A 144179-nucleotide genomic window follows, 5' to 3' on the forward strand; every position below is an offset into this window, starting at 1 on the left:
TATTCAGCATAAAAACATGTCCACTGCTGTCTGTTATCAGCACTTGTGGAAGGTCATCAGATCACAGGAAGTGATAATTCATATTTATTGCCCAATTTATCTACATCAAAAGTTTCCAACCTTTTTACTCGTGAACCATATTTAACTGTAAAAAGTAGGAGAGCAACAAAAGCATGCAAAGAGTTCCTCGGGGGCAAAATAAGGGCTGTGATTGGCTATTCATAGCCCCTATGTGGACTGTCTGCCTACATAAGGCTGTATGTGGTAGTAGAACTGTTTTTCAAGTCAAGAATTCAAAAAGAACCACCTGCTTTAAGGCCACTGGAAGCAACATGCAAAGGATCAGAGAGCAACATGTAGCTCACAAGCCACTGGATGGTGATCACTGATCTACATTCTAAATACTATATTAGCAAAATATCTGGGCACCTGTCTACCCAAAGTCTCAATGTAAACCTGGGCACCTGTCTACCCAACATCTCATTGGTCCTTCCTATGTTGCTCTAGTTCTCTGGGAAGGATTACGGGCTAATCATCATGGGGTGGCGAGTTACCTGGCACCTTCCAATCCTGCTCATAGGAAAAACAAATTGCGTGCATGCTGCACGTTGGCTTGCTCTAGGCTATCTTAAGTGATTCACCTCATGAGTTAAATCTTGGCAACAGCTACTACAAGAATAGTCCAGCATAGATATTTTGGGATGATGCTTGGATACGTTGGTAAACCTTGTAAAATGAGACCTACGGATTGCTTTACTTTATTTATATTCTTTCTTTTGTTTGCTGAACTGCACAATAACTAACAAATCCTTTCTGTAAAAGATTATCATTCTTTCTGGGAGTCAGCGTGACATCTTCACATGAAAGTGATTGGCTGTGGGGAGATTAATTAATCGGGAATAAACAGACCGTTGCATCACAATATTCAGATAATAGGATCTCTATTGCTTATTGCTGCTGATCTGCTCGGGTCTAAAATGCTGTAAAAGAGACAAGAAGGGTCATTTACCAACACAGCTGCAATTGCAGTCACCAGAAAACGCATGCAAATGTTGTCTGTGTTTATAAAGGTACTTATATTCAAACACGCACCTTTTCTGCTGGATTATGTGCAAGTGTGGGGAACCCTCTTAAACATGACAGTAGTCCCAGGGGGCAGCAGACTTGCACCAGAAGAATTATTACAGGTATAGGACCTGTTATTTAGAATGCTTGGGACCTGGAGTTTTGTGGATAAGCATCCTTCTGTAATTTCGATCTCTATTTCTTAAGTCTACTAAAAAACATTTAGAGGCACATTTATCAAAGGTCAAATTTCAAATTCATGTGAATTTTTTTTTTAATTCAAATATACTCGAAATTCGATTGGGAGGTTACTTAAAAAAAATCGAATATCAAAAAATCGAACAAATATTACCAACCCAAAAACTCAAATCTAAACTCGAATCGATTTTTTTCTTCTTCAGGAAGGCTATTAACATCTTCAAATTGGTTACTGGACCTCTCCCATTGACTTATATATGAATTCAGCAGGTTTTAGGTGGCAATGGAATTCGGTGGAATTCGAATTGTTACAGGGGTCTAGGTTTGGTAAATTGAATTTGAATTAAAATTCGATTCGAGTTTGGATTAGTCGCAATTCGAATTTTGAGAGTTTTGACCATAAAACAATTAGAAATTTCACATTTTCAATTAAATCTGCCCCTTAGACATTTTGCTTCCAATAAGGATTAATTGTATCTTAGTTAGTATAAAGTACAAGGTACTGTTTTATTATTATTGCATAGAAAAAGGAAATCATTTTTAAAAATTTAAAATATTTAATTGAAATGGAGTTTATGGGACCTAGCCATCCAATGATTTAGAGCTTACTGGATAATGGGTTTTTGGATAATGGATGATCCCATACCTGTATAAGTAACTGAAGACAGTAAGGGATATCCACCCCTCAGGTTTCACTAATATTATCCCTTTATCCAGAATATTCTGAAATATGGTAGTTATTTCTCCTAAACTATTTTAAAACTATTTGCTTTTTCTTTATAATAAGAAGACAACACTGTATTGTTCTTTATATTATTGAAGAGGCTTAACTTGATGCTGATGGAGTGACCAATTTAACTGTTAAGTGCTAGGGCAATTAAGGGTGATGACTCTTTGTTAGCAGTCAAGGGGGCTCATTAATAAACAATGGTCAAACTTCACACCTGGGCAGTAACTCGTGGCAACCATCATCATCAAATGTTTTGTTGTTCACCCTGCAACTGGCTGAAAAACTGGCTAATCACAAATTGGTTACTATTAGTTACTGCCCAGGTGCAAATTTGTTCAGTGTTTACATATCAGCTCCAAGGTGTTAAATAAGGTTGTAGCTTTACTCATTTTCAAGGTCAAGAAAAAAATGCGAATGCATATAAAAAATTTTCTCGAGTGTCTTTACGCAATCATGCTTTTTTTTCTATCAAGCACTAACTTATTTAAGCAAAAAACAAGATAGAATATACATGGACGTGTTTTTCAGCGGGAATAAACTTGCACACAAGCTAAAATCCCATTGTTCCATTCAGATTCAATGAGGCTGAAAATCTCAATTGTTTTAATAGCTGGGGAAATATATATAGAGTTTTTCAATTCCCATTGACTTCTATAATAACTAGCCAGCTTTTATTTTTTTAGTTGTCTAGCAACTTTTTTCACTAATAAATCCCAACATTTCAAGGTTTCAGAAAATACCAGCATGTATATTAAGGTTTTTTTCTAGAAAAAAAAAAAAGTCAACTAAATTTTTTGATAAATCTGCCCCAGGGTGCTGCCTAATACTCACATAACAGCAAAACTTTGATTGTTTATATCTTATTAAGTGGCCTTTTACATCTCTTACCTTGAACCACCATTTAATGATCACCTGACCAGAAATACTACAACTCTAAAGGGGATATTTACTAAACTCTGAATGAATAAATCCCAAAAATGTCTTTATTTATTTTTTTATCAAATCGGACTTTTAAAAAATCACAAATTTTTCAGAATTTATTAAACCCTGTGGATGGATAAGTCAGAATCAGAAAACCCGGCATCTCAGACCTGTCAAGGTTGCATATAAGTCAATGGGAGAAGTCCCAATGATTTTTTGACGTGTGCTGGGTTTTGTGCAATACCCCGAAGTTTTCAGGCAAAAAAGCATAAGAAATCAGAGTTTTCAGACTTTTTTAAATAAACCCCTAACTATAATAGGAAGAAGTGTGGATACAAAAGACAGTACGGTGTCTGTTAATTGGCTCATGTGACCTAACATGTATGGTTTGTTTGTGTGCACCGTGAATCCTAGGATCTCAGAAGGCGGCCCTTATTTCTTAAAATGACAATTTTCTATTTATGATTACCCAATGGCACCTACTACTAAAAAAGTATATTATTATAACAATTGTTTATTTACTTGAAGCAGGGTTTTACATGAGTTGTTTTATGCAATATATTTTTATAGAGACATACATTGTTCAGGGGGTATAGTTTTCCTTTAATATGTGATGTAGGGTAAATGCTTTCAGCAGCAAATGCAATAATCAGGCAGCCAACCAGATCCTACCCAGATTAGGGATGTTCTTTGCATTAGAAGGAATATGAATTTAAATTAAAAGTTTATTTAAATATTTGAATAAGATAATCTCAATTATGTTTTGGTGCAGGAAAATACTTTTGAAAAAAAAAAAAGCATTGAAAAAAAAAAATATTAAACTTGCTTGAACCTTGAATATACAGTACACTTCTCAGTGACTTCTATTTTCGGTGGAAAGATTTAATTTTTTTAAATTATTTCCATTTGATAATCAATCATTTTAGATCACAACTGCAATTTTGATCTTTGACTTTTTACAAAAAAAAATTGCTGGAATTCCATCACATAGGTGTCAGAATGAAGAGTTTGATTGGATGCCTGACTTTGAATAACTCATCTAACTAGATTGCAGCATGTCTGGTTTACAGAAATTCTATCCTTAGGATGGTTGATCCTTTGAAACCATCTATGTGTCTGTTCTTAAGGTGTCAGCTGACGTGAAATGTTACCGAGACAGATATAATTTGCATTTACTGACCAGTTAGTCTTGTTGTGTCAGACTCTTATTGGCTTTGCCCTTTTCTAAAACAAAAGCAGAGGGGTGTTATATGCATTTATTCTGTTAGTCTGATTTAATAGAAACTTCCTCTTTGCACTGTGAATCCTCAAATGTTCTGTCTGGCTATAATGTCCCCTTCGATACACCCAATTCAAAAAGGGGCAAAATGGATTAAAGTAAAAAGCAACAGAGCAGTAGAATATGCCATAACATAAATGATACATTTGTAAATCTCACAATATAAGACCTGGTGTCAGAAAAGTAAGCGAAAGGAAAGTGTTATTTTCTAATGGAAAAGAGCATGGAAGCTTTTCCTTGTGTACCTGCTGGGATCATGTGAGACACTACAAGCAGGGGGCTTCCAGGCACTCAAAAGAACTCAACAAGGGCCATCAAAAATAGTATAAAAACATATTGTTTATTGCCCTACACATTTTGTGCCGCCTCTGGTCACTTAATCATGGGCTCATAATTGGAAGCCCCCTGTTTGTTATGCTATTGGTTTATCTGCTCCTGAAGCTGAGGGTCTGTGGCTGGTGCACTTGGACTACCTGATCTACATTGTGAGTGATTCAGACATTGAGTTCTGTGCCCCTTTTGTTGTTTCATTGTATCATAAGAGAACTTCTCCAAAACGAGGATAACATGCAAAGAAGCTATAAGGCAAGCTAAATTTGCTATAGAAAAGCATCAGTTTGTTAAATATTTGCGTTCAGTATGTTTGTATAGACTCTGCAGTTATAGCAATTCAAAATATTGTCCAGACTTTAAGCATAGGTAAAACCAGCTATAAGTCTCTTAAAATATCTAAATCACTTTGAAGTTGAACTGGTATTTGACGGAGAGAAAAAAAAAGAATAGTGACAATTAACTCTGCTGGTTGCCAGGTCCACATGCATGGGATTGATATTGTTTGGAGGGAACTTGGAGATGGGACAATTGAGAGGGGACTCATGATTGGAGGTAAGTTCTATGAAATTATTCACACACATACGCTGTCACGTATATGCCATTCAAGTGAATGGGAAGCAGCACTGGGAGCTTTTGCATTGAATTGCAGAATTGCTGCTTGTAGCAGCCCTAAAACAAATGCAAGAGAGGAGGATGAAAAAGAAATACAAACAACGTTGGTTTGGGGATAAATATATCTTCAACATGGGGCTGCATTGTGTGTTCTGCATAGGTAAAACCAGCTATAAGTCTCTTAAAATATCTAAATCACTTTGAAGTTGAACTGGTATTTGACGGAGAGAAAAAAAAAGAATAGTGACAATTAACTCTGCTGGTTGCCAGGTCCACATGCATGGGATTGATATTGTTTGAAGGGAACTTGGAGATGGGACAATTGAGAGGGGACTCATGATTGGAGGTAAGTTCTATGAAATTATTCACACACCTAACTAGAATTCTTAAAGGAATATTTGGCAGGCTATCTACCTTACTGTATATAAAAATACAAAGCTACCTTCTACAAACCCTTGTGTGCTACTATCCTACACCCAAATGGCAATGTTATCCACCGCTGAGCAGAAAGCAATATATCTAATGCATACATGAAAGATGCACAACCCAATTAATGTAGCAATTACCGAATAATGTTGCAAAACTTAATGAAATTCTTTGTCATTGTATTAAAAACAAATGATTCTCACTGTAGAAAGCTGAATATATTATTTTAAAGGAATTACAAAAACAATGAATAAAATATCAGTAAACTCCCAACAATTAACCTTACAAAAAAAATATTCTCCAGAGGACAGTGTATTTATGTCATGGCTTTCCTTTCATGTTGTCTTCTGCTTTAATCTTCTGTACCATTCAGGGCTTTCCTTTTTTGTCTGTCAAAATGGGAGAGATGTTAGAATAAACCAGGTTAATCCCTTATGTCAAAATGACTTTTTTAAAATATCAAAATGTCACTGTTTGCTTTCATTCACTTTCATCTCACCAATCAAATGTCAAAAGCAGCTTTCAGGTTAAATCAGGAATCCATTTTTGAGTAACTCCAAAACATCAGCTGTAGCTGTCAGGAGGCCTAAAACTTTACTTACTCATAAGGCGGCTCTATGTGGGAACATGTACAACAGCCTTAGGTCTCAACATACAGGGTGTGACTGGTGCTGTCACATATATGCCATTCAAGTGAATGGGAAGCAGCACTGGGAGCTTTTGCATTGAATTGCAGAATTGCTGCTTGTAGCAGCCCTAAAACAAATGCAAGAGAGGAGGATGAAAAAGAAATACAAACAACGTTGGTTTGGGGATAAATATATTATCTTCAACATGGGGCTGCATTGTGTGTTCTGTAGGCTTTGAATTTGTTTTCATATTTCTTATAAGTTCCCTAGTCGGGGACACAAGTCTACCTTGCCTTCTGCTGCGTAAGCCAAGTAACGCCTGCTTCATCTGCGCCAATTCCTGTAAATGATCGAGACAGAGGCAACTATTAGATTTATGTTTGTGTAAAATACGATTTATTCAGGTCTACAATCATATCATCATAATCATAAATGTAACCTTTTGCATCTGTTTAAAAGTTAAAGGGGACGTTCATGTTTCAGTATAAAAAAAAAAATGGGTAAATAGGCGATGCAAAATAAAAAATGTTTCTAATATAGTTAGTTAGCCAAAAATGTAATGTATAAAGGCTGGAGTAACTGAATGTCTAACATAATAGCTAGAATACTACTTCCTGCTTTGCAGCTCTCTTGGTTTCCACTGATTGGTTACCAGATAGTAACTAATTAGCGACTTGAGGGGGGGGCATGTGGGTTATAACTGTTGCTTTTGAATCTGAGCTGAATGCTGAGGATCAATTGCAAACTCACTGAACAGTTATGTCCCATATGGCCCCCCCTCAAGTCGCTGACTAACTCAGAGTTAGAGAGCTGAAAAGCAGTAAATTGTGTTCTGTTATGTTAGACATCCACTCAATCCAGCCTTTATACATTACATTTTGGCTAATTAACTATATAAGAAACATTTTTTTTCTATTTACGCAGTTTTTATTTTTACACTGAACGGTTCCATTAAAGTGTCACAGATGGACCATCATGGTGAAAGCATTGATAACAGCATGGACTTCCTATGTTCTCCCTGTGTTTATCTTAGTTTTTTTGTTGCTTAAAATTTCATTTAGGCCCCTTTACTTGTAATCTTTCATTCTGACTTACAAACTGTTAACCTAGTCGGCAGGGTAATTTAAGTTTAAAGAATTAAAAAAAATAATAATATTAAAGCATGTTTTTGTGGCTCACACACAACTGCGGTTAGCATCTTCAGAGTGGTAATGGCATCACTTATGGCGGGCTTTGACCTTCCAGTGAAAGAGCAACATGAATTTATTTTACAGCTCTGAGGAATGTGTTGTCGCTTTATAAATATTAAAAATATTTATTAGTAAAAAAAAAAGTCTTGCTTTATGAAAAATAGAAAATCACTAGCAATTTGTACCCAATGAGAGTCTCTTTTACAGACCTAAAATAACTGACTGTATGGTATAGATCTGTATGCTTCCAACAAAAATAGCTGACTGTATCTGTATGCTTACACCAAGCCACTGTAATTCATAATTGTACATGGCCTTCATTCAATAAGCATCTAGTTGTAGGGGAAGGCACAGCAAGCATGTCCTTGTTATTCAATATTAACTGCGAGAACTGTTTAGCCATGTGTAGTGGCATGTTAAAAGAGCTTGACTGCAGAGCAGCTGTTTAGAAGAGTGCATAGCTGATGCCAGTACGCAGCTTCGAGTTGTAAACTGTGCAGTCATGTTGCCAAGGGTACACATAGACAGAATTACTTGATGAAAATAGCACAGACAGCTATATTAGTATCTACATGCTCCATCATTACAAATTAGATCAGGCAATGTTTTGACATTAACAAGTGGTATGTGTACATGTGCCTCCAAAACAAGAAGGGAAAAAAAAATAGATTTTGATGGGAGGCTTAAATACCCAAAAACGGCTTTTATGCCTCTTTACCAGCAGTTACCAACTGTTAACCTGAGAATGGGATAGAAACTGGATCATCTGAGTGGGAAGTACAATTGACATTAACACGCAACTGACTTTAAACTGTATGGGGCAAATTCACTAAAGGGCACATTTTCAACTGTGAAATCTTCACCACACTTCGTCAAGTGCAAATTTGCTACCACTACGCTAATTCACTAAAATGCTAAATTGCGTCTCTGCAGCCGAATGCTAGTGTAGTTTCCCTAGCATAAATTCGTCAGCGCAAGCATTTACAATCGAACTTTCGCTAATGTTCGTTTCTGCCTAGCGAAACTTCGTTAGTACTCAATTTTAATAGGGCAGGTACTTATAGGTCATACAGACGTCTTTATTAGAAATGTTGGTGCAAATGCTTGAATTGGTCACTTATTATTACAAATGTCCAAGGAAGCAAAATAAAGACAAAAGAGATCCTCTAATGCAGGCCTGGACTGGGAGTCAAAATAGGCCCTGCCATTCCAAGTACACAGGGGCCCAAAAAACCCCCTACCAGCCCAAACAGCCCCCTATATGGTAACTTTCTATGGAACCATACAGCAGCCCTTCTGGCATTTGCCATAACCCACAGATTGCCAGTCCGGGACTGCTATAATGCCCTAGACATGAGCACACCCTAAAACAAATGTGGCATGCCCCTCAAATGGTAAAAAAAATGGTAAAATAAAAACCTTTCAATAGTTACAACTTTTAAAGACAATCCCGCTTTAAAATAAGAAAAAATGCCAGTGTTTTTAAAAAATTTGATGACTTTTCAGCATACAGGATATGATGTCATAGACATAAGATTGAGGAGGATGTAGCTTCATCTTATCAGTTCGCCAGAGCTAAGGTGGCGAAGGAAACTCTGCCAAAACAGGTCACGTTCTGTAAAATTCACACTTTAGTGAATTTGCGGAGTAAAATCGTTCGCCTGAGCGAAAAGGCGCGAAACTGCACTAGCGACGATCTCTTTTGCTAGTGACTTATCCTCTACACCTGTTATTAAATTGGCGATGTCCCTGCGGATTGAATTCCTGATGACTTTTCGCCAGCGTCTGCCCCTTTGTCAGAGCAGACACAGTCCCATTTCACAGTATTATTTGAGGTTACACTCTCAGTGACCAAAGGTCAGATTTTAGGTCAACATCAACATCGATTTATGCACAATATAGTGGTTAAAAGGCAAATGTCAACCAATTAATTATACAATTCTCTGTCGTTTGACTTATCACCACACTAGAGAGAAAATCGTATTGTTTAAAAGCGATCAATCAGCAGTTATATATAGTACAGCACTTACAACTAGGACACTCACTGCCTAAACTCTCTTTTACTGTTGAGAGACAAGAAATTATCACATTTCTTCAACAAGATCATCAGAAGTTGGACTGGCCTCATTAATGACTAGAGTTGCCATTGAAAATACAATAGCCAGGGATACTTTGGTAAAGGTGCACTGCACTTGGAGAGAACGGGTACATGGTACCCACACTTGAAAATATAAAGTTATTGTTTACCATTTACTATGTTCACCTAAAGTAGTCTAAAAAGCCCTGAATTCTCTATGCCTCAAAAGGCAGCAATATACAAAAAACCCTAATTCAGCCACTTTAGTCCTCACTATATAATAATTTGACACTGGATTGCTCTTTGAGTGCATATTTGGTGGCATATTGGTTAACCCTGATGTGTCCTAATGCTGGGCTCTAAGTTTAGATCTGAGGAGTCTTTCAGGGATCTTTACCACAAATCAAAAACATTATTCAGGTAATGGGTGCACGTGTGTGTAGTAGTGTATGGGTAGTAAGGTTTTATCCAGAATGCTTAGGACCTGGCTTTTTTTCCACGACACAGGATTTTGCGGCCAATATGGATCCATGCAGCTTAGTTACCATTAAATGCAAGGTACTCTTTTATTATTATAGAGTTTAAGGAAATTATTTTTAAAAATTAAAATGATAGTAGATGGCCTTCTTGTATTTCTGAGCTTTCTGGATAAGAGACCTCCTACCTGCAGTAAAATCTCTGCGACAATCAAGCTATTTTTCTTTGGATCTTCAAAGCGATCACAAATACAGGTATGGGACCTGTTATCCAGAATGCACGGAACTTGGGGTTTTCTGGATAATGGATCTTTCTGCAAGTTGGATCTTCATGCCTTAAGCCTCCTAAAAAAAACATTTAACTCATTAAATAAACCCAATAGGCTGGTTCGGCTTCCAATAAGGATTAATCATATCTTGTTTTGGATCAAGTACAAGTTACTGTTTTATTATTACAATTTATTAAAATTTAGATTATTTGGATAAAATGGAGTCTATGGGAGACGGCCTTTCCGTAATGCTGAGCTGGATAACTGGTTTCCGGATAACGGATCCCATACCAGTATATACACTGACCATATTTCCGTTTTCTTTACATTTATGAGGATTGCAAGGCCAAACCAAATAAACTGTTATGTTACAGACCACAGAACAGGTAACAGGTAGTTGATGAATTATCAAGGTGCTAAAAGCATCTGATTTACCTCTTGATGACTTAATAATTTTTCCATATCTGCTGCCATTTGGTTTTTTGACACGAATAAGCAAAGTCTTTTCTTTATTTAACTTACTGAAGTAAAAAAAGAGTAAGATGTAAATGCCCCTCAACACAAATGGACACATACAGGAATGAACACGGTTAAAGATAAACATTTACAGAAATTACTCTACAATTACTGTAGTATTATTCTCAGGCATATAAAATGGACTATTTCCACACGAGATTGCTGTATTCCTCAAAAACCACAAGGTTTTGAGGGGGAATATAAAGCTGGCCATACATGGGCTGATAAAAGCTGCTGACAGACCAAGTCAGCAGCTTATTGGCCCGTGTATGGGGCCCCCCGACGGGCTTCCCTGATCGAGATAAGGCCAGATCTCCAGATCAGCCAGATCTCGATCGGATGGGACAAAAAATCCTGTTGGATCGCGGCCGCATCTGTTCGTTGATGCGGTCCCGCAATCCGACCCCCGTTTCCCATGCGTTAGGATCCGGTCGTTGGGCCCTAGGGCCCACGATCGGATCAGCCCGATATTGCCCACCTCAAGGTGGGAATATCGGAGAGAGATGCGCTCGTTTGGCGACATCGCCAAATGAGCGGATCTCTCCGTGTATGGCCACCTTAAAACAGATAAAATATATATAGTGCAGTATTTCAAAATAAATTATGATATTTTTAGTGAACTTGTTATGTTCGAATATAACCGCATGTGAATAAAAAATCATGCACCACCATCAGGAGTTAATATTTAACCAGTGGTGCTAGAGGTATTTCGGCTATAGTCCTTATTTATATATCCAGGTTTTGACACCTGTGATGTTTAGAGTTATAGTTGCACAGAAGCCCACACTCCGATCCTAGTGTGTCTGGCAGGTGTTTATACTTACAAGAAGTAAATTGATACAGGCATATGTAATTTGAGCGTCTCAGTCCACTTTCATTCTTCTTAAAACTTTGGTGGGTAAAAAGGAAGTAACGTGTGGAAGCGTTATAAAAATTTTAATAAATAATTCAAAACTGCACTCACAAGCATTCCTCCAATAAAATCGCTTTAAAACTAATATGGCATTCAGGTCTATTGTTCCGAGTCCTTTGCGTAACTGAACCGTCCGATGCGTTCACCTTAGTCCACTGTAGTTTCCTCGGGTCACCAGGCTGCCGCTTCCACACTCTTGTCCTATCGCTGACGCGTTTCACTGAATGGCTTCATCCAAATGAGCGATAGTCTCACTTCCAAACGATCGCTTCTTTTACCCACCAGATTCAAAGTCCAGAAAAATATGGTGGGTAAAAGAAGCGATCGTTTCTAGGAGAGCCCTGCTGATTGCCTGATTGGGGAAACACCTTTCGTTCTAGAGGATCAACTATTTAACTAATATAAAATGGACTGCCATTTCTAGGAGATGCTTCAAGCTGTAATTCGCCTTTGAGTTAAATATAGAATGTCTCTAGTAAGTGTGAGTGATAAGTCTGAGTAATCCTTTATACTTTCATCACTCTTGGATTGATTTTATTCTATAAAGTGCTATTCTTAGCTACTTTTCAATTGGTCTTTTTTTTAAATAGATTCTAAATTATCTACCTTCCTATTATGCAGCTTTCCGGCCTTCAGACAGTTTTCTTTTCTTTTAACGTTGCAGAACTTGTGATTTACAAAAACAACAGTTGCCACCTGGTGTTGATGAACTGCTAGAAACACTGGAACAGGCACATAGTTTACAGCATTTCAAAAGACTGACGCATTTACATTTACAAGGGATTTCGCATCTGTGCAACGGCACAGGTGTCAGGGATCCTGACCGGATGTTGTGTGACAATGATGTTAAAGAATAGAGGCCATACAAATATATTCAAGAATAAAAAAAACAACCTGCTGCGGAAATGCTTATAATTGTACAATTTGCTTTTTTGAAAAGATGTTTTAAATTGTCACATTACCAGTTTAGTTTATGCCTCTACTAGTAAATCCACTGTATAAACAATGCGTTTTTTTTCCAATACAAAATAGAAGCACTATTTTGAGATTTCTCTTTTCCATGTTCAATGCAATTATCACTTCAATCAATGAGGAACCCTTATCTTGCATGGAAGACTGTTCAACAAAAAGCCATCTTTTGCAGAGTTTCTGTTTCTGCAGCTGGGGTGGTCCAGCAGAAATACCTCTTTATAGAGTTGGACCATGGAGCTCTGTCACTTAATATTATCGTGTTAAACCGTGTCCTGCCTCATATCTGTGTTTAGTCTGCTTCCATACCTTAAGTGTTTTCCTATTAAATGCCTTAGGGCATCTTGGTAAATTGGCAGTGGAAAATCACATGCAGAGCTTTGTTTTTTCTGAAGTCATCTGAAGTTTCTTTGCAAAGCTCGTATGTTTTCCCACCAGTGATTTACTATATTGCTAGTGGGAGAGCATTAGCAGGGGATTAGTCGCCTGGGTACAGGAGATTTATCAGTCATTGCCCTAAGGCACCTAATAAGAAAACACTTTATTAAATCCGGTAGGATTGTTTCGTTACCAATATGGATTCATGCAGCTTAGTTACCATCAAGTACAAGGTGCTGCTTTATTTCAGAGTGTTCTGGATAATGGGTTTGCAGATAATATATCCCATACCTATATCTCTCTTCTGCTGTGCTTCTAAACATGTGCCACATGTACACAGTAGCACTATATAAAGATCTACACACACACACACACACACACACACACACACACACACACACACACACACACACACACACACACACACACACACACACACACACACACACACACACATAAAATCTAAAAAAAAAAAAAAGGCAATGCAAATGGACATGTGGCTAGATTAGACTCAAAGCTGTAATACGTTGAAACTCAGACAATCGATCAGAATCACATGATGTACGTGAAGGACATTCTGATCAGACTAGTCATACTGACTAATCTTAGCCTGAAAACTTGGCTTACACAAGTACTCTGCTTAAAGTAAATGTAAATGACGATCACCTACAACGGTGGCTATTCGGTTTTGCTTGCACAATCAACATGAAAACTTACATTTCTTACAGAAGACACGTCCATCAAGCCGACCACCTTGTAAAAAAGCTAAGCGGTTTCAAGCTTAGGCAATGGCACACTAGGTTAGCGTATTTAGGCGGCGGTCAGCTTTTTTAAAAACCGATCCGCGTTTCCGCACCGAAAACTACATGTGTGTTCACGCCCTATATGTTTGAATAAAACCTGCCTGACTGCTAGTTGATCCAGAGGAAGGAAGAAAAAAAACCTTTTGAAGCCTCTTCAATTTGAGGGAAAGTTTTCCAGATTCCAAGATGGCAATCAGACTATTCCCTGGATGAACTTGTACTAAGACCTATTTTCAGTAACCCTGTATTTCTTTAATTACTAAAAAGCCCTCAAACCCCGTCTTAAAGCTATCTAATGTCTCTGCCAGTGGGACTGAGTCTGGGAGAGAATTCCACATTCCTACATTAAAGGTTCCTAAAAAAATAAATGAACCTTTGGTTCTGTGAAAGTAGCTATTTCTGTAATCATACACTCACTCTTATGAGCTGACCCATGGTTGCCACCTACTGGATGGTTAAAGGGTCAATAGCTGACCACAATGATAAGCATGACCTCAGCATACACAATACATAACATATATACATGTAGACTAATCCAGGAGCTGCAGTTTTTTCCTCATTTGAAATAATGTTGAAATGGCTGGGCTTGTGATTGCCCAAGTTTATTACTGCAGAGTTCTATCACTGGAATGCCTCGTCTGACCAGGTAATTAACCCACAGTCAAGTACTGCTTTTTTTTTTTTTTTTAAATAGGGGGTCCCTCCTTTATAACTGACACAATCCTAACGCATCAGCATCACTTTGAACTGAAATTATATGTGGCCAAAAAGAATATTCATAATTTACATCTAGTGAAAATAATTCCACAGGCATCGGATGCTTCCCCTCCCCTTCACATTTCTACGATTTACTAATGCCAAGTTTTCCTTCCAGTTTTTGTTCTTATATTTTTGTGACTGGCAATTTGGAATTTATAGCAGTGACAAACATGTTCAAACAGACCTTTCAGTGTGTAACTGGATTCAGTCTCATTTACTAAGCACCCTAGCAGCCTTTGTTCAGAGAGCTATAGGAAGAGCAATGAGCACAATAATTCAATTGGCAGATGAAAATCCATGTAATGTATGCTTTACATTTTCCCTATGACTGATGCCACAACTGTGCCAGAAGATGCTGGTGGTCGACCAGCAGATAGAGACCTTCAAGTTAAACCCCTGGGTGGCAAATCGGGAAAAAATTTACATGATCATTCTTAGTTTCTGAGATGTGTCTTCCATTTAGTAAAAAATATAAATTGATGGTGCTGCAGACGGACCATTGGGAAGAGTGCATGTTCATCCCTGAGCTTGGCTGAAGTTGACAGCCTACAGAATGCTAAGCATGGCATACTCAGGTGGTGCTGTACAAATAAAATTTGACATACATTCGTAATTTAATTGAGACAGATTTCATACTGTGGACACTGGGAATAGTTTCAGCAGTCACAGATGTTTCCATGCTCACAGCCACAATTGGAAACATTACCACTTATAAAGGCGTCACAAATGAATGAGCTCAATGCAGATAGCTTTCTTTTTTTGTAATTATTTGCAGTTGCAGGTAAAAATAATCCTGGTGTTTGGCTGCCATAGAAACAACTATTTGTTTGGTCACATGTCCCTCATCTGTTGACGTACTGCTCATCTGAAAGTACTCAATAAGAACTTCATCTCTCAAAAATAATCTATGAGTAATCGAGCAGCTACGTACATCCAGCCTCAGCTAAAAAAAGCATTTCTTTTAAGCAAACATGTCAAGAGATATTTCCCTTTTGTATACTTCACAAAACACAATTCACAGTAGATGAAAAGGACATCCTCCTAGTACAGCTATTATGTAGTGAAGGTTTCATTCTAAAACATGTTTTTTTTTCTACCATACACCATTAAAATACACAGTAGTAGGCATTAAAATAATTGTAAAGTATAATTGTTAGGTATATCATCTCAAAATGCTAATAAATACAGTGGAATCATGTTTCATGCGCGTGGAATTTACACAATTTTAAAGTCCCATTATTTTTAATTTCTCTGTATGTATTCTTTCCTACAGATTACTTCTTGTTTATGTTGATCCACTGAAATGTGTAAAACCACATTTCAGTGCAATACTGTTCCACAAGCCTCAATGTGTACTCCTTCTAAGGAATGGAACACCCCAACTCTAAGAACTTCTAACGATAAAGGATTTGTGTCTTTATGCTAAGCAAACGTACATTTGGAGCAATTAGATCTGAGCCCTCGATTACAGTTATCGGTTTGAGATTCATTTGTCCAGCTTACAATGTTGGATCGGTTCTCATTGGTGGGTAGGTGGGTTAGTGAGCGCCACTGTGTGACTGTAGGGACTGCATGGTTGAGATCCAGATTATCTACCTTGGAAGGACCAAACGTGGAGTAGCTACAGTTTGTATTTTTGTCCTGTTCAGTTCAAGGAATAACAAGAAACTGATTTTTCACAAATAAAATTGTAAGTTATACAGGGTACTTGCATAATGTCTGAATACTTACCTATACAACCAGAAGTAAAATGAAAAGCAGTACAGGTATAGGATCCCTTATCCGGAAATCCATTATCGAGAAAGCTCCGAATTACGGAATGGCTGTCTCCCATAGACTCCATTTTATCCAAATAATCCAAATTTTTAAAAATGATTTCCTTTTTCTCTGAAATAATAAAACAGTAGCTAGTACTTGATCCCAGCTAAGATATAATTAATCCTTATTGGAAGCAAAACCAGCCTATTGGGTTTATTTAATGTTTAAATGAATTTCTAGTAGATTTAAGGCATGAAGACCCAAATTACGGAAAGATCAGTTATCCAGAAAACCCCAGGTCCCAAGCATTCTGGATAACAGGTCTCATACCTGTATAGCAATCAGCAATAGTTGGCACCAATGTCATTCTGCACACTAATCTCATACTATAAAAGAGTAACATGTGACAAGATCCAAACCCTGGTCATGAACTACAACAATGGCCTTGATAAATGATGGAAACAAAGGTGAACATGAAGTCAAAGTGTCCAAAAAGACCCTACTTAAAAACCACAGAACAAAAAAGTGGGAAAAGCCACAGAACCAAAGATGATTTAATACAAGCAAAAAAAAGGTAACGTTTTGGTAAAGTCACCCTCATCAGAAAAAACTGTAATTTAGGTAAGAGAGCAATCTCAGGCTTACGTTTTTTGGGAATTTTTGTTTTAACAAATGATTACATATTTCAATGTTCAGATTATGAACATGGAAAGATTTTGCAAGAAGCTATTTAAAAAGTTTAATTCTGACAGTTGCATTTTTTTTTACAGCTTGAATGGAAAGGTTGCAACATACCAGGCAGTTTTTCACCTAATTAATATAATAGGCCTCTTTACCTCCTTTCCCAAGACAGATGCTTATAGTGAAACAGCAGACAGGTCTCAGTTCCTGCATGCTAATGATCCTCCTGCCAACAAAGTGTAAGCTCTGCTCTCCAAGGTGCTGAACATCATATCATCCATCTCCCAATGGTCTACGAAACTGGGTCAGAACCTACCGTTAGATCATCTTTATTTTCTAACATTTACTTCCTAACAACAAGTTATAAAGTAATGAACTCCTTACAATGTTTTATTGCCATAGAACATGGAATCACAATGGATTTCATTTTGTTTTTCAACACTGATCAGCAAAAATATGTTAAAGTGAAAACAGAGCTCTGCAAAGTGACTTTAAAAATCTGCATTTATTCTATATTGAAATTTGTGCCGCAGTTTTGAACGCCATATCAATCACATACAATGACCCTGGTGCGAATATAAAAGTAATCTTAAATCAACAAAAATAAATGGAGCACTCAAGGAACTTCATAATTGGATAAATGGTGAAAAAATAAAAATACCTTTGCTTCAGTCCCTCAGGGGACTCATTCTTAAACATATATCCCCTACAGAGGAAATGGGACCCCCCCCCACAGGGTCTGCTTTCTCTGTAGTTAGGCCACTGTAATCCATAGCAACCAATAAGATGTTTGCTTTTAAACAGGTGATGCTAATAGGAGATTAGACCCATTGCAAATAGTGATGGGTGAAATTTAATTTGCGCAATTTGCCGCCGGCGATTAAATTCACGAAACGCCCGCGAAAATTCTCCCACGTCAAAAAAATTTGACGCTGGCATCGGAAAAAAAGTCGAAAGCGTCAAAAACGGACGCCGCCGTCAAAAACGAGACACCGGTGCCGTTTTGCTAATTTTTCCCTGTTTCGCAAATTCGCCCATCACTAATTGCAAACTTTTCATCTTCTATAATTTAACCCCTAATGTCACAATCCAGTGCGTGAAAGCATCTAGTAAAGCAAACTGAAAACACTGATTTCATGGGATGTTAAATATTATTTAAAAAACTCTTCTTACAGGTGCCTTTCTCAAGAAATATGTCTCTGCGAAGGCCAAAATGTGTTAAAATCCTACATTGCTCCATCAGATTATCCAACTAGATATTATTTAACAATTATTTTCTATTTGAGAATTGTAAATGCAGATATACAATGTTTTCTGATAAAATTGCTAATCATATTTACAGAATTTTCAAAAGTTTGTGTGAATGTAGTTTAGGATTTGCTAACAAATATCACCTGCAAGTGTTATGTGAGTAAGCCTTTCTGACTATATAAGCAAAAATTTGCTAACAGCAACATTTGATTTAGCCCTTCCTCTTTTTAAAATGATAAAGGCATTTTACCTGTCAAAATGTTCTTTACTGCACGCACAATATAAGCTTTAGACAAAGGACTTCAGCTATGACTAATTAATGAACTCAGTCACATTTCAGTGTTGGAGAGACTTGTATTCTTCCTATATGATCTGCAATCACTTTGCTTATAACCAGGGTAACTCCCTTAAGAATTCACAGGCATAGATACCATATGTCTGCTACTGGACTTGGGCCACTTGTTGTACAGGTATGGGACCTGTTATCCAGAATGCTCAGGACTTGGGGTTTTCCGGGTAACGGATCTTTCTGTAATTTTGATCTTCATAACATAAGTCTACTAGAAAATCATGTAAACATCAAATAAACCCAATAGGCTGGTTCTGCTTCTAATAAGAATGCATTATATCTTAGTTTGGATTAAGTACAAGGTACCGTTTTATAATAATAGAGTAAAAGGACATTTTTGAAAATTTAGATTTTTTTGGATAAAACGGAGTCTATAGGAGACAGCCTTTCCATAATTTGGAGCTTTCTGGATAACGGCTTTCCGGATAACAGATCCCATACCTGTACTAAAAAGTGTCTTTTTGCCCAAAAAGAATAGCATGAGCACTAATCTCACTGTGAAATTATTTAATTTTTTGTGGAGGGGTAACATTTGTAGCAATTTTATTTTATTTTTAGTTCTTGCATTGCTGCAGACTCCCCATAAAACTTTGAGGGGGTAATTTACTAAAATCCTAATTTATCTCATAATTTATTACAAAAAAAAAAAACACAACCAGACTCCCATGGCCGATTTTATCTTATTTATTAATAAGAAAAAACCTAGATTTAATCGGATCATGGAAAAAAAATGCTGAAATTTTTCTGGCTTTTTCCCCCCCGAATTGCTCTAATTTTTCGAGGTTTTGCCCAAAATAAGTCGGATTTTCCGGCTAAACCCAGCGCAGACCACAAAAACTTCAAATTGAGATAGGTGTCTCTCCCATTGATTTATACTGGAACTGTTTTTTTCCCCTAAAAATTTGAATTCTCTAGTGAAAAACTCTTTCCGAGATTTTAACATTCTGATTTTAATAAATAACCCCCTATTTGTACAGTAAGCCTTCACTACTGTTCTCGTTTTTTTTATTACTTTGACTGGTTTTATTGGATTTCTAATGAAGTGAAGTATAGGAACAACAGGCTCAGATGCAGGCATTCATTCCTTCCACACAACATGTCTCAGGGACTTGATGATGGGGTTTGTCCCTGAAACACTTGTATGGAATAATACAATAAATGTACACTGCATAAAATGAATAGTCTGAGTTTGTTGCTCCAACAGTTTATTTACAAATTACAAAATACCCTGGTGGTGGGGATACAGGAACACCACACATAAGGACTCATAACTGTTTGAAGTAAGGCAGAAGGTATTGTTTGATGTGCAATATTTACATTTTGGGACCACATCATTTTATATTCTTATGCATATTAGGTAGCATACTGTTCACAAGATGACAAGATGGTATTAATATTTATGCTGTACTTTGTACTCAAGAATATGTGAGAGATACTGTGCACGCTTTGAGGACATTTTCAGTGTTTCAAATGTTTAAATAAAAGACATTTAAACATGTTCTAGTCATTTTCAAGTCTAAGCCTCAAAAAGCAATTTTCATAAAAAATATTTACAAGCAAATATTTTGACTTTCAGAGTGGAAAGACATATTCTGGGGTTACAGTTACAGGGCTTTCATTTTATGGTTTTATTACTGTACTTTTTTTGAAAATTGTATTTCACTTTTATAATTTAGAAGCTACTCATTTTTGGCACCTTAGTAACTTGTGGCATGTTTTTTATTTAGGAAATGTCAGACTTTTGTAATTAGAGCATTTTTTTCCAGAAACTCCAGGTAGACTGATGGCTTTAAAAAGAGTTTTCTACAGTTTTCTTGGAAAGGAAACCAATGACATACCCTTGTCTGAGTGATATTTACTTCAATACACTTTGATTGGATTCTTTAATAGGTCATTTAAAACATAAATCATCTGTTGTTAAGGTTTGGTTCAGAATATAGTCTTTTAAAGATCATAATTAAAATCTGAATTAAGATTCCCAAAAGACAAAACTTAAAGGGATACTGTCATGGGAAAAAAAAAATTCAAAATGCATCAGTTAATAAGTGCTGCTCCAGCAGAATTCTGCACTGAAATCCATTTCTCAAAAGAGCAAACAGATTTTTTTATATTCAATTTTGAAATCTGACATGGGGCTAGACATATTGTCAATTTCCCAGCTGCCCCCAGTCATGTGAGCCTAGGCGCCTTTTGCGCATGCGCGCTTAGTGATTTTTGCGCATGCGCGATGCGCCGCCTGACGGAGTATGCTGATCGGCGCTTCGGCTCAAAGTAGGTAGCGGGGGCCAGAGGGGGGCCCTGGACAGCGGTCCCGGTGGGCCCCGGGCCTCCCAGTCCGACCCTGATCATTTTAAAAAACATAGTAGTACACAAGTGGATAAATAGGAATAAAATGCATTTGTATACAGAAGTATATAATAAAAATGCCAGCCATGGTGCTATTGCAGGATTATATAGTTGCAAAATGATTGGTCATTACTACACGACTATTAGGTTCGAATTTCACTTTCTTATATTAAGCATATATGGAAAATAGAAAAGAACACATTGTCACAATAAAAACTGGAAATGTCATGCAAACTTAAAACAGTGGTGATTTACAAAAGCAATAGAAGCTGGTAAGACTACAGCTTTAAAAATTCAATTAACTTTATTCACCTTTATGATTTTATTAGAATGGTAGTGCACACAATGACTGACTAGTCATGACGCATTTTAATGTCTTTCCTGTATGTGTAGGAAATTAGTCAATGAATTATATGTCATTAATGTGGGTTTCACAATAGCTGAAACTGTCTTTTCCAATCAAGAGTACTTCTGCATGAATCACTAAACAAGCACCTGACTGAACTTTAACTCAATTTCCCATGGGCACAGGAAAGAGCACTATACATGAAGCACTTTTATGATTGTTAAACGTTTTTCTGATTAAGTAAGAGACATCAGCTATATGAACTTTGAGTTCTCAAGTGAGGACAATGACCCCCTTTTGGATCAGTGTGTATATAAATGATTGCAAGTATCTGTATAGATTGCTCACCTCTCTACTGCACTGCACAATGTCCTGATGGTATAAAACATGTTCAAAAATAACCTACACTTACATCATGCAAAAGACTGGAGAGAACATCTCCTTTTTTAATACTAATAACCAAGAACTACCTAACTGTAATCAGTTAATGGTTAATAACCTATGGTGCTTGAAATTCAAAAACATTAAAAAGTTCTATTTTAAATCCCCAAAGTGTTCACATCTGTACATGTTCTTTCTTCCTTCTTCCGCTTGTATTTTATTTGACACTTGTAAGCCATAATCAAGTCAGTCTGCAGCAACAGAATGCTTTTAGCCTTTTGCATCAAAAACTGCCATAATAAAACTGTCAGCAACATCAACCCTTAAAGTGACAGTTACAAAAGTCACCTATTTTGAACCCCATTTTAGAAATCCTTTCCTTGTGTGTATTGTTATAGAAATAATAGGGATTATGCTATTTAGATCTTTCAGAACAATTTTGCCAGGTATGTTGGGCAGCCATATAATTGCCAACATTTACTTGTCGAGTCTTGTGACTTGTGTTGCCAGGATTGACAAGTGAGTTTTCTTAACATAACAGATAAACTTAAACTGCTTGATGAAGTTCATAGTGTAGTTTCAATAGAAACACGTACTGAAAAATCAGTATAACACTAATAGGAACTGCCCATATCTAGGCCTACCACAGAATAACTTGATGCTTTGTTCTATTATATGGATGGAAGAAAAACTGTGACAATGTTGCTCCTTTACTTGTACATTGTATAACATTTTTTTGATACTTTTTAACTAAACTTTCCTTGTTACTGAAGCCTTATTTGTTTCTTTTTCAGATAACAGATTTCTGAGCCCAAGATAGTTACATTATATGTACGGCTTTTGGTAAGAGTACGGGCATTTTTCTTCCTTCCATATAATAGAACAAAGCATCAAGTTATTCTGTGGTAGGTCTAGATATGGGCAGTTCCTATTAGTGTTATACTGATTTTTCAGTACGTATTTCTGTGACTATGTGAAAATGTTTCTATTGAAACTACACTGAAAAAGGACTTTGTGCGAAGCACCCACTAATGACCTCAAATACCTGCACTTATATACCTTTGATTGACACACTTTGTATGTGACCTCACTTCCTGTTTTACTCTTTATAAGCTTGAATCACAAAATAATCTGTACACTTGATAAAGGGCACCTGCCCAAAACATATTGTGTGCAATTAAGAACACTTAGCAGCAAGTTCTGCCTTGATTGCTTTCTCTCAGCCTCCTGAACATTCATAGTTGTGGATAACGTGTACCTGATACCTAAAACCTAAAGTTCTGAAGAAGATGGGTAGCTTGTGATATTGCATACAAAACCATACATTTTACTGCTGTAACTCCTTCTCTGTGCCACTTTTCCAGACTCATGCCAGTTTCTTTTCATACATGCCTACCCACTTCACCAAGAGTTCTTTGAAGCTTGAAATTTAAACATCTCAGTTTCAGAGAACCACTAAATAGCAGGTAGGAAAATTGCATTGCCAAGTAAACAGGATTCTGCACTTTTTCGTGTGCAGGTGCAGTAATATGGTTGAAAGAATGGAAAGAAAGGAACTACATTTTTTCTTTAGAGAGTTAGCACCTATTGAGAATTCACCGTGTGCACTGAAGCTGCCTGTCTAGTCAACATGAATATAAAACAGCGCTACACAAGCAGAACACCTGCTTCTTACACATATGAAATAAACGTTTTCATTTGCATTACCTGAAAACGTTGACTTTGTGTGCTTGGTTTTTTTTTGCTTTGCTTGCGATCATTCCAGACATTCCAGTAATTGCCATTGATGCACACCACAACTTGACAACACCAAATAATGTGGAAAAGCTAAAAGTTTAAGGGGGTTATTTATCAAGGTCCGAATTTATCTCAGTATTTCTAATATCCAACTTCGAGCAACTCCGAATTTCCGAATGGACCTTTTTTATGAATAAAAAAGGCCGGAAAAATAGGGTCGGGCAAAACTCCGAAAACTCCTGAGCTTTCCCCAAAATGTCAGAATTTTTTGTAGTTTTCTGTACAAACTATGTTTTTTTTAAGAGTTTTCTGAGTTTTTTGCTCCAAACCCCCGAAATCATCAGATGTCGATATAGACATCAGCACAGACACTGGGACCTTTCCCATTGACTTATACAGGACCTTGAGAGCTTTTAGATGCCAGGGTTTTGGATTCAGACTTTTTAGACCATCTGACTTTTCAGACCGTCAGACTTTAATAAATATCGAATAATTCATAGTTTTTTTTTGCTCCGAAAAATACGAATTATTCAAGGTTTGGATATTCGGAGCTTGATATATAAATGATATATAAATAACCCCATAAATTTCACTTCATTACAGTACACATAAAACCATGGTTCCCAAAATATAGCCCCTCCTTCCTCTTGGAGTGGCCAAAGTGGTACAAAGTGGAGCTCTATTGGGTTAACTTTATTGTGTTCACTTATTCTGTATCCTTGAATAGTAGGGTGCAGTTACAATAATGTTTGGGACCTGTGGCTTTCAGGATATGATGTTTCTAGAATTTTGATCACCGTGCCATAAAATTATTAAAACAATTGCACATTCAATAAAACAGGATCATTTTGCCATTAGTATGGATTTAAGATAGCTTACATATCATCAAATACAATGTACCCTTTAAAAAAATAAAACCTATAAAACATGAAGATCTGCTTGTTTGTATAGAACCTAATGGGAAATGGCAATGTCGTAATTCAGCTCTATCTGGATAATAGATGCCATACCGGTGTTAGCAATTCTGTTTTCAATATGTTGTTTTATTGTTTTGTTCCAATAATTACTATTGATATCATATATCATTGCTTTTTTACAGTTGTATATGAAAAGACCTTGAATTGAAAGAAACTGTTACAAAACTGCATGTCGCTGTGAAAATAGTTGCCAACGTTTGCTTCTGCAACAAGCCTACATACAACTCCCTTTCTCTGTCACTGATTCAACAGTGTGGCTTTAAGCTAAGGACAGTCGAGAGGCTTTCACTCAGTGTTTCAGTTCTGTGTCAATGTCTTTAATAGAAGCTTTTCTGTATTACTTTAAACTCAATAGTTTTATGTCTTGATCAACATGCCAGTCTATGATCCAATTTAACACTATGAAAGTCTCCTGCTGAGTCTAACCTTCCTTGCTGTGCCCCTACTGGACCCTAAAGCTGATGGTATGGAGTATGATATATTAAATAGCCTAGCCAATATTTTTGTCTTAGTAGCAATAGCCTTAGAAGCATATTACGCCAACATTTAAATACAGCTAATGAATCGTAACAATAATGCTTGTGTGAGGTCTTAAGAAAAATGAGAGTTTTCTAAAGCTCACACATAACATGAAACATCTTACAAAAGGCAAGGCAGAATGACGATGAGAATGCAAAACCAGTGACCTTCATACAGTACTCAAAATACATTCAAGCTCATATTGCTTCTTGCATATGCAGTAGTGTTAGTAGGCTATTGTGAGACTTGAAGAAAAGGTGGGAAAAAAATAAAATTAAAAGTAAATGGAGTTTGAAAGCACGTAAACAAAGGAAATGTTCGTATGAAACCTGTCAATGTTATTATGCACTGCAGTTCCTTCAAATGTACTGTATTTGTATGCAGAGTGAATACCATTGTGATTTAAAATAAAGTGCAGAAATACAACAAAAATAGAAGTTCTACTACACAAAGGCCAGAAAAGGCTGCTTTTGCAAGCCTTCTTTAGAAGCACTGTCATTTGTTATCCTAATACTGTATGGAAGCATTTTATCTCTACAGCCGTACGTGTTAGGAAAGCCTGCCATTTATATTGTTTCTTTTCTTTATTATGGCTATGATAACATGTCACACTAATCCTCACCCCTCTGACAAAATTGCTATTGTAAAGGCAGCATTGTCCTCCAAAAAAACACAAAGTATAATAAGAATTAAAAATATTTTGAAAGAAAACAACATGTCGATCGTAAAGCTGATGAAACTAGGCATCAGTACAACAAATAGATCGTGTCTGCACAAGGTGTGCTTAAAAGAAGGTGAAAAAAAATGTTGCCCTTTTTTTTCACTTTGCAGGTCTTGTTGAATGATTTACACTGTCATGTTATCCAACTGTATACAACACTTCTAATGTGTGTAAGGTAACTGGAAGATTCAAGAGAAAATACAAAAATTAAGAATCCACCCAAGACAAAATATGTTAACACATTGGGGTTTACAATTTATATAAAGAAGATTGTGGGTTGCAGCCAATGAAAAAAATATATAAACTTAAAGAGTAATAATAGTATGGTCTCATCAAAAAAAAACATAGTCCAAGGGTGAACAAATATTCAAAACTTACAATACAGATTAGAAGAGACCCACTAATAATAATGCAGTTGCAAAAATAATTAGGCTATACATGATGATTTTTTTTTACTTTTATAGTTATTTTTGCTATTGCATTATTATTAGTGAGTCTCTTCTAATCTATATTGCAAGTTTTGAATTTTATGACTTATAAACAATTTTAATACAGGGGAGGCTTTATACCCTGATGCATATAAAAGAATATTAAAAGTCACTGCAGCCTTGTGCAGGCAATAACATTCTTTTGCTATGGAGTATTAGTGGTCAGTGCAGCTCAGCAGAAGCCTTCTGCTTTAACACCAATCTGAATATTTGCTCTCCAATCATACAGTATGTGGAGAGAAATGATTCAGATAGCTTGTGGTATAACTATAACTGAAAGGACTCCCCTGCAAAAATCTTCAAAATCTGCACGCACTCTGGCACCCACCCCTGACAGTCCCAGTTGGCTGCCAATCTCTCACTTGTTTCAGAGTGTGCAGTCCCTGCAGTCCAGGCCCCTCTGCAGCCATGAGGTCTGCTGTATAGTAGTCAGATAGGGGAACAAAGGCAAGAATAGAAAAGCCGAGGTTTTGTATTGGATAGTAGTTGGCACTATGGGCTCCCGCAATGACCCTCCCTCTATAGGATCTGGTATATTACAGTGAACAAAGTTCTGATTTTGAAGAACATGGAATTAAGGGAGACAGGGCACAGTAGTGTTTAAGATAACTGTGGGTTAATCTACAATGAGCTGGAAATTATAATGACAATGTATCCGATATAAAAAGATATTCAAAGCCACCTCAGAGTTATGTGACTTGTATAAAAGCTTTTATATCGTCACATAACTGTATAAATTACAGTAAGGGGTACATTATCCTCTATATAAATAATGTTACATTCATAATTACGCAGAAAATATATAAAGACTCAATATTTGTGCAATAATGAATTATATGGCTACTTTTCCATGTACATTTATACAAATATTATATTTCACGTGTACTGTAATACTTATAAAATTAAAATGGAGAAAATATAAAGAATTACTTTCTGTTTTGGGATGTCTGCTTTCCACAATACAGCTGCTTACTTACATTTTTAAGAAGAAAAGGCTAGAGCTTGTAGCACAAACAAATAGGTAAAAATAACGACAAATATTTAGCAGTGGATTTGTGAGAGATTGTTGCCACTTCAAGGCATATGGCTCTGATAATTGCTCATTTAGCTGGCAAGTGCTACAAAAGGGTATTGGTTCAAAATCTGGCACAGAACCTACTTTGTATCATCCCCTAACACCAATGACTCAAATTTAATTCCACATTAACAGATTTAATCAGTTGTTGCCATGGGCAACCCAGGTACAGTTGTTTTTGTTAATTTCTACTACTTGGGCATGGGAATATTTTTTATCTGCACATTTGTGGTTATTCCTACTAGTGGGTATAGTCATAGTTAACCTGAAAATCTAAAAACCGATTTTGATTAACTAAATTATCCCTAGTGACCAAATTATGGGCTAAATGATGGAATTTTGGTTTGCATTTACCAAGCAGTTACTTCTGAATGAAGCATCTTTCAGACATAGATATAGTTATTTATGTATTGTATAGCCATAACTGTTTAGTAGAAACTAACATAGCCATCTGTCTAGGGTTTTCCAGCAAATAACTGGCTTTGTGTCATTTTGAACCTTCACTTCTAAAACAGAACTGTCATTTAGATTCTTGGAATTTTAGTTCAGTTAAGAGTTAGGGGTCCACAGACTGAAGGGCACTGCTCTAGACTCACAGATGCACACACAGGTTTCTGTTTCTGTATCCAAGAGTACATAGCCTAAGTATTTATACTGTAATATTTTTTTTTCCCTTTCTTCCTCCTTACTCTTGCCACCCCTGTAGAAATGTCCCTGTATCAATAATCAAACACAAGAGTCCTCTGCACTCAACCCATTATCAATATATTAAAGACAGCGCTGTCTTTAATATATTGATAATGGGTTGAGTGCAGAGGACTCTTGTGTTAGACTATATGTATTTTGTGGTCACAGCCTCATTGCACCCCCGCCTAATGGTTTTAAAAAATAGTGGTGAGCACAACTTTCCCTTGTTTGTTATAGTTTATACAGGAGCAGTGACCAGCTCCATGTTGTAGCTCCCACCCTTCCCAGCTATAGTCAGGTGATCCCACTGGTGTCTAATAAAAGGGCAGCCAAGTATGGAGGTTTACTTTGAAAGCAGCTAGTAAGTTGCAGGTAAAACCTAGTCCCTTTGTAAAATGTATAATGAAGCAATAGAATTCTTAATGAATCAGATGAAAACTAAGCGTAGGACTGGCCAGATATGGGATGACTTTGACGTAGTTGGCCAGCTTAAATATATTGCAATATATGGACAAACAATCCCTGTTTTGTTTAAAGGGTAAGGCATTTTTTAGTAGCAGTATGCACTAAATGTAGCTGTCTTTAATATATTGATAATGGGTTGAGTGCAGAGGAATCTTGTATTTGTCTATATGTATTTTGTGGTCACAGCCTCATTGCACCCCCGCCTAATGGTTTTAAAAAATAGTGGTGAGCACAACTTTCCCTTGCCTGTATCAATAAGCCATGCACACACATTTTAATTTTTATTTTTGATAATTAGAAGGAAAACTATCCTGCACACAGCCCAACAGTGCAGAAATGGTCATTTAACCCTTTATGGTAATTTGATCTCTTTATATCCAAATCTTTTCACCTTCTGGCTATCACTGAAACATGTCTCTCTCTCACTGACACTGCTTCACCTGCTGCCCTCTCCTATGGAGGCTTCTCACTTAGTCACACCCCTAGACAGGATCATGGTGGTGGGGTTGGATTTATGGAAACCTTAACACATTTAATCCACAACAATCAACAGTATAAGCACAATCCATCACTCATATTAACAACCTCTCCTGTCCAAATATGTGTCAGGTATTGCTGGGAGTCGAGCCGGGGACCTTTAGGTTTCTGGCTCGATACCCTAACCATTTGGCCAGGTGAGCAGCCTGTAGGGTTACTCACTGTGTGTAACCTGGCCTCTGCAGTCCCAGCCCAGCTGCCGCCTGATTGGCCTCTCCAGCCCCAGCTCAGCTGCTGCCTATCTTAATCAACCAATCAGGGCTGCCTCTTCCCTATTTAAGGGCAGCTCTCAGACCACTCCTTGCCAGAGCATTGCATGGTTTTCTAGTACTGCGGCATCGCCCCTAACTAGGTTTCTAGCTCTTGCCCCTTCTCCCTTGTTAGTCTGCCTTGTCTTGTCCTGCTTACCTTTCCTATCTTGTACCTTTCTAGCCTCGACCTTGTTCCAACCCTACCTTGTACCCCTCTCTTGCTATCCTGCTCCAGTCTCCCTCTCTTGCTATCCTGCTCCAGTCTCCCTCTCTTGCTATCCTGCTCCAGTCTCCCTCTCTTGCTATCCTGCTCCAGTCTCCCTCTCTTGCTATCCTGCTCCAGTCTCCCTCTCTTGCTATCCTGCTCCAGTCTCCCTCTCTTGCTATCCTGCTCCAGTCTCCCTCTCTTGCTATCCTGCTCCAGTCTCCCTCTCTTGCTATCCTGCTCCAGTCTCCCTCTCTTGCTATCCTGCTCCAGTCTCCCTCTCTTGCTATCCTGCTCCAGTCTCCCTCTCTTGCTATCCTGCTCCAGTCTCCCTCTCTTGCTATCCTGCTCCAGTCTCCCTCTCTTGCTATCCTGCTCCAGTCTCCCTCTCTTGCTATCCTGCTCCAGTCTCCCTCTCTTGCTATCCTGCTCCAGTCTCCCTCTCTTGCTATCCTGCTCCAGTCTCCCTCTCTTGCTATCCTGCTCCAGTCTCCCTCTCTTGCTATCCTGCTCCAGTCTCCCTCTCTTGCTATCCTGCTCCAGTCTCCCTCTCTTGCTATCCGCTCCTGTCTCCCTCTGCACTCTATTCCCCCAGTTTGATCTACGCCCGCACCGTCCTGTCCCATCCAAGCCGTTCCACTCCTGCCACGTCCAGTCCTTTCCTGTTGAGTCGTCGCCCTCTTCTTCCTGTCTTGTCCAGTCCTGATCGTCGTCCTATCCGTCCTGTTCCAGTCTGATTCTTCGCCCTCATCTACCTGTTCCTGCTTCCCTTCAAGTTTCCCCTTGGCACATACAGCCCCTGCCTCAAGGACTCGCCCTTTCCCTTCAGACTCTACAGCGCCCCCTACCTAATCCTTGACAATATGGCAGTTTCTCTCTACAACGATTCTTTTTCAACAGCTCTCGACTCCCTTGCTCCTTCTATCACCCGTCAGAGCCGGCCAACTAAACACCAACCCTGGCAAACTAGTGTAACTTGGTAACTCAGAAGATGTATCAGCTGAACAACAGTGGAAAAAGTCACAAACTGATCCTGACTTCATCCACTTCAAACTCATGCTCTCCTGCTACAATTGAGCTCTATCAATAGCTAAAGAACAATAATTCTCTTCTTTAATCTCCACTCTGTCTAAACCGCAGCGACTGTTTGTCACATTTAACTAAATTTTATGCCCCCCTCCACCCATTAATATAACTGCCCAAGATCTTGCTCATTTCTTTAATGAAAAAATTGCTCTCATTAGACGGAGCATACTGTCTGACAACAATCTCAGTCAATCTTGCAGTCCACTCACATCCACTTTGCACTCCTTCCCCCCCAAACACTTGATGAAGTTAGTAAACTTCTAGCCTGCTCAAAACCCACACCCTGCTCCCTTGACCCCATACCCTCTCGCCGCCTTTATCCAATCTCTGATACACTATCTCCTGCACTTACCCACCTATTTAAACTTTCACTCTCTACTGGTCTTTTTCCATCCTTATACAAACAAGCAGTAATCACCCCTATCCTTAAAAAATCCCTAGCTCTCCCAGCTAACTATCGTACGGTTTCCCTTCTTCCATTTGCATCCAAATTACTGGAAAGGCTTGTTTACAAACGCCTGATCCAGCATCCCACTCACAACTCCCTTCTTGACCCCCTGCAATTTGGCTTCCACCCAACACACTCAACTGAAACTGCACTCACCAAAGTAACGAATGATCTTCTACTGGCAAAGTCCAAAGGTCACTATTCCATACTAATCCTTCTAGATCTCTCTGCAGCAGGGCTGGAACTAGGGGTAGGCAGAGTAGGCATGTGCCTAGGGCGCAAAGCTGAGGGGGCGCCAGACACCTACCTGCTCTTTCGCCTACACCATGTCCGGTCCTGTGTCTCCCTGGCTGCTGCTGGTAATTTGCGTTTAAAGCGCATGCGCGTAATTTCACGCTGGCGTGTACTTTCATGTGTGCGCTCTGGCACGTACTTTTGTGCGTGCACGCTGGCGCGTACTTTTGTGCGTGCGCGCTGGCGCATACTTTCGTGCTGGCGCGTTCTTTTGTGCATGTGCGATTCAGCACACACTAAGCCAGCACCGTGGCCGGCCAGGTTGCCTAGGGCGCCTGGCCGGGTTGGCCCGGCTCTGCTCTGCAGCCTTTGACACAGTTGACCACCCACTCCTCCTAGGAGTTCCCTTCTCTAACGCTACTTCTACTACGTTCCCTCTCTCTGTCGGAGTTCCTCAAGGCTCTGTTCTAGGCCCTCTGCTGTTCTTACTCTATACTACTTCACTAGGAAAATTAAACAGTCATTTGGACTTCAGTATCACCTTTATGCTGATGACACCCAACTCTACTTGCCTGCTCCTGAGCTCTCTCTTTCTGTCCTTTCCCAAGTTCCAGACTGCCTCTCTGCAGTCTCCTCTTGGATGTCACAGCGCCACCTGAAACCGAACCTTTCAAAAACAGAACTAATTATATTTCCTCCAAGATCTTCCCCTGTCCCTCAGATATTACTCACAGTAAACAACAAAAACTCCACAGGCTGATGGCACTTCTGGATATCTTTATTGGATAAAACTGCTGTAAACCGCCTAACGCGTTTCGGGATTGTATCCCTTAATCATAGGCACAGTAAACAACACCACCTGTCATTCCAACACACAGGTACATTGCCGAGGAGTTATACTAGACTCGCATCTGTCTTTTTCACAACACATCCAAACACTTGCAAAATCTTGTTGTATTCAACTGCGCAACATTGCCCGAATACGACCATATCTCAGTTCAGAATCAACCAAAACACTTATTCAGTCTCTTATCATCTCCCGCCTTGATTACTGCAACCTACTTGCAGGTATTCCAACAAGTCACCTTTCACAACTCCAATCTGTTCTAAATGCGGCTGCGAGACTCATGTCATTTATCTCAACACTCACATTCAAGGCCCTTAACAGTGAAGCCCCTCCCTATATTTAATCTCTGATCTCCAAATACTCTCCTTCACGCAACCTTCGATCTGCTTCTCCTCTCATCACTTCTGCCCATTCTCATCTACAATACTTCTCTCAAGCTTATATTGAGAGTGAATATTAGCACATTTATTTGTGTTTTGTCAAAAAAAAATTTCAGGAAAGTTAAGACCTTACATAAAAGTTAAAGAGTTTATGAGAATCACCATAACTATACTAAATAGAGGGGATTAGCCCCCGAAAATGTGGAGATCTTCATTTTGAGATGATACAGTGAAACCTCAATTTTACATCCCCTGAATTAAATTTTTCGCACATTTTACATTGTTGTTTTGTGGGTCTACCTATATATTATGTATAATACATTTCCCTGATTTTACATTCTCCTGGATTTTACACAATTTTTTCCAGTCCCCTGAAAAAATGTAAAAGCGTTCTACTGTAATTACCTTTGTACAAGGAGAATAAGAATACTGTTGCATATTTTTAATCCAACAGTTTCTGGTGGGTGTTTTGTTATTTCCTTAAAAACGGAGAACAGAATCAACTCTATGCACCATAAGAACACACCAAAGGACAGAGGAAAAGAAATAGAAAGGGGCAGATTTAAAAAAATAGATTTTTTTGAAAATGAAGTCAACCAAAAATAGTTACAGGTATACAGATATCAATAACTGCAACAGAAACCAATCTTAGTTTAGCATTTTGTAGACTAAACACTGCTCTTTCAACTATGCGTTTGAAAATCCATAGGATGTCTGTTATTTATAACATATTAAGCAAAACACAAAACTAACTTTACAACCCCCTCCTTCACCAAAGTGCAAAGTTTTGTCACAGCTTTCTAGTCCTTAAAGTGATACAGACACTAAAAAGCTACTCTTCAAAATATTAATGTTCATTAAAAGTTACCTATTGGTTATGTTGATAGCTTTTTGTCAACACACTTGCTTTTTAAAAAAAATAAATAAATAATTGTTACTTGAGGTTCCTAAACTCAAGTAGACTAACGGACTACTATTGCACAAATATGGCAGCCTCCTCATAGAGGAATATGGGGGATAAGATAGGAAATGTAAAAGCAACACGCAAATACCTTAATGGCAAAACTATAAATAGCATGCATATTAAAAAAAAATATTTAATTTCTGATGTCAGTATCTCTTTAAGTTAGCATATTTCCTATATATCTCTGTGGAAAGTGATGATGGTACATAGATCATTTGGACTGCCAATAGCTTTCACTTTAACTCAGTGAACTCAAAACACTCCATATGCCATAGGCCCTTACAGACTGTTACCACTATAATAAAATAAAACCGCCAGCAAGCTAATGTAATGAAAATAGAAAAAATATAGCCAAGCATATCTTAAATTGATTCCAAAACTAAACTGACAAAGCACTGAGCAGATGGCCGGTTCTGTAATAGTTCAGTGTAAGACATTCTATATGGCAGTGTCAAGCTAGTCATACACTTTGACATCCACTTTGAATAGGTCACAAAATGAGTGGATATCTGCCCAATTTGAATACCCACAAGCCGAGCCAAAACGGGCTGACCCGCTACAAGCTTATGGAGACCTATGGGTGAGAACAAATTCAACACTTCAAAGCAGTCCTCATTCAATCCAAAATTAGTATTGTAGTTAATGAACTGTTTAATGGTATATTTCTTATGTGTAACTGAAGATCTGCCCCCACCACATTTCCCCTAGCAATTTAATATTGCTGAAACAGGTATGTCTCCATCATGTCAGTAGTGCCATCTCAAGTCATATAAATGACTGGGTAGAAGGAATTAGCACATGAGATCAACCACAAATGTTTCCTTTCCAAAAAAATAGTTATATCTCAGTACAACAGGTTAGTCAAGTGTTCTAAGAACACAGAATAAAATATGTAAAAACTGAGGCATGTTTCTTATATTATTATTATTTATATAATATAAAATTTATAAAGGTGGCCATACACGGGCCGATAAAAGCTGCCGACAGACCGCGTTGGCAGCTTATTGGCCCATCTATTCGTTGATGCGGTCCTGCTATCCAACCGCCCGTTACTCTTCGTTAGGATCCGATCGTTGGGCCCTAGGGCCCACGATCGGATCAGCCCGATATTGCCCACCTCAAGGTGGGCATATCTGAGAGAGATCCGCTCGTTTGGTGACATCGCCAAACGAGCGGATCTTTCCGTGTATGGCCACCTTTAACCAGGTTTAATATTTAAGGATAAATCGTGTAAAAGGTACTCACGGGACATCTTGTTCAAGCTTAGAAATTTGATCCTTCGGTGAGTCAATTTGGGTATCTCTCTGATGAACAGACTCAATCAGGTACCGATATGGCTGCTGAACTTGACTCAGCAAAGAGTTGGCTCGTTCCAGCTTTTAAGATGGAAACCAAATGTAAACATTTGACTTTAATGAAATGCAAACAGTAAAGAAAATATAGTTTTCTTATTTCCAGCTATGCTGTTAAACGTGACATTAAATAGACTGCCAGGCACAATAAAATGTCTGCCATGCAAAGTATTTTGATTGTCCACGGTAATAAAGGATCCAAGTGGATTTTCTGTTTTGTAGCATATTACAAAAGTTATTATGCATACCAACTGCCACTGTAAAGGTCAGGGCACAGGGGAAGTTTTGATCGATGATACTTTGCCTGAGAAAAGTAATTGTAAAAAAACATACCAGAAACACTTGCAAGTTGCTTTCCAAAGACCACAACAAAGTGAAGCAACAAAAGTAGCCCTTGGCTTAAAATGGTATTTAAAAATGCATGTTGCAGTTCCCCTGCAGCCTTTGGAAATTGACCCAGTTCTTTTATGCTCTGCTCAGGAATGTCCTCTGAACACATCTCATCAACAGTGCTTTCTAATTCCTGTGCCCTTTTTCTAGGGTTGGAGGACATGGATTTTTTTTTTTACCATAGAAAAGATCAATGCACCAGAGTCCCTTTAGACTTGAGGAACTAAACATTCATTTGAAACTGCGTAAACGGTCATTCACACCAGGTGATGTTGTGATGGCTAATTCTATCAAAGCCTGTAGGAGTGGCTTGCATAATATCAAAGACTATTGAGAAATGAGTACTAAAATCTACATTTAATATAGATATTGGTATACATATTTTATATATGTGGGTGTACAGATACTTTTGTATTAGTATGTGTATATATGTGTGTTGGGGTTCTTTTGGAGAGTTTGAACTTGATGGACTTTGGTCTTTTTTAACTCAACTTCACTATGTATATATGTAATGTTATTTTGTCCTACAATATGTACAGTTTTCCTTAACATTTTCCATCTTTTCCTGTTGTCCTGCCATCATATGTCTAAGAAAATAATGGAGGAAAAAATCTTGATAACATATTATTCTCTCTACGTAACTGCATCGATAGATGAATCGATTGCAAATGGTCTTCTTTGAGAGCCTCAGATCTAGAGCAATCTGCATATCTAAATATCTCAGAATAGGCCAATGCACGAACAGCCAAAAAAAAGCTTGGAGGAGTTCGGCTCTCTTTTAAAGGTAAAAAAAATTACAAATATCCAGACACAACAGAATGAAAGGTATGTGAACTGCAAACTTTAAGAAATTGTCAACTAGTTGTTCAAGGTTGTCATATTTCTCTTATTAAACCCATTTTTTTGGTAATATCTTAAGGGCAAAACTGTTTTAAGTTAAACATCTGAAGATCAAGACTGAAATTTGAAAAAGGGGACATGCAAAACACACCAGTTTGTTCAGTCATTTAATGAGAATAGCTTTACCTCCAATAAAGTTTGTGCTGCATTTGCTTTCTGTTGCTCCACTTCTTTAATCAACAAAGGAGTCTTCTAGCAAGGTGAACACCGGATGTACAAAAAAATGAAAAAGAACAATTGGGATTAACAACCCTCAAAGGAAAAAATGTATCCTATATAAAAGGGATTGTTCCGTCACACTTAGTTACAGAATCGCCAAATATTTATATGCCCAGAAATACTTTTAGCAACAAACCTTGTTACCCACTACAGATCTCTTCAAATTAATGTAAACAGGAAACACTGCGCCTGAAGATGGTAACCCAAAAATGTGGCTATATGGCTTTTTAAGTAATAATGGTTTATGCAGGTAGGGGACATTTTAACCTCCATGACAAGTAGTTGTGATTAACTCACCACATGTGACATTGCAATAGAAAGGGGTTTTAAAATCTTCTCTCTGAAATACCAATGCAGTATGAAGCCACACTGCATGCATATAGTTCCTTGCCTACATATATTGAATTGATAAAAAAATGTCAAATGGCATTGTCCACAATTATTGCTTAATTGCAAAACTTCCCTCTCATTAGCTTGTCTTCAAATTGCAGTTATTCCCATTCCCAGTTATCTGCCCATTTTTTACACTTCATCTCTTCTGAAACCACTCTGTCTGGTTGGCACATCACCTTGGACTCACCGTACTACCCCTCTGACTACCTGTTACCCTGTCACCTCAATGTGCTTCCCCTTTAGCTGCCTGACCTCTACAAAAAATTACATAATTATCACCTACTGTTGTTCTTGCTCACTTATTAGGTCATTCGATGAATAGACAGCATGCTAATGCATTTTCCAACAGATATTAGACGTAGGGGATGCTGACTATTCATCAAATTTGTTTACAGAACGGCCACCTCAGACTTGCACCCGCATCTGTTATACCCTAAGGGTGAGTGCTGATTTCTAATCTATATCACTTATTAGGTCATATCAGAACTCGCAAAAAATAAATATAAAATAAATAAATAGTATATTCTGTGATGTAGCCAAATTCAGAACCCAGTCCTGGATCTCCTGCATCTCTAATCTGAACACACACACACAAGAAAGGTTACTTGTCCTGCTGTTTTGTACAGGTATGGGACTTGTTATGCATAATGCTCGGGACCTGGGGCTTTCCGGATAATGGATCTTTGCGTAATTTGGATCTTCATACCTTAAGTCTACTAATAAACCCACATAGGCTGGTTTTACTTCCAACAAGAATTAATTATATCTTAGATTGGATCAAGTACAAGCTCCTGTTTTATTATTACAGAGAAAAAGGAAATCATTTAAAAAAAATGTAGATTTGGATAAAATGGCCTCTATGGTAATTTGGAGCTTTCTGGATAATGGGTTTCTGGACAATGGATCCCATACCTGTACCCATAACTCTCCTTGATGAAAGCTAGAGGATATTAACATCCTATTTTCTCCAGCAATAACAGGAAAAAAACTGCATTACTTAAAGCCTACTCTATAAATTTATAATCTCCTTAAATGTATTTAATAAAGGGCTCAGTACTGCTAGCTATAACTACACAGAACAATAAAAGCATAAAAACATTGGTATATTTTGTCTATATATCCGTCATTGCATTTTGTTTGTACATTAATGTACCAAAAACGTATTTTTTCATATAATTTCTCACACTTCTACTATACACTAGAGCTGCCAAAATATCTGTTGGAAAATGCATTACCATGGTGGTTTAATAATGGCTGTTTAATGAAGGGGGTTCATTAAAATTCAGGTGCAATCACAAAGTAGGTGACCAAGTAGGTTGACTCCTGAGGAATCCGTGTGAGTTCACATGCTTGCAGTTTCTTTGACTTATTTGAATTAAATGAAATACACAAAACACGCTAGAGTGCCAGACAGAAATCTGATGGAAAATTCCACTCCCAGCAGCTCCCTTTGTCTTGCTTCAGAAACAGCTTTACCTTTTGCGTTTGTGAACCTTCAACAATCATACTTGCATTGCTTTATGTAAAAGTGATGTAAAAGTTTCTGACTTAAATCATTATGTCCCAAAGTACTAGGTACAATATGTATTTATCTTTATTTTTGCTTCATTTGTTTGAAAAGCTTAATAATAAATACTAATGACAGGAGGTAAAATGTCGTACAAAAATGTATAACCAGAAAGTCTTGTTTTGTTCTTACACATCATGAAAATGAAAACATCACCCATGTATTTTTCAAGTTCAGTCAAGTCTAAAAGCAAAACTGATTTGTCTAACTAAATGTTAACAGAAGGGGAATTTCCTGTGAATTTTATTTATGAAAAACAGAAGGGTTCATGCGGTGAGTTTTATAATGAATTATTTCAAGATATAAGCCAAAACATATTACACACACACACATATGGCGGTGCTTTCAGGTAATTGTGATTTAACTTTAACATGACGAAGCATGTCTGCCCCATGTGTCATAGGACTTATACTATGGGGCAGATTTACTAAGCTCGAGTGAAGAATTAGAAAGAAAAAAAAAATCGAATTTCGAAGTATTTTTTTGGGTACTTTGACCATAGAATTGGTCAAATTCGATTGAATCGAATGATTCGAAGTAAAAATCGTTCGACTTTTCAATAATCGAAGTACTGTCTCTTTAAAAAATACTTCGACTTCATACGTCACCACTTTAAACCTACCGAGCTGCAATGTTAGCCTATGGTGACCTTCCCCAGCACTTTTCTAAGCTTTTTTTGATTAAAAATCGTTCGATCGATCGCTTAAAATCATTCTAATCGTTCGTTTCGAAGGATTTTAACATTCGATCGAACGATTTTTATTCGATCGTTATCGAAGTATTTGCGCTAAAATCCTTCGAATTCGATATTCGAATGATTTTACTTCGAGGGTTGAATTCGAGGGTTTATTAACCCTCAAAATTCAACCCTTGATAAATCATCATCCCTTATTTGTGTCAGTCCAGTTAGAAATCCATTCTGCAGAATATTATATTATACAGCTTAATGTTCCTATTTTATTCAAAGATCATAATGAGAAAACACAAATGTACGTACAACAGATATACAATAATGGGATCTTTTTATATATCCCCACAGTAGTACAATTATATGCAATTTAAATTTCTACCCCTCAAATCGGCCACTTATCTTATCTTATCTTAGTATAACTCTACCTTTATTTTACTTTTTAATTCTCTCTGGCATATTCTTAAAAACCATTCAAGCACACGGTCATCAAATCCATCCTCAATAAGCCTTCTCTGGAGCCTACAATCTTGGACGATCTCTTTTTTTTGGGCATGTAGACAGTAAACTCTCATACTATTATCTACAACTAGATGAACCACAATCTCGACTCTGCCCCATATATTCTACAGAAACAGCACTTGCTAGTGTAGCAAACTATTTGCTGGCTGCTAAATCTCTGGCCACTACTCTATATAATTCTGCTAATTCTGATGATCATTCCTTGTTGTTCCATACTTTACTTCGTTTGGGATCCAATATGCATTTATTGGATCTCTTCCTATTTTGCTAACTGATCATTCTGTCTTTTACACAGCCCTCACCATCTTACCTTGCCTTCTTACAATTTGGGCACTTCAAGGCTCTGTAACTGGGGCCATACTATTCTCAGATTACACTACTGGTCTTGGTCAGCTCATTTGTGTTTCAGTATTGATTTTATGCTGATGATAAAAACAACCTCTTCAGACCTACTCTCAATTCTAGCACGTCAGAAATGAACAGCAATTTAATGTTTTTTCTTATTTGCGCTGATCGATTTATTATATTCCCCGATTGGATTATCCGAAGCACACATAACAGAAAGAGTCTAACAATGTTGACATGCAAGGGTTTTATATATATTTGAGAGTTTCAAAACCAACAATTGAATTCTGTGTTTTAAGTGCATATTTTATGGTTTAATAGATTTCAGCAGGTACTTTGATTCAGTTATTTTAAGACTTAATCTTTAAACTGTTTAAATGGCTGCTCTTGGGCAGTGGGGTTAAGCAAAACACTGCATATAATTAATACATTTAAGAAGTAAATTTGCACATTAAGGGGCAGATTTATCAAGGGTCAAATTTCGAATGAAAAAAAATTGACATTCGAATAAAAAAAGACCAACCGAAATGTATTAAAAAATCAAGGGTTTTTTTTCCAGGTGAATAGGCCATTTTCGTACGAATCGTACGGATCGAAGTAACATCATATTCAATCTAATTGGAATTCTTTTAAAAAAATAAAAAACTTAAATTTTTCAAAGTTCACCAATTGACTCCGATAGGTTCTAGGAGGTCCCCCATAGGCTAAAACTGCAATTTGGCAGGTTTTAGAAGTCACGTTTTTGAAGAGACAGTACATGGTAAATTTTGATATTCTAATTTATTTCAAATTTAAATCGAACTTGGACTATTCCCTAGTCGAAGTACACAAAAAATAGCTCGAAATTTGAATTTATTTCATACGAATTCTCACTTCGACTCTTGATAAATCTGTACATAGAAAGCAATGTCTGGCAGCTCTGAAAAATGCAACATTCTTCTTCTAAAGCAATACAGACACATACCTATCAATGAAATCAGTACATCTAATCCCTTCCTGTATTACCTCAACAACCAATATTTCAACCAGAACTATATTATAAACTTGAGAGAAAGTATAAACTGTCCTTTGTTTGAGATGCGGGTGGTGCAATACTTCCACTGGTTTGTGTGACGAAAGCTCAGTATGAATGACAGATTTGACTCACCCTGGCCTTAACAGTCTAGCTGTTCAGTAAGAAGGACACCGGGGTAAGGCTGAGGGCAAAGAAGTTTACATCTATTATCATGGATTCTGACATCATCATTTATAGAAATGTGCATCACACGGGCTTCCAAAAGGAATTTTGAAACACAGCATTGTCATTCATTTATATGTTTTTTATATGTTTCATCATCTTTGAAATTGTACACAAGTTCTAACAAGACAACATTTTCTGTCAGCATTAAAATGTGGTGTCCATTTCTTTCTTCTCTTAAAGTTGGGAGCCAGGGGAAGAGGCAACTGTCTGAAGATATAACCACCACATACCTTTTTGCAATACCATTTTAATTGCTTTTTTTTCAGTCATGGCCATTCAGTGGCAATGGATTTAATTTTAATATAAAAAATGATGATTCTGGCTGGGGACTGAGTATTCTGCAAGTATACTGATAAAATAAAAGATTAACTAAGATGCCATTAAATTTTATATTCATAAAAGGAGAATAAATCGGCTTTTCAAAAGTAGACTTGAAATACCTGATCTAGACAGAAGACGCCAGCAGCTACTATTATTAATGCTATACAAACTAGAGATGTAGAGAGACCAAGCTGCCTTGTTTCTTCCCCCTGACTTAACTACATTAATCTCTGGGTATGTTTTATATTTTCTGAATTAGAGACTAGGCTTTACTTTTCTCCTAATTTCATACTGCTGCTAATTTCACTTAAAAAAATAAAGTGAGCGAGCAATCGACCTTTGTTTTAATCTCCGTTTAGCTGTATTAGGGTCATTCACTTCGTAACCATATGATAATATGGTTTTTTTTGGGTCGTTAATATTCACCTGAGTTTGAAAAATTTTACTTTCTTAATAAATTTAGATTGGTCGAATTTCGAGTTCATGGGAGTTTTAAAAAACGAATTTGAAATTTGACCCTTGATAAATCTGGAAATCACTCAAATTCGAACATACACCATCTAAAACCTGTTGAGGTCATTGGCAGTGGTTTCTTGAACCATTTGAAAATGTTAATAGCCTTCATGATGTTAAAGTTTTTTTTTGGAGGGTTTTGCCTAAAAAATTTAACAATTCAAGAGATTCAATGTTTTTTCCTGCCGAAAACTCGATCAATTCATTTTCAGATATCGCAACTCAAACTCGCAGAATCAAGTTTTTTCCATTCAAGTTTTTTCTTAAATAAAAAACCATTTGAGTTGTCATTTTCAATCAAAGTATAAAAAACCTTAACAATCAACCATTGATAAATAACCCCCCTAATATTGATTTTCATTAACCATCCATGATACATTTTCAAATGAAAAATGTGTATAAAAGAGCAACACCTGTCAAATACATACTTTCTGCAGACTGCATTATGACCTCATGAAGCTCCTGTTCCGGTTTTTCATTGGTCTCATTCTTGCACGGTGCTCAGAATTTTGAGCTTGTAGCTCAGTAACTCGATTTTCTGTACTTGCCTGAAGACTATAAAACTCTTTGGTTAAAACCTCAAATAAACAAGTTTTAGAATTGGCATAGGATAGTTTAATGAAAATAGCAACATTCATGAATAAATGTACTACTTTCCATTTAATGTTACATTTGACTACATACAGTATGATGGAGATTTTATAAACATAGTAGATAGAGCCACACAAAACCCACACTTAGAATAAACAAAGTTTTCAGCTTGAAAACATTGAATCAACTTATGAGGATATTAGAAGTTACCTCGGAGTTTCATGACCTGTATAAAAACACTCGGCCTTCGGCCTCATGTTTTTATATGGTCATGAAACTCCTCGGTAACTTATAATATCCTTATATTTTACAATATAAAAATAATATATGTAAAGACATATATTATCTGCCTTCTATAAAATACCTGTTTGCTTTCCTCTTTAAGGGCTATTCCACATGGTGAGATAGCGACGCGTTTGCGGTCGCGGCGACAAAGCGCCGCGACAGTCGCCGCGACCGGCGCAGGCGACAGTTTTGTATGGGCGCCTATGTAAAAACGCCTGTGCTAACCACACGAGGCGATGCGCTTTTCAACAGTCGCCTGAAAAAGCCTGGCGAGGCATTTTCAGGCGACTGTTGAAAAGCGCATCGCCTCGTGTGGTTAGCACAGGCGTAACGCGTCGCTATCTCCCCGTGTGGACTAGCCCTAAATCCCCTGACGTTTATTAGTCAAGTACTCTAGACCTGCTCTCTATGATAAAATCTATGGAACAATAGAAACAATGTAAACATTTCAAGAAAACTCATAAAGTCCAGTTGGTTTAGACTTAAAAGAATTGTTCAGTATAAAAATAAAAACTGGGTAAATGGATAGGCTGTGCAAAATAAAAAATGTTTCTAATATAGTTAGTTAGCGCCTGGCATGTTTATACAAAGACACTGTTGTTTTTGCTCCCGTTCCACATTGCCTGATGAAGCAGGAAATGCCTGCGAAACGAGTTGCAATACTGTTTTGTGAATAAACTATTACTGAAAATGACCACTTTCGTTGGTGTCTGCTTGGAGGAGGTAAGTCCACTACGACCTCCTCTGAATTACCCATTGGGTTTTTAAGTGTTTTAAGCTAATTTTATCCTTTTGGCGCCTCTGTTTTGTCTTACTACTTTATCGAGTCCACCCCGAGTGGAGGGGTATCATCCCCGTTTTCTTCTTCTACAGAGAGCGACATCTTATTCCTGAGTGGGGTCAGGATAATCTCCCCACCTGCCTATACAGTGGTTGCCTATCGGTAACCCTGGTTTGTGAGTATTAACTTGTTTACTCTACCATTACTAATTGTAAAAACATATTACACTATTGGGGCTCTTGGTGTTCCTTTTTGTCTCCATAGTTAGTTAGCTGTACTAGATACAGTATATAATGACCTGGATGAATAAGAATCTCCATATATATTTCCCAAACTCACTTGCTGTTATAAAACTCTCAATGCTTAATAAGTAAATGATGATTCTCATTGTCAGTACTAAAAACAGTGCATTGTTATAGAAAAAAAAATGTATTTTCCATGTAGAGCACAAGTAAGAATTATTTTGTCATAATCATTTGCTAAGCAGCGACCTGATCACATGATGCACCTCAAAGGAATAAAGAACCAAATAAAGACAGAAAATGTCTGCTACACAGCACTTTATACTTTCTCTACTTCATATCAGGTTACAGAGTCGCAATACAATCTATAACAATCTATAATTTCATATTACTGTTCCTTATAACTAGCAAAATTGTTCATTCATCTGAGTAATATAGTTGCAATGACAAAATCATGTTCTGGCTATTTAATGATAACTATATTTTATCTTATCCTTTTCCCGTATGCCTTTTTTTGTAATGTGTATTGCCCCACCATAAAAATCCTTTGTTTAGATCAAAATATATAATTGCTCAACCTGCTTATCACTCACGTAATCTGAAAATCTTGGCAGACCTTTCTAACCTAAGTCAATATAGTCCTCATTTATGATTTGATTACAGAAATATACTGCAGTGCTTCATTTATATAGAGGAAATATAGAGGAAATAGTTTTGGTATAAGTTGAGATAAAGTTTGTTGTTAAAGTTTTGTAAATAACTGTTGAGAGACTCTGTAATTTATAAAGCTTGAGGTGTTCCAATGTTGGACTGGGGTGTCTGGAGCCCACTGGGATTGCCACCTCAGGGTACCCCCCCACACTTCTCCACTCCTGAAACCTTCCTAAAGGCTAAGGTACATCCAACATATCATTTTGGGGCTTTGATACAGGAAGCCCTGAAACAGATATGCAACCCGTGCAAATGTGACATTCATTCAAGTTTTGGTCAAATAACTGATGATCCTTTGGGTCCTAAATTGCTCACAGGTAAATTATGCATCTGTCAAGACCACTAAAGGCAAGTGCTATTTCCAGAACAACCTTTTATCCTTGTGCTACAAATTTTAAGTATTGAGTGCAAGCCACAAGTAAAGAGGAGTAGGTATTGGGAATGTCATTTAGATGGATGCTGCTTTGCCTTTGCACTTATTTTAGTAACTGAGCCCACATTGACAGAAGGCCTCCTTAGTGCCAAGTGTATGTGGACATAGTACCACATTGTTTAAGAACAGGGATCCCCAACCTTTAGAACCTGTGAGCAACATTCAGTATTAAAAGGAGTTGGGGAGGGATCCCCAACCTTTAAAACCTGTGAGCAACATTCAGTATTAAAAGGATTTGGGGAGCAATACTAGCATTAAAAATGTTATTGGGGTGCCAAATTAGGGATGTGATTGGCCATTTAGTAGCCCCTATGTGAATTGTCAACCTACATTGAGGCTTTGTTTGGCAGTGCATTTGGTTTTTATGCAGCCAAAACTTGCCTCCAAGCCTGGAATTCAAAAATAAGCACCTGCTTTGAGGCCACTGGGAGCAACATGTTGCTCACGAGCTACTGGTTGGGGATCACTGTTTTAGAATAATAACCCAGTTTCTCAGGTGAAAGGTCCTCAGCTGAGGGTACTGAATGAAAGCACAGTGAAAACTCTGGCACCTCCATAATACCTCTGCCAGGTAATGTGTGTTTGTGTCTGATATCAAGGAGGTGGGGCATTTTGAATGTGAGGTTGCACACAGGAATAGTAAGCTTACTTAGTCTGGATTTTATGTGGAAATTGCAGAACACTGTTTCAAAGGAATGCTGGGTGTTTCCATAATGAATGTGGAGTGGTTTGATTAGTGTTACCAATTCACTCTGGCAGGCGATGTTGGATTAAAGGAGTGTGGGGTCAATAGGGCTTGCTGGGTCCCACAGAGCTTGAATATAGGCTATCCTCACATGGAAATAGATTACACTTTGTTAGTCTCCATGAAACTCTGCAACAAACACCTGCTTAGACTGTTGCAAAAACTTCAGAACACAAATAAGATATGATTAAATCCTAAATCAACTGAAAGGCACAGACACAGGATATTTCTTCCTTTTCCAAAATTGGTTACTCAAAGCCAACCACAAACTCAGGCTGGTAGCAGCCATCTTTCTCAGGATATCTAGGGGCACCTATCACGTATGTATTTGACCCTCCATTTCTTCATTATTAGTACTACAGCAGACCTCGACTACAGCACAGTTATACCTTTGGTGCCTGACTGCGCCTTCTGCTTCACAAGGTTGATAAAGTACTTCCAGCATGGAAACAACCATTACCCTCAATTATCTATGTGGCTATTGTGACACCGTTGCTAGACAATTTGAGCAATGATGCTTTAATAAATGGAAATTTGCAATGATAATAATGGAATTAATCACAGCACCAAGAGAATTCTTGAGAAAATTTGTGGAGGCATAGTGTGGCTCATCATGTGTGACAAACTAAGCTATGTTTTAACTCATTTAACTTATACTGAATCTCATTATAATTACATTTTCCTATTGTTTTAAGTAAATAGCTATTGTTTTTGTTATCTATTACACTAAACTTTTTTTTATACAATATGTACCCTTTAATTAAATCACTCTTCTCGGTTAAACTGCCAGTATAACGTCACAGGCTGCAGCTGAGGACAGAGATGGATTTGCTTATACAATTTTTATGAAACTTAAATTTACTTATATTTATTTAAACAAAAACAAACTCTCCGAATCACAGGGAAAAGAGGGAGGGTAAAAAAATAAAACAATAATTAAGAGTAGTGTAAAAGAATAGCTAGGATACATATTAAGACAAGTCATATTACATTTTGCTAATGCTGAATTATATATAACTGTATGTACTTTTTTAAACTGTTTTATTCCAGCTTTGGCATTTAAATATTGATTTGGTTGCTATGGTCACTGAAGAAACTCTTGGTTCAAATTTTGCTCATTTAAATTTGTATAGGTTTGGTGCGTTTACATTTAAATTAATCCTACCTCTAGTTTTTTCTGATATTTTTCGATTTGACACTTTTGTAGGTTCTCCATTGCCTCCTCCTGTAATATATGAGAACGTTCAGATTCAAAGGACTTAAGTTTTGTTTGATGAAGAAGTTCAGATACTTTGCTCTCTGTACTGAGTTGCAACTGCCTGTACCTAGAATGAAAATAAAAGTTTAAAAAATAAAAAACCCATAAAATGTATTTATATTGTAGCACTGAGGGATGTGTACTGTTTGAACTTACTGTTTGGGGGGGGGTTAATAATAGAATAATAGCCTTGTAAGGCTATTGTTATTTCCTTTATGAATAAGTATGACGAAAAAATTAGCTAAACATTTTCCTGTGAAGTTCAACTTACATGGAAGCAAATGTCAAAACAGGTCTTAACAAGCACATTCGCTCCAGCTGAACTTCCTTGTTGATTTCAAAATGTGCTGTCATTTATGTAATGAAATTATAAGCAGAGTAGAGATGTAAGAAGAAATTTAGAAAGCAAAGCAGATATTGATGGATGGTTGCCACAACATGGAGATTGCACCTGTTCTAGAATGGGGCCTAACAACCATCTGTATACCAATAAATGTAAGCTTTTATAACAAATGGCTTAATGGTTAATATAAGATATTTAAAGGGGTTGTTTGACTTTGAGTTACGTTTAAGTATGTTATAGAGAGTGATTTTCTGAGACAATTTGCATTTGGCCTTTATTTTGTATTATATGAAGTTTTTTTTATTCAGCAGCTCTCCAATTTGCTTAAAGTTAATATAAAGGTGAACCACTCCTTCAAACAGGTGATAGGCATAGGAATAAGATGATGTCTAGCATGTAGAGATGCTCCCAAGTTTCTTTTCACAATAGAGAGAGAAGAGCAAATCTCATTCGTTTGAACCCGTTCACCTTAAGATTTTAATGACAAGTCTGAATGAGTATTGCCTAATATTCTATTGCTGGTTGGTGCCTTGGAACATTACTGTAACAGGTAAATCTTCCTCAGACATATAAATGCGATGACACAACTTTTAAATAGCTATATTACAGAGTGTGGGTCTATATTTTATATGTAATGTATTTGCATACTGCTTGCATTACATATATAAGTTACTGAAAGTGTAAAAACTTCAAATTTCAAATTACCTTGCATATCTGGGACACAACGCAAGTGGCCAATCTATGAATATGTTGCTTGAAAGCATATGATCTGTGTATTGCAGAACATTTATAGGAACATTAAGAAATTGAAAATCTCTACTATTATCCTTTATTAATATAGCACTAAAAATGTTACACAGCGCTTGTTCATCATTTACCTCTGACACAGTAGAGCTTGCAATCTTAGGTCCCTACCATAAACATACCCATACTGGGTCAATTTGATCTGGAGCCAATGAACCTGCTGCATATATTTTGGAGTATGGGAGGAAAACTTTTTATGAAACGGCTTTTAACGGATTGTAATTGTTCTTTAAGCAGTTGCTCCAGCTTAAAAAACAGGTAGATTGTCCATATATGTTGCTAATATTTCAACATACCAAAGGTTCAGGAAACATGAAGCCTGACTCATGCTGATTCATAAAAAGGAAAGAGAGTAGATTAAGCATTACTAGACAGAAACAAATTCAGGCATATGGGAATCTCATTTTTTGTTAAGCCTACACTTGCACTATTGCACTTGATAATTAATATCTTAACAGTAATTATTAACAATGAATGCATGGAAAGGAAAATCTAACCGAAAGAACAAGATTTTTCTTTTCTTTTTTTTTAAATGTGGGGATATTCATCCTATTCATTATTCTAATGGTGTATGAACTTATATCTGGAACACCGCCAAAAACATACACGGAAAACATTTTTGTAATACATGTGCAACATAAGCACTAAATTGTATTTCTACCAAACGAAATAACTTCTACAGTAAAAAACGTGATTTGATGTGGTACGCTGCCATATAGACAGCCCAATGTGAGCGTTCTCCCCCCCCTGCTGGATACAAAACCCCCAAAACACAGGCAGAGAGAAGGGCGACATATGCCTAGTGTGCCCTTGCCCTCACATTTTTAACAGTCTACATTAAGTCGATCATATCATAAAAATTTACCAGTACAGTTGGTAAATGTTGCATTGCCTTTCCTTGTTCCAGTCAAGCTAGAAGGTTTGTTCCAGCAGGGTTAATTCACACTGAAGAGAGTTACACAGAGTTTTATGAATAGGCAGTTGCAGCAATCAGTATATTATCTTTATTACCTGGAAGATCAAAGCATTCCATTGTTTACAATTCCATGCATGAATAGACCATGGTTTATCCTCAGATAACTCTATAGAAAATGCTACCAGTATCCTAAACTGTCTTAGAAACAATGATATAGTTTGGTATTAACAAAAATGGCCATGTGTGGTCCTAGTCAAAGGTTATATAAAGTCAATTTATCTATTGTATATATTCATCATGTTAGGTTTATAGACTGTTTCAAGTATGTAGGGACCCACTAACTTTTTAGCAACTGGACTGGCATCTTACCCCCTCCTGTTACTAATGGTTGTTTGGATAGATGGATGGAGACATGCAGCTTGGCCACTGAAGCAGATTAAAGGATTAGGGTGAGGTCACACTGCTCGTTTTGGGGAGATTTAGTCACCTGGCGACTAATTGCCTCGTCTTTGCGGTGAACAATCTCCAAACGCCTTAAAATGAAAAATCGCTGTCACTAATCACACGTGGCGATTCGTTTTCCGAAGTCGCCCACAGTTTCCTTGTGAGGCCAGGCAACTAAATATCCCCAAAACGACCAGTGTGACCTTACCCTTACAGATGTACAAAATAAAAAATGTTTGCAAAATAGTTAGACAAAAATTTAATTTATAACAGCTGGAATGAACAGATGTCTAACATATTAGCAAGAACCCAGCTCATCTGCAGCTCTCTAACCTGTTACCAGTCGCTAACCAATAAGCGATTGAAGGGGAGCCATATGGGACATAAATGTTTAGTTAGTTTGCTTTTGATTCTTAGAACGGAGGATAGATTCCTTAAAGTGAACTTAATCGCTATTCATCCACACAACAGTCTGTAAGTTATAATGTGGTGGGTTACTTTACCAGGAAAGAAGTTGTTTAGTTTTGGTGAATTCTAACTTAAAGGGATACTGTCATCGGAAAACATGTTTTTTTCAAAACGCATCAGTTAATAGTGCTACTCTAGCAGAATTCTGCTCTGAAATCCATTTCTCAAAAGAGCAAACAGATTTTTTTATATTCAATTTTGAAATCTGACATGGGGCTAGACATTTTGCCAATTTCTCAGCTGCCCCTGGTCATGTGACTTGTGCCTGCACTTCAGGAGAGAAATGCTTTCTGGCAGGCTGCTGTTTTTCCTTCTCAATGTAACTGAATGTGTCGCAATGAGACATGGGATTTTACTATTGAGTGTTGTTCTTAGATCTACCAGACAGCTGTTATCTTGTGTTAGGGAGCTGCTATCTGGTTACCTTCCCATTGTTCTTTTGTTTGGCTGCTGGGGGGGAAAAGGGAGGGGGGTGATATCACTCCAACTTGCAGTACAGCAGTAAAGAGTGATTGAAGTTTAGCAGAGCACAAGTCACATGACTTGGGGCAGCTGGGAAATTGACAATATGTCTAGCCCCATGTCAGATTTCAAAATTGAATATAATTCAATATCTGATTGCTCTTTTGAGAAATGGATTTCAGTGCAAAATTCTGCTGGAGCAGCACTATTAAACGATTCATTTTGAAAAAAAAATTTTTCCCATGACAGTATCTCTTTAAGGAATCCCATTTTTTTGGCACCTTAAACCCAACAGTGACAAAATTTGAAGATATGAACCTTCAATAAAGTATCAGTTAGCGGTATTCCATCAAACATATAGTGTCCTGCATAGTTGCAGATAGATGCTTTAGAGTGCAGGTTGAGCATGCGGGGGAAGCAATCTGAACATAAATGCAGAGGCAAAAAAAAATGTTCCAGTTAATTAGTCATGGTCGAGATCTTTCACTTCGCTTAAATTGTAGTGTATTTTTGATAACTGTCTTTCTTTAATTAGTACAAGCAGAAATGTAATTCATATATGTATTCTTAACATGACAGCATTCTTTCCTAGATTTCGATTGATAAAAAATGCCAACCAAATATATCCTCTAAACTTGTAAGAAAACCCGTGGCTGTAATCTGTCATATGGCAGATATTCTATATATAAATATGGAATTTCAAGCCTTTTGCTACACACAGTGTGTGACTAGTTGCCCCAACAATTTTTCATGAAGCATTCCTTCTCCTTTCAGCTATCACTTACAGTTCGCGTGGGCTGTGGAAATGGAGTAACTTTAATTCTACTACCACAAGCCACACAGAAAAAATGCAAAAATAAAAACAGCATTAAACAACTTCACGTGAACACGCATCTGGGTGGAATCAACACCGGAGTTCTGGAACAAGTGTGTAGCACTAAAAACACCTCCTTTGTATTGGCCTAAAAACTAACTGCTGTTTGAAAGACTTCATAGACCTTATGAATTTCAGCTGTAATACAGCATCTGTCATTCTTGGCTTAGAAAAACAGACTTGAATGAATGTGAGCGATCTTTCTTTGCTTGCTTAAAAAACGCTGGGTATGCTTAACAACTGTACTAAGGACATAAAAGAATCTAAAACATGCCTTTTCTAAAACATGGTAGCAAGACTCAAAGCACTGCTCAATCAGTAGTAAACGTATCTGGGATTTAGTAATCACATAGCAAAATATGCAGATTGAATATATGTGGGTCATGTAAACTGACATTTAATCTTCCTCTATCATCATGTACAGCAATTCCAGTCTGTACTGTACAATCTACCAGCTGTGTCTACCAGACAGCTGCTGCTCTAGAGTAAGAAGTGCTCAGAAATTTTCTGTGGTTAGGTAAACCTGTTTTGATTGGTGAGACTGGGCATGACTAAAAGCATATATCTGCATGGCAAGCAATATATTGCGCTAACAGGCCAGGGCTAACAAAAGAATTAACTGGGCTATTATCACTTACTTTGGGTGCATGCAAAAGGATTACCCGTGAACCAAAGTGTTCTAATATGTCAATGATATAATTCTGTGTAAAAATACAGCCATGTTGCTTTGCCACTTCAATTAAAATCAATAAACAAAGGCTACTTTTTCATTTACAGTGCAGTCTGGTACAAGATTTCACTTCCAAATAAGGATGCACCGAATCCTGGATTTGGTTCGGTATTCTGCCTTTTTCAATCCTCGTGCCTGGCCGAACCCGATTCTTAAAATCATGTGACTTTTTGTCACAAAACAAGGAAGTAAAAAAATGTTTAGCAGAGCACTCAACTCCTTTTTCCTTTCCCCATCCTATTTGAACTGCAAATTAGGGTTCAGATTCGGTTCAGTATTTGGCCGAATCTTTTACAAAGAATTTGGGGTTTTGGCTGAATCCAAAATAGTGGATTCGCTGCATTCCTCCTTTCAAATAATAGTTATTGATAAAGTAAAATATTGTCTTCATTGAGACAATGGCAGGAACACTTTTTGTGATGAGACATAAGAGACAGCTCTAGCAGTGGGTACATTGTAGGCAATGCTGTGCAGCATATGAACAGGAGGTGTATTGAAAAGATGGCTCATTACATGATAAACGATAGTGATACTTTATGTTAAAACTTCGGACCACTGCTTACTAATGTATAATGATGCAGATAAATGTAACCAGTAAAATGGACTCGGCTCAATGACATAGTCTAGGTTTTTGTATCTGGACACCGACATACAAAAGCCTGGACCTTGCCTTAGATAAAGGATCGAACATGGCACTGCAGGACGCTCTCATGAACCAACAATGTGCACCCTGAAAAACTTAGAATGAATTGCCCCGATGCTTGAAAAACACAGTATACAGGTATAGGATACGTTATCCGGAAACCCGTTATCCAGAAAGCTCCGAATTACAGAAAGGCCATCTCCCATAGACTCCATTATAATCAAATAATACAAATTTTTAAAAATTATTTCCTTTTTCTCTGTAATAATAAAACAGTACTTTGTACTTGATTCCAGCTATGATATAATTAATCCTTATTAGAAGCAAAACCAGTATATTCAGTTTATTTAATGTTAACATGATTTTCTAGTAGACTTAAGGTATTAAGTTCTAAATTATGGAAAGACCCATTATCCGGAAAGCCCCAGGTCCCGAGCATTCTGGATAATAGGTCCCATACCTGTATTAGAAACATTCTGTACTTACATGACAATGAGTAACTTTTTGGATCACACTGGAGTCTTAGGAAGCTTTTTCAGGTACCCAGAAAACAGTAAGTTCATAATATGTATCTATGAAAAAGCTTTACACTTTAATTTACTTAACACAAAGGGAGGAGGATATCCTATCCCCTTTAAAGGGGTTGTTCACCTTTAAAATAACTTTTAGTATGATGTAGAGAGTGATATTCTGAGACAATTTGCAATTGGTTTTCATTTTTTATTATTTGTGTTTTTTTAGTTATTTAGCTTTTTATTCAGCAGCTCTCCAGTTTGCCATTTTAGCAATCTGGTTGTTAGGATCCAAATTACCCAGCAACCAAGCATTAATTTGAATAAGAGAATGGAATATGAATAGAACAGGTTCTGAATAGGTGCCCAGATTGTGTAACCTGCAGATGCCTTCTGGCTGAGCTGGACCTTCTCCACACCGGGAAATGTTATACGATTTTGCACAGACTCTCCTGTACATAAACATTTGGGATTTATATTGCGACTTGCCTTTGTGGACTGTGGTCCAAATTACCCTAGCAATCATGCATTGATTTGAACAAGAGTCTAGAATATGAATAGGAGAGGGCCTAAACAGAAACGTAAGTAATAAACAGTAGCAATAACAATAAATGTGTAGCCTTACATAACATTTGTTTTTAGATGGGGTCAGTGACCCCTACTTGAAAGCTGGAAAGCGTCAGAAGAAGGCAAATAATTAAAAAACTATATAAAAAAAGAAAAGATGAAAGCCAATTGAAAAGTTGCTTCGAATTAGCCATTTTATAACATACAAATAATTAACTTTAAAGGTAAACCAGCCCTTTAAGTTACACTGATGGAGAGACAAAAGTGTGGCATCTCTTTATTTATAGGCACTTCAAAAGATACTGTCATGTCTTCTACCCTAGGCAGAAATACTTTGTTGACACTTCATATAACTGACAGTAGATGCTGGAGACACACCCTCAGGCTCAAATGCAATCCCATGCAAATGTCTATGTCAATGCTGAGTCATGTGCGCTCAGTCTTTTCCCCGTATATTCTAGTTAGCGTGCTGGCACATACAGCAGTTTGTTGCAGGTGGGAAATCTGCGCTACCTGCCAGTGACAAGTTACCTGAAATAAATGCATTCCCAGAGCAATGAAAATCACCACAGACAAAACACATCAATCAAGTATTCGCTGAGCATGGCAGAACATAAAAGTATATTGATAAGTACATAATGCTATTTTAAAGTTATTTGTATTAATATATTTAGCTGCTACTGAAAACAGTATCTGTCTTCTCATTTGCTTCTTCCTGCTCCTACAATAATGTAGCAAAATTAAAAGAGAAGTGACTTTTACTACATTGTTTTAAATGACCGAACCAGAGGGAAAAAAAGGGATAAACAAATACTACTTTCAACAGGAAATACACTTACAAATAACTTTTCAACAATTGTTTAATTTACATACAGTATAATGAAAAGTGGAGCAAATCCACCTGTTTTGGGTGTCCAGCATATTTACTTGCAACCCATCGGATTCATCGGGGTATAACACATTTTTTTCCCATGAAATATTTGAGTTTTTGCCCATAAAACCTCAACCAGAAAAGAATGTAGTTTAGTAAATACTAATTTATTAGTAAATTACTCATCTTTCTATTCAGGCCCTATCCTAATCATATTACAGTCTCTTATTCAGTTCAATGCATAGTTGCTAAGATCATTTGGAGCCTAGCTACCAGATTGCCACTAGGAGTTGACCACTACCAGATTTGTAGCCGGGAGCCTCTTTAGAACCATTAATGGAACTGCAAAACAGTGAATCACCCATAGAAAAGGACCATCCAAGCCAGAAGTCTCACAAGGACCAGGACACTGCTCTTCATTACACTTTCTACCATCAACAATTGTGTTGATGCATTTGACTATACACTTACTGTTCAAGCAGTTGATTATATTATGCTTGGGCATCTTTTTCAGCTAAACTGGCTCTTTCTTTTTCAGCTATAGCATTGTCTCTTGCTTCTCGTAGATTTCTATAAGAATGAAACACAAATAAAGTTAAGCAAAATCTGTTGTATGAAGAACTACACAAGGTGATTAAGCCAAAAGGTGTAATAAAATAAGCAAGGTGGAAAGGATAATAATGATGGTCAATGCCAATGTGCATAGCAAAGGGCCACCCACTGTTATGCATCTGAAGTAATAGTTAAGGAACACTTTGACCACCTTTGGGCAGTAAACAGTGAGGTTCAAAATGCCTCTCCCCATTTGTCAAAGTTTTCCTTTGTAAAATATTTGAAATGGGCTGCCTGACCCACAAGCAGGGCTGAAAAACACCCCTCAATTTGAGCATTTTAAGCACAATATTCCACTTCCACCTTGGATTAAATTATAAACAATGGGCAAAATTGACCATGGGCAGTAACCGATAGCGACCAAATAGTGATTGGCTTTTTTTTCTGCCAGCTGCAGATTAAACAAATAAAGCAAAAATTTGATTGGTTGCCATGGGTTACTGCCCAGGTGTAAATTTGCCCAGTGTTTATAAATGACCTCCCATGTAATATTTGCCTAAATGTTTCTTCCAAAATGTATTAAACCTATTTTTATACTATACAATCAATAAACATGGCACCCTTGGGTAAATGTATTAAAACTTTCTTAGATGATTCAACAGAAATGGGATATAAAAAATTTGCATAAAAAAACACAAAAAACATAATAGGTCGAACACACTAGAACTCAGCATGGGTTATGCTTTAAAAAAATCTTTGTAGGAAACACAATTAAGTAGTAAACACAGAAGAAATGAAAGTTATAATGTACATATTTTCATTGGGTGTGTAATTTTCTGAGACATGAATATGCTCAGAAGAAAGACAACTCTCTCTGAATGACATGAGAGAATCTCACATCAAACATTACTAAATGCGAGCAAATGAAAAAATATGGCCATTCCTGAAGCGATTACGTACTGTTCTGCAGGTTGCAGGAGGACAGAAAGTGTCCCTTTGTCTGACAGTGTTGCCCCTCCAGTACCTTTGTGTGGGGGTGGAATAGTCTCTGTTTATGTGAGGGGTGAAGGATACAGGAGCATGCCAGCCAAAGAAGACTTACTGGGCATGTATCTGGGGTCGTTTGAGAAGTCATTTACTAAACACTTTGGGGGTTCTTTATCAAAGGTCAAATTTTAGAGTTTCTATACCTCAAATGAACTTGAATGAACCTACAACTCAAATGGTTTCTTATTTAAGAAAATACTTGAATGGGAAAAACTTGAATCAGCGACTACGGGGTTAACAAACCAAAATTTCGAATTGATCGAGTTTTCAGATGAAATCCCAGAAAAAAACTCAAACATCATGAAGGCTATTAACATCTTCAAATGGTTCAAGTGACCTCTACCATTGAGTTCTTTATGACCTTGACAGGTTTAAGATGGTTTATTTTCAGATTCAAGTTATTTCCAGGGTCAAGGTATAATAAATCTTAAAAAATGTTACAGAAAAATAAATTTTTGACTCAAAAACAACCTCGAAAACTCAAATTTTTTGTGGAGAAAACAACTTGAACCCGTTTATGTTGTACCCAAACCTAACAAAAATGAGTGATTATTAGGTGATTGTATTATGTCAAAAAATATAAAAACTGTATGTGTGCAGTCCAATCCACAGCAGCTCTCCTCTGCCTGTTACATCCAAGAAGGAGGGAAAGAATTTGACGCACTCCAGTTCTAGGGGCAGATTTACTAAGGGTCGAAGTGAATTTTCAAAGTTAAAAACTTCGAATTTTGAACTATTTTTTGGGTACAGGCCTAAATTCGACTTCGATTCGAAGTGAAAAGTTTTTTAAAACTCCGATGAACTTGAAATTCAACCAAACGAAATTTATTATAAAAATAAAAACATTTTAAACTCTGGTGAATAGGATCGACTCGAAAACTTGAATTGAATTCGAAAATGAAGAATTCTACAAAAAAAAAAAATAATTCAAATGTCAGGAAGGCTGCAAACAACTCCAAATTGATCCCTAGAAATCTTCCATTGACTTAAACAGCAATTGGGCAATTTTTAGGTGGTGAATAGTCGAATTTGAGTTCTTAAAGGGCCAGAGAGTATGTATAAATCTCGAAAATCAAATTAGAATTTTTTTGAAAAACTCAAATCAAATTAGAATAACTCCCTAGTTGAATTTGACAGTTTTGAGCATAAAAAAATTTTCATTTCCACCCTTGATAAATCTGCCCCAAATAGTCAGGGGTATACTTCCACTTACTTATCCCCTTTAGTGATGGGTGAATTTGCGCCGTTTCGCCGAAAAATTCGCCCGTTTTTGGCGCCGGCGCCTGTTTTTGACCGCGAATTTTCGCGGGCGTTTCGTGAATTTATTCGCTTGCGGCGAATCGCGCAAATTCACCGCGAATTCGCGCCTGGCGAATAAATTCGCCCATCACTAATCCCCTTGCATTGTTGGAGGGGTCAGAGGACAGGTCTGAAAATCATACTATAAATGTAACATAAGTATACAAGTAATATCAGGTATTCTTTAATAAAAAAAATAAAAAAAACTATATCTACTGTATATATAAAGTACTTGTAAAATACATTGTTAGAGATTGTTGTAAGATTAAAAAAGATTGCTTGGTAAATATAAGTGATGGCCAAGCGGAACCAATTTTAATTGTCACAGCCCTTTTTGACATTTAATTCTGTGGTTCCCATCTGTTTACTCAGTTCAACTTGTCCTATAAAAAGATTGCTACACTGATGTAATAACATATTTGGACGCATTTTTTAGTTTCATTCTTTAAACTGTCAGGACTTTTCCCAACAAGCCTAAGTACGAAGTTTGTCAGTACACACCCATGGAGATACACAGGTGATGACAGCCTTAGCCAACTTGACAAAGAGAAATACTTGAATATCTCTGTTAGGAACAAATATTTCTCACACTCAAAGGTCCATTTGCTATTTATGCTACAGTACCCTGTCTATTTTATTAACTGGAGCAGCAGAATAAAAAAGGAACAGTTCAAGTCTTGAAAATGTTCATTTATTTAGCTGAACTTTTCCCATATGTTTTATTTTCTTGCTGGCGCTATTCAATTGACTTCAGTTTTCACTCCCGTCTACTGACCTGAGCATCCTTGGGGTTTTTCTGTAAAGTTGGGAACCTCCAACTTAAACAAACAATTACCATTACAATGAAGTCTCCTGGAGAGAGAATCAGTGATGCCCTCTTGTCTACTACATGTTTATATGGGTGGCCCTGAAGAAACAATTGCTAAATATGTGTGGGAAGAGGTGATTACAGAGGTGGGTCACCTTTAAGTTAACTTTATATATTATACAGTAGAATACCTTATTCCTATCCATTTTGCAACTGGTTTTAATTATATATTTTTTTAAAGTTTTTTCCCCTCAATTATTTGCCTTTCTCTTCTGTCTCTTTCCATGTTTAAAATGGGGGTTAGCTGCAGTCAAAAATGATTGATGATTGCTTTGTGAGGTTAAAAATGCATTTTTATTGTTCTTTTATTACTCATTTTTCTATTCAGGTCCACTCCTATTCATATTCCTGTCTCTTGTTCAAACCAATGCATGGTTGCTAAGGTAAACTAGCAATCAGATATCTACTGAAATAGCAAACTGAAGAGCTGCTGAACAAAAACCATAAAAATAAAAACCAACTGCAAAGTGGTTTAGAATATTAATGTCTACTTAAAGGTGAATTACCCAGTTAAAAACAGGATTAGAGAATACTTTTACAAATTGGTAGTAGGCTGTAACTTTGAACTAACATTTAAGGGGCTATTTACTAAATTCCGAAAACTCGATTTATTAAAGCCGATGTTGCAAAAAGCCAGAATCCGAAAATCCCCCATCTCAGACCTGCCAAGGTTGTGTAAAAGTCAATGGCAGAGGTCCCTATCGTATTTGGACGTTTATTTGGTCTGCGCTGGAATTAGCTTGAAAATCCAACCATTTCGGGCAAAAATAGGAAAAAATTTTCCTGAAAAAGAAAAATCGTTTTTATTGAGTTTTTACCCGAACCGATTAAATTGAGCTTTTTTAATAATAAATAAGGTAAAATCGGGTATGAGAGTTTGGTCGTGTTTTTTTAATTTAAATGAGATAATTTCAGATTTTAGTAAATAACCCCCTTAATATGTTATATAAAAACCTATTCCAAGCATCTTTTCAACTGGTCCTAATAACTGTGTAAGTTTTTAGAATTACCTTCTTATTTTTCTTATTTCCAGCAAATGGTTATTGGGATTGCTGATTCTGGCAAGTAAAAGCATATACAACTGTGAGGGTACAGTTTTATTACTCTCCTATACACCTTTCATTCTAACTTATTAGAAACTAAACAGCAAGTGAAATTCTAAGGATTGGGAGCTGCATAACTCAAAACATAAATACAGGTATAACAAAACTACAAACAATTACAAAATGAAGTTGAATAGCAAACCGACTTGAGTGGTGTAACTACAGGGGTGCAGAGGGTGATAAAACATATTGTGGGCAGAACTGGAAGGGGTTTTTGTGCACAAGTGCACCTAGAGGTTGGGAGGAAGTGTGAATTGGTGGGGGGCATTTGCACATCCTGCCCCGGGGCCCCGGCCATCTATATATACACACCACTTGCTGACTTTGTTTACATCATACTAAAGATTATTAAGGTGAAAATGTACAATTACATACCTGTTTTCTCTTTCATACATCTATTTTGATGCTCCACGATGCTGTTCAATTTCTTGATTTGTCTTTATTCTTATTTGTTCCAATTCATTACGAAGTTTGTTTTCATACTCTGTTTTATAATGGTCTCTACAAACATAAAATGTTACATAAATGCAGCTGAATTAATAAATCTTGGGTCAACTTTATTAAAGATGGTTGCCCACTGATTTAACTAAATAAGCAGAATGCAAAGACAATTGTTCTATGTGAGTTCATGTTAACTTAACGACAAAAAAAATTCAGATAAATCATTTTCTTCACAAGTTGGCAATAACTACCTACAGTACATTATAGGACTTATTCTTGAAGGCTTCACTTTTCCTGTTAAAGGGGTATGTCACAGCAAAATAAGTGTAGTCAAATTTTGGTGCACTATGTATAAAGCGGGGGAAAAAAGGCCTCCCTTTCCACACTACCAGATAATCTGAAAAGTGGCTCTCTAAGTGAACATTGTTAAAAAAAATGAGTTTAGCAGCAGTGTTTGGCAGGCTCCATTTCAGGTCCTCTTCTGTATGATCAGTGACATGGAGCATGTGCATTTGAAGGTAGTTGCAGATTGGCTTCAAGCTTTTTAAGAAGGTTCACTTCTTTTCTGACTAATTGGCGGGAGGCTTTTACTCTTTAATTAAACAGACCAGGAAGATCACAATTTTTAACACACGGAGCCAATCAAAACTTTTAGCTCCAGAAGATGCCATTAGTGCAAATGTTCGAATATTACACTTTTTACACTTACCTAGAAGCAACATATTTCTCATACATTTCTTCTCTTGCTTTTTTTGCATCTTCCATATGTGCTTGAAGTCTTTCCATTTGGTCTTGTTCATGAGCATAACGTACATTTAGCTCCGTGTTCTGATGACAAATTCGTTATCCTTCTGCAGCAAAGATACAGCAAAGGATGGCAATGTCATTAAATACTGTAAATATATATATATATATATATACATATATATTTACATGCATATAATACATATACAAGAGCCACATGCATCCTGTAAATTATATGCTTATAAATGTTGCTAAGTGATGTAAAGGGTACTTCAATGTAATTTCTGTCATGCAACTTACATAAACTTGTGTATTATAATAAAATACCCCCTGTTGTAAAATATGAGGTTATTAGAAGTCACCTTGAACTTCTATGACCTTTATAAAATCACTTGGCCTTTAGCCTCAGCCTTATATTTTATAATAGGGGTACTTTATTCACTATATAATACACAAGAGCCACAAGAATATAAATTATATCCTTATAAATTGTGCTTAGTAATTTCATAAGTTATAATCGGTGCGTAGTGATATAATTTGCGTAACGACTTGCTAAAACTTGTGTACGATATTAAATATTGTACACCCTGTAAAATATGAAGATATTGGATGTCACCTTGGAGTATATGGCCTGTGTAAAAGCATTTAGGCTTTGACTTTGTGCCTTTATACAGTCATGGAACTCTACAGTGATTTATAATATCTTTATATTTTACAATACAGGGCACATTATTCATTATAACACACATATGCACACTTTATCTTGCACACTCTGAAATTTAAAAACACCCTCTTGCTTTTATTTAGTTCACTCTCACATACATACATACAATATAAACTATTTGCATGTCCATATCAATTGCATAGTATATATTATGGGGGTTATTTATTAAAGTTCGAGTTGTGTTTTGTCGAAAAATCAGATTTTTTGAGGTTAGTTTCACAAAAAAAAATTTTTTCAGGTCGAGTTTTCCCCCCAATTGCATTCAATTGAGCTTTTTACATTCAGATTTTTTTCATAAATAAGCAAACATTCAAGTTTGTTTAAATTGTTTGAGTTGAGTTTATTCGAGGTAGAAAAAACCTCACAAACCCTTGTCATTAAAGGGGTGGTTGTCCTTTAAGTTAACTTTTAGTATGTTATAGAATGGCTAATTCTAAGCAACTTTTCAGTTGGCCTTAATTTTTTCTTCTTTTATAGTTTTTGAATTATTTGCCTTCTTCTGACTCTTTTCAGCTTTCAAATGGGAGTCACTGGCCCCATCTAAAAAAATCAAATGCTCTGTAAGGCTACACATTTATTTTTATTGTTAATTTTTATTACTTTATGTAGTTTATGTGTAGTTTATGTACAGGAGAGTCTATGCAAAAGCCAAGCTTTCATTTAGAGGAGCGTCAATCTCAACCTGGCTTCTACTACACAAGCTCCATTTCTGCTATGACTTATTACAGAAGATTTAGTTGCACAGGATGGGATGTGTCAACCCCAATGTGCTACTCTGCTTCATCTCAAAGTAGATGGAGAACTGGGGAGTATTGAGGGGGGTCTTGCTGTATTCAGCAAGTATTTGTATGAAATAAAATCCCTTTCGTTTGCAGACAGCTCCTAAACAATGCAAAGTGGGAACATTTAATCCCTATAAACAGAAAGGAACTTAGCTTCCTGGCTGCGGTCTGTGTGTGTGACACACAAATTCATTTTTTCTGTTATAAACTAGAAGTTGTTATAGGACTCCCCGTGGTTCAGCATTTCTTGGGAGAAAAGACTATTTAAGCCAAAGTAGCATGATACAGGCCTAGCCCAACCCTGACTTTCTTCTGTTACAGCATTTGTTAAACAATGGGGTCTTAAGCCAACAGTTATATTTTCAAAACGCTTCAAAATACCGGGCTCCCCATGAAGTTCTTTGACTTTGACCATGAAACCAAACAGAAAGAAAATATTGTGCTTAAACAAAATGAACCAGTAAGGTTTGCATACTGTGAGAAGTGCACAGAAGTTGTCGTACCCCCAATCCCTCATGTGTTTCACATTTTGGTGAATAACAATGATTACAAAATGGTAACACTGTAGGCAACGCACATTCATTCTACAAGGTTTGAGTCTCTTACACAAACAAACCTTATCAGTAAATCATATAAACACAAGTTCTCAGTCCATCTGATACATTTAAATATACGCTTCAACGACTTTGGAAAAAGTTTAAAACAAAAGAATGAAAACATCACAAAAAGAACAAATGTGACAGAAGTGTTTGTCAGTAATGTTTTTATTTTAAACATGCTAGAGATTTAAGCCATACTGCTGACAGTGCTTAGCACTAAGATGATGGGGACATGTACAATAAAGTCACAATTGTAAAAATGGTCAAAGCAATAGAGTGGGGATCCCCAACTAGTGGCTCGTGAGCAATCAACCTCTTGGCTCCTAGTGGCCTCAAAACAGGTGCTTATTTTTGAATTCCAGGCTTTAAGGCAAGTTTTGGTTGCCTATAAACCAGGTGTACTGCCAAACAGAGCCTCCTGTAGGCTACCAAATAGTCAGTCACAGCCCATAATTGGCACCCACAGGAGTTTTGCATGCTTGTGTTGCTCCCCAACTCTTTTAACATCTGAATATTGCTCTTGTGTAAAAAAAAGGTTGGGGATCCAAGCCATAAAGCAATGCTGTTAGTACATTTATCCTCTGTACAGAAGGGTATATCTTCCAGTACATTCTGTGTTCTCTGCTGTATAACTATGGAGTTATCTTAACTATTTGGATGGGAAAAGAATGTACAATATCAAGGAATTGGGCTAGAAAAGCAGTTAAAGCGGCTGCAAAAATGTTAAAAAATGTAAAACTCCCATTCCAATGAGCACTGCAAAATATAGAAATCAAATTCCTAACCATAAGAAACACATTTTGCACCTATGTACATGCTTTAGGCGCATAATGTACTCATAATGCACTCACTGTAAATGTATATAGCCACAGAAGATGTCTATGACTATATAAGAGAACAAGTCTACAGGATAAATGCCTGTCTATTGAGACTTCCAAAGGCATTCACATGATAATTATGTCATGTGAACTGTTACAATCACTGTGTTACTGTGTAGGCTTTGCATATGCAACATTGCTTTAGAAGATTTCAAGGTAGTTAGTTGGAAAGCACTTGTGCAGCTCAGTCTTCAAGATGCCAAGTGGACTAGGATCAGGGATTAGACTTGGCCATAGTAGGACATTCTCCTTCTGTTCTAGAGCTATTTCACAGTTACTTTGCCTTGGTTTGTGATCATTGTCCAATTGAAAGATGACCTTTCTGCCAAGATTCAGTTTCAAAGTCCTTAGGCAAAATGTCCCTGTATTGTGCACAGTCCATTCTTCTACTGTCCAGTCTCTGTTGTTGGTAAGTTGGTTCAAAACTTGAATGTTCGAGCATAAGAAAATGCGAAAAACCTGAATGTAAAACATTGGCATCTAAGCTTGTGAGTTCATGTAGAAGTCAATTGGAGCTGTCCTATGCAATATTTTAAGTGTTTTTATATATTATTTTTTTTAAGACCACATTTTGGAATCTTTTTGAGAGTTTGTAGACCCATTCAAAATGATGAGTAGAATACAAATTCAATGGATTTTTTTCCCCATTTTTATTCAATCAAGTTTTTCATTTTTTTTAAATAAATGGTAAAATTTTGAGTTTATTTGAATAAATAAAAAAAACAAATTCACAAATTAAAGTTTTGATAAATAGGCCCCTCTGTACTTAATTTGAGAAAGCTATATTATAATTTGGAAAGCTATATTGATGAATTTTTAATCACCTTATCAGTGGAATTACCATTTCTGTCAATGCAAAGAATCTTCCAGTGAATTTCTGCCTGCCAGTTGTAAATAGCACTGGTGGCAAAACACTTTGTGCACTAATACAGAAAGTCAAAGGGCTGCTTGGACCAAAAAAGTCATTCCTGTCAGATAATGGTGTGTATAATATAAGCGCATGTCACCACACTGGTCACTGGTAAGACTTGAGATGGCTTACTGACTTCAACACAGCCTACCAATAAATAATACATGGGATGGGTCCAAACTACAGATGTTGTTGTATATAGTTATTGTTGGACAAAAGTGCATAATAGAGTATTTTAGCAAATCAGGGAGCAAAACTTTATCTGGATGGAGGTAAACATATCATCAGCAAAAGTTTGTTAGGGTGCAATAAGTTCAGATATAATATCTACTGTATATGTATATTTCAACTATTTGTTTATAAATATGCACAAGAACTATACATTAGTCTTGGTAAATGTGCAGTTATAATGGAAAATTATGTTAGTTACAAATAAGCTTCTTTCTCTGTTTTAGCATTTGAATATATGTCAGTATTAGCAAACTGTAAGAAAGTTATTCTGGGATTAATGCCTGCCTTTAAAGCAGTACTAACCACACAAGGAAGTGTTTCTTATTGTTTTTGGCATTTGATTTAAATCCCAAATATTTTCTAAAGCAAGATATTTCTATCTGTAAGACAATCACAATTTTGGTTTCCTGAATTCAGACTAAATACATACAGTAAATGTTCCCAAGCGGCAAAATATATGCTTAATTAAACAAGTTATCTTGTACTGTAACACTGATTTTGGGTGGCACATTTTCAATGGAACTTAAAGTGGGTTTACATATACCAATAATAATTATATACAAAAGATAACACCTCTTCAGTTCCTGCTGTTCAGATTGTTCCTGCAGATTGCATGAATGATTACAATAGAAAGTAGGCCATATTGTGCGTGGCCTTTTGTTGGCTGTCCATATGACCTGCAGGGTAGAGTGGGCACATGGTAGGCCAGTTTATTGACACCTTTATGCAGTTTACAAGTATGTAAACAAAAACAAAAAACAACAACAAAAAAACCCACCTCTTTTAATGTTATGTTGTTAAAAGGATCATTATGCTGAGAAATCATATATTTCATCCTCTGTGTGAGACATGCTAAGATCAGGGATCCATTAATCCCTGATTTATGGCTGCAACCACAGTTGCAGTTGTGCAAAAATTTACAGTCATTGTGTGAATCAATGCTATTCATTAAGGGAACGTCTGTTTAAAGCACCAGCTGCTGTTGTAAATTGTACAGAAGTGCACCTTCTGATACTGGGGAATCCCAGCAAACTTGAAAATAGCAGTAGCTCAGAGTCCCATAGCTGCCAGCATTAATAGGATGAACAAAAGCAGTCCATGTTTCCTGATCAGATCAGAAAGCATTCACCGCTTATGTGCCTTAGTGTGTACAGTCCAATCACAAAGAATGGGCTGGTTTTGTTCCAGTCATCATACAGAGACAGTATAACCCCCCATCCATGTGTTCAACATGAGTTCAATGAACTGGGCTTATGCACAACCTTTCTTTTTGCCCAGGTTTTTTTGTGTGTGCGTGTGATTAAAACAATAGGCACAAATTACATAGCACAAGCCCTATTCCTTTAACTCATGTTGACCAAAGGGTATACAGTGGCTTCGAGAGCAGAATATATTTAGTCAGTTTGGCCTTCCTGGTATAATACAATCCCCGTGTTCTAAAACAGGCCAGAGCACATGCACTACTGTTGGCACATAAAAGATGGCCTTACATGATGACCTATGGGAGCTCCTGTGGAGAACTTTAGATGGCCTGCATCAACACTGTTATAGGGTTGCCAAACCTTTGATATGATACACAAGTAAATGAAGTACAGAACTTTAGCCCTATATTTATGCTTTACTTTTCCTGCAAACAAGCTGGCAAGACCTTATAAAAAACTATACAAATGATGATGCAGGTTTCAATAAAGTCCAACTGCAAGTAATGAAACATGCATGTACCTCGTGCACCAAATCATTCTGATCTTTAGATTGTGTCTTGGACGAAACATCCGATATTTCAAAATTCTTCCTTAGTTCAAACAGCTCATGTTCAATGGCATCTAGTTCACTAATAGAAACAAACTGAAAACGGCAAGAACTAGTTAGCACAGTAATAATATAATATTACAGTAACAGGTAATGATACCCATCATTTAAGGGTTTAGAAAACAATCCATGTTTTCCCCTAACTTTTTATAATAAAAGTAATTTCATATTCAGTTGAAATGCATTGCTTCATAAATCTATAGAGTGCCTTCACACATTCCAGATAATTTGGTTTCTAGCAGGTGTTTCATTAGTGTGACTGGATAAGGCTTCTTTGTCAGAGCAACAGTCAATGCTTCTCTTTATATATAGGAATAAGGCTCCCTCTACAGATCAACTCTGAAAATTAAAGGGGATAAAAAGCCTTTAAAACTTTAAACCATGTATAATTTTCTTACAACTTACATACCAGTATGATTTAGAACAAATGGAATGTTTATGTTTTTGTGTGTGTATACTGTATATATTTTTTTCTAAAATACATTTTGCACTTCCTTCCATGTTTTATTGAACTATAACACAGCACCCAGGTATTGCAGGCAAAACAATCCTATTGGGTTTATTTAATGTTGAAATGATTTTTTTTCAACCACAAGATACTTTATTTATTCTAATATATATGACAAAACTATGTACCTCCAAAACATTTTCATTCCAGTGTTAAGGCCCATAACACACAGGAAGTATTTTCCACATGACAAACCATTGGTTATACATTTCCATACAGTATAGAATATGCAAAACACCACATCAATGTCTTACCTTTTAACTTTGTCATAATTTTCCAGTTTATAGTCTCCTTGTTGAGTCAACTGTTTGGTGTCGGCCAGCTGAAGGGCTAATCTCTGGCATCTTATCTCCATTTCAGAGTGACATTTCCTTTCCTCTTCATAATGCTACATAATAAATTAATTTTAATAACAAGAACACATGTTCAGACCTGTTCCTACTATTAAAAAAAATAACTGACAACGCATTTAGTTACTGCAGACCTTTTTTTCGGCTTAAATTTTTTTTTTTTACTGAAAATTCACAGTTTTGAAAATAAGGAATATATTTCAGTGCTTTTTTGTTGATAGACATTAACATCAGAAGGTATTACTTGGTAAAACCATGCAAGCACACCACCAGCATAATTATATTTTCCCAGTGGAGGCAACAGTTTGATCACAGTCTTTGTATAATGGTATCATGTCAGAACAGCCATAGATAATCCTACCCATACGAATAAACATGCTCAAGACTCCACATGCTGAATAGCCTTTATGCAAATTTAAATGTTAAATATAAATAAGGTATGTTTTCCTTCAAACTGGAGTTATCGCGTTTGTGTTCCTGCAGCTGCTGAAAACAAGTCAAGAAATTCCACTGCACAGGCTTGCTGGGTAGGACTAGAATTTTAAATTCTATCATCCTATTACTTTAAATATGAGGTTTTATTTCATGTGGAGCATGCATTACATTGGGATAAAATAATAGTTTCCAGTGGCGTCCCTCTGAGCTTGTACAAACGCAGCATGCACTGCCCTGGCTTGTGTGTGTAGCATTATTTCATAAACTCAATAAAGGAGGAGAAAAAAAAACAAAATACAAAAACCACATGAATCACTAATATATTAGATTTTTGCTCATCCTTTGACCAAACAAATAACATCCGAGTGTACACAGAATTGCTCTTGATCTCTAATATTTGGCACAACTTTACAGAAATGGAAAAAGTTATACAATTTAACCAGAAGACATCTTCACAAATGGACTGCACTGCAATATTAGACTCATGAAGGGATTCATATACAAGAGCTCATGTGTAGAGTGTGACATTATGGGGCAGATTTATCAAAAGTTGAAGTGAATTTTCGAATGAAAAAACTTCGAATTTCGAAGTAATTTTTGGGTACTTCGACCATTGAATAGGCCAAATTCGACTTTGTCTTTGATTCGAATTGAAAACCCTTGAAAACTCGACCACTTAAAAAATCAAGAACTGTCTCTTTAAAAAATTTTGACATTTGGCCACGTTAAACCTGCCGAATTGCTGTTTAGCCTATGGGGGACTTTCTAGAAACTATCGGAGGCTTTTGGGCAAGGTTTGAGAAGTCAAAGTTTTTTTTTTTGAAAAATCCTTAGAATCGTCCGATTTGAAGGGTTAAATCGTTTGATTGTACTTCGATCGAATACGACCGTTTTCGCTGTAAAAAATACTTCAACTGTTGAAGTACTTAATTTCGCTGTTTTTTTACTTCGAAATTCAATCCTTGATAAATATGCCCCTTTATGTAGCAACAAAGCAAGTTGTCAGGTTTTAAGGTAGAGTGGAGGTGGCTTTTGGCCTGTGCCACCAGCATTTTAAGGGTTTTTCTGGGAAAAAGACAGAAAAAAATTCAGGACACGTTATATTGTACTGGTAAGGGATCAGATATATGGAAACCAGTTAATCAGAAGGCTCTGAATTACAGGAAGGCAATATCTCATAGACTCAATTTTAATCAAATAACTCAAAGTTTTAAAATGATTTCCTTTTTGATTGTACAGGTATGGGATCTGTTATTCAAATGCTCGGGACCTGGGGTTTTCCAGTTACTAATCCCGTAATTTGGATCATCATACCTTAAATCATGTAAATATTAAATAAACCCAATAAGCTGGTTATGCTTCCAATAAGGATTAATTATATCTTAGTTTGGATCAAGTACAAGGTATTGTTTTATTATTACAGGGAAAAAAGAAAAGACATTTCAAAAATCTGAATTATTTGGATCAAATGGAATCTATGAGATACTGGTTTCCGGATAAAGGATTTCATACCTGTAATAATAAAACAGTACCTGGTACTCGTTACCCACTAAGATACAAGTCATCCTTATTGTAGACAAAACAATCCTATTGGGTTTATTTCATGTTTAAATGTTTTAGTTTTTTTTTTTACCAGACTTAAGGTATGGAGATTCAAATTATAGAAAGATCCCTTAGCTGGAAAATGCCAGGTCGCAATCATTTTGGATTACATGTTCCATACCTGTATAACAATTTTTGTTTACTTTTAAGGCAAACTAAACCCAAAAAAATGAACATGGGTAGAAAGGATGTCTTATATTTACTACATGTACTGCACCAGCCTAAAAGTTCAGCATCTTTGTAATAGTAATGATTCAGGCCTTCATAATGGTTTCCCATCTTGCATAGGAGTATCAGTGACACTACACATGCTCAGAGCCGCTGAGAAGCTTAGGCGTTGTCGCAAATCATCAAGCTGATAATGAGGTTTGTCATATAAGATGCCATAAGGCTGATTACTAAATTCTGAAGCTAATTGCCCTGGTTTCGAGGTTGACATCTAAATGAATTACTGATCAACCCTTGTATCATGACTTTTGTATTTTTTTTTTTTCCACAAATGTTTTTATTGGTTTTCAATGTGTACGAAGAATTTTTACAGTAAACAAAAGAAAGAAAAGACTTTTGTATTTTATAAATACAGTAGTTATACTTTTTGCATTGTCCCCACTCCCCTAACTCTGGTTAATGGTGCAATAAAATCTATATTAATCACTATTCTTTTTAGATACGTGTGTCATGTGATGTTGCCACATGTATTGTCTGTTCAGTAGCTGAGGTTTAGTGAATAGTATTCCACTGTAGTGGAAGAAGGTCAATCAAATACACACACCTCACTCATTGCTATTACAAATATGGGAACTCTTGCCCAGATTACTTGGGACCTGGGGGTTTCCAGATTTTATTACAGAGAAAAAGGGGCCTGTGACAGATCCTTCGTATAATGCGGAGCTTTCTGGATAACAGGTTTCCAGATAACTTACTTGTTTATTACACACACAAAAAACATTTTGCCAATTGCTGTGGCTGCCTGGGGCTGGTATAAAAAAAAAAACACAATATACAACATTTCAGCCCTAATTCTTTTGTTAAGCTTTAGTTCTCCTTTAAAGGAGAAGGAAAGTCTGTTTGCACTTTGGGGTGCCAAATGTTAGGCACCCCCAAGTGAATGTGTTTACTTACCTGAAATCCCGGGCCGGTGCTCCTATCAGCAGAAAACTGCACTGGCCCTGGGTTATTCCAGTGAGTATCACAGAGCGATCCTCTTCCGGCTTCTTCTTTCTTCAAATTTCCCAGGGGAGACGCATAGGCAGTAAAATGAAATAGCCGACATTTTAGTTAAAGTTCGGCTTTTCACTCTAATGCACATGTGCAGCGCACGAAGAAAGAAGAAGCTGGAAGAGGTGCTCACTGGAATAACCACGGACCAGTGCAGTTTTCTGCTGATAGGAGCGCTGGCCTGAGATTTCAGGTAAGTAAACACATTCCTAACATTTGGCACCCCCAAGTGCAGCTTTCTGCTGATAGGAGCACCAGTCTGGGGTTTCATATAAGTAATTACATTCACTTGGGGGTGCCTAACATTTGGCACCCCCCAAGTGCAAACAGACTTTCCTTCTCCTTTAAAATTAAACCGCTTTAGAATTAAATGCTATTGAAGCAGCACTTCGCTGATCCTAAGTTACTTTTGTTCTTATTTAAGTAGGGAATTGCCAATAATACAAAATGTTTTTAATGACACGGGTTGCTCATATTTGCACAAGTGTCTGAAAGTGAACATCCCCTTTAAATTCTCTTTTCTGTATTCTCTTCAACTAATGGTTCACTACTGAAATAATTGTTACAGATACTTTTAAATTACCCTAAAATCCCAGATTTGTGTTAACCATCCTAAAAACTTACATCAGTACCCTTTGTTAGCTTAAATTTTTGTCAATTTACCAATACCAGTCATCTTTACTCTTTTTCTTGCAAATTCCAAATTTCACTGTGCTTTTCTTATAATGACTAAACCAATTGCATACATTCTTACTGGTTACTGTTGTGCATAGATGAAGAAAACTGTACCCCTGTCATAGTCCTTAGCTGCTTTTTATAGTCATTCGGCTCTTCCAACAGTTTTTCATTTTTCCCCTCAAGGTCATTTGATTTATACTTTAGTGGCTGAAGCACTTTATAGAAATGACTCTGGTATGGTAGATAATAAAAGCAGGAAAAAAAATAGATAAACACGGTTAACATTTTTCTATGCAGTTTTAAAGAAAGACTGCAGGCTACACAGAAGCATTAGCTGATGCATTGTTCCCTATTATATTAAGTGCAGCCGTTTAGCAGGGGCGCATAGCGCATATTGCAAATGTTACTTTTAATTAAAAAAAATCAATATAATGTAACATTGCTCTGAACAGGTAAAAACTGAATTTGTTTCAGAGGTTCTACTCTAGAAAGAAACTATGTAGTCAAGGGGCTACCATTCAAGATCTAATAAAGCTGTAGGGTCACAGCAGAATGTCATATTTCATACAGCCACTTTTTACAGCAATAACAGTTTATTTAGGGGTAAGAATGTACTATTCAGAAATGATTGTCTGTGGCATATTATCTCGGAGTATTTCAGATCAGTCAGATGATACTTGTACACCTCAATTTTCATATAAGGCCACAGATTCTTAGAAGCCAGGGTTTTGACTTTTTTTGTTGAATAAAGAATGGACGGCATTCAGCAGTGATGTATTCACAAAGGGTGGGCAATGCAGAGCACACAATTTAGTGCTTATAGATTTATTATGGGTCAAACTGGGGAATCAAGCTACAGATGATAATAATAACAATGAACAAGTTGCTACAGCTTAGAAAATAAATCTAAAACCACATATAATGCTTTAGCAAACGGGAACTGTTGTTACCAAAGGTTGATAAATGTTTATATAATGATACAGGTTAATTGTGCTTTTTCTTAATGATGTTCAATGTGTAGGGAGCATATACATGTAAGCCCTCAAATTAACAAGCACTTGAATTGGGTTCAAATGCTATATATGTGCCCTTAACTGGCATTACCCCGCTGTTTCAAATAAAGGATTTATTTTAGTTTGCTTTTTTTTTAACAAAACAAGTTTGAACTTTCTACATACTTTAATCACTATAAATTCCTTTCAATTATTACTGGGACACAAGCTCCATCATGTGGATAAATAGCATATTACAGGCATTGCATTTAGGACTTCTTACACTAATTCAAACCAACTAACTTTGCCCAGGTGTCTGAATTCCTACATAAACACTACTGGAACCAAACACTAAAATCTGCATATGGCTTAAAACCATACTAGAGGGAATATAGTTACACATACAGATAAAATCTATAAATTGCCATTAAAGCGGATTCTAAATGAAGTATATTTTACTTCGTAGTAAATACCCTGCTACAAGAAGTGATATATCTCCTGCTTTCTTTCCATCTAAAGCCTCTTTCATCTCGACAACATTTCCACACAGTAAAAATGTGCCAAAGGCTTGCCATTATTAAAGGAACAGTAACATCAAAAAATAAAAGTGTTTTAAAGTAATGAAAATATAATGCAGTGTTTCCCTGCACTGGTAAAACTGCTGTGTTTGCTTCAGAAACGCTACTATTGTTTATATAAATAAGCTGCTGTGTAGCAATGGGGGCAGCCATTCAAAGGAGAAAAGGCTCAGGTTACACATCAGATAGCAGATAAACTCTGTCTGTCTAATGATGTTATCTTTTCTCCATTAGTTAACCTGTGCCATATAGCCGTTTTTCAATTTCCGCCATTGCTCCCCGGCAGCTTGTTTATATGACCTATAGTAGTGTTTCTGAAACAAACACATCAGTTTTACCTGTGCAGGGCAACACTACATGATATTTTCATTACTTTAAAACACTTAATTTTTAGGTGTTACTGTTCCTTTAAGCATAAAATCATATTAGCAATAATAAAATGCATGACATATATTTATTTACTCACCATTGACCCATTAAATAGTTCAGCTGTTGCTACTTGCCCCAATAAATGGTGTTAACATTTGTGGCAGCACCAATGCACCCCACCAGACTTGTGGTGCATGTACTGAAGCAAAGGGACCCTAACAAGTTGCATAAATAGGTGCTACTGACTGTGATTTGCCATTTGGATGCTAAATAGTGTCCACCTTGGTGTATAGCATACAAACTGCAATATTCCCAACAAAGTGTTTGCTGAAGGTTAAATTAGAATTCTGGAGAAAATGTTGCATTGTGAGTAAAAATGATTTTTAAAAAAAATGCCAATTTGCTTACAAAAATATAAGCCACTTGAAATGAGGATGATTAAGTAAAAATACCAGCACCTTTCGTAAGAAATGCACACAATCATTTGTTAAAAAACATGCAATATCTGCCTCAAATCTTTCTTCAGATAGTATATTCCAGAACATACTATTATGATTTGTACTGTAGATATAGTTTAATCGGGAATATCAGGATAGGCCTATGGTACCTATCAGAACAGAAGGAAATGTTGCAAAATAGAACCTAGTATTCGTATTGTATATGTTTGTGCAATACATTTGCAAGTGAAATAGAACCGCATTTCAACAGGCGAAGGAAGAAGAATGCTAGAAAGCATGACATGGGTGCAGAGATGTCTTACAGACACATAGATGCGCTTTATCTTCCTTGTTCTCCAAAATCAGTATAGAATTCTATAAAACAAACAAACTTGTACATGGTAGTGGTGGTTTAGGCTGATCTTTCTCTTGTAGCTTAGAATAGGCAATTATTATGATAGGCAATGCTGTATTGAGGGTGGGAGGGGGGAAACACATAGGCATACACCTTGCTGCCCACTACTTGTCCTTTAACTTGCACTCCATTCAAACACACAAGATGGGGAGGGGTTGCTGACACAGGTTGCAACACTCTAAGTACTCTTGAACTTCTGTCAGGGTCTTGGTAAATTACTCCTTATCTCATTGAAGGTGGGAGTCTAGTCTTTGCAGCAAACCAAGATAAAGATATTCATCCTGTATAATTAAACTCACTTTTAAACCTTACTACAACAGTACACCATTGATAAGATCAACTTATTATATAAATAATGGAGAATGCCTGGAAAGCAGTGCTATGCAGCAGATATGTTTTCTGAAGTATGCCACTACATATTTCAGGCCCAACCCCCTTTTCCAAGTGAATGCAACCTAAATTCTAAAAGTAAAGGGAAAATACACTCCTTGGCTTATGTAGAATAGGTGCATAAACATGATCTGTACTTCCAGAAATAAATATAAATGCATTTGTTTTTGACACAAACATACCTAATTCTACAAATTGTGGCTGACGAGAGGATGACTCTGGAAAGAGTTAACTAACTGAAGGCTGCAGAACCAGACAATATTCCTGGCAGAGTGCTAAGAGAATGTGCAGATCAGCTGGCAGATGTTTTCACTGACATCTCCCTAATCACCTCCACTGTCCCGAAGTGCTTCAAAACCACCACCATTGTCCCCATGCCGAAGAAGTCATCAGTGTCCAGTGTCACCCCAATCATCATGAAGTGTTTTGAGAAGCTTGTCAAGAAACACATCAAAACCCTGCTGCCACCAGCACTGGACTTTAGGAAGACTAGGGGGGGGAATTCACAAAAGTGTCGGGAACGAAAAAATGTCTTTAAAATGTCGTAGAAAGTGTCGTAGCAACAGCTGACAAATTCACAGAGCATTTCTCCGCCAATTTTCCGACATGTACGACACTTTTGAATTAGTGTCGTTAAAAGTGGGCGTGGTTTTTTCGGCGCCACTTTTCCCGACATTTTGAAGAATTACTTGTAAACTCATTTTTTTTACCGACAATTTTTCAGACACTTTAGGCTCTCCAAAATGAAAATGTCTGTCAAATTGTCTTTTGAAAAGTCTTGGTAAATGTCGTTTGTACGATGAAAAGATATACGACATTTTAGAAAATTGACAGACTTACGAGACATTCAGAGATGGTAACATCTGCCTTTGTGAATTTGCCGTTCATACGACATTTTACAAATTTGTCGACCACTTCTGGTTTACTTATTTTACCGACACTTTTGTGAATTCCCCCCTAGGAGTGACCACCTGCCCCTGTACATTGATAGCTCTAATGTGGAGATCGTCAAAAGCACCAAATTCCTTGGTGTCCACCTGGCGGAGAACCTCACCTGGTCCCACAACACCAGCTACTTAGCCAAGAAAGCCAAACAGCGCCTCTGCTGAGCTGAGGAAATCCCATCTCCCACCATTCATACTCAAAACCTTCTACAGAGGGACTATCGAGAGCATCCTGAGCAGCTGCATCACTGTCTGGGCTGGGAACGGCACTGTCATGGAGCGCAAGACCCTACTGAGGATAATGAAGACAGCAGAGAAGATCAAAGGTGTCTCTCTTCCTTCCATCACGGACATTTACACTACCCACTACATCCGTAAAGCCACCAGCATTGTGGCTGATCCAACACACCCCTCACACTCACTTTTCACATTCTTACCATCTGGAAAAAGGTACTGAAGCATAAGGACCCTCACTACCAGACTGTGTAACAGTTTCTTCCCCCAAGCCATAAGGCTCCTGAATACTCAGGGACTGGACAGATCTCTCTCACTCACACACACATACTCCATCTGACCTTACTATATACTACAACGTTACACAGCCACTGTACGCCATCTCTATGAGCACATCTGCACTTTATCATGTTCTTTATCATGTTCTTACTACTATTATATCACAATGATACACCCATCATGTCTGACGTTCATCATTATTTACTTTTATTTTGCTGAGTGTGTACTGTCTTGTCCTGTCCCTGCACTATGCTGCCCTGTCTTGCAGGAGTTGCATATTTTTGCACTTGCACTTTTTGTCTGTTGTCCAGTACATCTATGTTGTGTGTAGTACCATGGTCCTAGAGGAACGTTGTTTTGTTTCACTGAGTACTGTACAAACGTATATGGATGAAATGACAATAAACTCACTCTTGATCTCTTGATCTCTCTTGATCTCTTGAAATTGAAAGAAAACCATGAAAACTCACACAAGCAATCTCCCAACACCCCTTGGACACATAGGAGTTTATTTGTCCTTATATTGTGCCATTGTTAAGTGATTGATACTCAAAAAGGGGATCTATTTTATATACTGTATATTGAACTTTGTTAAACATCTTTGCGAGACTATGACTGTGCACATGCTCAGTGTGGTCTGGGCTGCTTAGGGATCGTCATAAACAAAGCTGCTTGAGTTCTGCATGGCTGCGAAGTAAGGCGGGGGCTCCCCCTGCTGTTATAAGTATGATTGTTTCCCTGCTCAGCAGTTAGGGACCATCTGACAATTCCTATCCTCAGCGGTAAATGAAGGGAGAATTTCACTGCATACAGTCAGGTTTCTTATAACAACGGTACACATATTTTAATTAAAGTATATTGGAGATAGGTTTGTTTTTCATTAAAGGGATACTGTCATGGGAAAAAAAATCAAAATGAATAAGTTAATAGTGCTACTCCAGTAGAATTCTGCGCTGAAATCCATTTCTCAAAAGAGCAAACAGATTTTTTTATATTCAATTTTGAAATCTGACATGGGGCTAGACATATTGTCAATTTCCCAGCTGCCCCAAGTCATGTGACTTGTGCTCTGATAAACTTCAATCACTCTTTACTGCTGTACTGCAAGTTGGAGTGATATCACCCCCCTCCCTTTTCTCCCCCCAGCAGCCAAACAAAAGAACAATGGGAAGGTAACCAGATAACAGCTCCCTTACACAAGATAACAGCTGCCTGGTAGATCTAAGAACAACACTCAATAGTAAAATCCCATGTCTCACTGAGACACATTCAGTTATATTGAGAAGGAAAAACAGCAGCCTGCCAGAAAGCATTTCTCTCCTTAAGTGCAGGCACAAGTCACATGACTGGGGGCAGCTGGGAAATTGACAAAATGTCTAGCCCCATGTCAGATTTCAAAATTGAATATAAAAAAATCTGTTTGCTCTTTTGAGAAATGGATTTCAGTGCAGAATTCTGCTGGAGTAGCACTATTAACTGATGTGTTTTGAAAAAAAAAACATGTTTTCCGATGACAGGATCCCTTTAAAGAAAGTAAAAATGGGATTTAATTTTTTTGCCTTTATATGCCCTTTAAATGGGAAGTATACAAAGGAAATAAGGTCAGAAGACATGATTATTTATTTAAAACACATGTACAGCTCCCCTTCTGCTCCTGCAATGCTCACCACTTCTGCTGCTTCTCAGTCTACTGCTCTTTCACAGTACAGCTGCATAGAAGCCCCCTCCTGCTCCACTGCAAGGCACAGCTTTCTTCCTCCCCTGCTCACAGCTTGCCATTTTTGCATGGAGGGTCACCTTTCCTTTGCCTGTCTTCTCCACTAGGGCTCACTTTTGCCTGGAGAGTCACATTTCCCTCCCTCTCACTGCTGCTGCTGTCGCGGGCTTTCTCTTCCTGCTTCACTGATCAGCTGGATATGAACATGAGGAAAAGTTTCAGGAGCCATAAATCACTAAGTAAGGGGTTGGATGTCGAGAAACCTAGGCCGGCAGAACGCTCCATTATTTGTGTTTCAAGCCTCGTTCTTGTGTTGACCTTTCAGGGAAGTCCGATCAACCAATCTGTGCCTGTTTTGTGCACGTGGGTTCTACGCAAGCGCAGCGGGCGCACTGTGATAGAAGCGTGGAAGGAAGAATTATTTTGGAGTGATCTGGTTCTCTGAGGTTGGAGAGCACCTACCGCAAATCAGCATTTTAGTAAGTCTCAAATTAAATCTAATTAACCTTGTTGTAGATTGGTTGCACTGCTGCTTAATAAGCTCAGGAGCTTGTACGTGTTGTATTGTGACCCAATGAGAGCTCGTGTGATGAATACAGGCTGCTACATGATGTTTGTGTCATCTGTTTGTCACAATATCTAATATCAGCTTTCTGAGTGTGGGCAAAGGGTTACGTATATTTAGAAACATGATTCTACCCACTATTCTACCCACTATGGAATGACCCTTTCCTTGCAAACTTCAGGTCCCAAACCATCTGGATAGTGTATGTTATATCTACATGCTGTTACTGTCAATTCATTCCATTTGGGCTGCTGCCAAAGACTGGAGAATATCACCAAGGGGTCTTTTTTATAGAACCTCCTTAAAGGAGTATCATTTAGGGAGTGATATTCTGAGACAAGTTGCAATTGTTATATAATATGGGGCTTTTGAGTTATTTAGCTTCTTATTCAGCAGCTCTTCAGTTTGCAGTGCCATCTATCTAGTTGCTAGGGCCCAAATTATCCTAACAACCATACATTGATTTGAATAAGAGACTGGAATATGAATAGAGGGGCCGAATAGAAGAGTAATAAAAAGTAGCAATGACAATAATTTTGTTGCCTTGTGGAACATTTGTTTTAGATAAAGTCAGTGACCCCCCATTTGAAAGGTGTAAAGCATCAGAAAAAGAAGGCATATCATTAATAAACTATAAAACAAAAGACCACTTGAAAAGTTGCTTCGAATTGGGCATTCTATAACATATGCATAGTTCATTTAAGGGTCTGGCCACACTGGTAGATTCGGGGAGTTTAGTCGCCAGGCGACAATTCTCCTCTTCTTCGTGGCGACTAATCTCCCGATCTGCCTTCCCTTGCCTTCCGCCAGCTAAAATGAAAATCGCCTGGGGGCAGGCACTCTGAGCGCTTCGTTTTCCGAAGTCACCCGTAATTGCCTCACGAGGAAACTTTGGGCGACTTCGGAAAACAAAGCGTTCAGAGTGTCTGCCCCCAGGCGATTTTTATTTTAGCCGGCGGAAGGCAGATCGGGGAGATTAGTTGCCGCGAAGAAGAGATTTGTCGCCTGGCGACTAATCTCCCCAAATCTACCCGTGTGGCCAGACCCTAAAGGTGAACTACCCTTTTAATCCTTGAAATGTGTAAACTGATTTTAGCTGAACAGTATAATTTTAATTGCCCGTACAGTTATTATTTTGTTTGTGTCTTTTATAGAACCTACCCCATTGTTTTCCTTCATGTTCTGCATCTGCTGTATAATGTTTTTGGGCTCTTATCAATAATGATTGTGTATTGATGATAAATGTAACTTTTATTAAACCTTTCTTCAAAGCCTTTGCTTGTTGTGCCTGAAAGAAACAATATGTTGAAGTCAAAAACGTTTATGAAGAAAACCCGTTCTGGAGGCATTTTAAAGATCGTCAGAGAACATTATCTGCGAGATGATATCACCTGTGGTTGCAAAGGATGTGACCAGTGCCAGCAGGAGAAACCAGTCTTGGAACGTGAGCCCATATTAGAGAGCTCACTTTGCACACCACCACACTACTTGTTGCCAGACACCAATGTACTGCTCCATCAGGTATAAGTAGCTGTGCAATTGTGTACTGACTTCTTGTAAGACTTAAAGCACAAGTTTAGCTGTCTTTGTTTTAAAAGAAACTTCATAGCTATTAAAATTCTTTTAATTTTCAGATATTTAGTTCCCTTTAAGGAACTTTTCAAGTGACATCATTCTTTTTTTTCCTATATTAATTAGCCCTCTACTTTTGCACCTGAAAACCAAAAGTTAGTTATTGCTGCTGTTTATTTCATGTTTTGCTTATCTTTCACTTCAGAACCTCCCATAGTAATCTGTCATTATCACTTTCCAACTGCCACCTGGTTACTTGAGTAATTAAGCCCTACCATCCAGATACAACCTCTGAAGACTATGAAAAGCTGTCACAAAGAAGACCCACTCTGGCAGAATCGCACTGAAAAGAAACAATATGCTGAAATTAAAATTAATTAATTGCAGATAAATATTATTTGATAGTCCCATTCATACTTACAGACTGTTTTGTTACTCTGCTAGGTTATAGTTAATCATGGTTCACCACTGACCAGTCATACAGTAATATAACTAATTTAAATGAAGTGTAGTAATAAAAAGAACAAATCAAGTGGCAAAAAAAGGAAAACCGGTTTGTTTGAATTTTTTTGCAGTGTTTTAACATTTGTTGTTTTTATTTTTAGATTGATATCCTCGAGGACCCTATCATTAAAAATCTGATTATACTGCAAACTGTTCTACAGGAAGTAAGGAGTCGCAGTGCTCCAGTTCACAAAAGAGTTAAAGATCTTTTGCACAATCCTGACAAGTGTTTCTATACCTTCACCAATGAGCATCATAGGTAAAACATCACTTCATGTCAATTAATAACTTGGGGACTTTTGCCGTAGCCAGTTTAGAGTCACTAGTTGCAGGTAAGATTCAGGCATCCCATTCACCAGACATGGATCAGTAAGGAGAAATCGCACACAGCAGTATGTGTTTATGAACCTTTGTGACTGATGCACAAAAAAGGTAATTATTTAAGTTCGCAATGGGACTGCTGATCTGTCCCTAGTGTCACTTATATTTAAAGGTCTTTAACACTTTTTTGTTTGGTGTTTTACAAGGTTTTTGTTTGTGGCAGAGCCTTGTACTGATAACATTTGTTAATGAGACGGTTTATTAATTTCCATTGTATTCAAGTCACAAAGCAAGGGAAAGCAGCAAGTAACAAGCAGGAAAAAATTACCTAATCATATCCCACTAAGTTCCTATTCATTTTGCATTATATATAAACGATTTACTTGTTATTTAGGTCTAAAGCTGCCTTTGTCAGTGACCTGTTATTTGTCTTTGATTGACAGAGAAACTTACATAGAACAGGAGCAAGGAGAAAATGCAAATGACCGCAATGATCGAGCCATTCGAACCGCAACTAAATGGTACAATAAGCACTTAAAAAAATCTCCAAGTATGGCCAATACCCAGGTGATTTTAATAACAAATGACAGACGAAACAAAGAGAAAGCAGTGGAAGAAGGAATTGTGGCATATACATGTAAGCTGAAATCTGTTCTCTATTGGGCTTAAAATCTATTTGCAGCTGTTGGCACATTAACATTGTTGTTGTTTTATCCATTTTCAATTGTCCATTTTATTTCCATATCTTCTGTTAATTTCAGGTGAAGAATACATTAAAAGCTTGACTGCCAACCCAGAACTCGTTGACCGACTTGCCTGCGTAACTGATGAACAGGTAGAATTTACATCAACCAAAAATATGTGCATTGTAACTGATTCAATGCCAAGCAAATTACCCCTTTATATGGTATACCCCTGTAAGGATTCTACATCATATCTTAGTCTTAGTTGTACTGAAACCTTTAAAGTGTATTTATAATTTATGTAATTGCATAATAAAAGTAAATTCTAAGTGGTTTTAGAGGTATTTGTAATTGCAATTGAAAGCAGTTTTTTTTTGTATCACTCTCTGGTTCTGATTATTGAAACAGTGTAATGGGAATTGGGTCTCCAATGTTTGTTAGCTTTAATCAGCTGGTTTGCAACATTGTTTCAGGAGTCAGACCAGAAGTACGCGGTTACATTCACAAATATCTTTAAAACACTTGCAATCTTTAAGCTTTAAAATCACTGAAGTTTTTAAAATTCCTGTATATTGGAAATAATTACATTTTCATTCACTACACAAAGATGGTAAATGGGTGTATGTTTTTATGTTCATGTCATAGACGTATTATGGATAATGTAATTACATTCAGTGGAACTAGCAACGTGTAGACAAATCATTAAATATATTTGCAGGCACCAGAAAAGATTTTAAATCCTGCAATAAAATATATGAATTGTAATTTAAAAAATTTCTTGAATGGGCAGTCTAGCCCCTTTTCAAGCATGAGGTTAGTTCTTGAGCTAAACAGGGCTGAATATGATCTCTTGTATTTATAGAATGAAGTAGAAAGTGGACGGATTATTTTTACGGAACATCTTCCTTTGTCAAAGTTGCAACAAGGCATAAAGTCTGGTGCATACCTACAAGGAACTTTCCGTGCAAGTAGAGACAACTACCTGGAGGCCACGGTATGGGTTCATGGGGATTCAGCAGAGAACAAAGAGGTAGGTACTAAGAAGACATTCAAATGAAAGGGCCTTTAGAGAATTGCATTTGCTATTTCTGAGAGGGATACTGAGAAAATACTATAATTTATCTGGGTACGCATAATGCTGAAAACCGACAAGGCAAGGTAAAATCTCTGTTTTACTGTGCTTTAGATTCATAAAATGATAAAAGATAAATGACATAAGATATGTTGTACTTTTGTTTTGGTTTGGAACCATTGCTTTTGTATGAAAGACCCTATTTTGCCATTTTTTGTTATATTATATAATAATTTTTATTAGCTTTGATCAGCCTTCTGCAACTTGGATATTAAAAGCAAATATTTGGTTGCTGGGTTACTGCACTGGGGTAAATCTGTTGAAAAGTAAAGCTTGTATGCAGATATTAAAATAAGAGAATCATCTTTTTGCATATGGAGGGAAACAATCTTACAGGGAGCATGCTCCTCAAACACATTAAACATGCATAACAATTGTATTTTTGTCTTACCCAAGATTATCCTACAAGGACTGAGGAATATAAACAGAGCCATGCATGAAGATATTGTAGCCGTGGAGTTGCTGGACAAAGAAGACTGGTCGTCTTTGTCATCTGTTGTACTGCAGGATGAAGGTGAAAATGATGATATTGAGTCTGTAGAAGAAAAAGAAAAAATGGTATGATCCTTACAGTTTCTTCTTTATTTTTCTAAAATCATATTCCTCTATTCATCACAAATGTTATTCTACAATCGTATTCATACATTACCATACAAGTCAGCACAGACATTTCTATTCAACCTTTGTCACTATCTAAACAAATTGAAAAGCTGTTGGCAAAGTGTGCAGAATTTATAAGTAAATTGGTTGAATGAATTCAGTTGGTGGTTTAGGGAATCATATTTTGTGCATACATTTTTATCTGATGTTTTGTGTTGTTAAATTGTATAAAACATCTTTGGTGTGTCATGTTAAACATTTGTGACTTGCAAGAAAACCATTTCTTTATATGAAGTATATTTTGTGATTTTTTTTTTTTTTTTTTTTTTTAATGCAGCTGACGAGTGCTGTAAATAGTGCAAAGAAACCTTCTGGAAAAGTAGTGGGAATCATAAAGAGGAACTGGAGACCATACTGCGGCATGTTGTCTAAATCACAGATTAAGGAGGTCAGTGGTTATAATGAAAACTGTAGCGTGTAAGCATGAATTTAAAAAACAAAAAACAAAGTTTAATTTGATACTGACGGCATGTTTTTGTGTAATGTTGATCACATGCAGTATACCACTCCTGATTGTATAATTGGGCAGCTATCGGTGCAAGTTATCAACATGAAGTCCCTGTATTTCTAGAATGATCAGTGACATGCTAAGCATGCTGAATTAGGTCATTGGTTAGAGGTTTTTTTTCCTTTCTCTTTCTCCCATTTTTATTTCATTGCTGGTATGAAGTCTTTAAAAATATATGTGTGTAAGTGTTGCACCTTAATCTGGCCATGCCCAGGCCTATAAAAGCTGTTGGCTCAGCCCCTGCAGACCAGGCAGATATCTTAACACCCTTTTTGTCAGAATGTGGCAATGGAATTCCCATGACATATAAATAATCTTTTCAGCACCAAGCTTTATAACTGCAGATCACCAGTAAATATGCTTCTCTAGCATATATATATAAAATAACTGAAATGCTTCTAGTAACAAATTAAAGATATTCATTTTAAATGTTTTATTCCAGTCTACTAGGCATTTATTCACACCTGCAGAAAGGAGAATACCACGAATCCGTATAGAGACAAGACAGTCGTCTACTTTAGAAGGACAAAGGATCATTGTTGCTGTTGATGGCTGGCCTAAGAATTCCAGATATCCTAATGTAAGGGACATCATTCTTCTTGTTTTAAACATCTCAAGATCTGCCTGTGTATAGTCTGTTTTACTGTAAATGATATAATCACTTGTGCAATATGTGTACATACATTAAATAGTCTTGCTAACTACTAATTACATTATGAATTAGTCAGTTTTGTTTGCTTGATGTCTTAATACCCTAAAACAGGGTTGAATGACGGGTCCACTGGGTCAGTCTGACCCCCCCCCCCAGGATGGATCTCATTATGCATTCAGGTTCACAGTCTGCTCAGCTCAAGGGCACTATACACATAAATGTCCTTATTACATAAAAACATATGGTACTCCATCAAAAGTTCAGTTCAGGATATCTGTAAAGCTCTGCTAAAATTTAAGAAAATGTATTATAGGGGCATTTTGTAAAGAGCTTGGGAACTGCTGGTGATAAAGCGACAGAAACTGAAGTGTTACTCCTGGAACATGATGTCCCGCACCAACCATTTTCCCAGACTGTTCTCAGTTTTCTTCCCAAGATGCCCTGGAACATCACTCCAGAGGTGAGTAATTGGGTGAATCTGAAGTGTTGATGTTGCATTTAGATACCTTACAGATACTAATTTCATCTTCATACCTGTTCTTTTTTTTTTTTACCGTAGTAAGTAAGCTAGCATAAGTAGCATTTATGCAGCCTTCTACCGGCTCTAAAATGGAAAATGCAATCAGAACTGTTATAGTTTATTTCACTTTTTCTTTTTTTTTCATAAATACTTAATGGCAGGTTATTTGCACATATAAAGTATTTATATTTGTTTATATTTGTTAAAGGGGTTGTTCGCCTTTGAGTTAACTTTCAATATGATGTAGAGAGTGATATTCTGAGATAATTTGCAATTGGTTTTCATTTTGTATTATTTGTGGTTTTTGAATTCTTTAGATTTTTATTCAACATCTCTCCAGTTTGCAATTTCAGCAATCTGGTAACTAGGGTCCACATTATTCTAGCAACCAAGCATTGATTTGAATAAGAGACTGGAATATGAATAGGAGAGTGCCTGAATAGAAAGATAAGTAATAAAAATCTAGTATGTGATTTACATTTGCAGGATATGAAGAACAGAATTGATCTGAGGCATCTTTATGTGTGCAGTGTAGACCCCCCAGGCTGCACTGATATTGATGATGCATTACATTGTCGAGAGTTAGAAAACGGCACTCTAGAGGTGAGGAACAATTTTCTGCATAAATTGCTACTACTGCTCTTCAGAATGAATCGCAGTTTAACAGTGTCTGTGTTTGTATCTTAAAGGTTGGAGTCCATATTGCAGATGTCAGTCATTTTATTAGGCCTGGAAATGCTCTGGACCAAGAAGCTGCTAACAGAGGAACAACTGTATATCTTTGTGATAAAGTAAGAATGACAGTGCTTTAAGCACTTTCCTTGTTCTTGTCCTTGTAAAAATAAATGTTATTGTATTAAAGGAGACTGTAGAGATATCCCTTAAATAGAACCCATTATCTCATCATAGGGATACAGATCTAATTAGCCTTAGTTCAAGAATATCTATGAGAAGTAATTGTTCACCCGCAACGTCACACTATTTGATATTTGAGCTGGACTTTGAGGAGGTTTTAGAAGAATAAGTAGACATTCTACCTATCATTCTGGACCCTCTAGCCACAGTTGGATCCCCTAGAAAGACAAACACAATTTGAGAACCACTGCCTTACAACCAGGGATTTGTAGTAGATGTATGTGGTTTTTACAGCACTGTGGAATATGTTGACCCTTTAATTGTTGGACTCCTCTATATTTTCATCCATAGACACTGTGATGTAACTAGTAACCAGAATGGATTTCCCAGAAATCATTTTTTAAAGATAAGGCATTCTGTACAAAAAACAGTCAAAGTGTGTCTTGCAAGAAAAAACACGTGGTATATAAATAACTTTTAGTTCAGTAACTACTGGCCAAAGAGCACATAATACACAGCATAACCTGCTGCCATCTTTGTTAGGATATGAATAATGATGCAGCAGCACTAAAGGCTACCTCTGCTGTTTTTGTCTCCACAATCTTCTACAAGCTGAGAAATGCCACTTAAATAAGTGGAAAACACACCACTTTTTAGATCATCCTGTTGAAAACTGATTTACCCTCTGATTTCATGCAGTCCATAATATTTGACAGTGAATAAAAGCAGGAGAGTATTCCTACGTCATGCTGTATATTAATTTATTTATAGCATCTTTTGTTCTCTCTAGAGAATTGACATGGTTCCTGAATTGCTGAGCTCAAATTTATGCTCTTTAAGGTCTAACGTTGACAGGTAAGTTATTAATTCTGTTTTACCTCAAGGGGCACATTTATAAACACTGGGCACATTTGCACCTGGGAGGTAACTTATAGCAAATAATCATTGGTTAGCACAATAAAAACAAAATTTCGATTGGTTTCCATAGGTAACTCCCCAGATGCAAATTTGCCCAGTGTCTTTAAATGAGCTCCATGTAATCAATTTATTAGTATTCAGGTATGTAGTTGGATTTTCATTAGAGTAATAACATGTATTTCACAGACAATATTAAGGCAAGTTCACTCTTTCAGTATATTGACTTATACTTGTGCATAGATTTGGAGATTTGTCAAGGGCTTCATTAAGGGTAACAAATGACCCCAGTTAGTGTCTAAAAAGTTACGTTCTAAAGTGACTTCAATGTCAGACTTCAGTCTGGCAATGCAGATTAGTAGCGCCCATATTAAAGGAGAAGTAAAGAGTGACCAAAGAAGTAGGCTAGACATGTTGTACATTATGTTTTGGGCTTCTGTACCAGCCCAAGACAATCACAGTCCTTTAGCAGTAAAGATCTGTGTGTCTGAAGATGCCCCAGTAGCTCCCCATCTTTTTTTCTGCTGATTCACTGCACATGCTCTGTGCTGCTGTCATTTACTGAGCTTAGGGAGCCTGACACAAAATATACAGTACACATAGAATAGAAATGTCACAATATAGACTGATTAGTAATTAATACAGATAATTACTACATTGCAGCACAGAAACCAGTGCAACTAACATCAGAATTTAATAATCAGCCCTGTAGCATCATCTTATATTACAGGCCAACAGCCTTTTTTCGTGTGATAATTTCTGACGACCCTTAAGCTTAGCTTCTCAACGGTTCAATCCCCAGTCAATGTATAAACTAATTGGTAGAATAGGGAGTCCCTGCCTAAAGTACAGTTTTTACAATCATATTCTTAATTTGGCAATGTTAAGGTCGATGGACTGATCCATTTTGCAAATGGAAAATGTGCTTTTATTTTTACATTCTTCTTTGTATTCGATGGATGCTTTGTAATATTTTTTTTTCCTGTTCCATTTATCAGCTGGTATTTGACAGTTAAGGTTGCTGACTCTTCTTTGCCTTTAAAAAGTTGTTAAGCTAAACCCTGCTGAGCTCTATGCATGTTTACATATATGTTTATGTCCTAGATACCACTTAAAATAGAAAATGAACACTCTGAATAAGTTTATACCAATTCATTTTTGGTGTTTAGTTCCCCTTTAACAGACCTGTAAAGAAAGAGAATCTTGGATGGAGGAGAGCTAACGACTGTTACTTTGTTTCAATAGTACTCATAGTAAGAATCCGTGCATAAAATAGAAAAGGACAGACATTCTGCTTTCACTGGCAATTATGTTAAAAATAACTTTAACTTGAAAATGTTTAATGGAAGATTTGGGGGTTATTTATTAAAGGCCGAATGCTAAAAACTCGAAGATAAAAATTTGTTATTTTTTTTTCCATAAAATCCGAATTTTTTGTGTTTTTTTTCGAGATTTATAATACCCCGAGGATGCAAAAAGTCTGAATCCGAAAATCTTCCATCGCTGACCTGCTGAGGCTGTATATATGCCAATGGGAGAGGTTGCTATCTTATTTTGGAAGTTTCTGTGGTCTGCGCTGGAATTAGCCCAAAAAGCCAACTATTTCAGGCTTTTCAGGCAAAAAAACATAAAATTCCAACTTTTCTGGAAAAAGCCCAAAAAAATAAGATTTTGGAAGAAACTCCAAAAAAAAATTACAATTCTTGTTTTCACTCGATTGTATTAAGTTTTTCCCTGATTGGATTAATTCGAGCATTTTTAATAAAAAGGGTTAAATCGTGGAATTTTAGTTTGGTCTGACTTTTTTTAAATAAAATATCAGAAAAATTCGGATTTTGATAAATACACCCCTTAATTTACATTTCCTTTCATTATGAAAATGTGGGTTTAATTCCCTTTTAGATAAAGACTAAAATAATACAATTGTTTTTCTGTGCTTTAGATTGGCTTTTTCCTGTATTTGGGAAATGGATGAAAATGCTAACATTTTGAAAACAAAGTTCACCAAAAGTGTCATCAACTCAAAAGTAAGTGCATGTTTTAGATTTCTGTCTCATCATGTTAGGGACATGTCATTGTGAGTGTGAGCACTTATTGCAATGATTTGTTTTTGAATCTGTTATTTTGTAAAGCTTTGAGGGAACTTTAGAACTTGCATTCTGGGGTTTCCATTGCCTTTAAAGGGGTTGTTCACCTTACAAACACTTTTTTTCAGTTCAGTTGTTTCCAGATTGTTCCCCCAGAAATAAAGACTTCTTTCAATTACTTTCAATTTTTAATTTTTTACAGTTTTTCCAAAATCTAAGTTTAAACACAAAAGTTAATAGGCTGCTCCAGCAGAATTCTGCACTGAAATCCATTTTTCAAAAGAGCAAACCGTTTTTTTTTTTTTATTCAATTTTGAAATCTGACATGGGGCTAGACATATTGTCAGTTTCCCAGCTGCCCCCAGACTTGTGCTCTGATAAACTTCAGTCACACTTTACTGCTGCGCTGCAAGTTGGAGTGATATCACCCCTCCCCCCAGCAGTCTAACAAAAGAACAATGGGAAGGTAACCAGATAACAGCTCCCTAACACAAGATAACAGCTCCCTGGTAGATCTAAGAACAACACTCAATAGTAAAAGCCAAGTCCCACTGAGACTGATTCATTTACATTAAGTAGGAGAAATAACAGCCTGCCAGAAAGTAGTTCCATCCCAAAGTGCAGGCACAAGTCACATGACCAGGGGCAGCTGGGAAACTGACAAAATGTCTAGCCCCATGTCAGATTTCAAAATTGAATATTAAAAAAAATCTGTTTGTTCTTTTGAGATTTGGATTTCAGTGCAGAGATCTGCTGGAGTAGCACTATTAACTGATGCGTTTTGAAAAAAAACATGTTTTCCCATGACAGTATCCCTTTAAAGTTTAATGTCCCTGTCTCTGGTGTTTGAGTCTGGCAGCTCAGAAATTTAGTAGCAGAATCTAAACTGTTACAATTTTGCAACATTTAGTTGATACATTTTTTAGCAGCATCCCTGGAGTATTAGTATTGTATTACTATTGTATCAATTCTAACAGCTGCCTTTAATGAAACTCAGGGATTCTGCTCAGCAGATACAAAGATAAGAAATGTAACAAATAAATGTTGGACTAGAACGTTTTCTGTTCTCTTAAAGGCTTCCCTGACGTATGCAGAAGCACAGATGAGAATTGACTCACCAACTATGAATGATGAGATCACTCAGAGTCTTCGCTTTCTAAATAAATTGGCTAAGATTTTGAAGAAACAGCGAATAAATAACGGGTGAGTATTAAGATATATATGAAACTTCTAAGATAAAGCTGTACTGGCTGTAAGAAAATTAGAAATGACTAACAAGGTACTAATGACTAACGAACAACATGTGGAGACTTTAACATTAATCCTTAGTCATGCATGATGTTACTATCTAGGTCAGTCCTGTCGCTTTAAAGATAAAAACTGTCAGAAAGTAAAAATATTTATAAATATAAATTGCTTGTATTCTCCACAGTGCTTTAACACTCTCTTCACCTGAAGTTCGATTCCACATGGACAGTGAAACCCATGATCCCATAGACCTGCAAACTAAGGAACTGAAGTAAGTTGAATTAAAGTTTGTATTACCATTAGTTCTGCTGCTTCTTTAGCATCTGTGTAATCCCTTACAAAATAGATGAAACCTATATAATTGTACTCTGTTGTATTACTGTAATAGATTGTAGATATTATTCATTTTAAACCTTAAATAAAAATGAATATATACAGATATGGGAACTGTTATGCAGACCTGGGGTTTTCCGGATAATGGATATTTCAATAATTTGGATCTTCATGCCTTAAATCTACTAGAAAATCATGTAAACATTAAATAAACCCAATAGGCTGGTTCTGCTTCCAATAAGGATTAATTATATCTTAGTTGGGATCAAGTACAAGGTACTGTTTTATTATTACAGAGAAAAAGGAAATAATTTTTAAAAAATATGGATTATTTGGATAAAATGGAGTCTATGGGAGATGGCCTTTCTGTAATTCAGAGCATTCTGGATAATGGGTTTCTGGACAGATTCCATACCTGTATTAAAGACTGACAAAGGTTAGTTCTTGGACAGTGTTTTATCACAAGGGACATACTAATGGTTCATAAATCTGCTCCTGTGTATCATTTGAATCTGTGTTACTATTGGTGTTAAGCCTCTGTTCACGGATACCTCTTATGCCAGTGCTAAAAGGGGTTGGAACCTGTTATCCAGAATGCTCAGGACGCTGAGTTTGTCGGATAAGGATTTCAGTAATTTGGATCTCCGTACCTTAAGTCTAATTAATGTTGTTTTGCCTCCAATAAGGATTAATTCCATCTTAGCTGCTTTGTTATTAGAGAGCAAAAGGAAATACTTTTTAAAATGAAGTCTATAGGAGATGGCCTTCCAGTAATTTGGAGTTTTCTGGATAACTGGTTTCTGGATAATGGATCCCATACCTGTTTATATAAACCATGATGATATTATTTGTGCTGAAGGACTGCCACTGTGCAAACACTTTATAAATAAACCTTTCTTGGGTGTAAATCCTTTTGTCTAAACATGTTCCTAACCATATTCACCATTCTTAGGGAAACCAATTCCATGGTTGAAGAGTTTATGTTGTTGGCCAATATTTCTGTGGCACAGAAGATTTTCGATGAGTTCTCAGAATATGCTCTGCTCCGCAAACACCCGTCTCCTCCTCCTGCTAACTATGATATTCTGGTGAAAGCTGCCCAATCAAAGGTATTTTTCCTACGGGTACAAACCCTTTCACTGGCTATTTTCCACCTTGCTGAGCTGCCCCCACACAAACAAACATGCACCCTGGCAGTCATTGTATGCACGAGAAATGCATTTCCATGACTTCCAGCTACAATTTACATTGTCCATTGAGCTGTAAGCTATTTATTTAAAGCTACATTTTCCAAACCTGTTGGAATGTTGTCTAGCTCAGATACTAGACAGATAATGCTCTATATCTTCACTCTTTTACATTGGAGACTGAGACTTGTAGAAGTGATATCGGGTATTTGAATCCTTAATTAAATAAGAGTACATCACTGCTGCCAAAAATAAGAGTTAAAATGTGTTTAAGCACTCCCATAGTCATTTTCTTATTTGGTTTACATAATTATAAGGATAATAGTATTATGATGTCAGAAGTATGGCTTAAGGGCCATTTTGCTGTATACAACTGAAATGTTGCTAATACATTCCTTCAACTCTATTACTGTATTACAGAATCTGCATGCAGGAGAGTAATACTATATACGTACTATTTTTCTTTCTTTTTTTACTGCCTGATTGAGGTTGACATTTGCTTTATGTATTTTATTTTGCGTTGCAGAATTTGGAGATTAAAACCGACTGTGCCAAGGCTCTAGCAGATTCTTTAGATAAAGCTGAATCACAGGAATTTCCTTACTTAAACACTCTGTTAAGAATTCTGGCTACACGATGCATGATGCAGGCAGTTTATTTCTGCTCTGGAATGGATACCGATTTCCATCATTACGGTCTCGCATCTCCTATATACACGCACTTCACTTCTCCCATCAGAAGGTATTGTGTTTATGGCAACTGTAGATTTCTCCTTTATATTTACAGCAGAGTATATCACAGAGTGTGTATGCCAAAACGTGCATATACAGGGGCCAGCGCTAGGCATATTTTGGATAGCAATATGGTGTCTTTACATATTTTTATATTCCCTTTTTCTCCTAGTCAGCTTGGGGGACACAGGGGCAGTGGGGTATAGCTGGTACCACTAGGAGGCAGGATACAACAATAAGAAAGAAACTGGCTCCTCCTCCACTGGCTATACCCCCAGCAGGCGGAGCTTAGCTTCAGTTTGAGTTGTGTCCTCAGGAGGTTAGGACGTGTTTTCTACCTGACAGGAGCAGAACACCAAGTCAGCTAAGCTGACACCATGGGGAAGGACAGGCCTTTTACACTGAGTAAAAGCCCTCATTGTCATCCCCCTACGAGGGAAACGGTCTCCGGTTTCTAGCAAAGTCAAAGCATTCATGTATAGACAGGTAGAGTGCCATTGAAATTATCTTATAAAAGCAAATAGTCTCCGCACTCCAGTTCTTGCGACGGTCTAGACTAGGTATAGATCACTGACAGATATGCCTAAAATACAAGGGTTAAATCCTCTATGCGTAGGAAATTATACATTGTATATTTTTGTCCTTAGGTATGCAGATGTTATAGTACACAGACTTCTTGCTGTAGCCGTGGGAGCAGACTGCACCTACCCAGATCTTACAGACAAACACAAAATAGCAGATATCTGCAAAAATATCAACTTCCGGCATAAAATGGCTCAGTATTCACAAAGGGCATCTGTTGCTTTTCACACTCAGGTGGGTGATGTGTCTGCAAAATGTAGACTCTGGTGGTACCAAACCTTAATAAAGTCACAAAAGAAGTTATTTATTTTTAAAAGGTAAATATGAATTGAAAACAAGAGAATTGTGTGGTAGTGCTACAATAAACACCATTGCGGTTTTCTGTTATAAGCAGCTTATTGCTAAATGCTTAACTGTGACGTTCATCGCTCTATCCCTGAGATCCCTCATTAGCAAATGGGACGCTAGTGGGGCATAGAAAAGAACCACACTGGCACACGAGACTTGTGTCTGCAGGGTAAGCCCTTGCCAAAGGTCTCGCACAAGTCTCCTGTCTGTCTCTGGTGTTTGAGTTTGGCAGCTCAGTACGGTTCTAATTTTGCAACATTTAGTTGATACATTTCTCAGCAGCATCTCTGGAGTATTAGCAACTATTTTATCAATTCTAACAGCTGCTAACTTAGGGATTTTGCTCAGCAGGGACAAAGATAAGAAATGTATCAACTAAATGTATCAGTTTAGAACAGTTTACAGGGTCGGCTACCCCCCCCCCCCCAGAATTGCTTCAGAAGGTGAAAAATTACACTTTAATATTAGCAAAACAGTCACACATAGAAAATAGAAAGTCATTGGAAAAAGTCTTTATTTCTGGTGATTTATCTGAAAACAACTAGATGTTTGAAGCTATACTGCATCAGTTAATATTGCTGCTCCAACAGAATTCTGCACTGAAATCTATTTCTCAAAAGAGCAAACAGATTTTTTATATGTAATTTTGAAATCTGATATGGGGCTAGACATATTGTCAGATTCCTAGCTGCCCCCAGTCATGTGACTTGTGCTCTGATAAACTTCAGTCACTCTTTACTGCTGTATTGGAAGTTGGAGTGATATCGCCCCCCTCCCTTTTCCCCCCCAGAAGCCTAACAGAACAATGGGAAGGTAACCAGATAGCAGCTCCCTAACACAAGATAACAGCTGCCTGGCAGATCTAAGAACAGCACTCAATAGTAAAAATCCAGGTCCCACTGCGACACATTCAGTTACATTGAGTAGGAGAATTAACAGTCTGTGAGAAAGCAGTTCCATCCTAAAGTGCTGGCTCTTTCTGAAAGCACATGACCAGGCAAAATGACCTGAGATGGCTGCCTACACACCAATATTACAACTAAAAAAAAATACACTTGTTGGTTCAGGAATTACATTTTATATTGTAGAGTGAAGTATTTGCAATGTAAACCGTGTAATTTAGAAATAAAAACGACATCATAAAAATCATGAGAGAATCCCTTTAAAGGAAAACTATACCCCCCAAACAATGTAGGTCTCTATTAAAAGATACTGAGTAAAACAGCTCATGTGTAAAACCCTGCTTTCATGTAAATGAACCATTATCATAATAATATACTTTTTTAGTAGTATGTGCCATTGGGTAATCATAAATAGAAAATTGCCATTTTAAAAAATAAGGGCCACCCCCTGAGATCGTAAGATTCACTGTGCACACATAAAACCACATGTAAGGTCACATGAGCCAATTAACAGACAGAGTTCTGTCTTTTGCTTCCTCACTTCTTCCTGTTACAGTTAGTGTTGTAGTATTTCTGGTCAGGTGATCTCTGAGGCAGCACAGATAGAGTCACGAAATGGTGGTTCAAGGCAAGAGATGTAAAAGGGCAATATTTATGTAAATATATATTCCAGTTTGGTAAAATTCTTTAATATGTCATTCAATTTGATATAAACTATCTGTTGCTTAAGTATTTATTTTGAGGGTATAGTTTTCCTTTAACATCTCCATATTTTGCTTTCGACAGTTGTTCTTCAAAAACAAAGGAATGGTAAATGAAGAGGGCTTTATTCTCTTTGTGCGAAAAAATGCAATTGTGGTTCTAATTCCCAAATTTGGCTTGGAAGGAACCGTCTTCTTTGAAGAAAAGAACAAGAAAAAAGTGAATATAGTTTACAATGATGAGGTGAGGTCCAGATAATTTCATGTTCTCTGCCTGTAGCTTATTGATTCAAATGGGCGAGGGATAGTACCATATGGCTTCTTATCTGATATACGCAAATAATGTGAAATATTAATATCATTTTGTACATTTTTCTTTAAGGTGCCCTTTTTGAAAGTAGAAAATACAACTTTTCACATGTTTGATAAAGTAAAAGTAAAAATCTCATTGGATGCGTCCAACATCCAGCATCAGAAGATCCGCATGGCTCTCGCTGAACCCGAGGTCAGTCACATTTAATTGCTCTATAATAATCATATGAATTAAAATAGGTCTTCTGTGCTCCTCTGCAAACAGCTACAACCAGGAAGTGCTACACGAGGTTAGAATCCTTTATAGTCAGTAACAATTTGGCTTCATTTTTTTTTTTTTGCAGATCCCTGGAGTCACATCACATGAGGATAATGTAAGAAACACAAATGGGGAACCAGTACCCAAGAAGAGTAAATCGGAAGACTAGTCTGTTAGCAGATTCTCCTTTTTTTTTTTAGTTTTCACCAATCTTTTAAAATGTTTTATATTTGCATTTTACAGCATAATGGGTATGACGTATAACTATAGAAAAGTGCTAATATTGTCTTGAGGATTTTTCTTTTAGTCTTATCTGATCCAGCAAGTTGTCATAGAAGTATTATGTGAATCAGTGCAAATTTTGTATTGTGGGAATGATGCAATTTGTTACCATAGTAAAAATCCTTTAGACAAAAAAACAAAAAACTTGTCCATTCATTGTTTCAGAACATAATAGCCTGAGCGTATAGCCTTTAAATACAGTTCACTGTAGCCAATTCTGGAGTTGAACTTCATGGACTTTTTTTTCTCCAAGCCAAATGAACTATGTATAAGGTATTATAGATTAACATTATACATACATTAACAGACATTGCAACCAGATGGTGGGGGATATACAGTTTTTAGGGTATCCAGAGCCTCTCTTGTTATTTCAAAATGGCTGATGTTTATGGGGAAACATAGTGCCTAAGGCTAGGGCCAGACAACGTGGATCACAGGATGAGAATCCGCTCCTTCTCTGCTGCTCTGTGCCTACACCCATAATACATTGCCTCGGCATGGGTGCAGACAGATGCGGCAGATTTTGGTGCTGAAATTGACATGTTTGCGCCTGTGAGCTGAAGCAGTGCATTTGAGTGCAGGCACATTGAGAGCAGAGGAGCGGATTTTTTGCATCGTCTGGCCTTAGCCTAACAGTGAAGTGTCTTTGTCTTTGTATATACTATGCTCTGGGTGCTGACATCACATCAGTTGAAATGCAGTATACTGGTTGTACTGTTTAATCACTTGTACAGCTACAAATCCCATGCTGCAAAGTCTTTATTCACACTTGGGGCAGCAGATGTAGGTATAAGTGCCAGTTAGATTTTACTGGTGACACTGTTCCTTAAAAGACTGTTAAGCTCCCCATAGACGCAAAGATTTCTCTTGCCGAATGACAGATTTTAGGGAAGCCCGACCAATCCTTCGAAATTATCGTGCGGTTAGTGGGATTCGAACGATCGTACATCTTAAGATTTTTTTGGCCGACATCTGTAAGGAAATTGATCGGCCAGGTCAAAAAATCTTTGTCAGTCCCAGTGCAATGTATCTATGTTTGCAGGCAGCTCCCCTTTGTTTTCCTGGCAAATTGGTCTTTTTAGTTGATGGAAAATTCGTACGATCGTTCCGAAAAGATCGTGGTCTCACGATCAGGATCTGATCTTTTAAAAATCTCATCTATGGCCAGCTTTAGTCTCATATATTAGTAAGGCTAAAAGGCACTTTAGATTGGGCTCTCACATGAGCACAGCAGTGACGGCTATAACAGTCCTTGTTGCACTTGTAGTCATTTGTTGCTGGTATATGCATAAAGACTAATAATGCAACGAATGGTATTTCTTTAGCAGATGTTGGTAAAACAACAATGGAGAATGCTGAAAGCTTATAATGCTTGAAAGTGGACCTGTCATCCAGACAAAAGGCTGTATAATAAGTCCTTTTCAAATTAAACATAAAAAACAATTTCTATTTTTCATTAAAGCATTCATAGCTGTTGTACACTCGTTTAAATATCTCTGCTGTCAATTGAATATTGCCTGCCCCTCCTCTATGCCTTAGGCATAGAGGAGGGGCAGACAATTACTTTCACTTGCCATTCAGCGCTTCCTAGATGTCACAGCTCTTCTCACATTCCCCCGTTCTCTTTACTATTTAATTGTGTAGCCAGGACATGGGGATGGACATGAACTCCCCCATTCTGGTGCAAGATTCTGAGATGATACAAGGCTTGCCTTTATAACCGTGTCCACAAAATGGCTCCTGCCTGCTTGCTATAATTATGAGCTCCCAGACTGAAGGAAACAAGATTCAAATAATTTATACAGTGTAATTAAAGTTAATTTTGCTGATAAACATGATAAAATAGGATTTGAATTTTTTTTTTGGGTGACAGGGTCCCCATTAAAGTGCAGCTTAAATATTGGTTACAAAATTATCGGGACAATATTGGTAATTTGCTATATTGTAAATGGTTTTCTGAAGTCATGTATCTACTGTAGCCCTGTAAGGAATTATGAATTGAAGAAAGTTATAGTAATGTAAATAGTTCGGAGGGCATTTCCTCATGACCTTACCCAAAACAGCTGCACCTTGTATCAATGAGGTAAAATCCATTCCTGCAATATAACCAGTGCCTAAAAGAAAAACCTCCTTAACATAGCATGCTGCATGGGGAAAATCATTGCGATACCTCCATGTATTACCGTATATACTCGAGTATCAGCCGAGTTTTTCAGCACCCAAAATGTGCTGAAAAATCTACCTCGGCTTATACTTGAGTCAGTATAAAAAAAAATCCTCTGGTGGATGATATACCGGTATTAAGAAGACAGCTGCCTTACCGGTAAATTTGCAGAGAACTACCGGTATTAGGTACTTTGAATCTCAGCGAGAGGGGAGGAGGCGCCGCCATGAGTGATGCATGCTCGGAAAGAAAGCAACATGGGGGAGCAGCTTGGGGCTCAGCATGCACTTCCATGATCCCATAGAGTGTGAAAGTCTGAGGTAACCACTCTCCCTTCCGTCCGTCCCTCCCTCCGCCCGCGTCACCACCAACACTGCCGCCACATCCCGGGGAAGATGTGAGGGGCTGGCAGTAGGCGAGAAAGCAAGGAAATTGCAGGCTCCCAGTATCGGGGAGGATGGACGGAAACTACCTGACCCCCACCTTTACTGACCCGCTGGCTCCTGTGTTCCCTGCGGCCTGGGCCTACGAACGGAGTGCCGCCGCGATCAAACCTAGGTATGAGCGGGCGTACAGCAAAGTCCTACGACTGGGGCCTTTTCTTGCTAAACAAGCTCACAGTACAGGGAGCGGCTTAAAGGAGTGCGGCGGTAGCAACAACCAGTACAGGCCGTGGATCCTCACTTGCAGGCCCGAGCAACCCTCCAGGCGTTCCCTGTCACCCGACCCGGGCGTGTGTGACCCTCCAGTTATTGTTGCACTTGTACCTGCTTCCCTGTGTTGTGCAGAAATGAGATTCAGAGGCTAGTGTTAAAAGAAATCCGTTTATGTACCGTACATAAATACTGTGCAAATCACATGTACTACATTCAAGGTGCTTGGCCCTTCTGGATCCAATATATTTATGTTGCAGCTACAATAATTTGCATGGAGTATATTAGCAGAGTTTCATAAAAACCTTGATTTGTTTATTTTGGTTTACGGTAATTGATGTCAAGCTCAGGGCAAAGGCACTACATCCACTGCTTTCTGCCTCCTCTGTGCCTTGCCATTATTGTGTGGGGAGTGTGAGTGTATATACATATGTGTGTGTCTGTGTATGATGGTGTGGGTAGAGAGTGTGTCTGTGTATATAGTATATGTGTGGGGAGATTGTGTGTATAGTACGGTGTGTGTGTGTGTGATTAGGCTTATACTTGAGTCAATAAGTTTTCCCAGGTTTTTTTGGTAAAATTAGGTACCTCGGCTTATACTCGAGTATATACGGTAGCTTTTTCTCCCTAGTTTTCTGAAACCATTCTTGTAACTATCTCCTTAATTTTTTACCAATGTGTTCAAAGAGTGCTGGGGCTTCCCTCTTCTACCACACATACAATCTTAGAGATGCAGACACCAGAAATTAAACCCTTTTTTTTTTTTAAAAAAAAAAGGTTGAGTTTGTGAGATTTTTTCTAAACAACTCAAATGTTAGTTTCTTTATGAAAAAACTCAAATGTAAAAAAAACTTGATTTAATGCAATGGGGGGAAAAACTCAAATATCTCAAATTTATAGGCTTATTGCTGTTTCCATATGACGGATTCCATACTTGTATCACTTTATCACCATTCCAACAACTGTAGATTAACCTTTCTAATAGCTAGTAATGAACGGGAAAAAGTTTTGTTTTGCGCAACGACTGCATTACTTCATTTTATCCTTCCCCTTTACTTCCAACCAAAGGGATCTGAGCCATCCCACTGCCTATATAAGGACATACACATAAGTGTATTGTTTATTCATTTTAATGTAGGATACAAAGTACCTAGATATATGTTGGTGGTCGGATTTATTATTAGTTGCTATAGTGCAGTAGTAGAAACCATTACCAGGCGACCAGAGGTAATGTCAAAAATTCCAGAAATTGGCAACACGGGAGCTGTTTTTTTTTTTTTATAAAAAAAGCAGTTGTAGCCTAGTGGATAGGAGGTTCTCTAACAATGTAGCGCATGTGTTTAGCAGTACACGGAGTGAAAAATGCATGTGATTTTGCCCTCCTAAAGCAGAAACAAGGTGCCACGAAAAAAAAATATCTATAGGCTCTAATGTAGTTTGCAACAGAAATGATCCAGGTTTCGCAAATTTTTCAACAAAGAGAAACAGAACAGATTAGCTCATTGCTACTAATAGCTGAACCCCCTGTTACTACAATCTGTATTGCTTTTCTAATATCACCTTGTACTAGTGCCACTGCCCATGGGGTCCTCAGAGTCAACATGCGCCATTCATTCCAAAACCCAGCTGTCCTCTCCAACCTTTTCACTCATAGTTCAGAGAACTAACTCCAACTCCACCCCTCTGTGCTTGCTCAGTAGTTTGAGTACTGCAACATATTACCTTAGTGCTAATTACTTTAAATAGCTTGGTGTGCAACAACATTATTTCTGACCCACTGAAATATCATTTTATCAATTGAGTCCTGGAAGAGTTGTATAGTAATATTTGGCCAATACATTAAAGTGGAGGCTTTACAATTCATGCAAACACTAGCGGAAACCATCTTAACTTCTGTTAAGTGGGTGTTGGTTTTATAGTTTTCTTATTAGGCTGAACAGAAGAACAGTAGAGACCAGTGAATTCAGAAACACAATTTACATGTCTACATTAGTTAATTCGTTTTAGCCAATGGTACAGACTCGCACCTATGTTTAATAATCCAATGAAAACTGTTCACAATAAAGCTGGCCATAGACGCAAAGATCCAATAAAACAAATCCTCGATTCGTATGATTTTCAGACCGTGTGTGGAGTCCCAACATTTTTCGTCCGGCGGAGATCGGTCGTTTGGTCGATCGGACAGGTTAAAAGATTTCTGTCAGCTGCGGGTAATATCTCTGCATGTATTGTCGATAGTACGATTTTCAGTAGGAGACTGTCACTAGCTTTTGTCTGACATAACTTTCGTACGATTACTCTCAGGGGCAGAACATCGGCTGATCTGTTCTTTTCTACTTTATTTGATCTGAGTGGTTAATGGCAGGTCGGGAGATGGGGAAGTCCGATCGTTCGAGGATTTTAGTTCCAGCTTTAGTATCATCATGAAGAGTACTGGAGATTACTTTACTATCCTAACATTGTAGCTGCATTTTAATGTGACTCAGTCCAGAAGATGATACCCAGCCCATAACTTCTATGTAATGCCTCAAGCTCCAGCTGTAGCCCCTATTGTGCCCTAAACGGTTATGGAGAGCCTTGTGGGATTTGTGGGAAATGTTGCTGTGATTGTGCATTGATACAGTAAATGTGGCTAGAGGAGCGCTGTACAAGGTTTGATATAGAACAATAAACAGAATTATTATAAAAAGTAATTTTATTTTCAGAGCTTTTTTTTTTTTCTTAATGTCTGTTAAAAATAAACCCAGTGTACTCTTCCATTGACAGCTAAATGATGGATCTTTTATTGGCAAGTGAAGTACCTCCACTTTCCATCCTTTTGAGCACCTCTCATCTCCTTTTATCAAAAACAAAACCCCATTTGGAAATGTAAAACAGGTCAGTAGACAAAACGTTGAGTGGCATCTGAAGGCTACATTAACACAGAAATGTTTTTTCTTTAATAATTCTACATGTGAAAAGGTTTGCTCAAGTTAAACTGGACATAGTTTCATTATAAATATATGGCTCAGGTTATCACACCCACTAACTGTACAGAACATCTGTATTCAAGTAAGTCATCATTTTCTCCCAAATGGACTATGCAGTGATCAATTACCATTTATTTCAAAGCTGCTAAAAGGCACATAAAATAGGGTTTTTAGGACAACAGTTCTCTTGCTTGTAATTCCAAGGGTCTGTGATGCACAAATGGAACTGGATATAGTACAGAACTGCTTGAGTAACCAATCACAGTGAAGCTCAGGGGAGGTCATGGGTAGACATTCCACTGCTACCATATTATTCTGATCCCATCCCCGTCTGTAGACACCACAGGGACAACCATTGTGTACATGTCAACGAATAAATACAACACAACATAAGAAAATGCTTAAAACAAATCTATACATACAAATGTCTCATTTAAACCTGATTTTCTTTTTAACCAATCAGTAAATGTTATTTTAGAGCAAAACAATGCAAGCTTAGTGTAAGGACCATAATATCTTGTTTTTTAAACCTGGACACAGAGGCAGTTCACATTTCTACATATTATCCACACAAAGGATATTATTCAAACTGGCCCTTAGCAAATCTGCCACCATTGTAGATACACTACCTGAGGTTCCCCGAGGAGAGCATTGCAAAAGGCTGTGAAATCAACATTGAGACAGACTAACATGAATACAAAGCTATCTACACAATCAGCTGGAACTCATACATTTATAAATTACACTGCTGACCCTATTTTCACAGTAAAAACCAGTACAATTTGCATTGTCTTTAATTGGTATTCACAGTCCTCTTTAAAATAAACACGGTGCGTAGGATTTGTAGCTACTGCAGGAAATGTGACAAGGACTTCAATGTTCTTGGTGGACTTTGGACTGGTCCTAAAGAAGAGAGGAACAAAATGATTACAGGGAGAATATGGGGAACAAATATTTTCTACTGCATTTACAAATTTATTTACCACCACCAAAAAAAATGGTACTCCGTGTATATGGGAATGTTGCTAAGCATCACATTATATGTTTTAATTTTTTTTTTGGGGGGGGGGAAGGGGGGTAGGACATCCTTTAACCACACAATATTCATCTCAAGGGTGTAAAGTTGACAGCAGGGTGGTTTGACATCGGAGAGGCATGGGATATGCATTAAATTGCAACAATAGTTGTGAGTCCCTCCAAAAACAGTCAAGATTATTATAAAAATGCAAGATTATTTATTAGGACATAGTAGAAACGGCCTAACGCGTTTCGTGCCTGTTTCGCGCGTTTCATACGATATTTGATGCGTGTATGGTGGGAAAAGAGCCGACCGATATCGACAGAAGACTTGAATATCAGTCGGCTCATCGATCGGGCTGGACGGAAAATTTTGGTCGGGTGCCTTTGAAGCACCCAAACATCGGCCATTGTTAGTGCTGAATCGTCAGATACAAATAGAATTTGTTTCTACCTGTATATCTGCCGATTCAGCTCTACACGTGTGTATTGAAAGAAACAATCTTTCTTGGAAAGATCTTTTCCAAGAAAGATCGTAATTGTTACATCTATGGCCACCTTTACTGATAGGCCTATGAGTAGGTTCCCTGACAGGCACAAAATGCATTTGGCTGTTTTCCATTATGTCCTAATAAATAATTCAGCATTTTTTAATAATCTTGTGAGGAACTCACAACTGTTGCTGCAATTTAGTGGATATGCACCTGTGGACTGGGGTGAACTGTGAGTCTATCCCTCCCCCCCACTTTAAAAAAGGTTTTGCTTGCATGCATAAATTATTGCAAACTTTTTGATTGTGGTAGTGCACATACTGGCTCCTGGCACTTGTTCTTTCTGTTTTTGTTACTATGGAATATGCATTGCCTTGGGTTCATGGAGTATATTCAGAATCTGAAATCTGCCTCTTACCTCAGGCGGATTCCATTTAAATGATGGGATGCATTGCCATATTTGGGCATTAAAAATGAAAAAAAACATATAAAAAGAAACTGCTTGGCAATGTGAGCTAGAAGCATCTAAGCCGCCTGAGTAGGCAACAAATGGTATTCAGGCAGCCTCTGGAATATAAATGGTAATATTTACAGTTGCATGTGATCTACTTCGCATGTAAACAACCTGGTTTCAGGCACAGGGGAGCTAGCGGAGTACATTACTCAAAAAGTTCCAAAGGGAAATCACTTCAGCCTAAAAGATTCTTTGTATTATGTATATATATGTATGTATTATATCCTTCGGGAAAACACGCTGAGGCAGTTCGGGGAGATTGTCGCTCAGAAGATGAGGCGATTAGTCGCCAGGCGACAAAATCTCCCCGAATCTCCTCGTGTGAACTAACCCTAAGAGGGTTAAATACTACATGCGGAACCATTTTTATTTAATCTGTTAATAGCTCGATCACTAGTGAGCTTCCATGTCCCAAAGTTTACAGAATACCGGGCAAGTATATTTTGGGATTTTTGCGTGGGCAGCTGAAATTATGGAGATTCTGGTTCCAACAGCCAATTTTTACAATCTATGGATGAAATTTCCTGGTCAAGAAAATAAATGGAATACTTAAAGCATCTCATATTAGCAGACTGCCATATTATCACCCTCTTGCCAGCCCAGCCCGAACTTCACTGCCCTGTGTATCAACCCCACTAGTGAATTTGTAAGCACCAGCCCCAATTTATTTCCATGTTCCTTATGCCTGCACAATCCCCTCAGTGTCATCAGAGATGGTCAGATATCAATCAGTGAAATGTGGAAGGTTGGGCTCTGCACTTACTTTTCAAACCGGGCATCAATGTAATGATTTGTTTTTAATGAGTTGGGTGTGTGCCCAGGCCCAACCTGATATATATTTTACTTCACTCTCAATATAAAGGGCATTAAGCATATACAGAATGTTAATAGTCTCAAAAAATGGGCATGTTTAACTTACCTTTACCTTGAAATGCTGGCATTTATTCTGAATGTCAGAAATATGGGCATCGTTCTCTTTGTACGTACTCTCTGTTCCAATCCCATCCATAATGCAAGACCCACAGGTTTGTGTAGTGTAACCACTGTCCACCTGAGTTGGCATTATATCAAAATGTTATCATATATCAACCATCAGCCTCAACATTTCTGTTCACACGTATTTAACAAAATCACAGAAACCACTAGATCAACTGGTAAAGATTAGCGCTCATATTATGAAGTACAATATAAAGGAAAATTAAAACAGCAGAACAGGCAGGTCATAGTCCTAATGCATTCTTTAAAGTGATTGATCCTTTAGGGTTAAAACCACTGGATTTGAGACACTAGTGCAAAGAACTGAAGGAAAAGGAAATGACTAATCTCACCTGAATGCTGCTGTTCTCACATGGAATAACACTGCTTTCAGCTAGAGGAGACATACACATGTGAGAACTTTCTCCACTAAATGTGAAGCCGGTCATAAAGCTGGTCATTGGAATATTTTCTGTAGCCACGGTTTCCTTAGGCCACGAATGGTCGTCTTCAGCTTCCACAGGTTCCACCATTTCTATGGTGTCATTGTCTTTCAGATCCTCGGACTGTGAATACTCCTGCTGCATGTAAACAGTGGGTGAAACAATAGGTTCCCCTCCCATCATTATGTGGCCATCAGGTACAATATTTTCTAGTTCATGAAGCCGACTTGAAATATCAACTTCAGGTGACTCAATGCTTGAAGGGGGAGAGTTTTCTTTGCCATCATTATGATGTTCAAGGGCAAATGGTATCTGAAACAAAGATGTCCGATACTGTGCATTTCCTCTACATGATCTTGATTTGATTTGAAAAATACTTTTTATTGGAGAGCACCCTTCAATGCAAGGGCTCCGGGTACAAGCATTAACCATTGACATTGAAGCCGAAAGTGTTTCAGGGGAAGGAAAGATTAACCTTTTCTGTTCTGTAGATAAAGATGAATACAATCAGTAGGCAAAGGCACAGAGGGAAAGAAAACATCAAAACACATTTATTACAATATTCTTAAATTTCTTAATAATTGGGCAGTACAAATGATATCCATTATTTATAAAGCTCCAAAATATGGTAATGCCATTGCCACAGAGTCCTAAGCAATCAATTATTTTTTGACCAATTTACATGGACATTACCTTGCATTATCGGATATGGACACAACAGTATTTTACTATGATAAGCCCACTGTTGACACTGCACCTAATCAAAATACTATTTGTTTCCTCCATCTGGAGTAAGGGAAGGGTCACCAATGTTGTAAAAGGTTTGAAGGCCCTGGGCACACAGAGTGTAGGCTCTGTAGGCTCCACTGTTCTCTGCCTGGGTTATGTAGGCAGGAGGAGAAAAGCAGATATGATCTTTGCAGCAGCTCAAGTGTATCTCCATTGGAAAAACTACAGCTTGCCTGACTGCAGGGACATGGTGTGGAGATCGGCCTGAATATGTCTGCATTTTTTTTTCTTTGGGCCAATTTTCACTCCATGTAGCTGCACTCTTGTCACTGAACTACTGAAGAGAGCAGATCCTCTTTTCTCCACCTGCCTATACAACTCAAATGAAGAGCAGCTGAGCAAACACAGTGTGCCCATGCCCAAGGCCTATTACAATGCATTAGCTGAAACATCTGCCCTACATTTATTTTCAATCTTGTTATCAAATGGTTTTATAAAACAAAGAATGAATTAACTAGGGATGCACCGAATCCTGTATTCAGTTTGGAATTCGGGCAGGAGTCGGCCTTTTTCAGCAGGATTCGGCCAAATCCTTGTGCCTGGCTGAACCGAATCCGACTTTGCATATGTAAATTAGGGGCAGGAAGGGAAATCGCATGACTTTTTGTCTCAAAACAAGGAAGTAAAATAATGTTTTTCCACTTTTTCCTTTCCCGTCCCCAATTTGCATATGCAAATTTGGATTTGGTTCGGTATTCAGCCCGAATCTTTCACAAAGGATTCTGGAATTTGTCCCAATCCCAAAAAATTGATCAGGTGCATCCCTAGAATGAACAGCCGATATCTACCAGTGTATAGGGAACATTGTATTTTCCTGCTACCATTATTTATGGAAGCAGACTATTTTCAAAAACAAAGATAATGTTTCTTGGGTTCAGAGGAAATTTATTTTTTATTTCCAACCTCACTGCAGTCTAAATTACAGATACATGTACTATTATTATCAGAACTATAAGGCTTTAGGATAATGCTGCAAAATCAAAAAGTGCAATACCTGCATCTGGAGTTTTCCCCAGATTAATAGCAATTGGGGAAAATGTTGGAGAAGCAACACTTGCAGGTGATTTTTCTAAGAAGGTTGGACTAGTAATGCTTCCCAAACTGTATGCTCGTCTTCCACCCTGGATTGGACTTGAGGAAAATTGGCCCTGTAGTTATGATTGAAGACAAACATAGTTACATAGTTAAATTGGGTTGAAAAACGACAATCAAGTTCAACCCCTCCAAATGAAAACCCAGCATCCATACACACCCCTCCCTACTTTCACATAAATTATATATACTAACTATAGAGTTTAGTATCACAATAGGTTTTGATATTATGTCTGTCCAAAAAATCATCCAAGCCATTCTTAAAGGCATGAACTGAATCAGCCATCACAACATCACCCGGCAGTGCATTCCACAACCTCACTGTCCTGACTGTGAAGAACCACCTACGTTGCTTCAAATGAAAGTTCTTTTCTTCTAGTCTAAAGGGGTGGCCTCTGGTACGGTGATCCACTTTATGAGTAAAAAGGTCCCCTGCTATTTGTCTATAATGTCCTCTAATGTACTTGTAAAGTGTAATAATGTCCCCTCTCCAGTGTCGGACTGGGACACCAGGGGCCCACCAAAAAACCTTAGACCAGGGGCCCACTCTCAGTACGAATATTCTTGATCTCCTCAATCAACCTCTATTCTCCTAGTCTGTTCTCTTTATACTATAATCAATTATTCCATCTATTTAGCCTCTTTGTTCTAATAGGGAATGGCCATGAAATAGGCCAAAAGTTTAGCACTGACACCTGAGCCCACCAGGAGTTTTCCTGGTATCCCGGTGGACCAGTCCGACACTGCCCCTCGCATGCGCCTTTTTCCAGAGAAAACAACCCCAAACTTGACAGTCTACCCTCATAATTCAAGTCTTCCATCCCTCTAACCAATTTAGTTGCACTTAGTCTTTGCACTCTCTCCAGCTCATTTATTTCCCTCTTAAGAACTGGAGTCCAAAACTGCACTGCATACTCCAGATGAGGCCTTACCAGGGACCTATAAAGAGACATAATTATGTTTTCATCCCTTGAGTTAATGCCCTTTTATTCAAGACAGAACTTTATTTGCTTTAGTAGCCACAGAATGACATTGCCCAGAATTTGACAACTTGTTATCTACAAAAACCCCTAGATCTTTCTCATTTAAGGAAACTCCCAACACACTGCCATTTAGTGTATAACTTGCATTAATATTATTTTTGCCAACTTGCATAACCTTGCATTTATCAACATTGAACCTCATTTCCCAGTTTGCTGCCCAGTTTCCCAATTTAGACAAATCACTCTGCAAAGTGGCAGCATCCTGCATGGAACCTATAGTTCTGCACAATTTAGTATCATCTGCAAAAATAGAAACAGTACTTTCAATGCCCACCTCCAGGTCATTAATAAACAAGTTGAAAAGCAAGGGACCTAGTACAGAGCCCTGCGGTACTCCACTAACAACACTGGTCCAATTAGAAAATGTTCCATTTACCACCACTCTTTGTAGTCTATCTTTTAGCCAGTTCTCTATCCAGGTACAAATACTATGTTCCAGGCCAACATCCCTTAATTTAACCAGTAACCTTTTGTGGCACTGTATCAAATGCTTCAGCAAAGTCTAAGTAAATCACATCCACTGCCATCCCAGAATCGAGGTCCCTGCTCACCTTCTCATAAAAAGAAATTAAGTTAGTCTGCGCTTTTATTTTGTTTTCATCAACCAGCTGACCCCCCTCTGATACTAAAGGTCCCACCCCTTCCTTCATATTGACATAGGTTAATACTGAATGAACAGAGAAAATATATATTTTTTATTGCTATATTTTGAGCTAAACTCTAAACTAAGAATTTAAAGTATAAGTGAAGGAAGAAAGTGTGCATGCACATAATTACAATATTTATCGAAATATTATTAAACAAAACATTTTTACCGAACTCAGGGTTTGCGTTGGACTTCTGCATCGAACAGGAGACAGATCAATTGAGCAAAGGACACCTAGCGAAGTAGGTGGGTCATAGTATGGCCCTTCCTGAGGTGAGGATGATGGCGATGAACATTCAGATCCACTGGCACGACCATCCAAAAATAACTTTCTTCTAAGTGAGGAAGAGCAGAGATTGTCTTGAGATTGGTCTGCAGTCTCCTCTGCTCTGAAATATTCCCCTTGAAAGACAAGAAAGCATACAGTTCGTATGGCACATAAACGGTTATATACTTTGTTCCTTACACTGGAACACTCAAACTGTCTGTAATCCCATTAGACAAGACAGGCTGGAAATGTCTGAACTAAGTAGAAAGCAAAAAGCAGAGGCAGAAAAGGGTTTAGGAGAATACAATGCAAAGTTAACCCCAATTCCGGCATGGCTCCAATTTAAAAATCTCTGGGACCATTCCTGTGGAATTGCTACACCAATGCTAGTGCATAATTATGCAGATATGCAACTCTGAGGTATTTTTATGGCCCATTTAATAAAAAATGAAGTAAACAAGTAATAAGAATATTCCTATGTGGATCGTTTTGTAGTGCTGGTTGAAGTATGCATCCACTAGTTGATTGGATAATATTGTAGGTAGAAATTGAGATTGGGTCACCATCTAATATACTAGTTTGGCTAGTACTGAATGGTGTGTTTAAATGGCAATGAAACACACACCTACTGCTGCATTCTCTGCAAAAGGGGCAGTTAGGGAAAACAAGAACACTTGGAAAGCAGCAATTTATTATGAACTATATTCAGTTCTTTTAGACTTTTTTTATTATAGGCAATTATTTAGTACAAAGCATTTAAAATGTATGTAACTTTTCTGTAGGCTAATGTTGACACGACATAACATGAATTTCCCATGGATTCCCAGTTGAAATACACTGCCTTGCACAAGAATTCACCCCCCTTGGGCAAAGTCCAGACCTCAATCCAATTGAGAATCTGTCGTCATACTTGAAGATTGCTGTTCACAAGCAAAAACCATCCAACATGAAAGAACTGGAGCATTTTTGCCTTGAGGAATGGGCAAAAATCCCAGTGGCAAGATCAGACATTTATCCAAAGCGACTTGCAGCTGTAATTGCTGCAAAAGGTGGCTCTACAAAGTACTGACTTTAGGGGGGGTGAACAGTTATGCACACTGAAAATTTGTTACTTTGTCCTATTTGTGGTTTGCTTCACAATAAATATATAAAAAAAAAAACATCTTCAAAGTTTTAGGCATGTTCTGTAAATGAAATGGTGCAAACTCTCAAACAATCCATTTTAATTCCAGGTTGTGAGGCAAACATGCCAAGGGAGGTGAAGACTTTTACAAGACACTGTATATTGCTACTTTGATCAAAGTAATATATAGTATGCTGGCAGTAGGTATTTTTTTTAAGTCTAAATATCTTTCAGTCAAGATTTATAATATTTCACAGATGTATTTTAATAATGGCAGAGTAGTCAATTCCATCAGCTGCACCATGCAAGCTCAAGCATCATAGAAAAGTATTGCTTTATTACAGAGTGAGGGGAAAAGCTAAATAGCCATGTACAGTATTCCAAATGCATATCGTTACCTAATAATTACTTACCTAATATCTTTTCTAAATTAAAGTCAACTGGTATTGTCAAGTGTGTCTGGCATCCAACTGAAAAAGAAGATCATTTACAATTATCAGTCTGGTAACTGAAATGCATCAGCTACAATGACTAGTAGCAATTAATCGTAAATTGTGGGTATATTTAAAAAACCAACAGACCAGAACTTACACAGGACATTCAAATTTAAATTCCAACAAAATTGACCTACAAAACCAAACATCTTTCAGTAAACTATAAAGAGACTATAGACTATATTTATACCTGCCCTAGTCCACTTATACTTATAGATTTTATCATAAAAAAGCATTGGAGATATCAGCATGTAACTCGTATTTCTTTGCCTATGCTACAACAAACATAAGGTTCTTTTTCTCAACTATTGCTTCTACAAAACTTCCCTCAGAAGCATGACAAGGAACTACCCTTACACAAACAGCGCTAAATTTTATTTTATCTTAAATGGACTGTTTCCTTCAAATGCCGTTGTAGGAGTGGTACGGTCATCAAACCCAGGTTTGTCCAACTGGAGATTCATGGGCAGCGTGGTACAAAGGAGAACGTGATGAAATGAGTAAACTGCAAGCACCGATTTGACTCTTCTGTTATGCATACAAAGCCCTATGATGAGCGATTCCATTTTACATTTAAAAGATTTCAAATTTGTATTTATTTTAGATTCACCTGTGCTCTTTCCACTTTGTACAGCTTGAACTCTCCCTACAGGGGATTCATGAAGAAGATCGGCACCTGCAAGAAAAGAGACTATTTTTAAATCTATTTATATATATATATTTTTTTTTCACAAAACTTATATTTAGACTGCACATCTTTACCAATATTTCTCCATAAAATACTACATGAAAGGGATTAAATTTGTTCACACATTAGCCACCTTTTCATATAGATTATTCACTAACAATATGATTCATCTATATATGCCACACACAATGAACATCTGGTGAAATTACACTAGGCAAAACTTCTTAAAGGAGAGTTCAACCCTAAAGTTAAAAAATCCCCTACCCTACATAGACCCCCCTCCTTCCGCCCCACAGCCTAAGTGTTACCCTGGGCAAATGCCCCTAACATTTTACTTACCCCTCGGTGCAGATTCAGGCATCAGAGTTCACGGGGCCACCTTCTTCTCTTCGGAAATCTTCGGAATGAGACCGGCATGGCGGCGCATGCGCAGTCGGAGCAATTTTTTTTTGCGTCAATTGTGCATGCACCGAAAGTCATAAAAATTGCCGAAGCACCAGTCTCACTCCAAAGATTACTGAAGCAGCTGAAGACTCTGGGGGTCTATGTAGGGTAGAGGGGTAGGGGTTTTTTAACTTTAGGGTTGAATTCTCCTTAAAATGACCAGTGACATCAAAAAATGAAATGGTTTTAAAGTAATAAAATATAATGCAGTGTTGCCCTGCACTGGTAAATCTGCTGTGTTTGCTTCAGAAACACTACTATTGTTTATATAAATAAGCTGCTGTGTAGCCATGGGGGCAGCCATTCAAAGGAGAAAAGGCTCAAGTTACACATCAGATATGCTCTGTAGAACATAATGTTATCTGTTATCCACTATTTAATCTGTGTCGTATAGCCTTTTTTCAATTTCCGCCATTGCTACACAGCAGATTGTTTATATGAACTATAGAAGTTTTTCTGAAGCAAACATCAGTTTTACCAATGCAGGGCAACACTACATGATATTTTAATTACTTTATAACACTTTCATTTGTTGGCATTACTGTTCCTTTAACTAATGTGTGTGTGTGTGTGTGTTAATCAGAACAATTTTTCCACATACACAGGTAGAGCTTAGAGTAGTAACTAATTCCAACCAAAAATAAATAAATCCTGCACATGTCACTGATGTTTTAGAGAATTTTTGTATAAATAAGTAAATACTTAAAGAGAACGTCCCTGTAAGCTTCTTTGCATATAATAGACCTATAATGCGCATAATATTTCTGCTTCTATAAAACAAGAACATGGGTATTTACTTTCATATATAAAAGATGGGTGGGCTTACCTTATATTTAAACAGCTGTTCATGGCATAATATATAGCAACTTTTATCTCAATTAAATTGCCAAAATCCTTACCACGCACGCACACACACACAAAAAAAAAAACACAAAACTTACATTTTGTTGAATGAAAAGGAGCAGCTTGTTTTCCTTCATGTGGAGTCCATGGTGACGGAACAATCGTTCTCTTTGTAAAAAACTGAAATTGAAATACATTCATTCTGTAACATCATACGTGAAAATGCAAAACAGTTTTTCTAAAGTAGAACAGAAACTTACAAATAATAGCATACAAACCGAAACTTTACTAATTCATATCACTCTATAGAGTTGAAGAAATACTTTCATGTCAATAATACAAATATCTGTCATTCCTTTATTTTTCACTCCCATGCCAGTTTAAACATTTTAAGAAATAATTAACAAACAAGTCCAAATGCTGTAGTTGTTTCACATTAAAGAGGCTTTAATAACTGAACTTGTCTACTAAGACAGCATTAACTCTACATAAAAATGTATGAAAAACAAAACAAAAAAAGAATAAACCAAATAAAGTCTAGCCATAAAATAATTCCTTTGCATGGGATATTTAAGATAGCCAGTACTAGTTGTTTTGTTATGGAATACACAACAACAGCAGTTTATACAAATAAGCTGCTGTGTAGCTCATCTGTACCGAGGGGTAAGTAAAACATTAGGGGCGCCCGGGGGTCTATATAGGGTAGAGGGGTAGGGGTTTTTTAACTTTAGGGTTGAATTCTCCTTAAAATGACCAGTGACATCAAAAAATTAAATGGTCTAAAGTAATAAAAATACAGTATAATACAGTGTTGCCCTGCACTGGTAAAACTGCTGTGTCTGCTTCAGAAACACTACTATTGTTTATATAAATAAGATGCTGTGTAGCCATGGGGGCAGCCATTCAAAGGAGAAAAGGCTTAAAGTTACACAGCAGATAGCAAATAAGCTCTGTAGAACATAATGTTATCTGTTATCCACTATTTAACCTGTGGCATATAGCCTTTTTTTAATTCCCGCCATTGCTACACAGCAGCTTGTTTATATGAACTATAGTAGTGTTTCGGAAGCAAACAGATCAGTTTTAGCAGTGCAGGGCAACACTACAAGATATTTTCAATACTCTTAAAACACTTTTGTTTTTGGTGATACTGTTCCTTTAATTTCCCTGTTTTCACTCAGCATGTTGAAACTTAACCGTGGAAAATGCCTTCATTAAGCTTGCCAAATTAAAGACAGCAACATCACTAGACTGCATTTAAAAAGCCAGATAGCAGAACCATTTCATTGAACTTGTGTCCTTTCTGGTTGGTCAGTGTTCTTCCCATGGCGTTTTTTTGCCAGAATAATACGCAGGGGTCCGCCCCGCTTCACTTGCTGTTGAGTGTCTGGTGATTTATTTTTTTTTTGCAACTGACAGCTCCTCTTCAGCCTGCATCACTCTTGCTTTAAAGGAGAAGGAAAGGTTAAAACTAAGTAAGCCTTATCAGAAAGGTCCATATAAATACACCAGTAAACCCCCAAAGTAATGTTGCTCTGAGTCCCCTGTCAAAAGAAACACTGCATTTCTTTCCTTCTATTGTGTACTCATGGGTTTCTGTATCAGACTTCCTACCCTGGGCAAGAGCATGCTCAGTTTGTGCCTCTTCCCACCACCCCTCCCTTCTCTACTGTAATCTGAGCCAAGAGCAGGGAGAGACTCAGGCAGGAAGTGATGTCACACCATGTTAATACTGCAGCTCCTATTCTAAACAAACAGAGAGTTTCTAGAGCTTTTTACTCAGGTATGGTAAAACATTCTACAGAATAAATATAGCATTCTAGCTTGCACTATTGCAGCTAATCTATTGGCAATAAAATGCCTCCGTAGCTTTCCTTCTCCTTTAATACAAAATATTTTATAAATATATATAAAATAAAGCCTGTAGGACTGCATGGTCTGTTTTTCCCTTACCCAACAGTGCATGTGTGTCAATAGTAGTAGTGTAAAAATAAATAAATAACACCTTTGTCCAAATGTTATTTAATAAAAACTGAAGAGTAAGAAATCAGATTAACATAACAGCGATGAGGGTTTAAGTAGATATAGTCCCTCCAAGCTCTGCATGTATAGTATCTATTAGTACTATTTAAGAAAACAATTGTTATTTTTGTACCAATTTCGCTTTTCTCTGCAATAGTAAAATAGTAGTTGATGGCAATAAAATGACATAAACCATGTTTGGTGGCAAAACAACACTTGCTTTTTCTTTTAATAATTTTAGTAGCTTTATGGTGCTCCAAATTGCGAGAAGAAGCTTTATCCAGAACAAACACGCCAAATAATAGTTTCGATATGAAAAGGTTAACGTTTACAATTTGGTGGGAACAATGGTGTAACAATAAAATACACAGCCTGAGCGACATGCGTAAAGAGGAGGAAAAAAATAAGTTGCGTCTAAAGATTTGCAGCAACTAATCGAAGATGTTAATTTATATACAAGTTACCTCCTCAATGGCTTTTTGTCTCCTCTCTTCAGTTTCCTTATCTATTCTTTAGAAATGAAAAATAGCAGGATCAGTTATGCATAATTGTCCTTATTTTTGCTCACCCTCAAAGTTACTTTGAGCAATTTCTCCTCGTCATCGTAAACAATGAATGTAATCCAACTGTTATTTATTTCGAGCAATTTTGCAACAATATGGCAAGCTCATTTTTTATATTAAATCTATCCTCTATAGATGTACATTCATTCATTCATTTATGGAAAGCTATTGAAATATGCCGATGTTATATAAAGGATAATCGTAATTGTTAAAAAGGAACTTACTTTGCACGGCTTAAATACAAGGATTGCTGATGGATATCTTCTGGGTCAATCTCAACGGGGTTTATCGCTGCAAGCTGATCAATTGACCATCTAAATTGCTGGGGAGTCTAAAAAAAATGTTTTTAATTTAACTTTTTATATTGGACTTGATGGATTATTTTCCTTCCTTAAAATTAATATCCAATTGCTTAAATAAACAGAAAATCTGTAAAAAAAAAAAAAAAAAAAAAAAAAAGGCTGTTGGATCATAGATTATTTGATCAAAAATTATTACAAACTTTTCAGCCCCCAAAAAACAATTGAATTGGGCAAATAGTTATTTTTTGTCCTAGATACTTTTTAACTAAAGCAGAATAAGTAACAAACTAATGTTTACACAGAGCTATAATCTTGCTACAAGGTGGGCATGATGCCAATATACAATACTGGATAATATAAGGGGCTTGAGGCCAAAATGTATATAAAAAAAAACCAAAAAACAAACAAAACAGCTTTAACTACTGACAGAACGGCACTTGTATCAACCTGAGGACTTGTCCTGCCCACCTTTTTGACTGTAAAACAGAGCAACCGATGCCAGCCAATGTTGGCCCAGAGATTCAGAGAATATGTTAGGTTTATCAGAATCCATTTTATGTGCTTAGATAACAATAGAATAGTTATCAAGATGATTTAGTATGAAATACGGAGTTAAGATCACACACACACACGTTATTGTACATCTGAGCTTATCATGAAAAGATAAAGCTCTCATTATCAAATAAAAATCTGATAAAACAGGATGACTTTCGGCCAAACAGCAGTTGTGCAAATACAATACATGGGCCAATAATAATGCCGAATCGTCAGCTTTTATTGTTCCGTGTATGGCCCATGGATTACTAGTGCACAATGGACATCTGCTTATCTATAACGAAAATAGTCACAACAAAGGGGGGAGGTAGGGGGTTGCTTATATAAGTTCATTATTGCTAACTAAAGAACAAGGAAAGGTGAAGTTGCAGGGGGGGGCAAGGTTAGGGACCTCTCTCAGTGAATCCAGTTGCTAAAGTTTTCCTGAGCCACTGCACGTTTCTCCTAAAAATGCACTTGACAGGAAAAATTATGTAACATTTCCCCAATCTTTGTATTGCTGAACAACAGAGGTTCAGTTTGCTCTGGTGTTTTTATGGCTCCTGGTTTTCCAATTTCACTCTGCTTTTTATTTACCTAGCTCTATAGCAACTTTAAACTGCTGTTCTATGTATTGAGCCATTAATACATACATTTTCAGGCTAGTGGTCATATGAATATAGTATATCTGATTTATTTGTACCAAATGTACAACTTTGCAGTTACTATAATAAAAGTACATTAAATTACATTAATTTCACTATCATAATATTATACAAGTATTTAAGGGGTTGTTCACCTTCAAACACTTTTCCAGTTCAGTTGGTTTCCGATTGTTCACCAGAAATAAAGACTTTTTCCAGTTACTTTCTATTTGAGACCGTTTTTCTAATATTGAAGTGTAATGTTTTATTTTCCACCTTCTAAAGCAGTTTTGGGAGGGGGGGGGGTCGCCGACTATGTAACTGTTCTGAATTGATACAATTAGTTGATACATGTGTTACCTTTGTCCCTGCTGAGCAGAATTCCCGAGTTTCATTAAAGAGGAACTCCGGCTTCCGGAGGCCCACATAACAATGAAACCCCTAATATACCCATCACAGTTACCGGTTTCTTCATAAAGTATGAATAAATGACATTTTCTATGCTGCAATCCAGCTGTTTTGCAGTTCTACTCTATCTGCATAATTTGAAATCCTGACAGGGAAGCAGGGACTAAACACTGATGTTACAAATTGTAACAACTTCTCCACAGCTTACAGACAACATGCAGGAACTACATAACCCACAATGCATTGTGCTGTGATGTTCCATTCTTTATTGAAATCACATGTGCAGGGAATTGTGGGGTTTGGAGGATAAAGTCTAAGGACAGCTGGCTGTTGATACAAAGTAACAGTAGTCAGCCAGATCAGCAAAGTAGTCAAAAAGATCAGCAGAAAAGCAGGCGGCTAGGCTTAGGGAACTGTCAGAAACCATGAAAAGTCATGAAAAGTCTGCATATTTTGTAGTTTGTATATTGCAATGTTGCTTGAAATTATGTTAAAAAAAGCTATGTTTTGTAGAGTTCCCCTTTAAAGGCAATTGTTAGAATTGATACAATTGTTGCTAATATTCCACAGATACTGGTGAGAAATGTATCAACTAATTGTAGCAATTAAATGTAGCAAATTGTAACAGTTCACATCCTGCTCCTGGATCACTGAGCTGTCAGACTGAGACAGGGCCATTTAACTTTAAAGGAGACATTTTATATAACCCTCATATTCAGATATATTACTCATCCTTCCTCAAAACATGTAATGATGCAGAAAGAAAAATGTTTCGAAAGCATTTTACCTCCTAAAACTGCCATTATATCAGAGCTGCAGAAAGAGGTTTACAGGTCAGAAGCTAGGCTGAAATGAATAGTGGGAGTGTCTCTTTAATCTTCCACAGGAAGTGGTCACAACACTGACTGACAGGCGGAAATCTGTAGCAGCCAAACTCCTCCCCTCCAACCCTCTGTCCTGTGTGTCCCAGCCTGCACATAACTGTCTTATGCTGCTGCCTGATCATTCACTTATAACAATATACATAAATGTTCAACAAAAGCAACAGATGTGAAGTTTAATTAAAAATTGTAATCGTAATATGTTCTTTTATTTAAAGTACAACAGCAAATAGGCATCAGTCACAAATGTGCATGCCCAGCTGGACATGATATATTGTTATACACTATGCAACTCCCTGTCTCTATTAAATTATAAAAGTTATACAGTGTACATTAGTATTTACTGTTATGATATTCCACAACAGCAGCTGTAGGTTTGTTTTCCTGCATATTGATATATGATCAGGTGCAGGGAGTTGCAAGGGAATAAATGCAGCCGTTCTGGGACAATGTATGACCAGGTGCTGGGAGATGCGAGGGAAAATGCAGCTGTTGTGGAACAGTTTATGGTCCGGCACAGCAAGTTGCAAGGGAATAAATGCAGCTGTTATAGAACAATTTATGTTTAGGTGCAGGGAGTTGCAAGAGAATAAATGCAGTTGATGATCTGGAATTGTATAACATATAATAACAGGAGTAATCACTTACTGCAGCAGATTTTGTAGGCTTGAATACGGATGGGCTGGAAACAAATGGCTCATGCAAGCTGCAATAATCACTTGGACTCTCGAATGGATTCAAAATAGCTGCTCGGCCTGGAGTTTCCGGTGTCAATTGGGTGCACACATCACCCATGACAAATAGATGCTTGCAATTATAGTTTCCTGGAAATGTGGAATCTGCAGAAGAAAACATTTTCAACATGTGCCCTTACTAAGATACAGTCCTAGGAAGCCAAAAGTGCTACACCTGTCAAAGTTTATGTACTGTAGATCCTTTTTGTCTTATGTCTACAATAAGTTTTATAGAGGATGAATCCTTTTCCCAGAAACCCATTGGTGAACATTAACAGCCAAAGGCTGACTTTTGAGTTTTATCATCACATAATTTAGACTTTAGCAGAACCCTTAAAAATCACCAGATAACTACACCAGGCAAAGTATTCCAGCTTACTGAAGGATGGTACTGTCTCCAGCCCAGTGTAAGTGATATCACTGGCATCTAAGCTGTGTGGACATGGCTTGGGGCACTTTTACAGCAAAGGTGGTTGTGACATTCTTACTCAGCAATATGGTCACATTTCTATTGGTTATAGAAAAGTGTTAGTATTTCACACTGTGGAACACAGCTATTGCACCTACAATCATATTTAAGGGCAGATTAATCTCAATGCAAGTTTGCGAGAAAAACCCCCCCCACAGACTATGAAAAAAAATATATAGTGCTACTACTTTTCTTGAATGAAGCAACAAAATATTCCTGTGTGCATTTTCACAGAAAAAAAAGTTGCATGGCAGTAAGAATCTCATTGTCCCATTTATTTTCAATGAGGCTGAAAATCTTGTATGTTTTAATAAACTAGGAAAATAAAGTTGTCAGAGAACATTCCTATTGACTTATATAAAACCTTGATAACTTTTAGGTGCTGAATTTTTTTTCTGGACACTTTTTGTGGTTTTATTCTTTAATAAATGGCAACTATTCGAGGTGACAAAGAATATTCTTGAGTATATATATATTTTTTCACTACTTTTACTCGAATCGTGAAAAAACCCAACTCAATTTTTGATAAATACGGTTTAATGTAAACCAGATTGCTATTTGGAATGTTTGCTAAAATGTTACCCATAGCTAAGACATATTGAAAAGGTGTTCAACTGCTCCTTGTAGTTGGTTAAACTACAACAGTTTTCATTATTTCTTATAGGTATATAAACAGAGCCAGCATTTAAGATCATGGGCATAAAGTTATTGCAGAAAGGAATAATATAGTACTCACTAGTAAAATCCACCGAAGAGCCTTAAATACTAAGAATTGCATGTCAACTGCAGCTGTAATACTGCAATTTGGAAAAATCTGATCGCCATAGTAAAATATTTAACAAATGTTGTTGCACAATCTCATTGAGATTACAGGTCAAACCCATATATCTGGCTGTGTGCATAATAATCTGGCTATTAAAGGGGTTGTTCACCTTCCAAACATTTTTTTTAGGTTTCCCAGAAATACTTTTTTTTCTATTACTCTACATTATTTATTGTTTACTGTTTTTCCAAAATCTAAGTTTAAAGTTGAATGTCCCTGTCTCTGGTGTTTGAGTCTGGCAGCTCAGTAATTCAGGCGCAGACTCTAAACTGTTACAATTTTGCAACATTTAGTTGATACATTTCTCAGCAGCATCCCTGGAGTATTAGCAACTATTGTATCAATTCTAACAGCTGCCTCTAATGAAACCCAGGGATTCTGCTCAGCAGGGACAAAGATAAGAACCAAACGTATCAATTTAGAACATTTTACAGGGTCGGCGACCCCCTCACAGAGCTGCTTTAGAAGGTAAAATGATGCTTTTCACTTCAATATTAGAAACATGGTGACACATAGAAAATACAAAGTAATTATTTCTGGTGATCTATCTGAAAACAACTAGTTGTTGTGCCAGGTCTTTGGGTGGTACAGCCAAGGAACAGAAACGCAAATACTGTATTTTATACATTTAATATTTGCATCTGTCCAACCACCACCACCAAATGAACTATTTAGTTGCAACAAATTAGCTGTATTAAATGGGACAAGTTTTAATTTCATTGTTGTGAAATGATAGTTGACCCCTGGTGAGCACTAAAACCCCTGTGTATTCCACAGATCGGATCAGTTGTTGGTTAAGATTATCAGCGTCCCAGTTTATAGGAGTAGCTCAGCCCAAACGTTCTATATACATACAGCTGAGGCAATATTTCCCTCGTCTCCACTGTGCTTTAAATCTGCAATCGTCTTCCTTCGACCCCACCGCTAAGTCAACTCCTGCAACAGCCCCTGTACTCACACTTCCACTCGCTTTCGCTTCCTTCTCGATAACCAACCACAACGCTTTGCCTGAATGTAGCAACCAATCGCAGCGCTGAATTGGACAGGTGTAGCGAAAAAAAAAAACACAGCTGGCCAATGAGAGGGAGGCCGCGAAACAAATTCGAATGTAGGCCTCGCCCTCTTTGTCGCCATGGGAACACGGCGACGCTTTTGCTCAAGTACAGAGACAGGATTCCCGGGCTATAGTCGCGCCTTGAGATGATGTAATTCCGGCTGCTATTGGCGGAGAACCTATGGCGAATGCGTCTGGGAGTATGAGTGCAGTGAGAGAGACCATGGATGGTGAGTGGAGGCGTTTTGAGAACGTCTGTATGTGCTTTCTTCTCTGCTCGTGATTTGGACGAGTTGGCTACGGGAAACTATTGCCAGTCTTGTTTTACTTATGCGTTGGCGCTCCCATTCTACATCAGCATGTATAAAGCTGCCCATACATGTGCAAATCTATCCTTATGTGCAAATCTATCCTTGTGTGCAAATCTATCCTTATGTGCAAATCTATCCTTGTGTGCAAATCTATCCTTATGTGCAAATCTATCCTTATGTGCAAATCTATCCTTATGTGCAAATCTATCCTTATGTGCAAATCTATCCTTATGTGCAAATCTATCCTTATGTGCAAATCTATCCTTATGTGCAAATCTATCCTTATGTGCAAATCTATCCTTATGTGCAAATCTATCCTTATGTGCAAATCTATCCTTATGTGCAAATCTATCCTTATGTCTAGCGAACGATCTGTGTTTGCCATCTCCCGACCTACCCTTAACCATTCACATTAAATAAAGTAGTAAAAAGAACAAACCAGACAATGTTCTGGTTGTTAATTCAAAGACAGCAATCATATGAAAGTAATGTCCGACAAATAGTAGTGACCCAATCCATAGATATCCAATAGGCAATACATTCACATATCTTATCGTTGGCCGAGAAAAACTGTAGCACACTGATCCAGTTTGTGATGCAAAGAAAAACGCTTTTATCGGCTCACGGTATACATCAGGAGTTTGGCAACGTTTCGGGCCACACTGGGCCCGTTATCAAGGGTAATATCGTTAGCGGACAGAAATCTTATAACCTGTGCGATCGCCATGGCTCAAAAAATTTCAGGTTGATCATCACATGGTCCGAAAACCGTACGAAACGGATATTTTTATGACTTTATCTTTGCGTCTATGGCCAGCTTAAGTTTTGTTAATCATCATTGACCCCTTAACCAACTAGGGGACAAATTTACTAAAGGGCGAAGTGGCTAACGCTAGAGAATGTAAGTGGACCTACTCTAGCGCTACTTCACACCCTTATGCCAGGTGAAGTTGCGCTATGGCGAAGGGACGTAATTATGCTAATTCACTAACTTGTGCATTTTACTGAATGTTACCTCTTGCACCAGACTTGCCTTCGCCACCTCAGACCAGGCGAAGTGCAATAGAGTAGATAGGGATTGCTTCAAAAAAAGTTACAATTTTTTCTAAGTCCCAAAAAACGCTGCCGTCTTTTACCTTTTTAAGGGTGATAGGCTGAAAAAGATCATACTTTTTTTGGGGGTACCCTCCTTCCCCCCTACATTTCCTAACATATGGCACCTAAACTATACAGTGGGCACATGTGTAGGGCAAAATAACACCTCTATTTTATTTTATGAAGCTTTCCCAGACTTATGTATTGTAATGTATTTGCTGCTACATATACGTCCATTGTACTTTTAACTTGGCGCCGTATGCAAATTAGGCATCGCTAGCGTAGCTTCGCTTTGCTTGACGAATAAACAGTAGCGCAACTTCGCTACATTTAGCCTCCCTGAGTGCAACTTCGGATTTTAGTAAATTAGTGGCACCCTGGCGAAGGTAAATAAATTTGCCCCTGGGTTCTTTATTTCCTTTTATACCTTTTATATCTGGTAAAAACCAGCAACCAACGATTTCCCTTTTATCCTGCACAAGCTTTTATACAACATTTGGTAACCTCCTAATTTTCCTTTTTCTCTATTGTCTGGTTTACATTAAGGGGTGGATTTATCAAAAATCCAGTTGGGTTTTTTCACGCTTCAAGTAAAAGCAGTGGAAAAAAACACAAGTACAAATATATATTCAAGAATATTCTTTGTCACCTCGAAAAGTTGCCATTTATTAACGAATAAAACCACAAAAAGTGGCCAGAAAAAAACTCGACTCTTAAAAGCTGTCGAGGTTTTATATAAGTCAATGGCAATTTTTTATTTATTTTTATTTATTAAAACATACAAGATTTTCAGCCTCATTGAAAATGAATGGGACAATGAGATTCTTACTGCCATGCAACTTTTTTTTCTGTGAAAATGCACACAGGAATATTTTGTTGCTTCATTCCAGAATAAACGTGCATTTTTTTTTTCATAGTCCGTGTTTTTTTTCCCACAAACTTGAATTTAGATTAATCTGCCCCTAAATAGGATTGTAGGTGCAATATTTGTGTTCCATGGTGTGAAATACTAACACTTTTCTATAACCAATAGAAATGTGACCAAATTGCTAAGTACCGTAAGAATGTCACAACCACCTTTGTTGTAAAAGTTCCCCCAAGCCATGTCCACACAGCTTAGATGCCAGTGTTATCACTTACACTGGGCTGGAGACAGTACCATCTTTCAGTAAGCTGGGATACTTTGCCTGTGTAGGTATCTGATGAGTTTTAAGGGTTCTGCTAAAGTGTAAATTATGTAATGATAAAACTTTTAAAAGTCAGCCTTTGGCTGTTAATGTATACCAATGGGTTTCTGGGAAAATGATTGTGTATCATCCTCTATAAAACTTATTGTAGACACGAGAGACATCAAAGGATAACTTAGTTAAGGAGGTGCCTTTGAAGAATCTTCCTCTTAAGGTGGCCATACACAGTGAGATCCGCTCGTTTGGCTATTTCGCCAAACAAGCGGATCTCTCCCCGATGTGCCCACATTGAGGTGGGCGATATTGGGTTTATCGGATCATAATGCTGCTGTTATGTTCGGTCGGATAGCCGGACTGCATCTACGAACAGATAATTGGACGTGATTTTTAAACCTGCCCGATCAACATCTGGCTGACTTTTGGCCAGATATCGATCGGGAAGCCCGTCGAAGGGCCCCACACACGGGCCAATAAGCTGCCGACATTGTCTGTTGGCAGCTTTTATCGGCCGGTGTATGGCTAGCTTTAGACATAGCAAAGGATATGAAATATGTATAATATTTGTAATTCAAACATTAGCATATTAAAATAGTTAAAAAAATATGTCAAAATAATCCATCTAATTATTTTCAGTGCTACTTGAAATATCAAGATTATTGAACACTGGTCTGGATATGGAAACCTTATCTATCTGTGTGAGACTATGTGAACAAGGAATTAATCCTGAGGCCTTATCTTCAGTGATAAAAGAGCTCCGCAGGGCATCAGAGACGCTGAAGGTATGCTATATATCAAGCTTTGTTAATTTATGGTCAAGTATGTAATCTATAATCAGGGAGGGAGTCCTACATTCTTTTCTGGATTAAGGGGTAAATAAAATCTCAATGGATAAAATAACTTTTGACTCCAGGCCTATGCTCCACTTAAATGCATTTAAGCTCACCATGATGTTTCCGTATTAAGAGATTTATTGTGCCACACTGAGCAAACACATGCACAGAATAGTAACTATTCAGGGCAAAGATGCTGGTGGATAGTGAATAAATAAATAGTAAATAGTAAAACTCTTTTTTTCCACCAGTGAATTTCCTTCTTCTTTAAGTGCAATAGTCCTGGCAACAAAATCATTTAGGGCTCCTCGATTTTTTTTTTTTTTTGGAACTTTTTGTCTGTCAGTATTGCACTGGGCCCTCATTATCTTCTGCCTCTTCCCCCCCCCCCCTCCAAACAATCACAGGCTCTTCTTCCGGTATGGTTACACCCTGATAGCATCCAACAAAGCAGAATTTCTTGTGCTCCATAAAATATTCTCGAATTATTATTAATCCTTATTGGAGGCAAAACCAGCCTATTTGGTTTAATGTTGAAATTATTTTTAATAGACTTAAGGTATAATGATCCAAATTACAGAAAGATGGCTTATCTGGAAACCTCCAGGTCCTGAGCATTCTGGATAACCGGTCCCATACCTGTAAATGTAGAAATAGTTGTAAGCCAGGTCATATCTAAAATGTAGTTTTATTGCTGCTTTAATACCCAGGTTGCACCTGGATGCAATTTTTCATGGTTCTATTTTTATTCTATAAACCTTGTTTATTGTAAAGTGCTGTATAAGCTCCTAAATATTAAAATGTGTACAAATTGTCAAACTGATTTTCATGCTTGTGACAATGCATCTTGTTTTCTTTTCAGGCTTCTGAAAACACGGCGACCTAGTACAATCATAAAAGGTGTTATTCTACGACAAATATGTACAAGGGGAATGTTGTATATTGACAAGATTTACATGTTTGTATATTGTAAATATGTTTTGTTCAAGTTATTTAATTTTATGTACTTTTAGGTTGTTTGAAAATATTGATTTTCATTGAACTATTGCTAAAATTGTGACTTACCACACAATGGACAATAATAATTCTGCTTATTTCACACTTGTACTTTGTGTAATTTCAATTATTTTCACAATTTAAAAAAAAAAAATAGTGTCACACATTATTCTTTGTCATGTGTATAAAGGCACAACATTCGGTGTTCTGCTAAGTTATTCTTTCAATGTAGTAATGAATTCAGGGAGCTTAATATTGCCCAAGCTACAAGCAAGTGTTCCATGCAGAACTCTATGGGGGAGATATATCAAAATTCAAGATTATTATTTTTATTTTTTTTAGCGATTTGCGAAAGAACACAAAAAGTTTTTTTTTTTTTGAGTTGAGATTTTCTGCCTCATTGGAAATGAATTGAACAGTGAGATTTTGTTTGCATGCAACTTTTTATTTTCAGTGATAAAATAAGAATATGACTATTGAGTTTTTCTTCAAACTCGAAAATTCATACATCTGCCTCTGCAGCCCCAGCAAGTATATTGGCTGAAATTTGCTTGTCTGGCTAAAGTATTTTTTCTGCAAAAATGGGATTCTCTTAGAGACTTCCTTAATTTAGTTTAAACCTAAGCAAGAAAGTGCTTACTTTACTTCTATATATTACTTTATATTGTATTGAAGGATGACACACTAGTACTGGAGTTTCCCATACTGCATGCAGGGTAAAGTCTATAATTATACCCTTCTGTTTTCAAAGACAAGAACAGATATTAATGGGTTTAAAGGAAAGACTGGCACTTAAGTCTTTCCCTTGCCAATGAAACTCTCTAACCAGCCTACTACTAAATAACCAAAGGTAACTTAGATTTCCTATTATGGTAATGCTATAATTCTTAAAAAGAAAAATAGAAGACCAACAAAGACAAAGGACAGCGAAGTACTTTTATTAGCAAAGATTGTCCCTTAGGACCTCTAAGACCTTTTGTGAGGTGGTTGAATGAACATAATTCAACACAATTAAAAACTCAAACAAACCAAACTCAGCACTCACTTTTATAGAGAGTGAGAAAGAGAAAAATATAAGGGAGTTATAGTTCAACTGCTATAACACAAGTTAACACAACGGTTTAAAATGTCCTCCATCCACTGTGCCTCTAAATCACATATTTACATAATTTTGTGAGTGAAAAGTAATAACTACTACAGAAATCAGTGTGTTAAAGAAGAACATATTATATTTGTATGCAAATGTAATTGTGTTAATGCACCGGGAACACTGAGTGCTTCTGTTAGCAGAAAACTGCACCGGCCAGAAACTCTTTCGGTGCAATCTTCTAAGTTCAGCTTTGAAACAAAGACAAGATGAAAAAATGTAGACTGGGAGTTTCTTCAGGCCAATGCAATTTTCACTGAACAGAAGAATTGGCCCATCGTATCAGGCAAGCGATTGGGTGCAGTAATTTAACATTTTGTTTTCCTTTAATATTTACACAAAGATTTTCAGTGATGTTTGTCATTTTAAAACCTTTTCGTCAAGTAGCTCATGTTGGCTTGAGGTATGTTTAGAATTGTAGAAGTCATCCGCTTTTCAATTTCTCGGGAAACAAACCTGCCAGAGTTCAACTTTGAAGTCCTTAGTCCACAGCACCTGTTTCCCAAGGCCCTGGCTTTCTATAAGCTGTTCTGCATATCTCAGACATTGATGTTTGTTATGAGGTTGAAGATATGGCTTCCTCCTCCTGGTGACTTTTTCATGCAGATCAGTTTTGTGCAAGCAATGGCGCACCATGGAACAGTGTAACACCACGCCTGTATCAGCCAAACCTTCTTATAATGGCAACATTTTGCAGGTTAAGGTTTTGTTGGTTAGGTTCTGGTGCAAGTTGAATTTTTTTCCTGAATCGAGGAAAAAAAACAATAAAAACTATAAAAAATCCGAATCGTTAAATTTTTTGGAATTTGACACCCAAATCGGTTATCCCCGAAAACCCCAAATTTTTCAGATTTATGGACGAAACCCAGTGCAGATCACGACATCTTCAAATTGTAAAAGGGACATCTCCCATTGACATATTCCCAACCTTAACAGGTTTCAGATAGTGGATTTTCTGATTAAGACTTTTTGTAGCTTCGGGGTAAAATAAAACTTGAAAAAATGGGGAAAAAAATCGGCTCTTTGTCAAGTGGATTGGCTCAAAACATGTTGTGCTAACAAATAAACCACTTTGAGCATTTTATCTGCCTATAGGCCTTTCCTTGCTCTCTATGGGGGAAATTCACTGTGACTAATATTAGCAAAAATTCGCCAGCGTGACATAATTTCGGGACTTTGCCGGTTTACTAATGGGCGCAGTTATAAATTCGCTAGCGAAGGAGACTGTAGCGCTACTTTGCATTCTAACGCCAGACAAATTTCTGCTCTGGCGAATGGATGTAACCTCTGCGCCAGACTTGCCTTCGCCATCTCAGACCAGGCGAAGTGCAATAGAGTAGATAGGAGTTCCTCAAAAAAAAAAAAATTGGAAAATTTTTCTAAGTTCCAAAAAACGCTTTCAGGGTGATAGGCTGCAAAAGATCGTAAATTTCTTTTAGGATACGCGGCTTCCCCCCTACATTTCCTAACATAAGGCACATAAACTATACACTGGGCTCGTGTTTAGAGCAATATAGCAACTCTATTTTATTTTATTAAGGTTTTATTAAACTTCTGCTGTATGCAAATTATCCAACGCTAGCGCAACTTAGATTTGCTTCTCCATCATTCGGTGCCCTGGATGCATCTTTGCATTTTAGTAAATTAGTGTTGCCCAGGCGAATTTTCGACGGGCGAAGTGTGGCGATGTGAGCAAAGCCGTCGCTGGCGAATTTCCGCAGATTAGTGAATTTGCCCCTATAATCGTTTTTTCTATTGAATTTGTACCTGAGGCGGAGGTGTACTGTATGCACAAGGAATTGGCTGAAAAAGTTTACAGCACCACTTTCCCAGGTACTAGTCAAACCAGTCTACAGTTTAAATCTTGAACAATTTGAGTGTAGTAAATAACCCTCTAAGTATTAGTAGTATTTTCATATTTTATGGAGTGCTGCCTGATCTGCTTGGTAAGGACCCTAAACCGGTGAAGGGATAAACACTTTTTCACTGTGAAAGCTCTAACCTTTTTTTTAAAGAAGCGGAGTAAAAATCATATAACTCAGAACAAATTTCTGTGCAAATGTCACAAGTGATGAGTTGATCAAGAAATTTTAACTAAATCTCAACCAGCTTTTGAAAGACCAGCAATTGTCCAAGCCTAATTTCTGTCTTATCTATAACCAGAACCTGCCAGTGATATGACAGGGGGAGGCTTCTCCACTACTGATCCCCATCCCCCAAAGGGACTGCTGGAGAAAGGCAGCAGGCCTAGAACCTACTTGTGATGAGGTAGAACATATTTTATGATTACTCAGTATGTCCAGTTGTATCTACTAGATGCTGCATATCATGACCTGGATAAATATAAGGACTGTATATTCATTTGTGTTACATTCCACTAGATGGCAGACAAACATTGATTATAATTAATGACAACAAATTAAAATTTTAGCCTGTTTTATATTTATTAGTAGGTCCTTTCATTACATTTACAAAACAATAAAAAGTGGTTATTTGTTTGAATTAAAGCACTTTTGAAAGTAGAAGCTGTTAAGAATTTTTATGCTAAAATCATTAACTTTCAAAACACCTTTATTTCCGTTCTGGATTACCACTGGAACTTTACTATTTGTAGAATACAGGTATGGGATCTGTTATCCAGAAACCTGTTATCCAATAAAATGCTAAATTAGAGGAAGGCCATCTCTCAGACTGCATTTTAATCAAATCATTTTAATTATTAAAATGATTTCCTTTTTCTCAATAATAATAAAACAGTACCTTGTACTTTATCCTAAAAAAGATTTACAGCAATTAATCCTTATTAGATAAATATACTTGTATTTTATTTAGAAGGTTGTTTATTAAAAGTTGAGTTGTGTTTTCTCGTTTTCTCTGACGTGATCCTGATGCTCTTTCATTTGGGGTTTGTGTGTAAAAATGCACAAGTGCTACTTCCAGAAATAAGTGTAAATGTATTTTTACACAGAAAGAAAACCGTGATAGTCTGTCTCTATAGTCTTTGGAACAGTGCAACCTTTTCCTTACCTTGTGAAGTGATGGCATATGGTCTCAAAGAACACAGGGGCAGCCTATCCTTTCAATCTGTAAAATTATGTATGCCGGTTTTAAAAAAATACATTTATGTTTGTCACTTTAGAGATTGTTTCTGTACCCTTGTTTATATAGGTATCTAAATCACGGAGCACCAGTCAGCATTAGGGTCCTTTAAAAAATCCAATTTTATTGATAATTACATCATAAAAACAATGTTCAGCAACAGTGTATCTAGCCCCAGGCTCAACGCGTTTCGTGGCCTCACACCACTTCCTCAGAAGCACACCTCAAAAACACCCTTGTTTATATAAGTCCAACTGAATGAGCTCATGTCAAAAAGGGGATATATTTTACCTTTTATGCCTGGGACCACCAGCTTAGCATGGGACAAGTGTAAAGTTTTTGTATGAAAGCTGAATGTATATTTTCCTTATAATTTCCTCCCATGGTTTCTATGAAAGTACTGCAATATGATCTTACAGTTTTAGCTTTGCCTAAGTTACTATAGCCGTACCGTACTCTGGCTGGCTGGCCAGTATGGCAGATTCTTCCAAATCATCAATCATAGCCCTACTACGATCCTATGACAAGAAGCCAGAAGTAAGAAATCTAGGAAGGATGTCATGATGTCAATTGGAGATGGACAGTAAGATGGTAAAGGAACTCTTAACAGCTGAGAAAGCTCCATAGGTCTTCTCATAACGTGCTCAAAGAGATGCCATACAATTGTGCCAGCATTGGTATTCAGTGCTAAGCACTACTCTGCTGGAAATGTAAGGGTAAATTGCCCCTTTAACACCCCACCCAACTCTAATAGTCATTAATACCATAACCATTCTTTGTGTATGATGTTTTTGTGTAACACCTACAGTCTTGTAACTGAAATCAATACAGCCACACAGAGCATAAGATAACAGCTAACAGAAGTATTTTGTAAACTACCCTTTGCTTAATTTAGTGATTTGTAACAGCAGTGGACTGGGGTTTCTCTTAGATTAGATTGGGAGGATTGTAGCATTTTAAGACTTAAAGGAGAAAGGTGAAAGTCCTAAAGGCAGATTAGTAGCAGTCTGCATTAGTCTATCTTGAATAGGAAAATAAGGGAGTTGTTTAAACAAATTGTTAAAGTGCTTTTTTTGACAAAACTCACATTTAAAAAAAACTACTCCCAATTTTTCGACCCTAGAAATAGCTAGAATCAGAAAAACCTGTCAAGGTCATGTAGGTCATGTAGGAGTCAATGGCAGAGGTCCCTTGAACCATATGAAGATGTTAATAGCCTTCATGATGTTCAAGTTTTTTCGGAGGGTTTTACCTGAAAACTCTATCAATTCGAGCGATTCAAGGGTTTTTTTTTTGGCAAAACCTTAACCAGTGTACTGAACGCTACCTTTTACGCTAGACTTCCTTCGCCACCTCAGACCTGGCGAAGCACAATAGAGTAGATAGGGATTGTTTCAAAAAAAGTCAAAATTTTTTCTAAGTCCCAAAAAACGCTGGCGTGTTTTCTACATTATGGGTGATAGGCTGAAAAAGATCGAAAATTTTTTTGGGGCTCCACTCCTTCCCCCCCTACATTTCCTGACTCATGGCACCTTACCTAGACAGTGGGCACATGTGTAGGGCAAAATAAAATTTTTATTTGATGATTTCTTGGCATTTGTAGTGCTGATACGTATTCCTCCATTGAAATTTGAATTTGGCGCTGTATGCAAATTAGCCTTCGCTAGCGTAACTTCGCTTTACATAGCAAATCAACGTTAGCGCAACTTCGCAACCTTACGCTACCCCTGAGTGCAACTTCGGATTTTAGTGAATTTGCGGAGCGCTGGCAAAACTACGCCTGGAGAAGTGCGGCGAAGTTGCGCCTGGCGCAACTTCGAATCTTAGTGAATTTGCCCCTTAGAGTTTTTGGGTTTCACAACTTGAACTCTAGGAATCAAATTTTTTCCGTTTGAGTTTTTTCTTAAATAAGAAACCATTTGAGTTGTGAGTTCATTTGAGGTATAAAAAAACTCTAACATTTGACCTTTGATATATAACCCCCTAAATGTTTTAGCAGCTTAAAAGTGAAAGGAACTAAGTATGGCAATATTGTGAAGTGTCAGGGAAGACCTACCGGTAAATAAAGCATTAGAGAGATTATTATATGATCCCCTTATATATTTATACATAGTCATGTATCATATCTCCCCTTAAGCGCCTCTTCTCCAGCGTGAACACCCCCAATTTGGCCAGTCTTTCCTCATAGCTAAGATTTTACCTTTTACCATCTTAGTTGCCCTTCTCTGGACCCTCTCTAATACAATAATGTCCTGTTTGAGTGATGGAGACCAAAACTGTACTGCATTTTCTAGATGGGGTCTTACCCGTGCTGTATTCAGTGGAAGAATGACCCCCTCCTGCCATGAATCAATGGCCTTTGTAATACAGCTCAATACTTTATTTGCCCTTGATGCTGCTGAATGGCATTGCTTGCTACATCTAAGTTTATTATCTACAAGGACTCCAAGGTCCTTTTCCATAATGGATTTGCCTAGTGCAGTCCCATTAAGGGTATAAGTGGCTTGGATATTTTTACATCCCAGTGCATGACTTTACATTTATCAACATTGAATCTCATTTGCCACTTAGCTGCCCAGATTGCCAGTTTGTCAAGATCCTGTTGCAAGGATGCCACATCCTGGATGGAATTAATTGGGCTGGATAGTTTTGTGTCATCTGCAAACACTGATGCATTACTTACAATACCCTCCCTAAGTCATTAATGAACAAGTTAAATAAAAGTGGACCCAATACCGAGCCCTGAGGGACCCCACTAAGAACCTTACTCCAAGCAGAGGATGTCCCATTAACAACCACCCTCTGTACCCGATCCTGTAGCCAGTTTCCTATCCATGTGCAAACGACTTCATTAAGCCCAAGATACCTTAGTTTAGAAAGCAGTGGTTTATGGGGCACAGTATCAAACGCTTAGGCAAATCCAAATAGATCAGTAATCACCTAATACCAGCCGCAGACTGTCAATCTGGAAACATATTCAACAGGGGCTAAAATTACAAAAACTAGTGCTATATTGTGGGCTCATGTGAGACTGTAGGGGCCTGTTATAAATATCAGTCAAGACAGCCTATTTGTATCCGGAGATAAAAAAAGAGAGCCAGGAATAGTTAGAGGTCTGAAAATAATGGCTACTTATGCAGAGAGAGGGGGAAACAGTTGAACTGCTTGACATTCAAAAGAAGGGAATGGAGGAAGGCATAGATATGTTTAAAACAACAACAATTAAAATGGGGAATGCATACATACCATGGTCAGTGGAGTGAAGGGCATAATGGCTATGACAGTTGAGTAAATTAGTTACCCCACAATTAATCTCTGCTTGGCAATAAAGTGAATTGAAAATGTATGAATTGTTTTTACTTTCCGAAGTCGCCCAAAGTTGTATTCAGCATTCAGAGGAGATTAGTAGTTTGCACTAGAGGAGATTAATCATGGGGCGACTAATCTCCTTGTCTGTCAGCAGCCTAAGAAAAAGAAACTCTACCATGGCAGAGTAGCCTCAGCGGCACAGTCATTTTGGGAGAGACAGGTTTATGTTCCAAAGAGTTAAGACTTGGCACAAAACAGGTCATGGATTAGAATACACTTGGGAACTGGGAAGGGAAGAAAAAGTAGGAAGATGGAAAAGTTTGTTTCTAAATAAGGTTAAAAGGGTTAGAATGGGGGTCCCCAACCTTTTTTTACCCATGAGCCATATTCAAATTTACAATCAGTGGAGGAGCAACACAAGCATGAATATAGTTCCTGGGGGAACTATGGACTGGCAGCCTAAAGGAGTTTGGCAGAATACATGGTTTTTATGCAACCAAAACTTGCCTCCAAGATAGGAGTTAAAAAATAAGCACCTGCTTTGAGGCCACTGGGAGCAACATTCAAGGTGTTGGTGAGCAACATGTTGCTCTTTTCGCCATTTGTTGGGGAACACTGGGTTAGAAGCCTCAAAGGATATAACAGGGCAACTGGTGAGAAGGCCAAAGAAGGGAATTTCATGGTATGATCCAGATTTTGGAAAAATGCCACCAGCTGTACGTAAAAGCAGGAGAGCGAGGCAGATCTGAGCACTCATTTATAAGTTATAAATGCAGTTATAGTGTGCAAAGTCAGGTTTCAGACACAAATTGCTATGACCCAGAAAGCATTGTTTTCCCCATAATCCCAGTATCCCAGCAATTTGCCTGTGATATTTCAAAATGTGTGCTATTATGCTTGCACACAATTATGATGAAAAACTTTAGAGTAATTATGTTTTTCAATTTGACGCTGATCACAATAGGAACCTTAGAGGTACCTTCGCCTTCAAGGTGTCAGTAGCTTCAAGGATTTCCTGGGCCAATTGCTGCAGCCACTGAATTTATCCTAGTGAGTCAGCAATGTTGTGATGGCAGATCACTTGGATGTTGGATGTCAAATACCCATGACTATTGTTATTTTTATGTAAGTATTGGTATGTGCATGTATATATATATGTATGTACACTACTGTAATGTTACCGTTTGCCTTTAATAGCAAATTATTTTTAACCAAATAAAACTTCACTTTTGAGATGATATGTCAGCAATATGAGAGTTGTTCTTCCTGAAAGTTAATGTGATTTCCCCTTAAACTATAATCAGATCATTGCTAGCTACATCTCACTGCAATCTTCCACACAATATATCTACAGTCAAACTTGAACTAGAATATTGGCTGGAGATCTCATTCTCTTTTATTAACAGTAAAAATCAAATTTTTTGATGATTAAAAATGACTGCAATCTGATTAACCGCAAGTTTAAAAAGCTCTTGAAAAAGCAAAAGTGCTTTGCTCGTGCATATCGCTTTTTAATTAGCTAATTAATTTTCTTTTGGTTGTATTACAATATTTGAAACACTGTTAATGTCATTAGTGGAAAACACACTGTTTTGTTTTTTTTGCAGAGCATTGAAGTATGAGTCTATCCAGCAGCACAGGCCAACATTGCAGAGGTTATTAGCATTAATTATTTTGCAGACCACAGAGACGAGGACACACACACACACACCACAGCAGAAATAGAGCTAAACCTAGACAAAATGAATGCTGGCATCTTTTTATAATGGGGAGAAACAGCTTTCTTACAGAACAGTTTATAGTATTTAATGATTTGTTTGTATGCAAACTGATAAAACACTTTGAATCAAATTGTCACAGTATAAACATATTGCAGTATATATAGTATAAAGAGGTACACACACACACACTGGAAATATTTGCTTTTGAAATGGTAGTTAAGTAGGTTTCATATGCAGAGAAGAGACAGGGAAACTAAAAATACAGAAAAAATTATTATTTAATTATTCACTAAAAGCAAAATGACAAGGGATATACTGTATGTATGCATATTTCTACTTAAATAGCACTACTTGAGAACAAAGCACTGTATTGCAGAACAATAAATTAGTAGAACAAACAGAAGATCAATACAACAATGATTAGAAATAGTACAAAATGCCATGCAAATACAAAGTACAGTTACTATAAGGATTAACAGCATGGTGGCAAGGAGACAAGAGGATGGAGGTCCCTGCCCCATAGAGCTTACAATCAAAATGGGAGGATAACTTACAGAGACAAATAGTAGAATATTAAGTGCTGTAGGTTAGAGTGGGTGACAGTGCCAATGTCCAGTTCCGGTGTTATGCAAGTACTCCATAGATGTAAAGATTTTTAAAAGATCTTTTTGTTACCGTGAGACCACAATTAAATCGTTTAAATGTACGATTTGTCCATCAACTAAAAAGACCATTTCAAGAGGGGAGCTGCCTGCTTGGACCTGCACACATAGATAGATTGCACTGGGACCGATAACATTTTTTTAACCTTGCCGATCAATTTTCTGACAGATGTCGGATGAAAAATCGTAAGATGTACGATCATTCGATTCCCACTAGCTTCACTATAATTTGATGGATTGGTCGGATTTCACTAAAATCGGTCGTTCACCAAAGAAAAATCTTTGCGTCTATGGGGACCTTAAGAGGTAGTCTTTGAGTTTAATTCTGAAGAGACCGAGGGAGGATTCATGGTGCATATCTTCATATGGCATCAAAAATAAAGAACAGTCTTTTTCACAGATGAGACTGTAGTTTTTCTGATTATCCCAGGGCCACTCCCAGACTCTGGATCACTACAAGGTAACAGAACCCTGTTACTCACAGTTCAGATATAACTTATCTCTATCAGTCAGGCCACACAGCCTACTACCAAGTCACTGCTGCACTTTTTTCAAACTCTGTCCTTCTCCAGTCACAGGCAGGGCTGGATTTCCTGGGTGGGCGCCCCTAGGCCACGTGTCCTATTGAATTACCCCGTGTGGACCGCACTACCCCCCCACGCACGAGCGCACAAACGCATGCTCCTGAGCACTGGGGAGCAGCCTGTCCCCAGTGCTCTTCAGAAAGTGACTGGGCATGCCGTCCCTAATATTTTGCCACCCTAGGCCCAGGCCTGGTCACAGACCACTCAGCACTCAGTTTCTCTCTTAGGCTCAGGCACTCTGTCTATCTTTTCTCTCACTACAACGGACTTAATTCAAGGACACATTCTGGATACGTTAAAAATCTTCACATCCTTTATTTGTTCATATTTAAAAAGTTGTCAGCATTGGCACAGTGCATATAACACACCACTGACGCGTTTTGTGCCCTTACTAGCAGGCACTTCCTCAGAATATACTCTGAGGAAGTGCCTGCTAGTAAGGGCACGAAACGCGTCAGTGGTGTGTTATATGCACTGTGCCAATGCTGACAACTTTTTAAATATGAACAAATAAAGGATGTGAAGATTTTTAACATATCCAGAATGTGTCCTTGAATTAAGTCTGTTGTAGTGAGAGAGTTGAAGGAATCCAATGCCAGGATGTGGGACTGGAGGTCACGTGAGTAGTCTGGACGAATGGGGAGCTCCACACTCGCAGCGAGAAAATTTGGACTCTGTCTATCTTTGTCAGACGTTCCACGGGTTCCTGACAAAGGTCTCTGTACATGACCAAAACGTCTAATAAAATGTGTTTTCTTACATTGCATTATTGCATTACATATAATCCAGGGTATGACTGTAGACATGGGGTACTTTATCATATGTTCAAATTTAAATTATATTTTAAAAAGCTCTAATGTAAAAGCTTGAGAGTTGTTGTAGAAGTCAGTGGGAGCTCCCCTAGGCAAAAAAACTTTTTTTAAAATTCAAGCTATTTGAGTTTTTTTAGCTTGTAAACACACAAATTCAAGGTATTCAAGTTTTTTCCCACAATTGGATTCAGTTGAGTTTTTTTATATTCAGATTTTTATATTTTTCAGTATGCTGAAGCTTTACATTTTCATTTTTGTGAGAGTTCCTCTTTAATGAATAGGCAAACATTTGAGTTTTTTTAAATTGTATGTTTATTTAAATTAGAAATAAACCTCACAAATTCGATTTTTGATAAATAAGCCCAATAAAGTAACCTTCCCTGAGGCAGGTCCCTCATCCATTGGACTGGTTTTCTGTTGTGGTGAATGCCCAGTGACATCAGAGCTGCACTGGAAAAATAGCTCACTGCAAGGTTCTTGTAGAGTTAATTAGGGAGTATCCATATTGTATGGGCAGTGCAGCCTGTCAAGGTATTGATATGGCTGACACTACTGTAATTCAAATATTTTGCTTATCATGTCTGTATACCGGTTATCCAGAATGCTTGGGACCTGGGGTTTTCAATATATTTTGTCTACTAACAAAAAAAAATTGAAACAATAAATAGACCTAGTAGCATACCTCCCCAAACTCTCCCGCTTTCTGTGGGACAGTCCAGTTTTTGTCAGCTCAACCCGCAGTCCCGTGTTTGTACTGAAAAGTCCAGACTTTCTCTGCATTACACAGCTTAATTGGATTTTGGCAGAGAGCTCTAACTAAGATACTTTGTAACAATTTTGAGATAAGCAAGATAAGTAATTGTATTTAGATAAGCAGGTCTCTTGGGATAACTTAGACTCACAGCTTAAATGGCAATTCGTCTTCATTAGCAAAACTGTAATAACTGGAAAAAAAAACACAAATATGTTCAAACTTTCATAACTTGCCAAATTTTATAAAATGAACATGGTAATTAGGGGATGTGGTCACAATAATGGGCAATTCCCGAAATTTTAGGAGGTATGTAGTAGGGTTGTTTTGCCTCCAACAAGGATTGTTTATATCTTAGTTGGGATCAAGTACAAGGTACTGTTTTATTATTGCAGAAAAAAGGAAATTGTTTTTTAAAATTTGAATTATTTGATTAAAATGGAGTCTATGTGACATGATTTTCCTGTAATTCTGACCTTTCTGGATAACAGATTTTTGGATAAATAAATATTATTATTATAGTTCCAACATATTCTCAGAATGAGCTGTCTGAATAAATGTAATGAAATAAATGGAACTGAATGAGTTACTCATTGAGCAGTTATGTTTCATATTTTGATGCTTCCATAAAAACAAAAAGAATAATAATTGTCTATTGTATTCACGTAATTTCACTAAAAGAAAAGACTGACCAATTATATTTGAAAGCAACACATGGCTTTTGCTTCTGAGTAAACAAGGGATCTCACTTAGGGATCTAGTAATCATTCTATTTTCATTATATTTGGTTGACTATTGAGGAAAAAAAGGTGGCAGCCTGGCAGCTTCAACAAATATTAAGAAATATGACATTATAGAAAAATCAGATTATCTGCAGTTTAACATATGTCTATTTTACTGAACTTATATATATATTATTAGGAGAGTAAACTTACAAACACAGAGTATTTCAGAGACTGATTGATTATCTTGCCTGACTTTGACTGCAATGCCAGAGATCACTTGTATTAGATAGCTGACTCTGCAATGTTAGTGATATGACATGATAATGATATAGGGAGCAAGGGATAAAAGAAATGATTGTTATAGGTCTGGAACTAATGTATTATTAAATACTTAGGAACAATCACCTAGCACTAATTTTTCTATAACTCTTACCCATGGGGCCTAGAAAGTTACCTAAACTGGTTCCATTGCTTGGGGAGCTACTGTCAATATTGTGTGTGAAGTTTGATTAAGGGGGTGCTGTATGACGAAGTTAATCTCAAAGGGACATTAGACTTACAAGTTATAGTATTTGTTGGTTTGTATAGTTTTTCTTGGCAAGTGTAACAATTTTTTAATTAATAGCACAATCCCAGATGCACAACCCTTAGGGGCAGATTCACTAAAGGGTGAAGTGGCTAATGCTAGCTACTTTTCGCCAGCGTTGCCACCCACAGGGTCAATTCACTAACCGGCGCCAATTCGCTAGTGAACAAGACCGTGCTAGCGTTCATTCGCACTCTATCGCCTGGTGACAATTTGCTTTGGCGAATGGATGTTACGCCACAAACTCACTAAAATATGGATTTTACTGAACGTTACCTCTTTCACGAGACTTGCCTTTGCCAGCTCAGACCAGACGAAGTGCAATGGAGTGCATAGATCTTCCTCAATCCTCTGTTACTTACATCATATTCTATGAGTGGACAAAGCATCAAAGTTGAAAAAACGCAGGCGTCTTTTCCTTTTTTTCAGAGTGATAGGCTGCAAAAGTCCTACATTTTTCTTTTAGGGTAACTGGTTTCCCCCATACATTTTCTAACATATGGAACATTAACTATACAGTGGGCTCATGTGTAGGGACAACTCTATTGTCTTTATTAAGGTTCCCTGGACATGTGTAATTAACAGTGGAAATGTAATGTATTTGCTGCAACATATAACCTAAAGATGTTCATTTAAATTTTTCGCTGTAAGACCTCTAGCGAATTTGCACTACGCAGAAATGAACGCTAGCGCATCTTCACTTTGAATTACTCGCATTGCCGAAGTAACGCTAGTGAAAAGTCACCAGTATTCGACGCCCAGGACAAAACTCTGCATTTTAGTGAATTAGTGTTGTCTGAGGGAATTTTCGCCTGGCGAAGTGTATCGATGGGCTCGAATCGGTCACTGGCAACTTTTCACCGGTTCATGAATCTGCCCCTTAGTATATAAAAACAGCTGTAAAATGGTAGACTCTATCCTGGTTGAAAGAATTGTAGTTATCAGTATGCAAACTGTTATCCAGAATGCCTGGGACCCAGGGTTTTCCAGATGAGGGATCTATTTGTATAAATGTTATTTTGTATAAATGTTATTTAGATCTCCATATTAAAAAATAATTTAAACATTAATTAAACCCAATAGGATTGTTTTGCCTCCAATAAGGATTAACTATATGTTAGTTAGGATAAAGTAGGCATTCGGCATTTTTCAGCAGTATTCGGATTCGGGCAAATCCTTCTGCCCAGCTGAACCGAATCCGAAACGGAATTTGCGGGCGAGGAGGCAAATCGCGTGACTTTTTATCACAAAACAAGGAAGTAAAAAATGTTTTCCCCTTCCACCCCTAATTTGTATATGCAAATTCGGATTCGGGTTATTATTCGGCCGAATCTTTCACAAAGGATTCGGGGGTTCAGCCAAATTAAAATAGTGGATTCGGTGCATCCCTAGGATAGTACAAACTACCATTTTATTATTACAGAAAAAGAGACTTTTTCTTTTAAATTAGAATTATTAGATTCTAATACAGTTTATGGGAAATGGATAACGGGTTTACAAATAAAGGATCCTATACCTGTACCATCAAGTACAAGGTACAGTTTTATTATTAGAAAAAGGAAATAAATTTAAAAGATTTGATTTATTTTCTTAAAATGGATTCTATGGGTAATGGCCTTCCCATAATGTGGAGCTTTTTGGATATCAGGTTTCTGGATAAGGAAGGCCTATTAAAAAAGGTTCCCTTTTTAAAAATCCATTATTCCCAACATTGTTTTTTTAAAAAAATCTATTTTTCCCACTGGCCATTTTTATCATAGTAGGGCTTTTTGTGCTTTCTTTTAAAACGTTTCCATCTCTCATCTGAAGCCATTCTATTTACAGATCTTTGTCTCAGCTATTAAATTCCAAATTAAATTAGTGATTTTATAAAACATTTATCCTCTCCAACTAAATCAATTTGTAAGTCTTAAGTTTTCAAAAATATTTAACCTGTGTGCTAATTAACTCAACATTTCATTGGACCATGGTGAAAAACATATTTTTCTATACTGAAATCAGTTGTTATAAACCCTATCACAGTGTTCTTTGAGTTTCTTTTTGTCAAATAGTTATATTTCAATCATAATATAAATGTTACTCAAATATATTTATGCTTAGAGCATAGTATCAGCTCACCTGAGTTTGTGCCTCCAGATAACAATGCTTTTCAATACATGATTTTCATAGGTAGAATTCCCTAGAAATCACATATCCCATTTTACTTCTAGAGCCAGTTAAGCATTACAGTGCAATATGTTTCTAATCTCTCCAGTGGATAATTGTTTAATTATGTATTCCTTCTAACATTCTCATATGTTAAGAGACTTCTAAAATAATGAAAACAAAATGAATTCATAAGATTTTTATCTTAACGATAAACAGCAAAAAAAAGCCTCACTCCCTTTACAAGAACAGTAACAAAACACTTTTGCTATTTGTAAATGTTTAATGGAAAGGTTTCAATCTGATACTAGTTTGATGAAAGTTTTAACAATATTCTCTCATGCTTAAATAATGGAATTTCATTAGCATTTTACTAAAATGTCATTACTACATCAACAATTGTTTTGACATCTGTCCATTCCCCCCAACTTCAATGGAAGTTTTGTGAAGCTTTATCATTAGGCAATTACGACCCTTCAGGAAACTTGTGAAATGTATCAAATAATAGCTATTAATCACAGGTGCCTAATGTGGTGAGCAGATATTATTTTACAGATATGGTGAGCAGATATTATTTTACACCCGCACATAAATGGACCAGAGGTTACTAAAATCTCAAAAACACATGTGGAGGCCTATTTATTAAAGGTCAAATTTTAGTGGGTTTAGAGGTTTTCGAACCATGACTAAACTCAAAAAAAATCCGAAAACCTCAAAGTCTGTATGGCTTAATAAAAGTCAATTTGGAACAGTCCCCACCCCCATTGACTTCTGTAAGACCTCGACTGCATGGTTTTTATATATAAAGTTTTTATACTTTATAAATCTCAAATCATTAGAGGAAAAAAACGAATTTTAAGAGAAAAAATACGATTTGGGAAAAAAAATAGAAATCTGAATGTTAGTAAATCAACCCCATAATGTTTCAAATAAATGTTTTTTTAATGGGCAACCCTCTGTTAAGATATTAAAGTGGACCTGTCACCCCGACATAAAAAGATGTATAATAAAAGTCCTTTTCAAATTAAACATGAAACCCAATTTCTATTTTTTATTAAAGCATTCATGGCTGTTGTAAACTCATTTAAACATCTCAGCTGTCAATCAAATATTTTCTGCCCCTCCTCTATGCCCTGGGCATAGAGGTGGGGCAGACAATTACTTTCACTTTCCATTCAGCACTTCCTAGATGTCACTGCTCTCCCAACATTCCCCTATTCTCTTCACCATTTAATTGTGTAGCCAGGGCATGGGGATGGACATTCGGTCCCCCATTCTGGTGCACAAACAAGATTTTGAGATGATGCAAGGCTTGCCTTAATAACAGTGTCCGCAAAATGGCTCTTGCCTGCTTGCTATAATTATGAATTCCCAGACTGGAGGAAACAAGATTCAAATAATTTATATAGTGTAATTAAAGTTAATTTTGCTTGACTGATGTGATAAAATAGGATTGTGAATCATTTTTTTTGGGTGACGGGTCCCCTTTAACATTAAGTGATCCTGAAATAGTCTGATTAAAAACAGTAACTTCCATGTTAAGGTAAAGTCAAATTTTCTTTTATTTATGTGTGCTTTTTCACTAAAACGGCTATAAGCAGCAGCACAACTGATCTAATTATTAAAACTCTCATTTCCTGCAGTGTGCTCAAATGTGAAACACAAATTCAACACATAGATACAGCAAAAAAAAAAAACCCTACAACATATGAATGTTTCCACTTTATAATTTGTTCTTCTGATCTTTGAAGTGTGCCATTCTTTCATTTCACTGTTCAACAGCCTGCCATGCAAAGGCTTTGTTCCGACAGTTCCATTTAATCACTGCCATTGGTACAACAAGATGATAAAATCCCTAGTCCAACATCCAGCTGTTATCTGATACTGTTTGAAGCAACTCTCATGAATGCATGCTGATATCTCAAGAACTCCAAACATGTCATAAACAATATATTAAAACTCAAGTATGAATTCCATTAGCACATGAAATGAATGGAGCTTAGCCTTTCTATGCAGGCCAGTGTAATAAAATGTAATTTGGACTAATCTGCTCCAAGAATGCTTTCCGTTTGAAGATGACAGTCTCCTGCCACATGCAAAAGTAATTGCTTGTTGGCTGCACCGAAGACCCTGTTGAATCACTGACTCTGCCCTGGATGATCTTTGCAGGTGTATCTTAGCAATACAATCCCCCTTTTGTTTCAATACACAAATGTCAGAGGAACAAATATTAAAACGGCAAGCAGGCACTTTAATAAATATTCTTGATCCCGAATGGAATTCACAGTAACCTAATATATTTCAGAGGTGAGGGCCTTGGCATTACCATAAGTGATTAATTAGATGGAAGTTTGATCCTATTTCCAACATGCTACCAGACCAAAGGGCTTCAGGAATGGATATTATAATTGGTACATATTAAACTTATTCTTTTCATTCTTTTAGACGGTTAAAGATAACAGACATGTTAAATAAATGATATTAATGCTACATATTGGCAGTGTATGAAGCAGCTAATGCTCTATGTCTATATGTAGCCTCATTTAGACAGATCTGTTCTGCTTCTGGTATTTCCTGGAGACTTTTTTTTATTTAGAGAGGACAAACAAGTGAAACACTTGTATCAGGGCTGTTAAAATAGAGGAAGCACTTCCTGTGAGCACCAAGAATCTCAGGAACAGAGGACACAGTTGGTCTCAGACTGATGAGCAATATGTTTGAATGTTTGCTAAGGTTTTGGCAGACCCTAAAATGACTTGTTTGCTAGGCCTAGTAATACTACTTCCAACACTTGCAGGGATCCCCACTTCTATGTACACATTCAACACTTGAGCCTATAGAATCTGGAATCTTAAGAGTTTATACAAAAATAGGGCACTGACTGGGCCATGCTCAATATTCTCTCGATCTGCAGTCCCTATTGTTATACTCTTTGCATGACCCGTGCTGTACACCCTGCTTGACTTACATCTGCAGCTGGGAAAAGACAGAACTATGATTTCTTTAGCTACTGAAATTAACTACTTTGGTCCCTAGGGAAAAATTATAAATGTTGTTGCGCTTCTAGGTAATTCAGAAGCTACAGGCTGGCACCAAATAGATAACTGTACAATGGATCCTTGGAAGATACAGATTTCAGATATCAACGTTTGAATTCCAATAAAGTAATGCCCAAAGAAAGTGATATCCTAGTCCCAATCACAGCTGCTGTAAACCAGTAGTCACTGCCACTTCAAATGTTGGTTAAACCAAAACGAATCTACAAGATAAATCAACAAAAAGGAATGCTCCTTGGTATAGTAAGCAATTGATTCCATTAATACAAGTGCACTTATGGTATTTTCAACATTCTTGTTTTTTAGGTTTTTGTAAAATAATTTTCTCTAAAACCACAAATGCCATGCAAATTATTAAAATATAAAAAGAACGCTGATTCATCCAAATAAAAAATGCTGAACAATGTGAATAAGGATACAAGTTTTCCGGATAATTACTAGTGAAAAAAAATTCCAAAAACCTCTTATTATCTGAATGGCTTAAAAAAGGTCCAATAGGATCATCGCAGCTCCAATTGACTTCTATAGGCTCTCAGCTGCTTTTTCCTTGACAAAGTGTCTTAGAGTCTTTCATGGTTTTTACACTTAATAAATCTTGAGTTTTTTTGATCGTTTAAGATAAATTTTAAAAAACACACATTTTTAGAGGAAAATTTTGATTCATGAAAAAAATAG

At 37.2% G+C, this 144179-nt stretch overlaps 2 protein-coding genes and 1 pseudogene across 4 annotated transcripts; 1 reads left to right on the forward strand and 2 right to left on the reverse strand.

The window, feature by feature from the left end:
• Positions 1–5771: 5771 nt before the first annotated feature.
• On the reverse strand, positions 5772–69251 carry LOC108707540 (annotated as a pseudogene).
• Positions 69252–77988: 8737 nt separating this feature from the next.
• Positions 77989–95535, forward strand: dis3.L (DIS3 homolog, exosome endoribonuclease and 3'-5' exoribonuclease). The gene is given in 22 exon segments (NM_001094711.1): positions 77989–78018; positions 79377–79625; positions 80282–80439; positions 80945–81138; positions 81263–81336; positions 82047–82214; positions 82713–82874; positions 83254–83364; positions 83927–84064; positions 84450–84596; positions 85143–85259; positions 85346–85447; positions 86302–86366; positions 88369–88453; positions 89589–89716; positions 89946–90032; positions 91047–91203; positions 91808–92022; positions 92660–92828; positions 94631–94789; positions 94928–95050; positions 95202–95535. Coding segments are annotated over 21 exon segments (2862 nt in total). The 5' UTR covers positions 77989–78018; positions 79377–79406; the 3' UTR covers positions 95286–95535.
• A 5596-nt stretch (positions 95536–101131) lies between these two features.
• On the reverse strand, positions 101132–120737 carry bora.L (bora, aurora kinase A activator L homeolog). Of its 3 annotated transcripts, none has more exons than XM_018247289.2 (12): positions 120290–120737; positions 118057–118247; positions 114864–114970; positions 114541–114586; positions 112153–112234; positions 110690–110755; positions 109999–110055; positions 108364–108596; positions 106408–106561; positions 104535–105109; positions 104132–104257; positions 101132–102087 (listed from the first exon to the last, which is right to left on the reverse strand). In XM_018247289.2, exons 2-12 carry the CDS (start codon positions 118201–118203, stop codon positions 102058–102060), a joined length of 1623 nt encoding a protein of 540 aa, XP_018102778.1. In that variant the 5' UTR covers positions 118204–118247; positions 120290–120737; the 3' UTR covers positions 101132–102057. The 3 variants fall into 3 exon arrangements, with proteins under 3 accessions (XP_018102778.1, XP_018102779.1, XP_018102777.1); XM_018247290.2 differs by having other exon boundaries at positions 104126–104257; positions 120393–120736; XM_018247288.2 differs by having other exon boundaries at positions 104126–104257; positions 120290–120736.
• Between the last annotated feature and the right edge of the window lie 23442 nt (positions 120738–144179).

This window comes from Xenopus laevis, chromosome 2L, assembly GCF_017654675.1.
Source record: "Xenopus laevis strain J_2021 chromosome 2L, Xenopus_laevis_v10.1, whole genome shotgun sequence".
Taxonomy (NCBI): Eukaryota; Metazoa; Chordata; class Amphibia; order Anura; family Pipidae; genus Xenopus; species Xenopus laevis.

What these genes read in the sequence shown, in the direction of transcription:
- bora.L (XM_018247290.2), bottom strand. Translation starts at nt 118,203, where the DNA reads ATGGGTGATGTGTGCACCCAATTGACACCGGAAACTCCAGGCCGAGCA. An exon ending in GACAAAAAGCCATTGAGGAG is followed by an intron (nt 112,235 to 114,540) that starts GTAACTTGTATA and finishes TTTCAATTTCAG; the next exon opens with TTTTTTACAAAGAGAACGAT. An exon ending in GGGGAAAACTCCAGATGCAG is followed by an intron (nt 105,110 to 106,407) that starts GTATTGCACTTT and finishes CTTTATCTACAG; the next exon opens with AACAGAAAAGGTTAATCTTT.